Raw genomic sequence first — 139,653 nt, forward strand, 5'->3', positions numbered from 1 at the left:
TGCTGGGAGCCAACACGGGAGATACTGCCAATGACAAGATCATGCAGAGGAGACCTGACAGGCAAGGCGGATCAGGACTCGAGGGACTCCCTGGACCTGCTCGAGCATCTACCCCAAAACCAAAGTCTGTCTGTCTACTGTTTACTATATTATGCCTTTCACCAACTCTTCTGACATTAACAGGGGGCTATCCCCTGACCACCTTTCTCTGAAGAAGATCAACTTAGGGCTCTAATTAATAAGTCTCCTGGGCAGGAAAGGAGTATTTCAACTCAGACCCCTCTGTTGGCATTCTATCCGTACTCTTGCAACTAACGCGACATCCCAACCATGACCTTTGAGGGATGAAAAAGTTTGATTAGAATAATACTGCATTGTTGAGCCAATGCTTGCTGCCAAGTCTCCATATCCATTGTGAGCCTGGGAGTGCATTCGTTAACATAGTTAAAATGCAGAGAAACAAGTAATAGCCTTGGAATTAACAACATAAGACTTTTGAGTGAATAAGTTCTTTCTTTGTTGTAACCCACTGCACCTTTGCTCCATAAGAATGCAACTTTATTTAGTAGTTTCTGAGAGAGATTGGAAAAATAAAGAAGAAACACTTTAAGGGAAAACAAGTTTTCTGGTTGACCAACCTTTATGAGAAAAAGGTCATAAAATGTCAACAGGCTCTGGGCCAGAAAATAATGTGCATAACACAACGACCCTTGTAAATGGAAAGGTGTGCATAAAACATCCTGGTCCCGATGAAGGTCAAACTGATGTAATGTTGAGCTGACTCTGTATGACTCTGTATCTTTCACTTGTGGAAATGTGTAACTCAGGGTATAAAAGCTCCTTTTGAAAATAAAGCTGCAGACCTGGTTCCACCTAAGCTGGGTCTCCCCGTGTCATTCTTTCTCTCTCTCTCTCTCTCTCTCTTTTTTTTTTTTTCAGGCTGATTCCCTGGAGCACAGAGTCTCTCTGAGTTCACTTTTTTGCCCGGGCTTCTAAGACCCAATGGAGAAGGCACTCTGCATCTTCACCCCAGAGAGAAAGCGCTCTGCATCTTCGCTCCATCGAGAGGGCGCCTGTGGCCTCTGTGAACAGAGCAAGTCCCGTGTCGGGGACTTTATTGGCTTTCTGTGTAAACCAAGGAATATCAGCCTCTTTCTCTGTCCTTTACTCTCTTGCCAATGCCGTTCATCCTGAGGGTATCCCTGGATCCTGCTGGGGCTGGACCCTGGTAGTTTCCCAGTTAGGGAAGCTTCTGTCGGTGTTCTGGTGGGTGGAGCTGGATTTCTTCTCTCTGGAGTACAATGAAGTGTCCAGTGGTGAGTTTTGAGATGTCAATGGGTTTGGTGTGACTTTGGGCAGCCTGTATATTGAGGCTCAGGGCCTTGTTCCTGTGTTGCTGGAGAATTTGAGTGGTATTCCATGTCTTGCTCTGGAACTTGTTCACCTTGGGTGGTGCTTGGTTTCAGTTGTAGGTATGGAGGCATTTGATGAGCTCTTGTCAATTAATGTTCTCTGGAGTCATCAGTTCTCTGGTGTTGTCAGGATTTGGACTTAAGCCTCCTACCTCTGGTTTTCAGTCTTAGTCTTACAGTAGCCTCAAGACTTCTCCATCTATACAGCACCGATGATAAAACATATAGGTTAATGATGAAAAGTTTCTCCAAAGTGAGAGACACCCAGAGTAGTTCACAGAGTTACATGGAGAAGAGAAGAGGGAGGAGGGAGACAGAGGTGGCCAGGAGGAAAAGAGGGGGAATCAAAAGGGGCGAGAACAAGCTAGCTAGTAACCACTTCCCTATGTGGTCTCCACAGTCTTTACCCTTCAGAGATGTTCACGGAGTTACAGAGAAGAGAAGAGGAAGAAAGGAGACAGAGGTGGCCAGGAGGATAAAAGGGGAAATCAAAAGGAAAGAGACAGATCCAGCCAGTAATCAGTTCCCTAAGTGTTCTCCACAGCCCAGAACACACAAAGAGATTCACAGAGTTGGGTAGAGAAGAGAAGGGGGAGGGAGGAGATAAAGGTGGCCTGGTGGAGAAAAAGGAGAGTCCAAAGGGGAGAGAGCTATCAAGCCAGTAATCTCACTCCCAAGTAAAAATTCATACTGAAAATTGGGTTCTGAAAGATACAAAATTGATAATAAATACCAAAAAGCAAAGATTAAAAATCTAGAGTAGAGGTTGGATTCTCAAAAATACAATATTAAAGAAAAAAACAAAGTTTCAAAAATTATAAAATATATATATGTGAAGTTTGCTTTAAAAAATAGGGTCTTTTTTTTTTGCAAAGTAATAGTAGGTTATAAAATGAAAATTAAAGGAATAGTAGAGGGCTTAAAATTTTTTTTTAATTTTTTTAATTTAAAAGATTATAATAGTAAAAATATATCTAGAACTTTCTCTGGTGTTGTTGCGGACAGTGTGGGGTCAGTTCATTTTCAGATAGTTCCTTGATCTGGCTTATACTTCTCAAGATCTATAGGCCCCTTCCCATGTAGTCGGTGCTAACTACAGGGTTTTAATCTATTGCACCTGTCACTTCCAAGGCGGTTCCCTCTGTTTTAACTTCTTCTGTTGGCTGGTCTCTTCAGTGTCTAGCTTCCACCCTGACACAAGGGGGAGGTGGTGGTCACTTTTTAAGGCTCACTTGTTCAGTTGTGCGGTGGGGAGGGAGGAACACTGCAAACAAATAGCACTGGCATGTGCTCACAGTGTCTTGGCCGCAATGGGTTTGCCCACACTCAGTGTGTGTGCTTTCCCAGTCTACACTGCTTAGGCTCTAGGTTGCTCTGCTGGGAACTGTCTGAGGCCGGCCCTTGGTTGTATGCACTTCCCAGGTCTGAGCTGCTCAGGTTCAAGTTCTCGGGTACTTCCCAAAGGCACAGACTGGTTTGAGCCTGCGTTTTGTGCCCTTCCAAGGCCCGAGCAGCTCAGGTGACCAAATGCTTGGCAAGCACGGTACCCCCATTTGAAGGCTGCTACTTATCGCCTCCCCTGTCCCAGCTGCTCAGTTTTCTGGGTGTGCAACTGGTACACATTCTCAGGTGTTCTGTGTGTCTCTTCTGGGGAGTTGATCTCTGGTTGTGACCCTCCCTGCAGAAGTCGACCATCCAGAATCCCAGGAAGTCTTGGTTAGCCACGAAGCCTGCTTGCAGTTTAGTAGATGATTCCTCTCTGGGCCCGTGATTGTCCCCTTCCGGCTCTGGTTGCCCTTGCCTGCCTGTCTCCAGTGGGGGATGGGCTGGTCCGCAGCCAGCTAGCTCTGCTCAGACCTTTGTTCTGTGAGCAGGCCTGGCAGTGTCTTAGGTTAGGGCTTTTTGTGCGATAGCTATATCACAGTATGGGTTGCTATCTCAAGTTAGTTCCCTCAGATTGCCCTAGGGGCATTCAGGCCCAGTCCTTACCCTAAGCAATGCAGCCCGCGCCTCCCTGTCCAGCCCCTACTTGCTAGTGGCGGATGTGAGCATCTGCACTACTTCTCCACTGGGAATTTCCGTTAGGCACATAATCTGTGTGTTTTAATTATTTATTTATTTTTCCTCCTGGTTATGTTGCCCTCTGAGGTTCTAAGGCTAGCCACAGACTCGCCAGTGAGAGTGTTTCCTGGTGTTTGGGAACTTCTCTCTTTTTTAAGACTCCCTTCTTGGGATGGATCTCCATCCCTATCTCTTTTGTCTTTCTTTTTATCTTTTATATTTTCTCCTACCTCCTTTCAAAGAGATATGGGCTGCTTTTCTGGGTGCCTGATGTCCTCTGCCAGCATTCAGAAGTTGTTTTGTGGAATTTACTCAGCGTTCAAATATTCTTTCTGTGAATTCGTGGGGGAGAAAGTGGTGTCCCCGTCCTATTCCTCCACCATCTTAGGACCACCCTAGACAGCATATTAAGAAGTAGAGACATTCCTTTGTCAAATAGGAAAAGGAGTACGTTAAGGCTGTATATTGTCACCCTGTTTATTTGACCTATATGCAGAGTACATCATGAGAAACGCTGGACTGCAAGAAACACAAGCTGGAATTAAGATTGCCGGGAGAAATGTCAATAACCTCAGATATGCAGATGACACCACCCTTATGGCAGAAAGTGAAGAGGAACTAAGGAGCCTCTTGATGAAAGTGAAAGTGGAGAGTAAAAATTTTGGCTTAAAGCTCAACATTCAGAAAACGAAGATCATGGCATCCAGTCCCATCACTTCATGGGAAATAGATGGGGAAACAGTGGAAACAGTGACAGACTTTATTTTTTTGGGCTCCAAAATCACTGCAGATGGTGACTACAGCCATGAAATTAAAAGACACTTACTCCTTGGAAGGAAAGTTATGACCAACCTACATAGCATATTCAAAAGCAGAGACATTACTTTGCCAACAAAGGTCCATCTAGTCAAGGCTATGGTTTTTCCTGTGTTCATGTATGGATGTGAGAGTTGGACTGTGAAGAAGGCTGAGCTCCGAAGAATTGATGCTTTTGAACTGTGGTGTTGGAGAAGACTCTTGAGAGTCCCTTGGACTGCAAGGAGATCCAACCAGTCCATTCTGAAGGAGATCAGCCCTGGGATTTCTTTGGAAGGAATGATGCTAAAGCTGAAACTCCATTACTTTGGTCACCTCCTGTGAAGAGCCTACTCATTGGAAAAGACTCTGATGCTGGGAGGGATTGGGGGCAGGAGGAGAAGGGGACGACAGAGGATGAGATGGCTGGATGGCATCACTGACTCAATGGATGTGAGTCTCAATGAACTCCGGGAGTTGGTGTTGGACAGGGAGGCCTGGCGTGCTGTGATTCATGGGGTCGCAAAGAGTCGGACACAACTGAGCGACTGATCTGATCTGATCTTATCTGATTTGAGAAGACTCTTGAGAGTCCCTTGGACTGCAAGGAGATCCAACCAGTGCATCCTAAAGGAGATCAGTCTTGAGTGTTCATTGGAAGGACTGATGTTGAAGCTGAAACTCCAATACTTTGGCCACCTTATGTGAAGAGGTGACTCATTGGAAAAGACCCTGATGCTGGGAAAGATTGAGGGCAGGAGGAGAAGGGAATGACAGAGGATGAGATGGTTGGATGGCATCACCGACTCAATGGACATGGGTTTGGGTAGACTCTGGGGGTTGGTGATGGACAGGAGGCCTGGCATGCTGCAGTTCACGGGGTCACAAAGAGTCGGACATGACTGAGCAAGTGAACTGAACTGAACTGAAAGGTCTAGTGGTTTCCACACTTTCTTCAATTTAAGTCTGAATTTGGCAATAAGAATTTCGTGATCTGAGCCACAGTCAGCTCCCAGTCTTGTTTTTGCTGACTGTATAAAGCTTTTCCATCTTTGGCTGCAAAGAATATAATCAGTCTGATTTTGGTGTTGACCATCTGGTGATGTTCATGTGTAGTCTTCTCTTGTGTTGTTGGAAGAGGGTGTTTACTATGACCAGTGTGTTCTCTTGGCAGAACTCTGTTAGCCTTTACCCTGCTTCATTCTGTACTCAAGGTCAAATTTGCCTATGTCTCCAGGTGTTTCTTGACTTCCTCATTCTGCATTCCAGCCCCCTATAATGAAAAGGACATTTTTTTTTTTTTTTTTTTTTTTTTTTTTTACTGTTAGTTCTAGAAAGTCTTGTAGGTCTTCATATAACTGTTCAGTTTCAGCTTCTTCAGCATTCCTGGTCAGGACACAGACTTGGATTACCATGATATTGAATGATTTACCTTGGAAACGAGCAGAGATCGTTCTGTCACTTTTGAGACTGCATCCAAGTACTGCATTTCAGGCTCTTTTGTTGACTATGATGGCTCTTCCATTTCTTCTAAGGGATTCTTGTCCACAGTAGAAGATATAATAGTCATCTAGAGTAAATTCACCCATTCCAGTCCATCTTAGTTCGCTGATTCCTAGAATGTCGATGTTCACTCTTGTCATCTCCTTTTTGACTACTTCCAATTTGCCTTGATTCATGGACCTAACATTCCAGGTTCCTATGCAATATTGTTCTTTACAGCTCAGACCTGTTCCATCACCAGTCACATCCACAATTGGGTGTTGTTTTTGCTTTGGCTCCGTCTCTTCATTCTTTCTGGAGTTATTTCTCTACTGATCTCTAAGAGCATATTGGACACCTACTGACCTGGGGAATTCATCTTTCAGTGTCGTATCTTTTTGCCTTTTCATACTGTTCATGGGTTTCCCAAGGCAGGAAAGGTGAAGTGGTTTGCAATTCCCTTCTCCAGTGGACCACATTTTTTCAGAACACTCCACCATGACCCGTCCATCTTGGGTGGTCCTACTCCGCATGTCCCATAGTTTAATTGAGTTAGACAAGTCTGTGGTCCATGTGATTAGATTGGTTAGTTTTCTGTGATTGTGGTTTTCATTCTGTCTGCCCTCTGATGGAGAAGAATAAGAAGCTTATGGAATCTTCCTGATGGGAGAGACTGACTGAGGGGGATACTGGGTCTTGTTCTGATAGGCGGGGCTATGCTCAGTAAATCTTTAATCCAGTTTTCTGTTGTGGGGGGAGCTGTGTTCCCTCCCTGCTATTTACCTGGGGCCAAACTAGGGACCACTGACTTCCCTGGTGGCAGTAAAGCGTCTACCTTTCGATCCCTGGATCAGGAAGATCCTCTGGAGAAGGAAATGGCAACCGACTCCAGTATTCTTGCCTGGAAAATCCCACAGATGTAGGAGCCTAATAGGCTACAGTCCATGGGGTAGCAAAGAGTCGAACACAACTGAGCAACTTCAGTTTCACTTTCAAACTATGGTGGAGGTAATAAAGATAATGGTGACTTCCCTCAAAAGATCCCATGCATGTACTGCTACAGTCCATGCCCCCAACCTTGCAGCATGCCAACACCAACCCAGGCCTTCACCAGAGACTGCTGGACACCCACAGGCAAGTCTGGGACAGTGTTCTGTGGGGTCACTGTTCCTTTCTCCTGGGTCCTGATGCACAAGGTTCTGTTGTGCCCTCCAAGAGTCTATTTCCCAGTCCTATGTAAGTTCTGGCAGCTCTATGGTGGGGTTAATGTCGACCTCCTCCAAGAGGACTTATGCCATACTCACATCCAGAGGCCCTGTCCCTTTGGCAGACCACCACCGACCCATACCTCCACAGGAGACACTCAAACACAGTTCTGTCTCAGTCTCTGTGGGGTCCCTGGGTCCTGGTGCACACAGGGTTTATTTGAGCTCTCTGAGCAGCTCTGGAGGGAATGGGGTTTGATTCTAAATGCGAATTTGCCCCTCCTACTGTCTTGCTGGGGCTTCTCCTTTGCTCTTGGATGTAGGGTATCTCCTCAACAGCCACTCCAGTGCCTACCATCTTGCTTGGGTTTCTCTGATATTGAACATGGGGTATCTCTTCTTGGCTGCTCACTGCTCCAGCGCCATGCAGCCACCACTCTTAATACAGCTTTGATATACCACTGAAAGTGTTGACCATGCAGTAGAAGTTGTATTAGGACTCTTTGGTTTCAGTAACACTAAAGGAAAGTAGAATGTGTGTTTAAAGATATACAGGATTCTATAGAATCCACAAGCTGAGAAGCTGTGGACTTTAAGAAGGACCAAAAGCAATGGCCAAAAGCCACTGGATTCCCAGATGAAATTTTGTCTTCTTGCTACATCTCTTCCACTCGCTGTATAACTTCTTTCTTTTTCCTTACTTCCTAATTTGCATGACAGCATACATCCTTAACTCATGAGTTTACATACTATAGTTCCAGGCCCCAGAGAGACTAACTCTCACTCTTGAACCTCAACAGGAAATATCTGAGAAGGCACTCCCACGTGGCATGGCATGGATAAGGAGCCCATCAGGAGTTCAACCAATATGGTCAGAAAGTAGGACTCACATTTCACCCAGAGCTGCAAAAGCAGCAGTCCCCAACCTTTTTGTCACTAGAAACCGGTTTTGTGGAAGACAGTTTTTCCATGGGCAGGGTAGGGGGATCATTTCAAGATGATTGAAGCACAGTAGAGTTCATGCTCCTATGAGAATCTATGGCTACCACTAAAATGAGAGAAGGCGGAGTTCAGGCAGTACTGGGAGTGATGGGGAGCAGCTATAAATATAGACGAAGCTTCACCCACTTGCCCACCTCTCACCTCCTGCTGGGCAGCCTGGTGCCACACAGGCCACGGACTGGTGGTCCTGGTCTATGGTTCAGGGGTTGGGGACTCCTGTGCTAGAAGACCATCACACGTGAGAAGCAGGCAATCAATGGGATATTTACCCAAGCAGACACTCCAAAAGATACCTACCAGAGCTGTATTCCTTCTAATGATGTACAAATCATTATTTTGTCATGTATTATATTTTTCACTTACCCAAAAACCTTCCATTTAAAAGAATGCTAGTTGCACCCACTCATAAAATGAATCATCACAATTTTTATATATCTTCTGGATAACTTTCAAATTTCCTATAATCACTCTTATTTAAATAAAAATCATTGGCAGCCACTTTCCAAAAACTTTACAACATGGACAAGTATCATAAGTATGTTCAAGAAGAATTAGCCTGTTTTGCTTTCATATTACTAAATTAGACTGAACATACTTTAGCTATTTTATTTAATTCACTTCAGGTACTAACTTTTGCTATATTCCCTAGAGCCAGTGAACTTACCTTTTAAACTATTTAGAAGAGATACCATGTGTATTTTATGTCCACAACATGGTCTAATACAGTGCAAAGGATGATGTTTTTAAAGAGAACTGAAAATCGTCCCCCAAAAGTCTTTGTAGTCTTTTGGTGTCTGGTGACAACGTCTCTCTTTAGAATGGACAAGTAAGTAATGAAATTCAATGTAAAGAGTATTTTATATACATTTCATTATAGATTGTTTTTTCCAGCATACACTTTTCTTGAAGTTTTGGGGAATTTTGACTATATACACATAATATCTTGTTGATGAGTAACTTTCAGTTAAATTAGTAAATGTTAGAGCCAAGTTTCCAGAGGATTCTGACTCCAAAGCACAGGCAATTAGCCCTCACACTCATAAGAAACTGGAAAATGCTGGGATCGTTGGCAAGGTAGAAGAGGTAGATGTGCTATCTTTGCTCATGTCAGATCTAAAAGGGACAAGATGTGCCAAGTATCAAGCAGTAGTTTAGACTATAACTGGGTGAAGGGCAGATCTGGAGATGACAATTTTGGGAGTTGTTTTCTTACAACACATTGTTAAAGCCTTATCAATGACCAGGCTTCTAAGGAATAATATAAAACCTGAGAAGAGGCTTAAAGATTGAGCCTAAGGAAAAATCACACTAAAAAGCAGAAGAAAGGAAGTAGCAAAGAAAACAGAGAAGCTATATCCAGATTGCTGGGAGGAATATGATGTTAGGAGGACAAATAATATGAATGGATTGTTAAAATAACTGAGCTAAATTAAGTTAGAATGGATTTTCTTGACAGCCAACCTGTAGATAATGCCTTAATAAAACAATAGAGATATATTTATAGTCCCTTCCTTAGCACATCCTGTTCATTTTTACATTACAGACAGCTTCATTGTCATTACGTATGATAAATATTTCCTTAAATACAAATTAGACAGAATTATAGTAGTAAAATTACATTTCCATGATACCTGTGCCATTAAATGACAAAGCTGGGATTTAAATCCATGTCTATCCAGCACTCTCGCCACCCTCTTAACCAGTACACATTCTTGAAACATGGAACAAAGAGAGATGGAGAACACTGCTAGTTTTCTATTGCCGAGAGCAATAGAAATAGAAACTCAGCATATTGCATACTGAGTGCATATTGCATATTGAGTGCAGCACTTTCCACAGCATCATCTTTCAGGATCCGGAATAGCTCAACTGGAATTCTATCATTGCCAGGAGCCAGCATGAGGAGCTCCACCCATGACAAAGGTCATGAGGAAGGAGGCTCGGCATACGCAAAGGTGGGATCAAACCTCAGGAGTCCCCCTGGAAATTCTCGAGCATCTACCCCCAAAACCAGAGTCTGCCTACTTTCTGCTTTGTGCTTTCACCTACACCTCTGACTTTACGGGGGGCTGTCCCCCACTACCTCTCTCTGAAAAAACAGTTAGCTTACAGCTCCAGTTAATAATTCCTGGGTGTGAAAGTGTTTCAACCTACAAACTCCTTTGGAAGTCCTCTAGCCTGCCTGAATAGGTTTTTCCGGCCACATGTGATTGCTCAGAGCCTCCCAACTGTGAGAGGCATGAGATGTTCTAAACTGTCTAAATACAGATTCCTTTGAGCAGTTAAAAGATTGATTAGAAATTGTATTGGTGAAGGGATTTTCACTTGTCGGGCCAATGTTTGCTGCTAAGTTTCCATATCCCTTACCTGCTGTGTCCCTAGCAGTGTATTGATTAATATAATTGGTGTAAGTAGTAGCTTTAATGTTTGTAACCTGGGACCCTTGAGTTAATTCTTTTTCTTGTTATAACCCACCACACCTTTGCTCTGTAGGAATGCAACTTTATCTAGTGCTTTTGGAGGGTGGGTCCTGACCAATCACCTTTAGAGAAAAATAAGTTTTCTGAAGAAAAGGTCTTAAAATGTTAACAGGCCTCCGGGCCAGAAGATGATGCAAATCACCTAAGCTTTTGCATATGATAAGTTTGCAGGAAGAAAGCCTGGCTTGCTGCATGACTCTACCTCTTCCCCCATTATCCTCTATGCATAACTTAAGGTATAAAAATTACTTTGGAAAATAAAGTGCGGGCCTTGTTCACCAAAACTTGGTCTCCCCATGTTGTTCTTTCTCTCAGCTTCTGGCTGAATTATTTAGCCTCTTTTCTCCACTGAATTTCCTCACTGAGCTATCCTTATTCTATTACTCTTTATATCCTTAATTAATGTTTAATTAAGCAGTTGTTTCCTGATCCTCCCCGACGCCATCCCCGCTTCGAATTCCCTGGATCCACCAGGGCTGGACCCCGGCATTCTATCATGAAATTTCTATTATTTCTATCATAAACATCACTATCATGTTTGTGAATATGACCTTAAATAACATTAACTTAGCAAATATTTATTAAATAAATCACATAGAAGAAAGTTATACCCCTTTCCAATTCTTTTTCAGTTTGTCTTATGGCCTCAAGAGGAGGTATTGGTTTGGAGTAAGTGTTTGTATTAATAATATCTCCCTAACACTTGCCAACCTCCATTTTTCATGAAAAAGAAAGACAGTAGTCCTTAAGGTCAAATATTCTGTAGACAACAACTTTTAACTATAATTTATTAACATTGCTTTATTTTCTTTGTATTTATTTTTTATAGTTGCTCTCTATTTAGGGCAAATTATTTTAGTTTTCCATTTTCAGTAGTCAGTAAAGTTTCCTGTCTAAATACAGATAAGATTTTTAATAGTGCCTCTGTCCAAAAACTTATATTAGGCAAGCAATAATACTGGAAGAATGTAGATAAATGGCAGAATTTTGAGGGTGGCTTGTAAATGACTAAAATTAGGAAAAACTGCATTGTGTTAAACATCCCCTACCCCATGAAACCCTTAATCATAACCTTGGTGCCAATTACTTGAGGTCAGTTGCTTATTTTCCTCTCTCTATTCCTGTCACTCTTTCTGTAGCACTAATCCAAGCTATGCCTTCCATGTGATTATTCTGTTCATATGGTAGATTTTTTTCTTTTTTCTTTTCCTTTCCATTTTTTAACACTTGCAAAGAGTAAAACAATAAATAGGACAACCAGACAGAAGAGATCTGTCTGTTTCTCTAAGCTCCAGAGATCCAGAGATCTGTCTGGATCCCTAAGTTTCAGCAACAAAAAAACATATAATGATACTTTGAAATAGATGCTTCAGTAAATGTTTCTGAAAAGGGTAATAAATGGAATAATTTTATAAAGCTTCTGCTTGACTCAGAGAAGGTAACCATTCAGTTTTTTTAGACATAAGTTATCCAAATCATTCCTCCAAATATCCTTCAAAATTCTAAGAAGTCAAATAAAATTATCAATAATTAAATGTTAATTATAGATAGTTTATTAGTGTGATCCAAATTTTCAAGGACCTTATCTGACATTGGGTTCAAAAAGTCTACATTAGCATTTCTATACCAATTTTACTCTTTTCACAGCGTAACTACTGCTACTGTTACTGCTACTGCTACTGCTAAATCGCTTCAGTCGTGTCCGACTCTGTGTGACCCCATAGACAGCAGCCCACCAGGCTCCTCTGTCCCTGGGATTCTCCAGGCAAGAATACTGGAGTGGGTTACCATTTCCTTCTCCAATGCATGAAAGTGAAAAGTGAAAGGGAAGTCGCTCAGTCGTGCCCTACTGTTAGCGACCCCATGGGCTGCAGCCTACCAGGCTCCTCCATGGGAGCCTCCATGGGATTTTCCAGGCAAGAGTACTGGAGTGAGGTGCCATTGCCTTCTCTGAGCGTAACTACAGGACTTAAGAATTACTTATTGCCACCCTGACAATAATGAATTCTAATTTTGCAAAGACTCCTCAGGAGATGTGTAACACTTGGGCAACAACAGTCCTTCACGGTGTCCTGCTCTGGCCTCTTGTTTTGTCCACTGGCTCTCAACCCATTACAATAAAGTACTTGGATATAATCATCATACCTTGACTTCTCCATTTCTCTGTCTAGGAGACTATTTATTCTGACCCTAACCTGCAAAACCTCAACATGTCAAAGAACAATGTGTTCCCTCCACCATGTCTTCTGCATAAAGTGGGGCCAGCCCTTCTCTAAATCCTGGTACACTTGGTTCACCTAGGACTCTGCTTACTCGGTGGGCCACACACTTTGCTTTTGAAACAGCATTTGCTTCAGCCCTCAGATTCCCTTTTGGAGAAGGAAATGGCAACCCACTCCAGTATTCTTGCCTGGAGAATCCCATGGATAGAGGAGCCAGGTGGGCTACAGTCCATGGGGTCGCAAAGAGTCGGACACAACTGAGCGACTTCACTTTCACTTTCAGATTCCCTACAGCTCAAAAAAGAGGCTGCACAGAACAGGGTTAATGAACTGACATGGCACTGTTCTCTCCACTCTTTTGTCTTGCTGAAACCTCCTCATACCTCTCACTTACAGGAGTAGATGTCAGGGAGGTCATGAGTCAGCCTGCCTATCAAACATATCTGCACTTTTTAACCCCAGCTGGGAAACATCTTTCTCCAACATTGGTTTCAGTAATCCAGATTTCTCATATAAGTATATTTTTTTACACAGATGGATAGTTTTAAATGCATTAAGCCCATTTTCCTTTTTTAAAATTAATTTGTTTATTTTTGTCTGTGTTCAGTCTTCATTGCAGTGCATGGGCTTTCTCTAGTTGCAAAGAATGGAGCATATTCTTCATTGTAGTGTGTGTTTTTGGCTGGGTTCAAGTCCCATTAGAGTCATGCAGTTTGGGGACCATAAGAAAGAACAGGTGATTATTATTATTATTTTAATCCATTAAGTTTTGAGGGCAGTCTTTGAGGCAACCAAAGTAAACAGAACCTGGAATATGACACACTAACATGTATGGATTGCCTACTATGTGCCAGGAACTTACTTGCATCATTTTCTCTGGTCTGAATGATGAATCAGTATTTGCTTTTATACTGTATTATTGGACATATCTGTGACTTATTTTATGCTAAGTTTTCATCAATAAAGCAACTCCCAGATGTAATGTTGTCCCTTGGGAAAATAAGATTTTAAGATGTTCTGCTTTCTAGTGGACACTCACCTAGAGGCAGACATCCTGGAGTGCAAAGTCAAGTGGGCCTTAGGAAGCATTACTGTGAACAAAGATGGTGGAGGTGATGGAATTCCAGCTGAGCTATTTCAAATCCTAAAAGATAATGCTGTTAAAGTGTCTTACTGAATATGTCAGCAAATTTGGAAAACAGCAGTGGCCACAGTGTTGGGACCAGCCCCAAAACGAACTGACCTGAGGGAGCAGTGCTGCAGAAGAATATAGAAAAAGAAGACTCAGAAATAAAGTGAGGATCAGGAAGCTGATGCCATTTGGAGGCAAAAACCTAGATCCTAATCCTTGCATGCTTTTTATTGTTAATTTCTGCTTCCTTATATCTGCTCAAGAGATATCTGTTCTTTACAATCTCAGATAAAGATATGCAATGCACAATCCTCAATGTCAAACCTCCAGGCCTTTCATGACTTTGTTTAGCCCTTTGGCTAGTGACGCTGTTTCTCAGCAACTCCCTCAAGGCTCTGGTTATGGGAACTAATGATTTTCCATTGGTCACATCAGTACTTCAGCATCTTGTTTTCAAGATGTCTTTCCATGATTTACTTTTTACTGCTCCCAGCCCTTTGCCTGGGAGTGATGAGAAAGTCAATCTTATTTTTCAAAGAGGCCCTGTTAATTATAGTACAGGCCTCTGCATAGCATATTCCCTACACCACAGGACTGGAAAAGATCAGTTTTGATTCCAATCCCAAAGAAAAGCAATGCTAAAGAATGTTCAACTGACATACAGTTGTACTCATTTCCCATGCTAACAAAATAATATTCAAAATCCTGCAAGCTAGGCTTCAGCAATATGTGAGCCGAGAACTTCCAAATGTACAAGCTGGATTTAGGAAAGGCAGAGGAACCAGAGATCAAATTGCCAACATCCTTTGGATCATAGGAAAAGAAGGGAATTCCAGAAAAACACCTACTTCTTCTTCATTGACTACGCAAATGCCTTTGACTGTGTGGATCACAACAAACTGTAGAACATTTGTAAAGAGATGGGACTCCCAGAGCACCTGACCTGTCTCCTGACAAACCTGTATGCAGGTCAAGAAATGATAGTTAGAATTGGACATGGAACAACAAGCTGATTTTATATAGACAGAGATAAATTATATATATATATATATATATATATATATATATATATATATATATATAATATATATAGTGACATTGATATATAGTGTCAAGTCTGTACAGTGTCACCTGCTCATTTAACTTATATGCACAGTACATCATGGGAAATGGTAGGATGGATGACTCACAAGCTGGAATCAAGATTGCTGGGAGAATTTCAGCAACCTCAGATATGCAGATGACACCACTCTGATGGCAGAAAGTGATGAGGAACTGAAACCTCTTGATGAAGGTGAAAGAGGAGAGTAAAAAAGCTGGATTAAAACTCAACATTCAAAAAACTAAGATCATGGCATCAGGTCACATCACTTCATGGCAAATAGAAGGGTAAAAAGTGGAAACACTGACAGACTTTATATTATCGGGCTCCAAAATCACTGCAGGTATTGACTGCAGTCACGAAATTAAAAGATGCTTCCTCCTTGGAAGAAAAGTTTTAATAAAACTAGATAGCATATTAAAAACCAGAGACATCACTTTGCCAACAAAGGTCTAATAGTCAAAGCTATGACTTTTCAGTAATCACATATGGATGTGAGAGTTGGACCATAAAGAAGACTGAGCACTGAAGAACTGATGCTTTCAAATTGTGGTGTTGGAGAAGACTCTTAAGCATCCCTTGGACAGCAAGATCCAACCAGTCAATCCTAAAGGAAATCAATCTTGAATATTCATTGGAAGGACTGATGCTGAAGCTCCAATATTTTGGCCACCTGATGCAAAGAGTCAACTCATTGCAAAATACCGTGATGCTGGGGAAGATTGAGGCCACGAGCAGAAGGGGATGACAGAAGATGAGATGTTTGGATGGCATCATCAACTCAATGGACTTGAATTTGAGAAAACTCAGGAAGAGAGTGAAGGACAGGGAAGCCTGGTGTGCTGCAGTCCATGGGTCTGCAAAGAGTCAGACACGAATTAGCAACTGAACAACAACTTCCTAGTGCTGTTATCACTGTGCTACTTGATTCGTACAAAGGAGTACTAGTGTTAGGTAATGAAAACTCATTTCAGGGTTTGTACTCAGAAAGAATTATTTTGATGTTGACAGTTTTGAAAAAAAAAATATTTTTTTAATTACCAAAACTGAACTCTAAACTGCCTTCCATTTCTAAGGCTTAATTCTATAAGCTTATCAATATATTTATTTTTGGTGTGCCACTTAAAAGGAGATGTTTTAGTTACTTTTATAAAATAATTATTCTTCTACTTCTTCTTTCATAATAACTAATATCCGTTTTCCTTTAACTTTAATGAAGCTAAGAAGTGTAAGGGGAAAAGTGGTCAAGTAAGATAGAAATAGTCTTTTATAAGTTTTAAAAAATATATTTTATACCAAATCCTGACTTCTTACAGAGTTTGAAGATGACACCTATTTCCCCAAGTCAATCTATATTATGCAAAAATAAAAATAGTATAGTAATACAGCAAAATTACAAATATACACATAGATTCATGGGGTCGCAAAGAGTCAGACACGACTGAGCGACTGATCTGATCTGATGTTTAATTTTATACATTCATTTTGCTAGTGCTAATTAGTAACACACACAAAACGATTATTTTAATAAACATTTTAAGTATTTATTACAAATATTTTTTTCATTATTATTATTGAAATACTTAGGGCCAAAAGAAATTCAACCCACGTGGCGTTCAAAGCAGCAATTCAAACTGTTTTGTTTTATCGGTCATCAACAAATGGAACAGATGCATTGTTTTGTTGACAGATAATAGTCAGTGGTATATTGGTTCTTGCACTAGAAACACTGGTGAATATTAAAGTCATAAATAATTCAATCCTTTGTAGCATCAGTATATGACCTCAAAATAACCCTGTTCAGTCTGAAGCTACTGGTAATTGCCCAAAGTTCAGCAAGGCCAAATCATAGCCTGCCATATATAGTAACACGCTGTAATACAGAGCTTCAACAGAGAAAATACAGTTAGCATAATAATGAGGCATTAGCTGAAGTGCACAAGAAGTTGTTGACCTGAAACAAAAAGTCTACAGAAAGAATATGTTCTAAAGGATGCTGACAAAGTAATTAAAATAACTGGAGAAATAGACCTAGCTTGAAACTTAGCAAGTCATAAGTCCTGTCTTAGTCACTTAACCTTTAACTTATGCTCCCTGATCCTTACAGACTATTTTAATATTCAGTTATTCAATAGAGTAAATTCAGAGCATTGCTGTATTTAATTTCAGTGCTCCTACCACAAGGACCTCTTTGCATGATTTCCATAATGTGTTAATCTCATTTCCTCTTTGTGATGTTCTGTGCTTAGTCACTCAGTTGTGTCCAACTCTTTGCGATCCCCATGGACTGTACCCCACCAGACTCTTCTGTCCATAGGATTCTCCAGGCAAGAATACTTGAGTGGGTTGCCATGCCCTCATCCAGGGGATCTTCCCAACCCAGCCATTGAACCCAGGTCTCCTGTATTGAAGGTGGATTCTTTATTGTCTGAGTCACCAGGGAAGCCCTTTCCTCTTTGGTGGCTCTTTAATTAATTGTGTTCTTAGCCTTGAATACTCTACTTCTCCTTTGGGCCTCAGACTTCAGGTCTGTGAACCCTCACCTGATTTACCCAGACACAACTTCTACCCACCATCTCTGTGCCCACATGTTATTTTGTAAATTCATTTTCTCTAGTTCTTACTGTACCACAGTGGTATCATTTGTGTATATATCCACCCATTTCTCCCTTCACAATTCGAGGTGCTTATAGGCAAGGACCTTATTTCATCCTTTTTTCTGAAGTTGGTCACAAAGCTTGGTGGTCAACAGTGTGTATTTAGAAGTTAGATATCCAGGTTTGAATTCTGGCTGCACCTTTCATTAGCAGTGCATTACTGGGAGAAGGCTCTTGTGAGTCCCTTGGACTGCAAGGAGATAAATCCTAAAGGAAATCAGTCCTGAATAATCACTGAAGGGACTGATGCTGAAGCTGAAACTCCAATACTTTGGCCACCTGATGCGAAGAACTGAGTCATTGGAAAACACTCTGATGTTGGGAAAGATTGAAGGTGGGAGGAGAAGGGGATGACAGAGGATGAGATGGTTGGATGGCATCACCAACTCAAAGCACATGAGTTTGAGTAAGCTCCAGGAGTTGGTGATAGACAGGGAGGCCTGGCGTGCTGCAGTCCATGAGGTCACAAAGAGTCAGACATGACTGAGTGACTGAACTGAATTGAATTGAACTGGGAGAACTAACTAGCTTCTGACCCTCATTATCTCCCAATGGACCATACTAACAGGAACTTTTGGAAGATTAAATGATATAAAACACACAAGCACAGAGTATTCAAGGACATTGGCTACTGACTGTAATAAACCCTTGTTGTCATCTGATAAACTGAAATGTTTACTCTAGGTTCTATCAGACTAATGGACTAAAATCAGTGTCAGATAGCATTTGTACTTTCTGGGTTAAAAAAAAAATGTTATGCATTTATGAGTGTTACCCAACAAATCTCCAATGCATCTTGGGCAATAATAAAAAGAATCTATAGAAATATTATTTGACTCAGTACAGGAGGCGGTCCTAAGATGGTGGAGGAATAGGACAGGGAGACTACTTTCTCCCCAACAAATTCACAGAAAGAACATTTGAACGATGAGAAAATTCCACAAAACAACTTCTGAATGCTGGCAGAGGACATCAGGCACCCAGAAAGGCAGCCCATTGTCTTTGAAAGGAACTAGGACAAAAGATAAAAAGAGAGACAAAAGAGGTAGAGATGGAGATCCGTCCCATGAAGGGGGTCTTAAGAAAGAGAGAAGTCTCCAAAGACCAGGAAACACTCTCCCTGGCAGGTTTGTGGTGAGTCTTGGAATCTCAGAGGGCAACATAACCAGAAGGAAAAATAAATAAATAATTAATTAAAACCCACAGATTACATGCCTAACCACAACTCCCAGAGAAGAAGCAGCCCAGACACTCACATCTGCCACTAGCAAGCGGGTACTGGACAGGGAGGCACAGGCTGCATTGCTTAGCGTAAGGACCAGGCCTGAATGCCCCAAGGGCAATCTGAAGGAACTAACTAGAGATAGCAACCCAGACTGTGGGATAGCTATGTCGTGGGAAAAGCCCTAACCTAAGACACTGCCAGGCCCGCTCACAGAACAAAGGACTGAGCAGAGCTAGCCAGCTGCAAACCGGCCCATTCCCCACCAGAGACAGGCAGGCGGGGGCAGCCAGAGCCAGAAGGGGGCAGTCACGGCCCCAGAGAGGCATCATCTACCAAACTGCAATCAGGCTTTGTTGCTAACCAAGACTTCTTGGGATTCTGGACGGTTGACATCCGTTGCAGCCAGAGATCAGCTCCCCAGAAGAGACACATGGCACACCTGAGAAGGTGCAGCCCTTGTACACCCAGAAAACCAAGCAGCCGGGATGGGGGAGGCGATAAGACGCAGACCCAACTGGGGGCAACTGCACTCGCCAAGCACCTGGTCACCTGAGCTGCTCGGACCTGGGAAGGGCACAAAACGCAGGCCCAACCTAGTATGCGCCTTTGTGGAGTACCCGAGAACCTGAACCTGAGCAGCTCAGACCTGGGAAATGCATACAACCAAGGGCCGGCCTCAGACAGTTCCCAGCAGAGCAACCTAGAGCCTAAGCAGTGTAGACTGGGAAAGCACACATGCTCTGAGCAGGACGGGAGGTGAGGGTGGGGGGTGGGAACCCAGTGCAGCGGAAACACGGCTAGCACTCCCCACACACACCAGTGATATTTGTTTGCAGTGTTCCTCCCTCCCCACAGCACGACCGAACAAGTGAGCCTAAAAAAGTGACCACCATCGCCCCCTTGTGTCAGAGTGGAAATTAGACACTGAAGAGACCAGCAAACAGAAGAAGCTAAAATAAACAGAGGGAACCACTTTGGAAGTGACAGGTGCAACAGATTAAAACCCTGTAGTTAGCACCAACTACATGGGAAGAGGCCTATAGATCTTGAGAAGTATAAGCCAGATCAAGGAACTATCTGAAAATGAACTGATCCCACACTGTCCGCAACAGCTCCAGATAAATTTCTAGTTATATTTTTACTATTATCATTTTTTTAATTAAAGTTTTTTATTTATTTTACAGTCCTCTATTACTCCTTTAATGTTCATTTTTATAACCTAATATTACCTTGCAAAAAAAAGACCCTATTTTTAAAGCAAACTTCATATATATATTTTGTAATTTTTGTGACTTTGTTTTGTTTTTTTAATATTGATTTTTGAGACCCTAACCTCTACTCTAGATTTTTAATCTTTGATTTTTGGTATTTGTTATCAACTTTGTACCTTTAAGAACCCAATCTTCAGTACCCATTTTTACTTGGGAGTGAGATTACTGGCCTGATTGCTATCTTCCCCTTTTGACTCTGCCTTTTCTCCACCAGGTCGCCTCTATCTCCTCCCTCCCCCCTTCTCTTCCCTACCCAACTCTGTGAATCTCTTTGTGTGTTCTGGGCTTTGGAGAACAGTTAGAGAACTGATTACTGGCTGAATCTGTCTCTCTCCTTTTGATTCCCCCTTTTCTCCTCCTGGACACGTCTGTCTCCTTCCTCACTCTTCTCTTCTCTGTGTAACTCTGTGAACATCTCTGAGGGGTACAGACTGTGGAGCGCACATAGGGATGTGATTACTGGATAGCTTGTTCTCTCCCCTCTTGATTCCCTCTCTTCTCCTCCTGATCATCTCCATCTCCCTTCTCCCTCTTCTCTTCTCCATGTAACTGTGTGTACCTCTCCAGGTGTCCCCCACTGTGGAGAAACTTTTCATCATTAACCTAGATGTTTATCATTGGTGCTGTATAGATGGAGAAGTCTTAAGGCTACTGTAGAAATAAGACTGAAAGCCAGAGGCAGGAGGCTTAAGTCCAAAACCTGGGAACACTAGAGAACTCCTGACTCCAGGGAATGTTAATTGATAAGAGCTCATCAAAAGGCTCCATACCTACACTGAAACCAAGCACCACCCAAAAGCCAACAAGTTCCAGAGCAAGACATACCATGGAAATTCTCCAGCACCACAGGAACATAGGCCTGAGCTTCAATATACAGGCTGCCCAAAGTCACACCAAGTCCACTGACATCTCAAAACACACTACTGGACACTTCATTGCACTCCAGAGAGAAGAAGTCCAGCTCCACCCACCAGAACACTGACACAAGCTTCCCTAACCAGGAAACCCTGACAAGACACCCATCCAACCCCACCCACAGGGAGGAACCTCCACAATAAAGAGGAACCACGAACTGCCAGAATATGAAAAGCCACCCCAAACACAGCAATATAAACAAGATGAAGAGACAGAGGAATACCCAGCAGGTAAAGGAACAAGATGAGGGGTATCTCCTCACTGCCAGCCCACCTGACCTTGAACATGGAGCAGCTGTGAAGAGATACCCCACATCCAAAGTAAGAGAAACCCAAGTAAGACGGTAGGTGTTGCAAGAGGGCATCAGAGGGCAGACACACTGAAACCATAATCACAGAAAACTAGTCAATGTAATCACACTAGGGCCACAGCCTTGTCTAATTCAGTGAAACTAAGCGATGCCCTGAGGGGCCACCCAAGACGGGTGGGTCATGATGGAGAGGTCTGAACAGAATGTGGTCAACTGGAGAAGGGAATGGCAAACCACTTCAGTATTCTTGCCTTGAGAACCCCATGAACAGTATGAAAAGGCAAAATGATAGCATACTGAAAGAGGAACTCCCCAGGTCGGTAGGTGCCCAATATGCTACTGGAGATCAGTGGAGAAATAACTCCAAAAAGAATGAAGGGAGGGAGCCAAAGCAAAAACACTACCCAGTTGTGGATGTGACTGGTGATAGAGCAAGGTCTGATGCTGTAAAGAGCAATATTGCATAGGGACCTGGAATGTTAGGTCCATTAATCAAGGCAAATTAGAAGTGGTCAAACAAGAGATGGCAAGATTGAACGTCGACATTCTAGGAATCAGCTAACTAAAATGGACTGGAATGGGTGAATTTAACTCAGATGACCATTATCTACTACTGTGGGCAGGAATCCCTTAGAAGAAATGGAGTAGCCATCATGGTCAACAAAAGAATCTGAAATGCAGTACTTGGATGCAATCTCAAAAACGACAGAATGATCTCTGTTCGTTTCCAAGGCAAACCATTCAATATCACAGTAATCCAAGTCTATGCCCCAACCAGTAATGCTGAAGAAGCTGAAGTTGAATGGTTCTATGAAGACCTCCAAGACCTTTTAGAACTAACACCCCAAAAGATGTCCTTTTCATTATAGGGGACTGGAATGCAAAAGTAGGAAGTCAAGAACACCTGGGGTAGCAGGCAAATTTGGCCTTGGAATACGGAATGAAGCAGGGCAAAGGCCAAGAGAGTTTTGTCAAGAGAATGCACTGGTTATATCAAACACCCTCTTCCAACAACACAAGAGAAGACTCTACACATGGACATCACCAGATGGTCAACATTGAAACCAGATTGATTATATTCTTTGTAGCCAAAGATGGAGAAGCTCTACATAGTCAACAAAAACAAGACCGGGAGCTGACTGTGGCTCAGATCATGAGCTCCTTATTGCCAAATTCAGACTGAAATTGAAGAAACTAGGGAAAACCACTAGATCATTCAGGTATAACCTAAATCAAATCCCTTATGATTATACAGAGGAAGTGAGAAATAGATTTAAGGGACTAGATCTGATAGATAGACTGCCTGATGAACTATGGACAGAGGTTTGTGACACTGTACAGGAGTCAGGGGTCAAGACCATCCCCATGGAAAAGAAATGCAAAATGGCTGTCTGAGGAGGTCTTACAAATAGCTGTGGAAAGAAGAGAAGCGAAAAGCAAAGGAGAAAAGGAAAGATATAAACATCTGAATGCAGATTTCCAAAGAATAGCAAGAGGAGATAAGAAAGCCTTCCTCAGCAATCAATGCAAAGAAATAGAGGAAAACAACAGAATGGGAAAGACTACAAATCTCTTCAAGAAAATTAGAGATACCAAGGGGACATTTCATGCAAAGATGGGCTCGATAAAGGACAGAAAAGGTATGGACCTAACAGAAGCAAAAGATATCAAGAAGAGGTGGCAAGAATACACAGAAGAACTGTACAGAAAAGATCTTCACGACCCAGATAATCACGATGGTGTGATCACTGACCTAGAGCCAGACATTCTGGAATGCGAAGTCAAGTGGGCCTTAGAAAGCATCACTACGAACAAAGTTAGTGGAGGTGATGGAATTCCAAATGAGATATTTCCAATGCTGAAAGATGATGCTGTGAAAGTGCTGCACTCAATATGTCAGCAAATTTGGAAAACTCAGCAGTGGCCACAGGACTAGAAAAGGTCAGTTTTCATTCCAATTCCAAAGAAAGGCAATGCTAAAGAATGCTCAAACTACCACACAATTGTACTCATCTCACATGCTAGTAAAGTAATGCTTAAATTCTCCAAGCCAGGCTTCAGCAATACGTGACCTGTGAACTTCCAGATGTTCAAACTGGTTTTAGAAAAGGCAGAGGAACGAGAGATCAAATTGCCAACATCCACTGGATCATGGAAAAAGTGAGAGAGTTCCAGAAAAACAACTATTTCTGCTTTCTTGACTATGCCATAGCCTTGACTGTGTGGATCACAATAAACTGTAAAAAATTCTGAAAGAGATGGAAATACCAGACCACCTGACCTGCCTCTTGAGAAACCTATATGCAAGTCAGGAAGCAACAGTTAGAACTGGACATGAAAAAACAGACTGGTTCCAAATAGGAAAAGGAGTACGTCAAGGCTGTATACTGTCACCCTGCTTATTTAATTTACATGCAGAGTACATCATGAGAAACGCTGGGCTGGAAGAAGCACAAGCTGGAATCAAGATTGCCGGGAGAAATATCAGTAAACTCAGATATGCAGGTGACACCATCCTTATGGCAGAAAGTGAAGAGGAACTAAAAAGCCTCTTGATGAAAGTGAAAGTGGAGAGTGGAAAAGTTGGCTTAAAGCTCAGCATTCAGAAAACGAAGATCATGGCATCTGGCCCCATCACTTCATGGGAAATAAATGGGGAAACAGTGGAAACAGTGTCAGACTTTATTTTGGGGGGCTCCCAAATCACTGCAGATGGTGACTGCAGCCATGAAATTAAAAGACGCTTACTGCTTGAAGGAAAGTTATGATCAACCTAGATAGCATATTCAAAAGCAGAGACATTACTTTGCCCACAAAGGTCCATCTAGTCAAGGCTATGGTTTTTCCAGTGGTCATGTATGGATGTGAGAGTTGGACTGTGAAGAAAGCTGAGTGCTGAATAATTGATGCTTTTGAACTGTGGTGTTGGAGAAGACTCTTGAGAGTCCCTTGGACTGCAAGGAGATCCAACCAGTCCATTCTAAAGCAGATCAGATGGAGCTAAGATGGTGGAGGAGTAGGACAGGGAGAACACTTTCTCCCCCACAAATTCATCAAAAGAACATTTAAACGCCAAGTAAATTCCACAAAACAACTTCTGAATGCCGGCAGAGGACATCAGGCACCCAGAAAAGCAACCCAAGTCTTCGAAAGGAATGAGAAGAAATACAGCTCCACTCACCAGAACACCGACACAAGCTTCCCTAACCAAGAAACCGTGACAAGCCACCTGTACAAACCCACACAGAGTGAGGAAACGCTACAATAAATAGAACTCCACAAACTGCCAGAATACAGAAAGGACACCCCAAACTCAGCAATCTAAACAAGATGAAGAGACAGAGGAATACCCAGCAGATAAAGGAACAGGAAAAATGCCCACCAAACCAAACAAAAGAGGAAGAGATAGGGAATCTACCTGATAAAGAATTCCGAATAATGATAGTGAAATTGATCCAAAATCTTGAAATCAAAATGGAATCACAGATAAATAGCTTGGAGACAAAGATTGAGAAGATGCAAGAAAGGTTTAACAAGGACCTAGAAGAAATAAAAGAGAGTCAATATAAAATGAATAATGCAATAAATGGAATTAAAAACACTCTGGAGGCAACAAATAGTAGAATAACAGAGGCAGAAGATAGGATTAGTGAATTAGAAGATAGAATGGTAGAAATAAATGAATCAGAAAGGATAAAATAAAAACGAATTAAAAGAAATGAGGACAATCTCAGAGACCTCCAGGACAATATTAAATGCTAAAACATTCGAATCATAGGGGTCCCAGAAGAAGAAGACAAAAAGAAAGACCGTGAGAAAATACTTGAGGAGATAATAGTTGAAAACTTCTCTAAAATGGGGAAGGAAATAATCACCCAAGTCCAAGAAACCCACAGAGTCCCAAACAGGATAAACCCAAGGCAAAACACCCCAAGACACATATTAATCAAATTAACAAAGATCAAACACAAAGAACAAATATTAAAAGCAGCAAGGGAAAAACAACAAATAACACACAAGGGAATTCCCATTAGGATAACAGCTGATCTTTCAATAGAAACTCTTCAAGCCAGGAGGGAATGGCAAGACATACTTAAAGTGATGAAAGAAAATAACCTACAGCCCAGATTATTGTACCCAGCAAGGATCTCATTCAAATATGAAGGAGAAATCAAAAGCTTCTCAGACAAGCAAAAGCTGAGAGAATTCTGCACCACCAAACCAGCTCTCCAACAAACACTAAAGGATTTTCTCTAGACAGGAAACACAAAAACAGTGTATAAACTCGAACCCAAAACAATAAAGTAAATGGCAACGGGATCATACTTATCAATAATTACCTTAAATGTAAATGGGTTGAATGCCCCAACCAAAAAACAAAGACTGGCTGAATGGATACAAAAACAAGACCCCTACATATGTTGTCTACAAGAGACCCACCTCAAAACAGGGGACACATACAGACTGGAAGTGAAGGGCTGGAAAAAGATTTTTCATGTAAATAGGGACCAAAAGAAAGCAGGAGTAGCAATACTTATATCAGATAAAATAGACTTTAAAACAAAGGCTGTGAAAAGAGACAAAGATGGTCACTACATAATGATCAAAGGATCAATCCAAGAAGAAGATATAACAATTATAAATATATACTCACCCAACACGGGAGCAGCGCAATATGTAAGACAAATGCTAACAAGTATGAAAGGAGAAATTAACAATAACACAATAATAGTGGGAGACTTTAATACCCCACTCACACCTATGGATAGATCAACTAAACAGAAAATTAACAAGGAAACACAAACGTTAAACGATACAATAGACCAGTTAGACCTAATTGATATCTATAGGACATTTCATCCCAAAACAATGAATTTTACATTTTTTTCTAGCGCACATGGAACCTTCTCCAGGATAGATCACATCCTGGGCAATAAATCTAGGCTTGGTAAATTCAAAAAATAGAAAACATTCCAAGCATCTTTTCTGACCACAATGCAGTAAGATTAGATCTCAATTACAGGAGAAAAAATATTAAAAATTCCAACATATGGAGGATGAACAACACCCTGCTGAATAACCAACAAATCACAGAAGAAATCAAAAAAGAAATCAAAATTTGCATAGAAACTAATGAAAATGAAAACACAACAACTCAAAACCTGTGGGACACTTTAAAAGCAGTCCTAAGGAAAAAGTTCATAGCAATATAGGCATACCTCAAGAAACAAGAAAAAAGTCAAATAAATAACCTAACCCTACACCTAAAGCAACTAGAAAAGGAAGAAATGAAGAACCCAAGGGTTAGTAGAAGGAAAGAAATCTTAAAAATTAGGGCAGAAATAAATGCAAAAGAAACAAAAAGAGACCATAGCAAAAATCAAGAAAGCCAAAAGCTGGTTCTTTGAAAGGATAAATAAAATTGACAAACCATTAGCCAGACTCTTCAAGAAACAAAGGGAGAAAAATCAAATCAATACAATTAGAATGAAAATGGAGAGATCACAACAGACAACACAGAAATACAAAGGATCATAAGAGACTACTATCAACAATTATATGCCAATAAAATGGACAACGTGGAAGAAATGGACAAATTCTTAGGAAAGTACAACTTTCCAAAACTGAACCAGGAAGAAATAGAAAATCTTAACAGACCCATCACAAGCACGGAAATTGAAACTGTAATCAAAAATCTTCCAGCAAACAAAAGCCCAGGTCCAGATGGCTTCACAGCTGAATTCTACCAAACATTTAGAGAAGAGCTAACACCTATCCTGCTCAAACTCTTCCAGAAAATTGCAGAGGAAGGTAAACTTCCAAACTCATTCTATGAAGCCACCATCACCCTAATACCAAAACCTGACAAAGATGCCACAAAAAAAGAAAACTACAGGCCAATATCACTGATGAACATAGATGCAAAAATCCTTAACAAAATTCTAGCAATCAGAATCCAACAACACATTAAAAAGATCATACACCATGACCAAGTGGGCTTTATCCCAGGGATGCAAGGATTCTTCAATATCCACAAATCAATCCATGTTATACACCACATTAACAAATTGAAAAACAAAAACCATATGATTATCTCAATAGATGCAGAGAAAGCCTTTGACAAAATTCAACATCCATTTATGATAAGAACTCTCCAGAAAGCAGGAATAGAAGGAACATACCTCAACATAATAAAAGCTATATATGACAAACCACAGGAAACATTATCCTCAATGGTGAAAAATTGAAAGCATTTCCTCTAAAGTCAGGAACAGGACAAGGGTGCCCACTCTCACCATTACTATTCAACATAGTTTTGGAAGTTTTGGCCACAGCAATCAGAGCAGAAAAAGAAATAAAAGGAATCCAGATTGGAAAAGAAGAAGCAAAACTCTCACTGTTTGCAGATAACATGATCCTTTACATAGAAAACCCTAAAGACTCCACCAGAAAATTACTAGAGCTAATCAATGAATATAGTAAAGTTGTAGGATACAAAGTCAACACTCAGAAATCCCTCACATTCCTATACACTAACAATGAGAAAACAGAAAGAGAAATTAAGGAAACAATTCCATTCACCATTTCAACAAAAATAAAATACTTAGGAATATATCTACCTAAAGAAACGAAAGACCTATATATAGAAAATTATAAAACACTGGTGAAAGAAATCAAAGAGGACACTAATAGATGGAGAAATATGCCATGTTCATGGATTGGAAGAATCAATATAGTGAAAATGAGTATACTACCCAAAGCAATTTATAGATTCCATGCAATCCCTATCAAGCTACCAACGGTATTCTTCACATAGCTAGAACAAATAATTTCACAATTTGTATGGAAATACAAAAAACCTCGAATAGCCAAAGCTATCTTGAGAAAGAAGAATGGAACTGGAGGAATCAACCTACCTGACTTCAGGCTCTATTACAAAGCCACAGTTATCAAGAGAGTATGGTACTGGCACAAAGACAGAAATATTGATCAATGGAACAAAATAGAAAGCCCAGAGATAAATCCACACATATATGGACACCTTATCTTTGACAAAGGAGGCATGAATATACAATGGATTAAAGACAACCTCTTTAACAAGTGCTGCTGGGAAAACTGGTCAACCACTTGTAAAAGAATGAAACTAGAACACTTTCTAACACCATACACAAAAATAAACTCAAAATGGATTAAAGATCTCAATATAAGACCAGAAACTATAAAACTCCTAGAGGAGAACATAGGCAAAACACTCTCTGACATACATCATAGCAGGATCCTCTATGACCCACCTCCCAGAATATTGGAAATAAAAGCAAAATTTAAAAAATGGGACCTAATTAGACTTAAAAGCTTCTGCACAACAAAGGAAATTATTAGCAAGGTGAAATGGCAGCCTTCAGAATGGGAGAAAATAATAGCAAATGAAGCAACTGACAAACAACTAATCTAAAAAATATACAAGCAACTCCTACAGCTCAACTCCAGAAAAATAAATGACCCAATCAAAAAATGGGCCAAAGAACTAAATAGACATTTCTCCAAAGAAGACATAAAGATGGCTAACAAACACATGAAAAGATGCTCAACATCACTCATTATCAGAGAAATGCAAATCAAAACCACTATGAGGTACCATTTCACGCCAGTCAGAATGGCTGCAATCCATAAGTCTACAAGCGTAAATGCTGGAGAGGGTGTGGCGAAAAGGGAACTCTCTTACACTGTTGGTGGGAATGCAAACTAGTACAGCCACTATGGAGAACAGTGTGGAGATTCCTTAAAAAACTGGAAATAGAACTGCCTTATGATCCAGCAATCCCACTGCTGGGCATACACACTGAGGAAACCAGAAGGGAAAGAGACACGTGTACCCCAATGTTCATCGCAGCACTGTTTATAATAGCCAGGACATGGAAACAACCTAGATGCCCATCAGCAGATGAATGGATAAGAAAGCTATGGTACATATACACAGTGGAGTATTATTCAGCCATTAAAAAGAATACATTTGAATCAGTTCTAATGAGGTGGATGAAACTGGAGCCTATTATACAGAGTGAAGTAAGCCAGAAAGAAAAACACCAATACAGTATACTAATGCATATATATGGAATTTAGAAAGATGGTAACAATAACCCTGTGTATGAGACAGCAAAAGAGACACTGATGTATAGATCAGTCTTATGGACTCTGTGGGAGAGGGAGAGGGTGGGGAGATTTGGGAGAATAGCATTGAAACATGTATAATATCATGTATGAAACGAGTCGCCAGTCCAGGTTCGATGCACGGTACTGGATGCTTGGGGCTGGTGCACTGGGACGACCCAGAGGAAAGGGAGGGGAGAGAGGAGGGTGGAGGCTTCAGGATGGGGAAAGCAGGTATACCTGTGGTGGATTCATTTCGATATTTGGCAAAACTAATACAATATTTTAAAGTTTAAAAATAAAATAAAATTAAAAATAATAATAATAATAAAGCAGATCAGCCCTGGGATTTCTTTGGAAGGAATGATGCTAAAGCTGAAACTCCAGTACTTTGGCCACCTCATGTGAAGAGTTGACTCATTGGAAAAGACTCTGATGATGGGAGAGATTGGGGGACTGAGAAAAAGGGGACAACAGAGGATGAGATGGCTGCATGGCATCACTGACTCGATGTACATGAGTTTGAGTGAACTCCGGGAGTTGGTGATGGACAGGGAGACCTGGTGTGCTGCGATTCATGGGGTTGCAAAGAGTCGGACTCGACTGCGCGACTGAACTGAACTGAAATGAACTTAAAGGAACAGAATAAATGCCTACCAAACCAAACAAAAAAGGAAGAGATAGGGAATCTACTTTTTAAAGAATTCCAAATAATGATAGTGAAAATGATCAAAATCTTGAAAACAATATGGAGTTTCTGATATTACACTTGAGACAAGGATTGAGGAGATGCAAGAAAGGTTTAACAAGGACCTAGAAAAAAATAAAAAAGAGTCAATATATAATCAATAATGCAATAAATGAGATCAGAAACACTCTAGAGTGAACCAACAGTAGAATAATGGAAGCAGAAAATAGGATAAGTGAGGTAGAAGATAGAATGATAGAAATAAATGAAGCAGAGAGGAAAAAACAAAAAATAATTAAAAGAAATCTGGACAACCTCAGAGACCCTGGGACAATGTTAAACGTCCCAACATTCGAATCATGGGAGACCCAGAAGAAGACAAAAAGAAAGGCCATGAGAAAATACTTGAGGAGATAATAGTTGAAAACTTACCTAAAATGGGGAAGGAAATAATCACCCAAGTCCAAGAAACCCACAGAGTCCCAAACAGGATAAACCCAAGGCAAAACACCCCAAGACACATATTAATCAAATTAACAAAGATCAAACACAAAGAACAAATATTAAAAGCAGCAAGGGAAAAACAAAAAATAACACACAAGGTGATTCCCATAAGGATAACAGCTGATCTTCCAATAGAAACTCTTCAGGCCAGGAGGGAATGGCAGGACATACTTAAAATGCTGAAAGAGAAAAACCTACAACCCAGATTACTGTACCCAGCAAGGATCTCATTCAATTATGAAGGAGAAATCAAAAGCTTTACAGACAAGCAAAAGCTGAGAGAATTCAGACGACCAAACCAGCTCTCCAACAAATGCTAAAGGATCTTCTCTAGACAGGAAACACAGAAAGGGTGTATAAACTCGAACCCAAAACAACAAAGTAAATGGCAACAGGATCATACTTATCAATAATTACCTTAAATGTAAATGGGTTGAATGCCCCAACCAAAACACAAAGACTGGCTGAGTGGATATAAAAACAAGACCCCTATATATGTATCTACAGGAGACCCACCTCAAAACAAGGGACACATACAGACTGAAAGTGAAGGGCTGGAAAAAGATATTTCACACAAATGGAGGCCAAAAGAAAGCAGGAGTAGCAATATTCATATCAGATAAAATAGACTTTAAAACAATGACTGTGAAAACAGAAAAAGAAGGACACTACATAATGATCAAAGTATCAATCCAAGAAGAGGATACAACAATTATAAGTATATATGTACCCTACATAGGAGCACTGCAATATGTAAGGCAAATGCTAACACGTATGAAAGGGGAAATTAACAATAATACAATAATAGTGGGAGACTTAATACCCCACTCACAACTATGGATAGATCAACTAAACAGAAAATTAACAAGCAAACACAAACTTTAAATGATACAATGGACCAGTTAGACCTAACTGATATCTATAGGACATTTCACCCCAAAGCAATGAATTTCACCTTTTTTTTCAAGTGCACACGGAACCTTCACCAGGATAGATCACATCCTGGGCCATAAATCTAGCATTGGTAAATTCAAAAAAATTGAAATCATTCCAAGCATCTTTTCTGACCACAATGCAGTAAGATTAGATCTCAATTACAGGAGAAAAACTATTAAAAATTCCAACATATGGAGGCTAAACAACACGGTGCTGAATAACCAACAAGTCACATAAGAAATAAAGAAATCAAAATATGCATAGAAATGAATGAAAATGAAAACACAACAACCCAAAACCTGTGGGACACTGTAAAAGCAGCACTAAGGGGGAGGTTCATAGCAGTATAGGCATACCTCAAGAAACAAGAAAAAAAGTCAAATAAATAACCTAACTCTACACCTAAAGCAATTAGAAAGGGAAGAAGTGAAGAACCCTAGTGTTAGTAGAAGGAAAGAAATCTTTAAAATTAGGACAGAAATAAATGCAAAAGAAACAAAAGAGACCATAGCAAAAATCAACAAAGCTAAAAGCTGGTTATTTAAGAAGATAAATAAAATTGACAAACCATTTGCCAGACTCACCAAGAAACAAAGGGAGAAGAATCAAATCAACAAAATTAGAAATGAAAATGGAGAAATCACAACAGACAGCACAGAAATACAAAGAATCATAAGAGACTACTATCAGCAACTATATGCCAATAAAATTGACAACTTGGAAGAAATGGACAAATTCTTAGGAAAGTACAACTTTCCAAAACTGAACAGAATCAAAATTTTCCAAAATCTTAACAGACCTATCCCAAGCATGGAAATTGAAACTGTAATCAGAAGTCTTCCAGCAAACAAATGCCCAGGACCAGATGGCTTCACCGCTGAATTCTACAAAAAATTTAGAGAAGAGCTAACACCTACCCTACTCAAAATCTTCCAGAAAATTGCAGAGGAAGGTAAACTTCCAAACTCATTCTATGAGGCCACCATCACCCTAATAGCAAAACAAGACAAAGATGCCACAAAAAAAAAGAAAACTACAGGCCAATATCATTGATGAACATAGATGCAAAAATCCTTAACAAAATTCTAGCAAACAGAATCCAACAACATATTAAAAAGATCATACATCATGACCAAGTGGGCTCTATCCAAGGGATGCAAGGATTCTTCAATGTCCCCAAATCAATCAATGTAATACACCACATTAACAAATTGAAATATAAAAGCCATATGATTATCTCAATAGATGCAGAGAAAGCCTTTGACAAAATTCAACATTCATTTATGATAAAAACCCTCCAGAAAGCAGAAATAGAAGGAACATACCTCAACATAATAAAAGCTATATATGACAAACCCACAGCAAACATTATTCTCAATGGTGAAAAATTGAAAGCATTTCCCCTAAAGTCAGGAACAAGACAAGGGTGCCCACTCTCACCACTACTATTCAACATAGTTTTGGAAGTTTTGGCCACAGCAAGCAGAGCAGAAAAAGAAATAAAAGGAATCCAGATTGGAAAAGAAGAAGTAATGATCCTCTACATAGAAAACCCTAAAGAATCCACCAGAAAATTACTAGAGCTAATCAATAAATATAGTAAAGTTGCAGGATATAAAATTGACACACAGAAATTCCTTGCATTCCAATAAACTAACAATGAGAAAACATAAAGAGAAATTAAGGAAACAATTCCATTCACCATTGCAATGAAAAGAATTAAATACTTAAGAATATATCTACCTAAAGAAACAAAAGACCTATATATAGAAAACTATAAAACACTGGTGAAAGAAATCAAAGAGGACACTAATAGATGGAGAAATATACCATGTTCATGGATTGTAAGAATCAATATAGTGAAAATGAGTATGCTACCCAAAGCAATCTATAGATTGAATGCAATCCCTATCAAGCTACCAACGGTATTTTTCACAGAGCTAGAACAAATAATTTCACAATTTGTATGGAAACACAAAAAATCTCGAATAGCCAAAACAATCTTGAAAAAGAAGAATGGAACTGGAGGAATCAACCTGCCTGACTTAAGGCTCTACTACAAAGCTACAGTCATCAAGAGAGTATGGTACTTGCACAAAGACAGAAATATAGATCAATGGAACAAAATAGAAAGCCCAGAGATAAATCTACAAACCTATGGACACCTTATCTTTGACAAAGGAGGCAAGAATATACAATGGAGAAAAGACAATCTCTTTAACAAGTGATGCTGGGGAAAACTATGAAACTAGAACACTTTCTAACACCATACACAAAAATAAACTCAAAATGGATTAAAGATCTAAACATAAGACCAGAAACTATAAAACTCCTAGAGGAGAACATAAGCAAAATACTCTCTGGCATAAATCACAGCAGGATCCTCTGTGACCCACCTCGCAGAGTACTGGAAATAAAAGGAAAATAAACAAATGGGACCTAATTAAAATTAAAAGCTTCTGCACAACAAAGGAAACTATAAGCAAGGTGAAGAGACAGCCTTCAGAATGGGAGAAAATAATAGGAAATGAAGCAATGGACAAAGAATTAATCTCAAAAATATACAAGCAACTCCTGCAGCTTCATTACAGAAAAATAAACGACCCAATCAAAAAATGGGTCAAAGAACTAAACAGACATTTCTCCAAAGAAGACATACAGATGGCTAACAAACACATGAAAAGATGCTCAACATCACTCATTATCAGAGAAATGCAAATCCAAACCACAATGAGGTACCATTTCACGCCAGTCAGAATGGCTGCTATCCAAAAGTCTACAAGCAATAAATGCTGGAGAGGGTGTGGAGAAAAGGGAACCCTCTTATATTGTTGGTGGGAATGCAAACTAGTACAGCCACTATGGAGAACAGTGTGGAGATTCCTTTAAAAACTGGAAATAGAACTGCCATATGACCCAGCAATCCCACTGCTGAGCATACACACCAAAGAAACCAGAATTGAAAGAGACACATGTACCCCAGTGTTCATTGCAGCACTGTTTATAATAGCCAGAACATGGAAGCAACCTAGATGTCCATCAGCAGATGAATGGATAGAAATCTGTGGTACATATACACAATAGAGTATTACTCAGCCATTAAAAAGAATACATTTGAATCAGTCCTAATGAGGTGGATGAAACTGGAGCCTATTATACAGAGTGAAGTAAGCCAGAAAGAAAAACACCAATACAGTATACTAACGCATATATATGGAATTTAGAAAGATGGTAATGATAACCCTATATGCGAGACAGCAAAAGAGACACAGATGTATAGAACAGTCTTTTGGACTCTGTGGGAGAGGGAGAGGGTGGGATGATTTGGGAGAATGGCATTGAATCATGCATATTATCATATGTGAAGTGGATTGCCAGTCTAAGTTCGATGTATAATACAGGGTGCTCGGGGCTGATGCACTGGGATGACTCAGAGGGATGGGATGGGGAGGGAGGTGGGAGGAGTGTTCAGGATGGGGAACACATGTATACCCATGGTGAATTCATGTCAATGTATAGCAAAACCACTACAATATTGTAAAGTAATTAGCCTCCAATTAAAATAAATTTATATTTAAAAAAAAGAAATATTATTTGACTCAATACAGTAACCTCTTCCAGAACACCCTCAAAACCACACTATTATCATCATTACCATTATAGTTATCAACTTATACCAAATTCACTCCCAGCAATCCTTTTCTATTAATAAGGGGATGTATTTAAATTAATTTCTTAAAATTTAAATATGAAAATGAATATTTTTTATTATGGAAAATATTATTTTATTATATATTAAGTATTCAAAATATACCAGCTATTTAGTATCTTTAGAAACAGTGGCTAGTGGTAAAGCAGTTGGAACCATGAAGAAATAGTTTTTTGTTTGTTTGCTTATATAACAGCACTGGCATCATGCTTAGCCCTATACTAAAAAAGTGCATCATCATTGATAGGGAGGACAATCAAACAGCTAGCTTAGAAATCCCATTAGGGAATTGTAAATAGATAGGGTAGCGTTAGGGGGCTTTGGGAGATCACAGTAAGGTTCATGATTACTCAAGAAAGTAATGGGAAAATTCTAAAGCAATGTGGGCTTGCCTGACTCATAAAGCAGAACAAGTCCCTTAGCATCAAAGCCAGATTGTCTTGCTGAACAATATAATCAAGCTAACTTGCTTAGCAACAAAATTATGTAACAGAAGCACAAGACATTCCCCAGAGCAATGAAACAGTGGTGGTGGCATGAGACCTACATCCTGCCCAGAGAGTTCAGTGAGTTAATGAAACCTCAAACATGTTCTTTATTTCTTTTTCTTGGGGATGGTCTTGATCACTGCCTCCTGTATAATGTCACGAACCTCTGTCCATAGTTCTCCAGGCACTCTATCAGATCTTTGGTCAATACTTTGGCCACCTGATGCGAAGAACTGACTCATTGGAAAAGACCTTGATGCCTAGAAAGATTGAAGGCAGGAGGAGAAGGGGATGACAGAGAATGAGATGGTCATATGGCATCACAGACTCAATGGACATGAGTTTGAGCAAGCTTCAGGAGTTGGTGATGGACAGGGAAGTCTGGGATGCAACAGTCCATGGGGTTGCAAAGAGTCGGGCATGACTGAGCGACTGAACTGAACTGAACTGAAACACGTTCTTTGGCTCCTAAGACATGCTTTGTGTACAATGCCCCCAAAACAATAAAACAGTAGTAGAGAATAAAGTGTACCACCTGTCCAGTAGTGTCATCAAGTTAATGACCTATAGGACATGCTCTATGCACACAGAAAACAATCATTTATGAAAAGGTGACTTTCCAAAATGAAAGACTCTCATTGTGCTGGGACCTGAAATAATTTTTCCAAAGTGCTATGACAGTCCTGGCTTGACCATATAGGGATAAGAAAGCTTCCTTGCCCGACAAGGGGAGGAACCAATGATAGAAGTGTGAGGTCTATTCAAGAAAGACAAAGAAGCTCTTCTTCTCTCTCTTCCTTTGATTATAAAAATGTTCCTACTGAGTCCTTGGGGCAGTGCAACACTTGCCTGCCTGCTTGTGAACCTTACAAGCGTCCTAGCCTAATAAATCACTTTTTATCTATCACTTAGCCTCTCACTGAATTCCTTTCTGTGCTGAGACATAAAGGACTGTCATATTGGAGCTCTTCAGAGCCCCCAAAACAATACCAAACATTTCCGTTATTACAAACTATGCATCTTCAGCCTCTCATGAAACTGATCACACAGCAAAGGCCACAGTCAGGCTCACGATCTGTTTAGTGCAGGAGAGCAAGAGAACTCTGCCTGGAATCTAATTGTGCTTCTGTTATAGGACCAGGAGCCTGAAACATTCTGTATTTTTCAATATCAAACTCAACTTAGAGTGAATTTAATCTGAATAAATGACTGGATCTACGTTTATCTCATTTGTGGTGTTGGATGGTGAACTGTATTCTTGAGCTTCCCTGGGGGCTCAGATGGTAAAGAACCCGCCTGCAGTGCAGGGGAATTGGGTTCAGTCCCTGGGTCGGGAAGATTCACTGGAGGAGGGCATGGCAACCCACTCCAGGATTCTTGCTTGGAGAATCCCCATGGACAGAGCCTTGTGGGCTACAGTCCATCATGGACAGAGCCTGGTGGGCTACAATTCATGGGGCCTCAAAGAGGGGGACACAGCTGAGCCACTAAGCACATCACACAGCACAGCCAACTTCTCAAGCTATAGTCCTGAACAGAAGAGCAGAGAAGTCTGAAGTCCTTCTCATGGAAACTAGGGAGTACTAGGGAGTGTAAGGAAATAGAGCAAAAATGACCCCTGTCTCTCCCATCCACAGCAACTTTTCTTACATAAGGACTGATGACACCTTTCTCCCAACGTCATGTGCAAATGAGAAGTAACACCAAGGACAGATCCTACTACTTTAGGAAGCGGAAGTTAAGGACTGAGCTGAATAATAACATTGTTCAGCATTTCCCTCCATTATCATTGCTCTTTATTTCTTCTTGTACTTAAGCTCTTTTTAGAAATGTCAAGCAAATAGCCAGTATGGTATTACTTTGAAATGCACACTCTATCTGCAAATAGTGGGGAATGGGGTTGATCCTTATTATATATAAACTGTAAACCTAAGTAAATTAATTCATTCCCAAATTTAGACCTCCCAGCAATTGACAGCTTAAAAATTGATTATTCTGACTTTAACAAAGTAAAAGGAGATTTCTCAGTATTAATAAGCACAGTTAAATGTAATGAATAAAATGTAAACAGATTAGTAATGCTTTGAATTTATATCATTTTCATCAATTATATCTCAAACTATGAAGTATATTTTTTGTTCCTGTTACATCATTGTATAGGTAATCTTTTAATCTTCATTTTACTACTAGTAATGAAAATGTTTTATATACATACACACACACATATGTGAAGTTTGGCAACTGTCTGTAATTTTAATGCTGAATGAGTTAAATGGAGAACTCAAGGATCCTGAGAAATTCAAGTCAATAAATATATTAGCTGTCACAAATTGTCAACCCTGACCCTAGCTAAGAGCCTTGTTGTACTATTGACTAACTGAAAAAAAAAAAAAAGAAAAAGTAGCCTTTTTTTTGTTTAGTTCATCTTTGTACTATCTGTACTCAATATGCCAACAAATTTGGAAAACTCAGCAGTGGCCACAGGACTGGAAAACGTCAGTTTTCATTCCAATCCCAAAGAAAGGCAATGCCAAAGAATGCTCAAACTACCACACAATTGCACTCATCTCACACGCTAGTAAGGTAATGCTTGAAATTCTCCAAGCCAGGCTTCAGCAATATGTGAACCGTGAACTTCCAGATGTTCAAGCTGGTTTTAGAAAAGGCAGAGGAACCAGAGATCAAATTGCCAACATCCGCTGGATTATGAAAAAGCAAGAGAGTTCCAGAAAAGCATCTATTTCTGCTTTATTGACTATGCCAAAGCCTTTGACTGTGTGGATCACAGTAAACTGTGGAAAATTCTGAAAGAGATGGGAATACCAGAACACCTGATCTGCCTCTTGAGAAATTTGTATGCAGGTCAGGAAGCAACAGTTAGAACTGGACATGGAACAACTGACTGGTTCCAAATAGGAAAGGGAGTAAGTCAAGGCTATATATTGTCACCGTGCTTATTTAACTTCTATGCAGAGTACATAATGAGAAACAATGGACTGGAAGAAACACAAGCTGGAATCAAGATTGCCAGGAGAAATATCAATAACCTCAGATATGCAGATGACACCACCCTTATGGCAGAAAGTGAAGAGGAATTAAAAAGCCTCTTGATGAAAGTGGAAGTGGAGAGTGAAAAAGTTGGCTTAAAGCTCAACATTCAGAAAACGAAGATCATAGCATCTGGTCCCATCACTTCATGGGAAATAGATGGGGAAACAGTGGAAACAGTGTCAGACTTTATTTTTCTGGGCTTCAAAATCACTGCAGATGGTGACTGTAGCCATGAAATTAAAAGACGCTTACTCCTTGGAAGGAAAGTTATGACCAACCTAGATAGCATATTCAAAAGCAGAGACATTACTTTGCCAACAAAGGTCCGTCTAGTCAAGGCTATGGTTTTTCCTGTGGTCATGTATGGATGTGAGAGTTGGACTGTGAAGAAGGCTGAGTGCCGAAGAATTGATGCTTTTGAACTATGGTGTTGGAGAAGACTCTTGAGAGTCCCTTGGACTGCAAGGAGATCCAACCAGTCCATTCTAAAGGAGATCAGCCCTGGGATTTCTTTGGAAGGAATGATGCTAAAACTGAAACTCCAGTACTTTGGCCACCTCCTGGGAAGAGCTGACTCATTGGAAAAGACTCTGATGCTGGGAGGGATTGGGGGCAAAAGGAGAAGGGGACGACAGAGGATGAGATGGCTGAATGGCATCACTGGCTCAATGGACGTGAGTCTGAGTGAACCCTGAGAGTTGGTGATGGACAGGGAGGCCTGGCGTGCTGCGATTCATGGGGTCGCAAAGAGTCGGACACAACTGAGCGACTGATCTGATCTGATCTGATCTGATAGGTGTCATCAAGTGGCAATAAGTTAGGACTCACTAGAGTTTTTATAGGAATTTAGAAACATACCTTTCTCATCGAAGAAATATTCAGGGACATACAGTCAAAACTTCACAGGGGTAGAAATAAACTTCAAAACTGGTCTTTCCTAGTAACACCCTGACAAAGACTTACTTTTTCCAATTCCTCTTATCCCATTCTCATTGAAACCCACTCCATTTTGCCCACATTATGCCATTAAAGTTGCTCTTGCTAAGGTTATCACAGACGTCCATATTGCCAAATCCAGTGCTGTCTTTCTTCCTCACCCTTTCTGACCTATGAGTGTTGACATGTAGCCCATTGATTTATTAGCCTTGACACTGAGCACTTCTCCTTCCCTGATACACATTATTCACATGTAATAAAAAGTTTTCTTTTACAAGAAAGACAAAAAAACTTCATAGAAATTGAACGATTTGAGAAAATTAAAATATATCTATGTTTAGTAAGGCAGCCTTTGCCAGTGTCCTGTAATCTAAAATGCCTGAAGGTCTAGTCATTTGAAGATTTTCAATATAATAAAAACAGAATTCTTTGTACCAAACTGGAGGGATGCAAACAAAGCAGGAGGTGGAAATCTACCATGAGATGAAACTGGCCTTTAAAAAAGGTCTAATGTTCAGCTGTGGATCACAATAAACTGTGGAAAGTTCTGAAAGAGATGGGAACACCAGACCACCTGACCTGCCTCTTGAGAAACCTATATGCAGGTCAGGTAGCAACAGTTAGAACTGGACATGGAACAACAGACTCTTTCCAAATAGGAAAAGGAGTACGTCAAGGCTGTATATTGTCACCCTGCTTATTTAACTTCTATGCAGAGTACATCATGAGAAACACTGGGCTGGAAGAAGCACAGGCTGGAATCAAGATTACCAGGAGAAATATCAATAACCTCAGATATGCAGATGACACCACCCTTCTGGCAGAAAGTGAAGAGGAACTAAAAAGCCTCTTGATGAAGGTGAAAGTGGAGAGTGGAAAAGTTGGCTTAAAGTTCAACATTCAGAAAACGAAGATCATAGCATCCGGTCCCATCACTTCGTGGGAAATAGATGGGGAAACAGTGGAAACAGTGTCACACTTTATTTTTGGGGGCTCCAAAATCACTGCAGATGGTGACTGCAGCCATGAAATTAAAAGACGCTTACTCCTTGGAAGGAAAGTTATGACCAACCTAGATAGCATATTTAAAAGCAGAGACATTACTTTGCCCACAAAGATCCGTCTAGTCAAGGCTATGGTTTTTCCAGTGGTCATGTATGGATGTGAGAGTTGGACTGTGAAGAAAGCTGAGTGCGGAAGAATTGATGCTTTTGAACTGTGGTGTTGGAGAATTCTTGAGAGTCCCTTGGACTGCAAGGAGATCCAACCAGTCCATTCAGAAGGAGATCAGCCCTGGGATTAGGGATTGGGGGTGGGAGGAGAAAGGGACAACAGAAGATGAGATGGCTGGATGGCATTGCTGATTCGATGGACCTGAGTCTGAATGAACTCTGGGAGTTGATGATGGACAGGGAGGCCTGGCGTGCTGCGATTCATGGGGTTGCAAAGAGTCGGACACGACTGAGCAACTGAACTGAACTGAATGTTCAGGTTCCTAGCTAATATCTCTTGTTATGAATTCTCTTCTTGCAAAAGGGAAATAACCATTTTAATTGCAAATATGTGGTGGGCTTTCAGCTTGGGAGCTCAAAGCTGCTTAGTTATTGCCTATTCACATGAAGACAATATGTTCACTATGCTGTGAGACAAAGGACAAGATAAAGATCTTGACACCAAGATCTGGGCAAATGAAGAAACTAAAGGTGTTCAGACAGTAAAGCGTCTGCCTACAATGCGGGAGTCCTGGGTTCAATCCCTGGATCAGGAAGATCCTCTGGAGAAGGAAATGGCAACCCACTCTAGTACTCGTGCCTGGAAAATCCCATGGACTGAGGAGCCCAGTAGGCTACAGTCCGTGGGGTCGCAAAGAGTCGGACATGACTGAGCGACTTCACTTCACTTCTTCACAAATCCTTGCTCAGATTTGAAGTTAAAAGACTCTTTAATTTAACCAAGATTAAACAGGTTTCATGACTAAACCATGAAATTGCAGAGTCAACTAAATTCTTAGATTGCTTGCTAAAGAGATCTCAAATTTAATAAACAAATGCTGGTGATTAATTCCTAAGTCTTAAGTAATCCTTCACTGGTGACTCAGACAGTAAAGAGTCTGCCTGCAATTTGGGAGACCTGGGTTTGATCCCTGGGTCGGGAAGATCCCCTGGAGAAGGAAATGGCAACCCACTCAAGTATTCTTGCCCGGGAAATCCCATGGACAGAGGAGCCTGGCAGACTACAGTCCATCAGGTAGCAAAGAGTCAGACAGGATTAAGAAACTTTATTTTAAGTGATCTTTAGACTTCCTCTCAGTGATGTCCTGATAAGTGATAAAAGTGGCTATAAGAAGGTGGATCTTGGTTCAAAGCATTTGCTGATTTCTCTGGTATAAATATTTCCATCATGGCCATTTCAAGCTGTCAATATATATCACTGTATTCTGAGTTGGCAAGAGATATACAAACTTCTCCTTCTTTGCACCAACAGGAAGAAGACTTCTACAGACACAACTTACCAGAAAATGACTGGTCCTTAATGCTCATTATCTATGAGGGATACTAGACTAGGGAGGTCCTTCCAGAGACTGGACAAGAAGTAGCCAGATTGTATATGCTCAAGGATTTTCTTTTACCCCCCAGGCAAGATGTGATATATACTATTGAATCAATGACCACTCTTAGTTGTTTCCTGTGCTATCCTCTTCTCTATATCCTGTCCTGTGCTTAGTCACTCAGTCATGTCCGACTCTTTGTGATGCCACGGACTGTAGCTCACCAGGCTCCTCTGTCCATGGGATTCTCCAGGCAAGAATACTAGAGTGGGCTGCCATGCCCTCCTCCAGGGGATCTTCCTAACCCAGAGATCAAACCCAGGTCTCCTACATTGCAGGCAGATTATTTACCATCTGAGCAACCCTCTTCTCTATATGGATTCCAAATTGAAATTAGAATTGCTTTGTGAGTTAATTGAAAGTGTTTAGGTTTTACATACGCCCTCTGGTTCTCAGATCATGAGAGGTATATCCAGATCTATTTGAAAACGTGCATTATCCAGATACCTTAAATTTAGTCTTAGATGCAGTAACTGAACCAAACTCTCAGCTGTCCAGGCGGGAATGAACAAAAAAGTGTGTGTCATTAAGTGCCAGGCTAAGGATGTTTGGAAATGTATGTATGTGGAGAAAGGCAAATATTGGAGCTGAGTTGTCAAAGGATAGACTCTACTTGATTTTCTCCATCTAACAGTCATTCTTTCTCTTTTGCTAACAGTGTTGTATTTGGATTTCTTTTGGGTGCCCATTTCCCTTGCATTCTCATTGATGCAGTGAGGTACAATTTAATCCTTTGTTCTAGGGAGAAATATGTGACTCAAGCCCTTTCAAGTAGAACTCTGCTTTCCTCTGTAGAATAATTTGCTCTAAAATGAGAATGTGACTCTGAAGTGGTTCAGTAAGAATAAAACCTAGGACTTTTGCTGAGTTACTAGCAAGTTATTTTCCCTTTCCTTCTGGACTTGAATCTTGGAAGATAAAAGCCTGGAGATCTAGAAGCCACGATTCAGCACCTTAAAATGATACCCCACAATGAATGGCATGGTAGAATAAGGTAAACTGACTTATTTTTAGCTACTAGATCAAGCCAAACCTGAGGGAATGTTTACATGGACCAGTAAGTTATTGGGTTTTCTACCTCTTATTTCAAGAGGTAAAACCATTTCAAGTACATACTTCTCTTAGCTTATTTTAAATTAAAGAGAAATTTTTACACTAAATTATAGTTTTATATTTTAATCCTTAGGCCTCCTTAGATTCCCCTAACCACAATCTACTTATTCAGTGGATAACTGACATTTCAAAAAAAGTCAGATCACATTTAGGAAAGATAGAATACTTCTTACTTGATTCCCTATCTGCTACTTTTTCAAAAACTCCATAAAATTAATGCGTGAAGCAAACCTTTTCTTATTTATGCTTATGGAATCTTGTTTCTTGTCATGCTCCATTCAATTTTACTGACCTTCGGACCTGTCAGATTTTTTTGTCACTGCAGAAATCAAGATGTTAAATAGTTTATATAATTATGTAATTTAATGCTCTAGTAAAAGATCCCTTTTTGCCATGACATAAAGAAATATTTTGGAATAGGTTTACCTTTTGGTGTTCTTCAAATCAAAATTGTACTGGAGACTCCCACTTTGCCAAATTATTGCCAACAATTGTAGTGACTTCTTTTAAAGGCTTAAGTTAAAATATGTCTTGAAAGAACATGAAGTTTTGATTATGACAAAGCTTTACAGAAGATAATTATCATTTGATACATGCTGATACATATACAGCAACACTGTATATAACATATATAATAATTGATGATGCTGCTGCTAAGTCGCTTCAATCTCATTTGATACATGCTGATACATATACAGCAACACTGTATATAATATAACATATATAATAATTGATGATGCTGCTGCTAAGTTGCTTCAATCGTGGCCGACTCTGTGCGACCCCAGAGATGGCAGCCCACCAGGCTCCCCCGTCCCTGGGATTCTCCAGGCAAGAACACTGGAGTGTGTTGCCATTTCCTTCTCCAATGCATGAAAGTGAAAAGTGAAAGTGAAGGCACTTAGTCGTGTCCGACTCCTAGCGACCCCACAGACTGCAGCCATCCAGGCTCCTCCGTCCATGGGATTTTCCAGGCAAGAGTGCTGGAGTGGGTTGCTCAACCTTAATTATATATATAATAATTACCTAACCCTAATAATTTTTTTTCTTTTCTATAAAATAATATATTATATTATATTATTATGTTATTATAATATTATATCATTATAATATAATAAGATATAATATAATACATTACATTATATATATAGTAATTACCTAACCCTAACCCTATATATCACAATAAACTGTGGAAAATTCTGAAAGAGATGGGAACACCAGACCACCTGACCTGCCTCTTGAGAAACCTATATGCAGGTCAGGTAGCAACAGTTAGAACTGGACATGGAACAACAGACTGGTTCCAAATAGGAAAAGGAGTACGTCAAGGCTGTATATTGTCACCCTGCTTATTTAACTTCTATGCAGAGTACATCATGAGAAACGCTGGGCTGGAAGAAGCACAGGCTGGAATCAAGATTACCAGGAGAAATATCAATAACCTCAGATATGCAGATGACACCACCCTTATGGCAGAAAGTGAAGAGGAACTCAAAAGCCTCTTGATGAAGGTGAAAGTGGAGAGTGGAAAAGTTGGCTTAAAGTTCAACATTCAGAAAATGAAGATCATAGCATCTGGTCTCATCACTTCATGGGAAATAGATGGGGAAACAGTGGAAACAGTGTCACACTTTATTTTTTTGGGCTCCAAAATCACTGCAGATGGTGATTGCAGCCATGAAATTAAAAGACGCTTACTCCTTGGAAGGAAAGTTATGACCAACCTAGATATCATATTCAAAAGCAGAGACATTACTTTGCCAACAAAGGTCCATCTGGATGTGAGTGTTGGACTGTGAAGAAAGCTGAGCGCCGAAGAATTGATGCTTTTGAACTGTGGTGTTGGAGAAGACTCTTGAGAGTCCCTTGGACTGCAAGGAGATCCAACCAGTCCATTCAGAAGGAGATCAGCCCTGGGATTTCTTTGGAAGGAATGATGCTAAAGCTGAAACTCCAGTACTTTGGCCACTTCATGAGAAAGTGGCCACTTAATGGGAAAGACTCCGATGCTGGGAGGGATTGGGGTCAGGAGGAGAAGGGGATGACAGAGGATGAGATGGCTGGATGGCATCACTGACTCGATGGATGTGAGTCTGAGTGAACTCCAGGAGTTGGTGATGGACAGGGAGGCCTGGTGTGCTGCAATTCATGGGGTCGCAGAGTCGAACATGACTGAACGACTGAAATGAACTGAACCTGATATATAATATTATATATATTTATTATTTTTATTTATTGTATATTATTATTTTATATATTATGGATTTATTATATTTATTCATATTATATAGATTTATAATATTTTATATTATAATATAATATTAAATATTAATATAATATTACACATATAATATATAATATATACTATGTATAATGATAATATTTTAATTTATAATTATATAATATATAACTATATTATATAATTAATATATATAATATTATTCTAATTATATATCATGTTATTATTATATCATTATATATAATATATATTTTATATTATATAATATTTACATTTTATATATAATATATAATAAAATATATATATATTTTATAATATATATAACTTATATTATTAATATATGATATTAATAATAATATAATATTAATATTATTATATATTTATATATTAATGATATATAATATTATTGTGTATTATAAATAATATATGATATGTGATATGTTATTATATATTAATAATATAATATTATTATATAATAAATATAGTATATTATTATATATTATGGATATATAATATATAATTTTATATACATATTATATTTTATATTGTAATTATATTATATATTAGTGCATATATATAATATATAATATAATAATATAAATATATAATAATTTATAATTAATATAATATAATTATATAATATATAGTATATTATATATAATATAATGTAATATCATATAATATATAATATAATAATATAATATATAATATATATTATATTTATTTATATAGTTATTTATTTATAAATAAATATATTATAATTATATGTATTATATATATTACATATAATATAATTATATATAATATATTAATATATAATATTATAAAATATATAATATATTACATATTAATATATAATATTACAAAATATATAATATATATTTAATTATATATATTACATATTATATAATATATAACATTATATATTATATATTAATATACATTATATATAATAATATATAAATATAACTGTCTACAATATATGCTATATATAGATTTTATATATATAATAATATAATATAGTTGATCTTTCAGTAATCAAAAATGTTACATTTTTTTTTCCTAATAAAGATGTTTCTTTACATCTTCCCATTCTCATATTCCTAAGGAAGAAACTTCATCTTAAGTAATGAAGTCCTTCTCCTACATGAGGTAGATAAATTCCCAGGTTGTTTCTTGAACTATGAGAACTCACTTGGTAGTGTCAGAAAGACCTCTATTTGAACAGAAAGAAATTAGGTACCAAATTGGTATATTACGGAAAAAATGTAGGTACTGAATGGGATACAGAAATTCAAGGAAAATGTGTTGTTGGTCTGCTCTGCTAGGGCTAGACCAATTCCTCACTCAGAGCTCAGAGGGCACTTCTGAGTGGCACTTTTAAATAACTTTAATTACTTAAAATTAAGTAAAATGTTACGTCTAGTCCTCTGGCTTCAAGTTTCTTCCCCTTGAGATAGACATTCATTTAATGTGCCCATTTTGCAAAATTTTCTATAGAAGGATATTGTATTCACACTCAGTCAAGATCACTGTCTCTTTCCATTCTGCTTTGGAATTCGACATGTTAAGGATTTACCTAAGGGGAACTGACTATGTTGGGTTTGGAGAACTCTATTTATGTAGTTTATAGGCACGTCCCTGGACACTGTTATTCCTTGCTGTCCCAGTGTGGGAATGACTTCCAGAAATCTTCCTTCATCCCTGTGCAAATCCATCCAGCATCATGATGATACAGGAACATCAATTACAAATTTGTTAATGAGTGCTATCAGATTAGTCTGTGCCTAAGAGATCTTGAAATACCTTGAATCTGATGGCTCAAATATATAAAAAACTTGATAGAGGATTTTCCAAATTTAGCAACAGTATCAAAATTGCATATGGACTTGATCACCAGGAGTTATGAAGCTGAAACTTCTCTAAACTTTTAATAAGGATAAACAAATATAAGCTAACTATGCTAGAGAAAAGTCTGAATTATCTTTCTATTCTCTGGGTAAAAAAAAGCTATATTCTGAAGCTTTTGTCATATGAAGAGACAATTAATGGGTATGCTGCTAAAAGTGTAGGGAAAAAAGTATTGTAGAAACGTATCAGTAAATCCATCAATTAAAATAGTTTTGTTAATTTTCTGAATTTTGTGCTATTTCAGGCTTTTGAAATGTGTAACTTGCTACAATTTATATATATTTCTAAATAATAATCACTTTATTGGGCTTCCCTAGTGGTTCAGTGGTAAAGAATCCACCTGCAATGTAGCAGACACAGGTTTGATCCCTGGATCTGGAAGAGTCCCTGGAGAAGGAAATGGTAACCCACTCCCATATTCTTGCCTGGGAAATCACATGGACAGAGGAGCCTGGCAGACTACACAGGGTCGCAAAAGAATCAGACACGACTTAGCGACTAAACAACAGCAGCAATCACTTTGTTACCAAATTTTATATTCAAAACTTTATCTTCTTTTTCTTAAAGAAATCCCCCTCCTCAAATTGTATAAGCTTCAGCACACACAAAACCTGGATCCACACATGCCTTCAAAATGAATATCAATAAAATTCTATTTATTTGAATGCAAAGTAAAAAATTCTATAAACTAGGAGTTTTCAAATATCTGGATGATTTCCTGAATTTTAAAAAACTTCTCATCAGAATCACTGTCTCCTCAGATGTAATCACTGAATGACAATTCAGAATTAGAATCTGATTTACAGCCTCTGTCAGTTCTCCAGGCTATGAAATCTCATTTGTTTGAGGGTTCAATCCCACTAAAAATCAAAGGAAGTTTTACTCTGGATATCATGGAAAATAATGTTCTGGTTCTTTGCCTCCTATCATATAGTTCTTCTCATCTAAACACAGCAAGTTCTTCCTTTACATTTTTACTCAGTACCTTTTGGCTAAGAATAAAACAGTCACTATCAATTTCTCACCAGTTCCTGAACATTCCTAAGCTGAAATTATTTTAGAGTAGTTATTCACGGGGTTTGCAAGTTGAATTGAAAAAGCACAGAAAATCAATTTCATTATAAGCTTTGAAGTAAAGGGATGTTGCATCAATAAGCTTGACTGGTTGGTAGGTGGTATTTACTTATTTTATTCTGGAATGCTATAGCACAGCAGCTTTTAAGCCACTGAAAAACACAGCTGGTGATTTTCTGAAACACATTCCCTGTATATAATCAGAGAAGTCTCACTTGACTGGGTGCTTGCACAGAATTCGCTGAAAAGAATACATCTGTATTATTTCATGGCAGTGACTTCATTTATAACATTATGCACTTTCCTTCTTATAGTGAATGTGTCAGTTAACAACTCTGTTCCATAGAGGATTGGATATTTTCCCTGGTGAGTATCAAGATAGTGAGACTAACAAACGGTTCTCAAAACCCTTAGGATAATTAGAAAATCAAAGTTTGCCGTACTTAATGGGCCAGAAGCCTAAGGTTTAAATTCATGCAAACACAAGCAATGTGAAGTAGAGAACAGCAATTGACACTCCAAAATTTTAACAGCCCCAAATGTTACTAACTTCTATGGGAAACCAGAGCTCTTCCCAAACCCCATTCACTCCAATTAGTGAAAAGAGTCAAGGGCAAGACAAGGTCCCAAGTACACAGAGTTTAGGTCTTGATGTCAGGAGAGGACAATTTAGTGGAAATTGCAAAGATTAGTCGATAGAATTCAAATGAGACCACCATCCACCCTTCCTATGCCACTGAGCTGGCTTTCCTCATTCTCTTCCCTTCACTATGATTATACATCAAGGTAGAAGCTTAGTTTATTTCCTTCATGGGAGTCCCTCACCACCCCAGTTTAAACAGTGTAGTCCTTTACTGGTATTGGGATATCCAAGATCAAACAGAGGGCTGTTAACCAGCAGCGTCCTTACTGAGGATGCTCTAACTTTGGAAGGTCTATGACAGCAGGGTGGGGCCAAGAAGAGGAGACAGGCAAGCTCCTGTCCAGTCCTTAAAGACAAGACTCTTGTTTTCTCTGCCAAACCCCACAAGGAAAGTTTCAGGTGGTGAGGGTCAGTTGTTTAAGTCAATCAACGAAGACGTAGGAGCAAGCCCCCAACCTGCCTATGGCATTCAGTTCAGTTCAGTCACTCAGTCATATCTGACCCTTTGGGCCCCATGGACTGCATGATGCCCAGCTTCCCTGTCCATCACCAACTCCAAGAGCCTACTCAAACTCATATCCATCGAGTTGGAGATACCATCCAACCATCTCATCCTCTGTCATCCCCTTCTCCTTTTGCCTTCAATCTTTCCCAGCATCAGTGTCTTTTCCAATGAGTCAGTTCTTCACATCAGGTGGCCAAACATGGAGTCCACTCAGTCCATGGAGTTTCAGATTCAGCATCAGTCCTTCCAATATCGAATAGGTCTTCCTGATAGCTTAGTTGGTAAAGAATCCACCTTCAATGCAGGAGACCCCTGTTCGATTCCTGGGTCACGAAGATCCCCTGGAGAAGGGAAATGTTACCCACTCCAGTATTCTGGCTTGGAGAATTCCACAGATGGTATAGTCCATGGGGTTGCAAAGAGTCAGACACGACTGAGCGAGTTTTACTTCATTTCCAGTGAATACTCAGGACTGATTTCCTTTAGAATTGACTGGTTTGTTCTCCTTGCTGTCTAGGGGACTCTCAAAAGTCTTCTCCAACACCACAGTTCAAAAGCATCAGTTCTTCAGTGCTCAGCTTTCTTTGTGGTCCAACTCTCACATCCATACATGACTACTGGAAAAAACATAGCTTTGACTATATGGACTTTGTCGGTAAAGTAATGTCTCTGCTTTTTAATATGTTGTCTAGGTTTGTCATAGCTTTTCTTCCAAAGAGCAAGCATCTTTTAATTTCATGGCTGCAGTCACTGTCCACAGTGATTTTGGAGCCCAAGAAAATAAAGTCTGTCACTGTTCCCATTATTTCCCCATCTATTTGCCATGAAGTGATGTGACCTGATGCCATGATCTTAGTTTTTCAAATGCTGACTTTTAAGCCTGTTTTTGCACTCTCCTCTTTCAATTTCATCAAGAGGGTCTTTAGTTCCTCTTGGCTTTTTACCATACGGGTAGTGTCATCTGCATATCTGAGGTTATTGATATTTCTCCCTGCAATCGTGATTCCAGCTTGTGCTTCATCCAGTCCAGCATTTCACATGATGAACTCTGCATATAAGTTAAATAAATAAGGTGACAATATACAGCCTTGACCTACTCCTCTCTCAATTTGGAACCAATCTGTTGTTCCATGTCTGATTCTAACTGTTGCTTCTTGACCTGCATACAGATTTCTCAGGAGGAAGGTAAGGTGGTCTGATATTCACATCTTTTTAAGAATTTTCCACAGTTTGTTCTGATCCACACGGTCAAAGGCTTTAGCATAGTCAATGAAGCAAAAGTAGATGTATTTCTGGCATTCTCTTGCTTTTTCTATGATCCAACAGATGTTGGCAATTTGATCTCTGGTTCCTCTGCATTTTCTAAATGCCTGTGGTGTAGTCTGAAGGAATTCTCATGGGTCTAACACTCAACTACTACACCACAGTGGGTGGTCATACAGAGGTTTTGGCCAAACCCAGGCATCAGACTTGCATATTACAGTGACTGTGAGCATCAGGCAGGTAACATGACTAGCCAGGCAAGCCAGACCTAAGGAAAGTAAGGCATGAGTGCCACAATACATGATCGGTGCTACCCACCTTCACTTCACCTGTCAAGGGGACAGGAGGAAGTGGTGAAATGTGTGAACTAGAGACCCTGCCCTGTCAGAAGTCAGCAGCTGCCCCTCTACTCCAGGGGATTGTTGCCAACCATGCTGATTTTTAAAGGGAAATTGGAAATCTGTATTTTCATGTGAAATCTCCTGATTTTTTTCATATGTGCATGCTAAATGGTGTCTGTCATATCCGACTCTTTGTGACCCTATGGACTGTAGCCCACCAGGCTCCTCTGTCCATGTGATTCTCCAGGCAAGAATACTGAAGTGGGTTGCCATGCCCTCCTCCAAGGGATCTTCCTAACCCAGGGACTGAACCTTCATCTCCTAAGTCTCCCACATTGGCAGGTGTGTTCTTTATGACTAGTGCCACCTGTGATGCCCCCTGATTTTTTAAGTTTTATCAATTAATTAACACTTAAAAAAAAAAAAAGAACACTGATTGCTATCATGCAGGTCAAGCCAAAAAATAGCTGCAAACAGGATGTGTTTTATGGACGGTCAATCTGTAGTCTCTGCCAAGTATTTACCATATGTTATGGGATCTTCATGTCCTGTGACTCTGTGTGGAAGTAAGTTGTTGTTTCAGGAATCAGATGACCTAGGGTTTCTATCTCTTTATAGGAGATAATGGGACTAATACTATAACTTAATAACAGTACTATAGATACTAAAAACAAAATGGAGAGAGATGAGTTCCAAGTAATATAATATTATACTACATTGAATTGGGATTGGAATTGGAAATGAAGGTGATAATTTTGCTTTCATTTTCATTTCAAAAGGTGGGTAGAAAGAGAAAAACCAATAGAGAGCTATGAAATACTTAAGTTGTAATGCCCAATGTGGATGGGATTTTGAGGATAAATTTTTATGTAGGATAAATACTCCAATTTTCAGAATGTGGAATGTTAGTGCCCAGAAAAAATATTATATTAGACCAATTTTCAGAATATGGAATGTTAGTGCCCAGAAAAAAAATTATATTAGATTTGGAAGTAAGAGTAGGAAGCTCTATCTACAGAAAATATGAAAGTGTACCACCAGTATATGAGCTATTGTAACATGATTCAACTCAGAGGAAAACCCAAAAAATTTTAGTACCTTTATTTCATTTTATAAATATAATAAAAATAAGCCCCTTTATTAGGGAAAATACATGGATTAATTTAAAGAAAATAAGCCACAGGCTTTCTGAAGATAATTTTAAAATATCTCACAGGAAGCTCAAGAGAATATGTGACATGAATTAAAAAGACTAGGTTTCTGGAAGAAAAATATCATTCATGGTTGATTGCAATGTCTAAAATAATGTAATGGCAAAGGTGCTATCAAACAAAAGTAGAGCATTTCTTTAAACATATAAAGCCTGCTCAAGGGGAAGGTCAGGTGAAAATAAAATTATGTGTGGAAAAAATATCCAAGCTACAATGTTATGGGGCAACCTGGATGGTAGGGGGGTTTGGGGGGAAATGGATACATGCATAAGTTGGGATGAGTCCCTTCGCTGTTCATCTAAAACTGTTACAACACTGTTTGTTAATTGTGTACACCCCAATACAAAATAAAAAGTTTTTTAAAATTCCAAGCTAACCTTAAATTAATATCTCAATGGTGTGTAGAGATACACACACACACACACCCCTCACAAGAGCACCAGTGAGATAGGATATCTGAATTAAACTTGATGGATTGAATCATATTAACACATTAATATCCTAGTTATGATATTGTAATATTGTGTTGCAAGACATTACCATTGAGGAAACTGGGTAAAGGGTCCATGGGATCTTTGAATATTATTTCTTACAACTGTATGTGAATCTACAACTACCTAAAAGTAAATTTTTAAATTTTAAAACACTAATAAAATGTAAAATACCAATCATAAGTTGTTAAAATGTTGAACGGTAGGAATATTGATACCAAGGTATGTAATAGGGACAGTGTGAAACATGTACAGAGGAGAACAGAGAAAGAATAAATGATTTGTTTCCTTCAGTCAGGGAGACATGAGGGAACTTTTCATTTCCATAGTGTCTTTAAAAGAGAAAGGTAATAGGTACTGCATCAAATATTGGCCATCACCCAGGTGGCATCAGTAATAAAGAACCTACCTGCTGCTGCAGCAGATGTGAGAGACATGAGTTCAATCCCTGGGTCAGGAAGAGCCCCTGAAGAAAACCCACTCCAGTTTTCTTGCCTGGAGAATCCCGAGGATAGAAGAGCCTGGGGGCTACAGTCCATGGGGTTGCAAAGAGTGCCATGTGACTGAAGCAACTTAGCACACTCGTATGGTAGTCCAAACTCGAAGTTGTCCCTGTCACCTGTCAGCCACCTAGCTTGAGGGTAGGCACACTGCTTTATTATCTTTGTACAACTATTGCCTTTGAGAGTAACTGGCACAGAATAAGCATTCAATAAATGCCTATTTTTCTTTTAAAAAATTAACGAATGAGGGAGTGAAGGCCTGAGGATTAGTGAAATGCTGGGATCAACGCTGTCCTCAGGAGGCAGTGTAACTCAATAATGACGCGAATAGGGACTAAACTTGGACTTTCCTCGTTCAAATCCTGACTCTGTCCATAACTAACTGGGGGGGGGCGGGTTACACAAATGCTTTAATCCTTACTCACCCTTGAGCTGAGGATGATGAAATAACACCACTTATCTCACAAGTTTTGGGAAACTCAAAAAAGTTCAGTGTGACAAGAGCACACAGCACAGAGCCTAAAACACGATAAACACTCAGTGAGCCTTAGCTCACTCTGCCTAAGGAAGAGCCCAGTGCTAGCTTTGAGTGTTACAGTCCAGTAATCCTTCTTCTAAACTGTGTAAATTAATTAAAAATAGAATAAAAGTAGTCACTAGAGAGTAAGATAAAAACAGCAAAATTTAATTTGCTGTTTTTATCTTAATCTCTTAAAAAAAAAAAAAAACAGCAAATTTAAGGAGACAACTCTTGCACCTCTATTGGAGTCCTTCATGGAAACAGTTGTTTATTAAATACATAGTAAATGGCAGAAACCTTACGAAGTATTTAACTTAACTCCAACAATAACTCCAACAATAATTTTTAATGAATATTTTTAACACAATAATAATTTAAAGAAGTATTTAACTTAACTCCAGTAATAACTCCAACTTAACTCCAACAATTCATATGTGAATGCCCAGTTCACATATGAAGAAAGCAAAACCAAAGAGGTTGACTAATTAGTCAACTAACAAAGTCAATCAGCCTGAAGTTGGAAAAGCCAAATTCTAAGTTAAGGGACTGCCTTGAGAGCTCCCTCTTTCGGAAGAAAAAGAAAATTAAACTGTGATCAAGGACTTAAATACCAAAAGACATACTGTAGATTTTCAAGCAGTACATATTTTATTAAATTGTTGTTGTTGTTGTTCAGTCACTCAGTCGTGTCCGACTCTTTGCTACCCCATGGACTGCAACATGCCAAGCTTCCCTGTCCTTCACCATCTCCAAGAGGTTGCTGAGACTCATGTCCATTGAGTCAGTGATGCCATCCAACCATCTCATCCTCTGTCATCCCCTTATTTTCTTGCCTTTAATCTTTCCCAGCATTAGGGTCTTTTCAATTAAGTTGGCTCTTTGCACCAGGTGGCCAAAGTATTGGAGCTTCAACTTCAGATAGCACAGTAAACAACAAAATCTGTGAAAACGGGGTTTCAGGAATTGATAGAAATTATTCCTAATGGCTCTATACCTAGTAATAGAAACAGTTTCATACATAAAAAATATATATGGATTAACTCCATAATGCCATTCTAGGAGAAGCAACTAAAAAGATCAAGTAATTTCTGGAAAAATAAACAGAAAGCTAGTGACTTGCTTGCCTCTGAAAGAACCTGAGTGACTAGAAGATAGAGGTCAGAGACTTTTAAAAAAATTAATTTTCATTGGATATAGTTGATTTACAATGTTGTGTTAGTACCTGCTGTACAGCAAAGTTATACACATGTCCACTGTTTTTAAAAGTCTTTTCCCATTTAGGTCATTACAGAGTACTGAGTAAAGCACCCTGTGCTATACAGTGAGTTTGTATTAGTCATATATTTTATACACAGTAGTGTGCATATGTCAATCCCAATGTTATATCTTTAGAGTCCACTAGCAAGTGATTTGGAAACCCAGCACCTGTGTTTCCATGATTTTTCTTTTCAAGATTAAACAAAGCAAAACCAGCACTCTTGTTATGCTTAATTACCAAGGTACTGTTAGAAAGTAGGATATAAAGCGTCTGTCTACAATGTGGGAGACCCAGTTTCGATCCCTGGGTTGGGAAGATCCCCTGGGGAAGGAAATGGCAACCCACTCCAGTACTATTGCCTGGAAAATCCCATGGACAGAGGAGCCTGGTAGGCTACAGTCCATGGGGTCACAAAGAGTCGGACATGACTGAGCGACTTCACTTTCTTTACTATATATTAGATGCATTATGACACATTGATACTAATATTTACCTATTGTGGCTCTTTAGTCAGCTGTCAGCAGACTTGAGGCTGTTTGGCTATATGGGAGTGAGGTAAAGCTTTAAAAACTGGTGAGTAATACCTTTTAAAAAGGACTGTTACATGGCCTCTGGCTGTCTAGCTTTGTGATAAACATGGTACAATGACACATATTAATAAAAGGGTTCTAATTAGACAGTCAGGGAAGATGGCTTTTATGCAAAAGTGCTGTCTGAGCTGAGATCTCAAAGTAGAGAAATTGAAAAAGGAAGATGGAATCAAAAAGAGAAACAGCATGTGCAGAAACCTAGACACAAAATGCTTATCAATGGCTGAAAGATACCAGTGTGGCCGGAAAGAGATCTGAGTGTGGTAAACATGCGAGAGAGCTAGATTGTGTCTTGTTCTTCATGTATCCCCAATGTCTAGCTTAGAGTTCAGTTAATAGGAGCTGTAAAGCCATAAGAAGGATAGGAATTAAATGACTAGTCTTCTGACAAGATGAATAAATAGTACAGGTTTTTACCTCTTCCTCTAAGTCAGTCCTGTAGATATTACACACACAAATAAAAGGGAGGTTAGGGATCTGAGAAACTGAGTATGAAAAATCCCCTGGATGAACAGATCATGATCAGGCCCTACTGTTCAGGGACAAGAACTGGAAGCCCAGTGCTGAAAAGGTAGAGCACCATGGGAGCAGGGCTAGCCTAGGCTGGAAGGGATCCTCCTGCGGGGGCAGGACATTGTAACCGTTAGCTCCTGGAGTTCTCCTCCAGGGAATTACAACTGAGGGGAAGAAGGAGAGGAAGTTCTGCTGTCTGCCACTCTGATGAGGTCCAGATTCCAACTCACAGGCTCTGGGCCTTGAGGACATCGTTACCTCCCTCAGCTCACTGGAATAACACACCAGAGCCCGTGCCTGCCTTCTCCCTTCTACCACTGCCTGATACAAACTCCCCGTCCTCTGCTGCGAGCTCACAGGGCAAAAATAAGCCAGTCATCTGGGACTACAGCATTGCTATAAAAGACAACAGGCTCAACTCCTATTCTAAATGACAGAAAATAAAAACAAGACCATATACTACGACAGCTTGAATGTTCAAAAGGGAACGTTCATAAATCGTAGCAATGTTCTCTTAAGTCAGTCTCTCAAAGCGATAGAAATAAAAGCAAAAATAAACAAATGAGGCCGAATCAGACCTATAAGGTTCTGCACTGCAAGAGAACCACAAGCAAAATGAAAAGACAACAAACAGAATGGGAGAGAGCACACCTGCAAACAAGGCAACAGACAAGGGCCTAATTTCCAAAACATACAAACAGTTCCAATAATCCAACATTCAAAAAATAAACAGCCTAACCAAAAACTGAGCAGAAGACCTAAACAGACACCCCTCTAAAGAAGACACACAGACGGTCAACAGGCACACAAAGATACTCAACATTGTCAGCCATTAGAGAAAAGCAGATCAAAACTGCAATGAGGCAGCACCTCACACTGGTCAGAATGGCCACCACTGCAATGTCTACAAACAACAAATACTGGAGAGGGTGTGGAGAAAAGGGAACCCCACACCTCTAGTGGGAATGCAAACAGGCACAGCCATCAGGTAAACAGCAAGGAGGCACCTCAAAAACCAGAGTTGCATATGATCCAGCAATTCCACTCCTGGAAACATATCTGGAGAAAATTAACTCAAAAAGATACATGCACCCCAAAGCTCATAGCAGCACCATCCACAATAGCCAAGACATGGAAGCAATCCAAGAGTCCACCGACAGATGAATGGACAAAGATGTGGAAACACACACACACACACACGATGCTACTCAGCCATAAAAAATGCCATTTGCAGCAACATAAATGAACCAGAGGCTGTCATACAAAGCAAATCTAGCAGAGGGTGAAAGACAAATACTATATATCACTTATATGTGGAATTCACACTATGATACAAATGAACTCATACATGAAAACAGAAACAGACTCACAGATAGAAAACAGACCCATGGCTACCAGAGGGAAAATGGGTAGCAGAGGGACAGATTAGGCGTTCAGGACTAGCAGACACAAACCACCGTATACAGACAGATGAATACCAAGGCTCCCCTGCATAGCACAGGGAACCAGACATGGCTCCTGCAAGTCTGGAAAACATGAAAGCAAACACATGGAATATTCATGGAATATGGGGGGCAATGAACTGAGGGGCATGGTTAGCATACATACGTTTATTTCATTGTTTTATCAGCAACTGGCAGGGCCTAGAAGCACTAACACCTCAGCGTCTAGAACATATCTTGTACCCAGATCCTGGTTTCTTAATACTATTCTCCAGTAAAGAAATCATGACTTCTTGGATAAATGTCTAACTTTGGGACACAAAAGATATAAGATGAACCTGGAGCATCTTATGGAGCCAGAAAGTGAGAAGTGCTTAAAGCAACAACCTCACAATGATGGGGCATATCAAAGGAACACAAGAGCCAACTGTGAGAGCTCCTAGTGGCCGAAGAGGCAACACTTTGAGCAAAATTAAGTATTACTGGATTGTTTCCCCAAGCATAAAATGAACAGCTGTAAGTCCATAGTGGTACAAATAAATTTAAAAAATGGGGGAAGAGACTAATTTTTTTTCTATAGAACTTCAATTAACTGATGTAAACATTCCACCCCCAAGAATACCACAACTCCACTCTTCTTATATGTGGGCTGCACACAGTGATTTCATTCCAAAGTGTACAGTTTTGTGGAGATGGGATAACTTTACCCTGTGGAAAAAAAAAACTGCAAATAAGACCTCAGCCAGGTGACCAAGATTAAACTCAACAATAATAAGTAATGTTGATAGTATGTACTTTTAATATGGGATGAGAATGGTACTTTACCTCTTTGGTCTTCCTTGCATAATCCCTTGATATTTTAAGATTCCCCAAATTCTAATTATGAGAAAAACCCAATCCTAAATGGGAAGCTTTCTACAAAGTTTGGGACTTGGGACTCAAGCTTGGGACTTCACTGGGGGCCTAGTGGTTGAGCATCTGCCTGCCAATGCGGGGTCACGGGTCTGATCCATGGTCTGGGAAGCCTCCACATGCCGTGGAGGAACCGAGGTCCGAGTAACACAGCTGAGCCAGTGCTCTAGAGCCCATGAGCCACAATCCCTGAGCCCCAGGAGATGCAGTGACTGAAGCCCGTGTGCCTACAGCCCATGCTCTGCAACAAGGGAAACCACAGCAATAAGAAGCCTGCACATTGCAAGGAAGAGGAGCCTGCCCATCCCCCCGAGTCACAACTGAAGTCTGTGCACAGCAGTGAAGACCCACCAAATCCAGAAACAAATAAGTAAATCTTAAAAAAAAACACTCAAGCTCGTCAGAAACAAAGAAACCCTAAGAAGATGTTATAGCCAAGAGAAGCCTAAGGAGATATGATGACTAAATGTAATATCCTCAGTAGGATCCAGGTTGCTTTCTTTTGTGTGAATTTCTAGGCACTGAGCCACCTTTTTGTATCCCTGTGGGGCCTGCAGAATTTATTCCTCTGGGGCTTTGTTTTCTTAATTAAAATTTGAGATATAATCCAAAATTTCAGTGCAAAAGTTCACTGACATTAATTTCTTTCAGTCATTATCTATCTCATGTCACAAAAGCTGTCAGACCTCTGGGGTCCCAGTGGAGGAAGGTTTTCTCACTCAGGTAAAGGCATCTGATAACCATACACAGCCTGCCCACCTGCCTCTAACTCCTCTCTTCAAGAGGACCAAGGATGCCCTACTTCCCAGTCATTTTGGGGCTGCATCTACTGGGGTCCACAGCTGGCCCCTCTGCACACACCAGAGCTTGACAGAGACCCTGTAGCCCATGCAGAGACCACAAGCTTTCAAAAGGAGAAGACTTACTCTTCATTATTACCCTTTAGGCTTTTCCACAGAGAAGGAAATGGCAGCCCGCTCCAGTATTCTTGCCTGGAGAATTCCATGGACAGAGAAGCCTACTGGGCTACAGTCTATGGGGTCTCAAAGAATCAGACATGACTGAGCAACTTCACTCATTCACTCACTCAGGCTTTTCCAAATAATTTTGTCATGTATATATTTGCAAAAATATATTTCTAAAAAAAAAAAATTAAATGACCAAGGCTTGAAGAGTATGTTTGGGTATCCAGTTTGATACTATAAAATGCTGATGTCTCAAACAAATTATCCCTGTTGTAGTTACTGAATTAAACAGACCTTGGCTTCAAAGCAATATGGCATTTGTGGTTTTTAAGATCGATTTTTTGATTATTATACTAACCTTAGATTTCACACAATCTCATTACTAATTATCTTAATAAATTTAACTTCTATGCAACTTCAGTCTGTTAGTATTAAAGTCTAATTAGCCTTTTAGAATCGGATCCCAATTTTATATATTTCTTTACATGTCTCCTTAGGCTTCAATAATGAATTTTGTGGTAGACTGAATAAGGGTGGCCCAAAAGATGTCCCAGAGAAGGCAATGGCACCCTACTCCAGTACTCTTGCCTGGAAAATCCCACGGACAGAGGAGCCTGGTAGGCTGCAGTCCATGGGGTCGCTAAGAGTTGGACATGACTGAGTGACTTCACTTTCACTTTTCACTTTCATGCATTGGAGAAAGAAATGGCAACCCACTCCAGTGTTCTTGCCTGGAGAATCCCAGGGACGGGGGATCCTGGTGGGCTGCCATCTATGGGATCGCACAGAGTCGGACATGACTTAAGTGACTTAGCTGCAGCAGCAGCAAAAGATGTCCATGTCCTAATCCTCAGAAGAATTTTTGTATGTTACCTTATTTGGCAAAAGGAATTTTGCATGTGATTAAGTTAAGAATATTAAGATGAAAGATGGATTATCTAGGCAGACCCAGTATAATCACAAAGGTCCTAGTATAAGGAAGACAGGACAGTCTGAGAAGGAGATGTGAGGACCAAAGAATAAGTAAGAATGATGATTTCCTAAAGGAAATCAGTCCTAAATACTCATTGGAAGGACTGATGCTGAAGCTGAAACTCCAGTACTTTGGCCACCTGACGTGAAGAACGGACTCATTGGAAAAGACCCTGATGCTAGGAGAAAGATTGAAGGCAGGAGGAGAAGGGGATGACAGAGGATGAGATGGTTGGATGGCATCACAGACTCAATGGACATGAGTTTAAGTAGGGAGCCGGTGATGGACAGGGAAGCCTGGCGTGCTGCAGTCCATGGGGTCGCAAAGAGTAGGACATGACTAAGCGACTGAACTGAACTGAACTGAAGGGTGATGTAGCCCCAAGCCAAGGAATACAGACAGTCTCGAGAAGCTGAAAAGGCAAGGAACAGATTTTGCTGACATCTTGACTTCTCACATGTAGCTCTAGGAGACTCATTTCAGACTTCTGACCACCAGAACTATAGGATAATAAGTCTATGTTATTTTAAGTCCCTAAGTTTGTGATGACTTGTCACAGTAGCAGTAGGAAACTAGTACAAACACTTTGTTTCTAGTTCTTTTAAAATTGTAAATCAGTGAATAATTGTAAAATCTAAAGATAAACAACATTATAAAGATTTTACTATAAGCAAGCAGTTTATCCACAAAATTCAAGGGTATTATATCAGGAAGAAACAATCAACAAAATTAATTACATTAACAACACATTTGTAAGCAATGAATGTTTATCTTAGAAGTAAAAGCTCATTATTACAATTAAATTTGATTAAACAGATATTTACTGACATAAGCTAGGTGCCAACTTATTATCCTATAGTTCTGGTGGTCAGAAGTCTGAAATGAGTCTCCTAGAGCTACGTGTGAGAAGTCAAGATGTCAGCAAAATCTGTTCCTTGCCTTTCCAGCTTCTCGAGACTGTATTCCTTGGCTTGGGGTTACATCACTCTTTAGTTCAGTTCAGTCGCTCAGGCATGTCCCACTCTTTGCGACCCCATGGACTGCAGCACGCCAGGCTTCCCTGTCCATCACTGGCTCCCTACTCAAACTCACGTCCATCGAGTCCCAGGTAAGTTAATCCAGGTCTACGGAGCTGAGCAGAGACCAAGAGCAGAATATCAGCCATGAGGCCATGACGGATGAGGGAGTGTTTCCAGAGGCAGAGCACAGAGGGTGACCAGCAGAGTGCACGGTGGAGGGGACCTGTGGGTAAGGAGAGGGCCCGCGCCTACCCCTGTGGATAAGGTAGAGTCATTAGGATTTTCCCAGACACCTAGGATAGGCACAGTGATTTGCCCCATTCAATTCATGGCTTTATCCTTTAGCTGTAACTCAGTAATCTGCAGAAGGCAAGTAGGTTTTTCCCATTCAAAACTACAGTATAAGAATAATTGATCTCCACAATGGCCATAAAATCAGTATAAAAATAAGCATATGAGTAATCAGAACACAGTTTTATAAAAGAATGAAAGAATCCTAACATCTTATTTAATTGTTTGTGTCCCTTTGTTCCCTCCTTCCCCTGACTATCATTTGTTCTTGAGTTCAATAGATAGACTGTGAAACATTTATATGAACCTATTCGACACATCTTAATTTTTTTTAACTTTCTTTACCAACAGTTTTTGTAAAAATAAGCCATAAATGTTCCAAACATTGTATTCAGTTTAAAGCAATTTAACTAGCAATTTCTCAGACATGTCTTTTCTTAGAAATAAAAATGTGTTGTTAGGTAGAATTATAATTCATTTGGTAAAACAATGAACATTTGCAAAGTGCAAGATGAGTTAAATTTCATACAGACTGACTAATCATTTCTATTTCACTGTTTTGACTTAAATATACCTAACTTTTAAAACAAAATTGAAAAAATTAGTAGCCTTAAAATCAGGTTAGATGTGCTATGATTAAATGGGGTAAGTCTTTACTTCAAGAGATAACTCAGAGAAATACTTACATACACCAAAATGCAGTTAAATCTTAACTTGTACTTACTGTGCTCAAACCCTATTATCTTCATTTTGCAATTCTCTACAGTTAGTTAACCACATGGCTCACAATATATTAAAGAATGCTGCCCAAAAGTAAGAATTAAATAAACTTATGATATGATCAGTAAATCAAATTAAGTTGACTCTTATAATTGAAGATAATAGGAGAAAAACTATTTTGACAAAGAGATGATGAATCAAGAATGCTAAGTACATAATACTTTCTATGTTGTCATTTGTGGGTTTTTTGTACCCTACCAGTAAGGCTGAGGTTGCAGCTTTACCTTGGCCTTTGCTCCTCCTGACTTGTCGTCAAAACAGAAACATGTTTGTGAGTTGGGCTGCTGAGAGGTGTCTTGCTAGAGCCTTCTTCTACCCTATGAGTTGATCTCCCTGGCACAGTGGTTGGTGCAGGCATGAGGGCACAACCTAAGCCTTGCTGTTTATGCCATCTTATCCCAGGAGAAGAGCAAGTGACTCAAAATGAACCTATTGAAACTCCACCATGATCTGAAATTTCCTTCCACAATGATGATGAAACTGAGAGGAAGTGGTCTTCAGCTTCTGGTCCCTCCGCCACCCTGAAACCACCCTGGCCAAGAGCACCAATAGCTTCAGATAGCCAGAGCTAAATGTCATTTTCCTCTTCTCTTCCTTAACTTTCCAGAAGCATTCAAAGTAGCTGAACGGCTGGTCTCCCAGTTGACAATTTTGCCCTCTTGGCTTTGAGAACACCACACTCTACATTTCCCCCTACTACACTGGCCATTTGTTCCGAGACTTCTTGGCTGCTCTAAATTTGAGTACTCTAGGGTTATTTCCCTGAAACTTTTTTTTCTTTTACCTATGCTCTTACTCTAGAGACTTTTAAATGCTATAGATAAACACCATATACTTGATAATGGGACCCAAATCTTTGTCTCCAGGACTATCCTCTCATGTTTACCTATTTGATGTCTCTCTCAGATGTCTTTGGAATCTCAGACCGACCACAGTAAAACATACTTTGTGATTCTCATACTGTATACATCCCGCAGCCTAAACTATCTGCTTCCCTCTCAGTTTTCTCCACCTGAGGAAATACCACCCTCAACCCAGACCTAGCTGGTAGCATGTAAAATATAGGCATCATCCCTAATGGCTATTATTCTCTTGGCTTCCAAATAAACAAGACTTGTCAATCTACCTCCAAAACATACCCCAAGCCCACTCCCTTCTCTCTAAATCCATTTCAGTTCAGTCAGTTCAGTTGCTCAGTCACGTCTGACTCTTTGCAGCCCCATGGACTGCAGCATGCTGCCTCCATTATTATCCTAATTCATTATTATCCTAATTCCAATATCACCCTAATTCAAAACACTATCATCCCTTACCTGGGCCACTGCACTACCTTCTTACTGGTCATTTCACATCTCCTTTATGTTGTCACTTCTTGCCACAGCATCATCTGGCTTCTTGTCATTCAGATTCAGTTTAAATTTTATGTCCTCAGAGGAATTTTCCATGACCAGTCATCCCATCCAGCTTTTAACTTTTCTCTTTCTTTCTTCCTCTCACCTTAACTTAGTGACTCAAAAGGAGCCTGTGCTCCATGTCTTGCTCACCAGGTGCCTGTAACATCTAGTACAGAATATTGACTTGATAAAACTTTGAAGGAATGACTATGCTCCCTAAAGCTTCTCTAAGTTTAAATCTCTTTAAATCCATTGCTAACCCATAAACCTATGTATATTTCACAGTAGCTCTCTATGCTTCCAAATCAAGTCACTAACCTTGTGCCCAGCATAATTTCATTGCCCTGTTTCTAAGAAGCACTAAGTTTACAAAACTGAGGCCTCTATCTTTCACTTACTGATTTGAAACATTCTTTATACATCAGGATGTTACCTTTTGTCAATCAAATTGCATTTTTTTCCAATTTTGTCGTTGGTACTTTAAATTTGTCAATGGGTTTTGATGTTTTTAATATGTTTGTTACTGTATAAATGTTTAAATCTTTATGTTACTGTCTTTAATGTTGTGCTTAGAAACATTTTTTCTTCCCAAAGATTATATGAATATTGATTTATTGTTCTCTGGTATTGTTTTGCAAATTGTTGCACTTAATTCTTAATTCCTATGGAAATTATTTCATTGTCAGGTGGGAGGTAAGGATTTGATTTTATTTTTTTCCAAATGATAAACCAGCTGTCCCAATACCAGTTATTCATAAGCCCATCCTTTTGCCAGCAACGTGAACTTGAGACAGTATGTGTGGTAGTTAAAAGAATGACTCTGAGTTCAGAGACCATGGATTAAAACCAGGCTGATCTTATTATGTACATGTTATCTAATATTTCTAAAGCTCAATTTCTTTGTCTGCAAACATAGGGTGATAGTAATAACTACCTCAAAGAGTTGTGGTAGTTACATTGTGAAATACTCAGCATGATTATATGTGGTAGACATATTGTGAAATACTCGGCATGATTCATGGGATATGGAAGCTACATTACTCTTCTTGTTAATGTTAGTATAATTATTCTTATATTTACCTTTTTAATATCTGGTAGGGTAACTCCCCATGAGCAATTTTTTCTAAACTTTTTTTCTTAATCTAACCTTTCAACTTCAAATAGGATTTTGGTTGAAATTGTACTGAATATTTACATTACCTATATAATCACCACATTTGTAATATATAGTCTTCCCACCCAGGAATACAACATATCTGTCTTTTTTCATGTCTATTTTAAAGAGCTGTGCTTTCTCTTTCTTTTTTCATCCTTATTAACCTTATTTATAGGTAATTTATATATTTTTATTGTTATTTTAAATGGAATCTCTTTTGTCACTATGTTGTGTATTTCATTAGTTGTATTTAGGGCTCTATCATTATTTAAAGACTTTTTTCTGAATTTGTAGTCATAACCTCTCTTTACTAATGATATATATTTCTCTTTTTCTCTCTTTTTTATTGGTCAGACTTTATGATGTTTGCCTGTATCATTGACCTTTTAAAGATGTTATATATCAATTCTATTTTTGTTTTGTCTATCTTACTGTTCCTATTTTAATTCATTTTTTTCCTTAAAGATTTATTAATTCTTCCTGCTTTCTTTTTGCTTATATTTTTGGAGTTTTTCCCCAACATTTTTGTTGTGAGTATTATTTAACTGAAATATAGCTTTGGCTATATCACATTCCCCTGGGATGTTCTCATTGTTAATTTCTAATTTGTAAGAGACTTTCATTTCTGGCAACTCTAAGCTAGAATATTTAACATGCCCATGGAAAACAACTAAACAACTTCCTGAAAATGTTATTGATTAAACTACTGGCATCCACATATGTTTATGTCTTGCCCACTTAGTAGTTTCAGTGTTTACCATACACTCAAAAATAAACTCAAAATAAATTAAAGACCTAAATGTGAGACCAGACACTATACAGAACACCCTCTGACATAAATTAGAGAAATATCTTTCTTGATCCATCTCCCAGAATAATGGAAATAAAAACAAAAATAAACAAATGGTTCCTACTTAAACTCAAAAGCTTATGCACAGCAAAGGAAACAATAAACAAAATGAAAAGACAACCCACAGATTGGGAGAAAATATTTGCAAATGAAGTGACCAATAAGAGATTAGTCTCCAAAATTTACAAACAGCTTATGATACTTAACAGCATCAAAACAAACAGCCTGAACAACAAATGGGCAGAAGACCCAGACATTTCTCCAAAGAAGATATACAGACAGCCAAGAGACACATGAAATAATGTTCACCATGACTAATTATTAGAGAAATGCAAATCAAAACTACCATAAGATATCACCTGCCACCAGCCAGAATGGCTATTATCAAAAAATCCACAAACAATAAAGAGAGAAGAAAACCGTGGAGAGAAGAAAACCTTCCTACACTGTTGGTAAGAATGTAAATTGGTACAGCCAGTATGAAGATCAGTATGGCGGTTCCTTAAAGAACTAAAAATAGAGCTACCATATGATCCTGCAGTGACACCCCTGGGAATATATCTGGAGAAAAACATGATCCAAAAGGATATGCATGCACCTTAATTTTCATTGCAGCACTGCTTTAAGTAGCCAAGACGTGGAAGCAACCTAAACGTCCATCAGCAGAGGAATGGATAAAGAAGATGTGGTACGTATATGCAATGGAGTATTACTCAGCCATTAAAAAAAATGAAATAATGTTGTCTGCAGCAACATGGGTGTACCTAGTGATTGTCATACTTAATGAAGCAAGTAAGACAGAGAAGGAGAAACATCACATGACATCCCTTATACGTGGAATCTAAAAAGAAATGATACAAATGAACTTATGGTTGCCAGGGGGAAGGGATAGTTAGGGAGTTTGGGATGGATATGTACTCATGGTTGTATTTAAGATCGATAACCAACTAGGACCTACCATATAGCACATAGAATTCTGCTCAATGTTATGTGGCAGCCTGGATGGGAGGGGAGTGTGAGGAATAGATACATGTATGGCTGAGTCCCTTTCCTATTTACCTGAAATTATCATAACATTGCTAATTGGCTATACTCCAATACAAAACACAGAGTTTAAAAAAAAGTTTCAATTTTTACTTTTAATTACCTCATCCTCTGGAGATTTATAATTTTAGATATGTATTTGTTATCTCTTTCTGTGTAACAAACTACTGCAACTCAGTGGTTTAATATGTCATTTATTTATTTAATTTATTTTTGGCCACACCAAAGGCTACCCACTCCAGTATTCTGGCCTGGAGAATTCCATGGACTGCATAGTCCATGGGGTCGCAAAGAGTCAGACACGACTGAGCGACTTTCACTTTCACTTATGCGTATGAGGTCTTAATTCCCTGATCAGGGATTCAGTCTGGGCCCCTGAAGTGAAAGCAATGAGTCTTAACCACTGGACCACCAGGGAATTCCCACAACATACATCTATTGTCTCATAGTTTCCATCAATCAGGAGGCCAACATAGCTTAGTTGACCCTCTATTCATGGTTCCGCAGGGCTAAAGTTAGGTGTCAGGCAGGCTGTGATTTCCTCTGGAATTTGGTATTCTCTTCCAAGTTTAAATGGCTTTTGATAAATGCACTTCCTTGTGGTCCTGAGGACCATCTTTCTTCCTAGTTGTCAGCTAAGAGTCATTCTCAGCTCTGACAGGCCCCTGTCGGTTTCCTGCTATGTTGCCTTCTTAGAGGGCCTCTAACTACAGAGTTTTGCTTCCTTAAGGCCAGCAGAAGACTCTCTGACATCCAAACGCTTTATTAAAGTGTTCAGCTGATTAGGTCACACCCATTCAGCACAATATCCCTCCTGACTAAAGTCAACTGATTAGAGACCTTAATAACAGGTACAAATCTATTCACTCCCCCCTCAGATAATCTAGTCTAATCAAGCTGTGATACCTATCATAGTCACAGGTCCTGTCCAAAATCAAGTATAGTAGATTATACAGGGAGTGTACACTGACAGACAGGAATCTTGGGGATCATCTTAGAATTCTACCTAATTCTATTTGAAGTTAAGTGAAGTATTTCAATTTTTATCCAGAAAGCATTCATAATGCCACTTAAATAATTCTTTTTTCAGTAGGTTTCAGTTTCTACATTTATCATATATTAATTTATAACATGCATCTCAGTATCTATATGGCTCTATTTCTGGAATTTTATTTTTTTGCATGATGACTTTGTAATATTTTAATATCTAGTTTCAGTTCAGTCATTCAGTCATGTCTGATTCTTTGAGACCCCATAGACTGCAGCACACCTGGCTTCCCTGTCCATCACCAACTCCTGGAGTTTACCCAAACTCATGTCCATTGAGTCAGTGATGCCATCCAACCATCTCATCCTTTGTCATCCCTTCTCCTCCCGCCTTCAATCTTTCCCAGCATCAGGGTCTTTTCCAATGAGTCTCTTCTTCATATCAAGTGGCCAAAGTATTGCAGCTTCAGCTTCAGCATCAGCCCTTCCAATGAATATTCAGGACTGATTTCCTCTAGGATGGACTGGTAGGATCTCCTTGCAGTCCAAAGGACTCTCAAGAGTCTTCTCCAACACCACAGTTTGAAAGCATCAGTTCTTCGGTGCTCAGCTTTCTTTATAGTCCAACTCTCACATCCATTCATGACTACTGGAAAACCAGATAAAGTTAGTTCTGTCTATTCTTTTTTAAAAAGAATTTTAATATTTTATTCTTGATTTTTAATTTTCTATGTAAAATTTAGGAACAACTTGTCTAGAAAAAAATTAATTTATTGTATTTTTATTGAGACCACATTAAATTAGCAAATCAATTCAGAGGAATCTGATTTGAATGCTAATCAAGCATACAATACATCTTTTCATTAATTCAAGTGCTCTATATATGTCTTTTCTTTGTATTTAAAAGTTTTATTCATAGATACCTTGCAAACTTATGAAAAAAAATGAGTTTGGGGTTTTAATTTTTTCCACTCTTGGCGTAGTTCCAATAGTTCCAATTGGAGTTATCTCTTTTTTAAGGTTATATGAAATTCCTGTAAAATTCTCTGGACCTGGTAATGTTTTTAGAAGATCTGCTTTGACAACTGCTATATCTTTTTGAAAATTGGTCTGTTTATATATTCATTCTTTTTTATGGTAATTTATTCATTCTATCCAGGTTTTTCAATTTGTTTGCATGGAGCTAAGCAGAGTAGTCTCAGAATTCTTGAATGTCCTTCCTTCTGTCATTACTTTCCTACTGTCATATTTCAATCTATATAGTTATACTTTCCTTGTATTTTTCCTTCAGTTGACTCATGTATGTACTCTGCTATTTTCCACAAATACTGAGGTTTGGATTTATTTATCACTTCAATTTTCTGTTTTTTAAATTCTACTAATATATCCCTCTGTGTTTCTTAAGTTTATATTGTTTTTCCTTTTCTAACTTTTTAAGTTGATAGCTTAGTTCATTTATTTTTATTCCTTTTTTAAAGTACTGTGAGTATTTAAGGCTATGCCTTTTTTGAGCACTTACATATGGTTTTCATTATACTTATCTTTGCATTTTAGAAATTCTTCAGTTTCAATGGGTAGCTGTTATTTGACCCATGACTCAGATTGTTAAGAATTATTTATATTATCAGAAGCGAGAACCATTTCATTTTTTTGTTTCTAGCTTTATTTTATGGTGATCAAATACATTGATTGATGAGCACGCTACTGTCTAACTGTAAACAATATTCATGACTGCTCCATAGGCATTTGAAAACAAGATGTAGTTTTTTTCATGGACAGACTTCAAAATGGATAAATTGGACTTTTTAAATAATGTTGTTTAGGTTTTTTAAGATCTTAGGATCCTATAGTAGTGTATTTTTGGACATTTCTTTTTGTAATTTCTATCATTTGTGCCTCATGAATGTTACTGCTAACTTGATTAGTGCATAGATTTTCATAACTTTTTTATGTTCATTGTCAATTGTTCTCTTTGGCATAAAAAAGAACACTTTATATTACGCTGTCTATCTTGACTTTTATTTTACTTGGTATTGACATTGCAAGACTTAATTTCAATTCTTTTGTAAATTTTACATATGTCTTCTACATACAGTGGAAAGTTAAGTTTTGCTGTTTTATCTGAAAGTGTTTTTCTTTCAGTCGTGAGTTCACCTGTGAGCACATGACAGATGTGGTCCGCTTAGCTCTCTCATTGTTTCTCTGTATTTGATGATGGCTGTTTCTAAGTCTTTCCAATGTAATTTGTTTACTATTGTGAAGAATTTTTTGGTTTAAGAAGACCTGCTTTTTACTTCTCTGTTTACCATTTTAAAAACAGTATTAATTCTCTATGAGGAATGATGAGAATATAATAGTATTTTCTAATCTTGTTTCCTTTCATCCCTTTGTCCCCCACTATGTCAATACAATTATATTTCTTACTGTTTGTTAAATTTTCTTTTACTTTCAGTATTTGCCTGTCAACTTGAAATAATATCCGGTGGCTTAGAGATATTATATGTGCTCAATCACTCAGTCATGTCCGACTCTTTGCAACCCCATGGACTGTAGCCCGCCAGGCTCCTCTGTCCATGGGATTCTCCAGGCAAGAACACTGGAGTGGGTTGCCATGCCCTCCTCCAGGGGTTCTTCCCAATCCAGGGATCAAATTTGAGTTTCTTATGTCTCCTGCATTGGGAGGTAGGGTTCTTTACCACTAGTGCCACCTGGGAAGCCCCCAGTTTTGCCTAGAAACGTCTTCAAATCATCACTTGCCCAGGCCATTCGGATCTCAGCTCAACTCTCATATTATACTGGATTTAAGTGTATCTCCTTAGCTTCTTTATTTCTAAACTGTGAGAAAATACAATTTAGATCTATTTTCTGTCTCCCAGGACTCCTTATTTGTTTTAGTCTCATTATTAGTTCCATGGTTAAAATATTTCATTCTCATTCCAAGTTCTTATGCTATTGTTTCCCTAGTCATTCTAAACTGATAAAGTCAATCTCCAATAATTTTCTCAATAAGGGCCATATATATACGGCCATATATATATTCCCTAGTGGCTCAGATGTTAAAGAATCTGCCTGTAACACCAGAGACCCAGGTTTGATCCCTGGGTCAGTAAGATCCCCTGGAAGAGGGCATGGCAACCCACTCTAGTATTCTTACCTGAAGAATAGCCTGGTGGGCTATAGCCCACTGGTATTGCAAAGAGTCAGACACAACTAAAGTGACTTAGCATGCACACACACACACACACACACATATATATATCTCCATTCTTCTTCAGATTTATTTCCCATATGGATTACTACAGAATATTGAGTAGAGTTCCTGTGCTATACAGTACACCTTTGTTACCATCTTTTTTATGAATAGTAGTATGTATATGTTAATCTCAATCTCCTAATTTATCACTTGCCCTGGTGCATGTGTGTGTGTTCAGTCCTGTCTGACTCTTTGTAACCCTATGGGCTGTAGCCTTCCAGGCTAGGCTTCTCTGTCCATGAAATTTTCCAGCAAGAATACTGGAGTGGGTTGTCCTTTCCTGCTCCAGGGGAATCTTCCTGACTCAGGGATCGAACCTGCATCTCTTGTGTCTCCTGCATTCTCCTGCACTGGCAGGCATATTCTTTACTACTGAGCCGCCTGGAAAGCCTATCGCTTGCCTCTGTGTTTCCCCTTTGGTAACCATAAATTTGATTTTGAGGTCTGTAAATTTGGTTCTTTTTTGTAAAAAAAAAAAAAAAGTTCATTTGTTTCATTTTTATTAGATGCCACATGTAAGTGATACCATATAACAGTTGTCTTTCTTTGTCTAGTTTACTTCCTTTAGTATAATAATCTCCAGGTCCATCCATGTTGATGCAAATGACATTAATTTTGTTTTTATGATTGAGTAATATTCACTTGTATATATGTACCACGTCTTCTTTATCCATACCCCTGTTGATGGACATTTAGGTTGCCTCCATGTCCTGGCTACTGGAAAAAAATTGTGCTGCAATGAATATTGGGATGTAAGTATCTTTTCTACCTATGGTTTCTTTGTAAATATGTCTAGGAGTGGGATTACTGGGTCATACAGTATGTCAGTTTTTAGTTTATTAAAAAACCTCCATACTACTCCCCATAGTGGTTGTACCAATTCACATTCCCACCAACATTATAGGGGGGTTCCCTTCTCAACACACACCCTCTCCAGCATTCATAGGTTATAGATTTTTTGTTGATGGCCATTTGACCATTGTGAGGTGACACCTCATTGCAGATTTTATTTGCATTTCTTTAATAATTAGCTATGTTGAGCATCTTTGCAAGTGCTTTTTGACTATCTGTATACCTTCTTTAGAGAAATGTCTATTTAGATCTTCTGCTCACTTTTTGATTGAGTTATTCCCTTTTTTGGTTGAGCTGCATGAGCTGTTTGTATATTTAGGAGATTAACCCCTTATCTGTCACTTCATTTGCAAATATTTTCTCCCATTCTGAGAGTTTTCTTTTCACTTTGTTTATAGTTTCCTCTTCAGTGCAAGAGCCTTCAAGTTTAAGTAGGTCTCATTTGCTTATTTTTGTTTTTATTTTCATTATTCTAGGAGGTGGATCCAAAAACATACTGTTGCGATTTATGTCAGAGTGTTCTGCCTGTTTTCTTCTAGGAGTTTTCTAGTATCTACCCTTACACTTAGGTCTTTAATCCACTTTGAGTTTACTTTTATGTGTGATGTTAGAAAGTGCTCTAATTTCATTCTTTTATGTGTAACTGTCCAGTTTTCCCACCACCACTTACTGAGGAGCCTGTCTTTTCTCCACTGTATATTCTTGCCTCCTTTGTCAGAGATTAGTTGACCATAGGTGAAAGATTTTATTTCTGGATTTTCTATCCTATTCTATTGATCTATATTTTTGTTTTCATGCTAGTACCGTACTGTTTTGATTCCTGAAACTCTGCAGTATAGAGAACATGATTCCTCCAGTTCTGTTTTTCTTTCTCAAGATCACTTTGGCTATTTGGGGTATTTTGTGTCTCCATAAAAATGTTAAATTTTTTTGTTCTATATATGTGAAAAATGACATTGGTGATTTGATAGGTATTGCACTGAATCTATGGATTGTTTTGTGTAGTAGTCATTTTGACAATATTGATTCTTTCAATTCAAGAACACAGTGTATATTTCCATGTGTTTGTGTCATCATTCATTTCTTTCATTAGCATCTTACAGTTTTCTGAATACATACCTTTTACCTCCTTAAGTAGGTTTATTCCTAAGTATTTTATTCTTTTTGAAGTGATGACAGATGGGATTGTCTCCTTAGTTGCTCTTTCTGACCTTTCTTTGTTAGTATATATAAATGCAAGAGGATTTTCTGTGTTGACTTTGTGTCCTGCAACTTTACTGAATTCCTTGACGACTTCTAGTAGTTGTCTGGTGACACCTTTAGGATCTACTATGTATAATATATCATCCGCAAACAGTGACAGTTTTACTTCTGCTCCAATTTGTGTTCCTTTTATTTCTTTTATTCTCTGATTGCCATAGCTAGGGCTTCCAAAACTATGTTGAATAAAAGTATGTGCAAGTGGACATACTTGTCTTGTTCCTCATCTTAGAGAAAATTGTTCCAATTTTTTCATCATTAAGAAGGTTATTAGCTGTGGGTTTGTCATATATGGCCTTTATTATGTTGAGGGAGGTACCTTCTATGCTCACTTTCTGGAGAGTTTTTATCATAAATGGGTGTTGAATTTTGTCAAAAACTTTTCCTGCATCTATTGAGATGACCATATGGCTTTTGTTCTTAAATTTGTTAATGTGGCATACTACAAAGATTGATTTGTATAGACTGAAAAATCCTTGTATTCTTGGGATAAATCCCACTCGATCATGGTGTAGAATCCTTTTAATATGTTGTTGAATTTGATTTTCTAGTATTTTATTGAGAATTTTTTGTCTATGTTCATCAGTGATATTGGCCTATAATTTTCACTTTTTTGAGTCATCTTTGTTTGGTTTTGGTGATGGTGGCCTTGTTGAATGAGCTTAGGAGTATTTTTTCCTCTGTAACTTTTAAGAAGAGTTTGAGAAGGATAGGTGTTAGTTCTTTTCTAAACATTTGATAGAATTTGCCTGTGAAGTCATCTGGTCCTAGACTTTTGTTTGTGGGCATTTTTAAATCACAGTTTCAATGTCAGTGCTTGTGATTAGTCTATTCATTTTTTTTCTATTTCTTCCTGATTCAGTTTTGAAAGGTTTTAGCTTTCTAAGAATTTATCTATTCTAGGTTGTCCATTTAATTGGCACAGAGTTGCTTTATAGTAGTCTTTTATGATCCTTTTATTTCTGTTGTTTGTTGTCACTTCTCTTTTTTATTTCTAATTTTATTGATTTAAACCCTCTCCCTTTTCTTCCTTGTTAAGTCTGGCTAAAGGTTTATCAATTTTGTCTATCTTTTCAAAGAATCGGTTTTATTTTTTTTTTTTAATTGGATTGTAGTTACTTTACAATACTGTGTTGGTTTCTGCTGTACAATGAGGTGAATTGGCTGTTTGTATATGTGTATGTGTGTGTATACACACACACACACACACACACACACACACACTCCCTTTCTAGGATTTCCCTTCCACTCCCTCTATCTCATTGTTGATGGGAATGTAAACAGATGCAGCCGTTATGGACAATAGCATGGAGGTTCCTTCAAAAATTAAAAACAGAGCTACTACATGACCCAGTAAATCTACTACTCGGCTTATACCTTGAGGAAACCATAATTCAAAAGGGACATGCACCTCAATATTCATTGCAACACTATTTACAATAACTAGGACATGGAAGCAAAACGTGTCCACTGGAGAAGGAAATAACAAACCATGTCAGTATTCTTGCCTTCAGAACCCCATGAATGGTATGAAAAGGCAAAAAGATAGGACACTGAAAGATGAACTCCCCACGTCGGTAGGTGCCCCTTAGGCTACTGGACGTCAGTGGAGAAATAACTCCAGAAAGAATGAAGAGGCAGAGCCAAACCTTAACCAACACCCAGTTGTGGATGGGACTGGTGATAGAAGCAAGATTCTATGCTGTAAAGAGCAATATTGAATAGGAACCTGGAATGTTAAGTCCATGAATCAAGGCAAATTGGAAGTGGTCAAACAGCAGATGACAAGAGTGAATGTTGACATTTTAAGAATCAGCAAACTAAAATGGACTGGAATGGGTGAATTTAACTCAGATGGCCATTGTATCTACTACTGTGGGCAGGAATCCCTTAGAAGAAACGGAGTAGCCATCATAGTCAACAAAAGAGTCTGGAATGCAGTACTTGGATGCAATCTGAAAAACGACAGAATGATCTCTGTTCATTTCCCAGGCAAACCATTCAATATCACAGTAATCCAAGTCTATGCCCCGACCAGTAATTCTGAAGAAGCTGAAACTGAATGGTTCTATGAAGACCTACGAGACTTGCTAGAACTAACACCCCAAAATATGTCTTTTTCATTATAGGGGACTGGAATGCAAAAGTAGGAAGTCAAGAAACACCTGGAGTAACAGGCAAATTTGACCTTGGAATACGGAATGAATCAGGGCAAAGGCTAATAGAGTTTTGCCAAGAGAACGCACTGGTGATAGCAAACACCCTCTTCCAACAACACAAGAGAAGACTCTACTCATGGACATCACCAGATGGTCAACATCGAAATTAGATTGATTATATTCTTTGCAGCCAAAGATGGAGAAGCTCTATACAGTCAGCAAAAACAGCATCAGGAGTTGACTGTGGCTCAGATCATGAACTCCTTATTGCCAAATTCAGACTTAAATTGAACAAAGTAGGGAAAACCACTAGACCATTTAGGTATGACCTAAATCAAATCCCTTATGATTATACATTGGAAGTGACAAATAGATTTATGGGCTTAGATCTGATAGACTGAAGAGCAATGGACAGAGGTTTGTGACATTGTACAGAAGGCTGTGATCAAGACCATTCCCAAGAAAAAGAAATGCAAAAGGCAAAATGGTTGTCTAAGGAGGCCTTATAAATAGCTGTGAAAAGAAAAGAAGTGAAAGGAGAAAATGAAAGATATGCCCATTTGAATGCAGAGTTCCAAAGAATAGCAAGGAAAGATAAGAAAGCCTTCTTCAGTGACCAATGCAAAGAAATAGAGGAAAACAACAGAATGGGAAAGACTAGAGATCTCTTCAAGAAAATTAGAGATATCAAGGGAACATTTCATGCCAAGAGGGGCACAATAAAAGACAAAACTGTATGGACCTAACAGAAAAGAAGATATTAAGAAGAGGTGGCAAGAATACACAGAAGAACTGTATGAAAAATCTTCATAACCTAGATAACCACGATGATGTGATCACTCACCTAGAACCAGACATCTTGGAATGTGAAGTCAAGCGAGCCTTAGGAAGCATCACTAAGAATAAAGCTAGTGGAGGTGATGAAAATCCAGTTGAGCTATTTCAAATCCTAAAAGATGATGCTGTCAAAGGGCTGCACTCAATATGCCAGCAAATTAGGAAAACTTAGCAGTGTCCACAGGACTGGAAAAAGTCAGTTTTCATTCCAATCCCAAAGAAAGGCAATGCCAAAGAATATTAAAACTACCATACAGTTGCACTCATCTCACACGCTGGCAAAGTAATCCTCAAAATTCTCCAAGCCGGGCTTCAACAGTACATGAACCATGAACTTCCAAACATTTAAGCTGGTTTTAGAAAAGGCAGAAGAACCAGAGATCTAATTTCAACATCCACTGGATCATCCAAAAAGCAAGAGAGTTCCAGAAAAACATCTATTTCTGCTTTATCAACTATGCCAAAACCTTTGACTTTGTGGATCACCACAAACTGGAAAATTGTGCTAGAGATGGAAATACCAGACCACCAATCTGCTTCTTTAGAAATCTGTATGCAGGTAAGGAAGCACTAGTTAGAACTGGACATGGAACAACAGACTGATTCCAAATAGGGAAAGGAGTATGTCAAGGCTGTATATTGTCACCCTGCTTATTTAACTTATATGCAAAGTACATCATGAGAAATGCTGGGTTGGATGAAGGACAAGCTGGAATCAAGATTGCCAGGAGAAATATCAGTAACCTCAGATATGAAGATGACACCACCCTTATGGCAGAAAGTGAAGAGGAACTAAGGATCCTCTTGGTGAAAGTGAAAGAGGAGAGTGAAAAATTTGGCTTAAAGTTCAACATTCAGAAAACTAAAATGGTGGCATCTGGTCCCATCACTTCATGGGAAATAGATGGGGAAACAGTGTAAACAGTGACAGACTTTATTTTAGGGGGCTCCAAAATCACTACAGATGGTGACTGCAGTCATAAAATTAAAAGACAATTGCTCCTTGAAAGAAAAGCTATAACCAACCTAGATAGCATATTGAAAAGCAGAGACATCACTTTGCCAACAATGGTCCATCTAGTCAAGGCTATGGTTTTCCCAGTGGTCATGTATGGATGTGAGAGTTGGACTGTGAAGAAAGCTGAGCGCCGAAGAGTTGATGCTTTTGAACTGTGGTGTTGGAGAAGACTTTTGAGAGTCCCTTGGACTGCAAGCAGATCCAACCAGTCCATACCAAAGGAAATCAGTCCTGAATGTTCATTGGAAGGACTGATGTTGAAGCTGAAACTCCAATCCTTTGGCCACCTGATGCTAAGAACTGATTTATTTGAAAAGGTCCTGATGCTGAGAAAGATTGAAGGCGGGATGGGAAGGGGATGACAGAGGATGAGATGGCTGGATGGCATCACCGACTCGATGGACGTGAGTTTGAGTGAACTCTGGGAGTTGGTGATGGACAGGGAGGCCTGGCTTGCTGCAATTCATGAAGTCCCAAAGATTCAGACATGACTGAGCGACTGAACTGAACTGAGGACATGGAAGCAACTAAATGTTCAAAGAACCAGCTTTTAGTTTTAATGATCTTTGCTATTGTTTTGTGTGTGTGCGTGTGTGTTTTATCTATATTTATTTCTTCTGTTCTTTATGAATTCTTCTCTTCTACTAATTTTGGTTTTGTTTGTTCTTCTTTCTCTAGTTACTTTAGGTTTAGGGTTAGGTTGTCTACTTGAGATTTTTCTTATTTCCTGAGGTAAGATTGTATTGCTATAAATGTCCCTCTTAGAAATGCTTTTCCTGTGTCCCATAGGTTTTGGGTCATCGTGTTTTCATTGTCATTTGTCTCTATATATTTATTGATTTCTTCTTTTATTTCTTCAGTGATCCATTGGATATGTTTTATTGCTTATTACCCTTTTTATTTTTTATTACTTTTTCTATTTTTTTAAAGCACTGCCATATCATCCTGCATTTTTTATTTTACCTTAAAAATACTCACATATAGTGCTCCTTCGTGGTTTCTCTGTTATTATAGCTGACTTAAGATATTGTAAACATTTTAAGTGTACAGCATAGTGATTCACAATTTTTATAGATTATACACCATTTAAAGTTATTATAAAATATTAGCTGTGTTCCTTGTCCTGTATAATATATCCTTGTGGCTTATGTTTCACACATAATAGCTTTATCCTCTTAATTCTCTTCTCACATCTTGATCCTCTCCCTTCTCTCTCCCAGTGGTAACCACTGCTTTGTTCCTTGTATCTGTGAATCGGTTTCTATTTTGAGATATTAATCCTTTTGTTTTACTTTTCAAATCCCACATATATGTGATAACATAGGCTATTTGTGTTTCTCTGTATGAATTATCTCATTAAGCATAATATTCCAGATTCGTTCATGCTGTTGCGTGTGTAGTCAGATCCTGGCCACTGTGGTGGACAGCGTGGTGTCCTGGCGTGGTCATGAGCTTAGAGAGTCTTAGGTCACCCTGCCTCGTGTAGTTGGTACTGTCTCCACCCAGCAATTTGCCTGACCTGAAGCATTTACAGTGCTTGAGCCAAGAAGCTGCTGGGAGGGGCTGGGTCCCAGTGCTCCTAAGGTAGAGGGAGGATTCCAAAATGGCCCTTGCCAGCACCAGGGTCTCTGTGGTGAACAAGCTCTCAAAATGGCTGCCTCCAACAACTTTTCCCTAGGTTAGCTCCCTTTCCTTCCTGCATCTATGGGAGACTGTGCAAGATTAGCAGGTATCTGACCCTTTCAAACCACCAATGCTTCTACTCTGGCTCCCAGAGCACTCAAGGATTTGTGTGTACCCGTTAAGAGTGAAGTCTCTATTTCCAACAACCTATGGCTCTCCTGAAAGTAAGCTCTCCTGGCCATCAAAGCTAAATGTTCTGGGGGATCATTTTTCCTGGTTCAGGACCCTCAGACTGGAGAATCTCATGTGGAACTTGGACCCACTTTTCCTTTGGGAGATCCTCTGCAATTGTAATTATCCTCTTATTGTGGGTTGCCCTCTTAGGAGTATAGATGCTGACTGTAGTGTGATGAGCTTCCCAGGTAATGCACATGGTAAAGAATCCACCTGCCAATGCAGGAGATATAAGAGACATAGCTTTGATCCCTGCGTCTGGAAGATCCCCTGGAGAAAGAAATGGCTACCCACTCCAGTATTCTTGCCTAGAGAATCCCACGGACAGAGGAACCTGGTGGGCTACAGTTCATGCAGTTGCAAAATGTCAGACGCAGCTGGACCAATTTTTACATCGTGGTACACATATTGCATTTCCACCCTTCCTATGTGTCCCGTTATGATTCCTTCTTTATATCTTTCGTTGAATATCTTTTCTGATAGATTTCCATCTTTCTCATCAATAGTTGCTCTATCAGTTCATTTCAGTTCAGTCACTCAGTCGTGTCCAACACTTTGTGACCCCTTGAATCACAGCACCCCAGGCCTCCCTGTCCATCACCAACTCCTGGAGTTCACTCAAACTCATGTCCAAGGAGTCGATGATGCCATCCAGCCATCTCATCCTCTGCTGTCCCCTTCTCCTCCTGCCCCCAGTCCCTTCCAGAATCAGGGTCTTTTCCAATGAGTCAACTCTTCACATGAGGCGGCCAAAGTATTGGAGTTCAGCTTCAGCATCAGTCCTTCCAGTGAACACCCAGGACTGATCTCCTTTAGGATGGACTGATTGGATCTCCTTGCAGTCCAAGGGACTCTCAAAAGTCTTCTTCAACACCACAGTTCAAAAGCATCAATTATCCAGCGCTCAGCTTTCTTCACAGTCCAACTCTCACATCCATACATGACCACTGGAAAAACCATAGCCTTGACTAAACAGACCTTTGTGGGCAAAGTAATGTCTCTGCTTTTCAATATGTTATCTAGGCTGGTCATAACTTTCCTTCTAAGGAGTAACCATATTTTAATTCCATGGCTGCAATCACCATCTGCATTGATTTTGGAGCCCAAAAAATTAAAGTCTGACATTGTTTCCACTGTTTCGCCATCTATTTGCCATGAAGTGATGGGACCAGATGCCACGATCTTAGTTTCCTGACTTGAGCTTTAAGCCAAATTTTTCACTCTCCTCTTTCACTTTCACCAAGAGGCTTTTTAATTCCTCTTCACTTTCTGCCATAAGGATGGTGTCACCTGCATATCTGAGGTTATTGATATTTCTCCCAGCAATCTTGATTCCAGCTTGTGCTCCTTCCAGCCCAGCGTTTCTCAAGATGTACTCTGCATAGAAGTTAAATAAGCAGGGTGACAATATACAGCCTTGACATACTCCTTTTCCTATTTGGAACCAGTCTGTTGTTCCATATCCAGTTCTAATTGTTGCTTCCTGACCTGCATATAAGTTTCTCAAGAGGCAGGTCAGGTGGTCTGGTATTCCCATCCTTTTCAGAAATTTCCACAGTTTATTGTGATCCACACAGTCAAAGGCTTTGGTATAGTCAATAGAGCAGAAATAGATGCTTTTCTGGAACTCTCTTGCTTTTTCGATGATCCAGCGGATGTTGGCAATTTGATCTCTGGTTCCTCTGCCTTTTCTAAAACCAGTTTGAACATCTGGAAGTTCACTGTTTACGTTGCTGAAGCCTGGCTTGGAGAATTTTGAGCATTACTTTACCAGTGTGTGAGATGAGTGCAATTGTGCAGTAGTTTGAGCATTCTTTGGCATTACCTTTCTTTGGGATTGGAATGAAAACTGACCTTTTCCAGTCCTGTGACCTCTGCTGAGTTTCCAGATTTGCTGGCATATTGTGTGCAGCACTTTCACAGCATCATCTTTCAGGATTTGAAATAGCTCAACTGGAATTCCATCACCTCCACTAGCTTTGTTCATAGTGATGCTTTCTAAGGCCGACTTGACTTCACATTCCAGGATGTCTTCACATTCCAGGATGTCTGGCTCTAGCTGAGTGATCACACCATCGTGATTATCTGGGTCATGAAGATCTTTTTTGTATAGTGCTTCTGTATATTCTTGCCACCTCTTCTTAATATCTTCTGCTTCTGTTAGGTCCATACCATTTCTGTCCTTTATCGAGCCCATCTTTGCATGAAATGTTCCCTTGGTATCTCTAATTTTCTTGAAGAGATCTCTAGTGTTTCCCATTCTGTTGTTTTCCTCTATTTTGATCTATTTTCCTCTACATTGATAGCTGAGGAAGGCTTTCTTATCTCTCCTTGCTATTCTTTGGAACTCTGCATTCAGATGCTTATATCTTCCTTTTCTCCTTTGCTTTTCTCTTCTCTTCTTTTCACAGCTATTTGTAAGGCCTCCTCAGACAGCCATTTTGCTTTTTTGCATTTCTTTTCCGTGGGGATGGTCTTGATCCTTGTCTCCTGTACAATGTCACGAACCTCCGTCCATTGTTCATCAGGCACTCTATCTGTCAGATCTAGTCACGTAAATCTATTTCTCACTTCCACTGTATAATCATAAGGGATTTGATTTAGGTCATACCTGAATGGTCTAGTGGTTTTCCCCACTTTCCTCAATTTAAGTCTGAATTTGGCAATAAGGAGTTCATGATCTGATCCACAGTCAGCTTCCAGTCTTGTTTTTGCTGACTGTATAGAGCTTCTCCATTTTTGGCTGCAAAGAATATAATCAATCTGATTTCGGTGTTGACCAGCTGGTGATGTCCATGTGTAGAGTCTTTTCAATGTTGTTGGAAGAGAGTGTTTGTTATGACCACTGCATTCTCTTGGCAAAACTCTGTTAGCCTTTGCCCCGTTTCATTCCGTATTCCAAGGCCAAATTTGCCTGTTACTCCAGGCATTTCTTGACTTCCTACTTTTGCATTCCAGTCCCCCATAATGAAAAGGACATCTTTTGGGGTGTTAGTTCTAAAAGGTCTTGGAGGTCTTCATAGAACCATTCAACTTCAGCTTCTTCAGCGTTACTGGTTGGGGCATAGACTTGGATTACTGTGATATTGAATGGTTTGCCTGGGAAATGAACAGAGATCATTCTGTCGTTTTTGAGATTTCATCCAAGTACTGAATTTCAGACTCTGGTTGACCATTATGGCTACTCCATTTCTTCTAAGGGATTCCTGCCCACAGTAGTAAATATAATGGTCATCTGAGTTAAATTCACCCATTCCAGTCCATTTTAGTTTGCTGGTTCCTAGAATGTCAATGTCCACTCTTGCCATCTCCTGCTTGACCACTTCCAGTTTGCCTCGATTCATGGACCTGACATTCCAGGTTCCTATGCAATATTGCTCTTTACAGCATCGGACCTTGCTTCTATCACCAGTCCCATCCACAACTGGGTATTGTTTTTGCTTTTTCTCCATCCCTTCATTCTTTCTGGAGTTATTTCTCCACTGATCTCCAGTAACATATTAGGCATCTACCATCCCGGGGAGTTCCCCTTTCAGTATCCTATCATTTTGCCTTTTCATACTGTTCATGGAGTTCTCAAGGCAAGAATACTGAAGTGGTTTACCATTCCCTTCTCCAGTGGACCACATTCTGTCAGACCTCTCCACCATGACCCTCCAATCTTGGGTGGCCCCACAGGGCATGGCTTAGTTTCATTGAGTTAGACAAGGCTGTGGTCTGTGTGATCAGATTGGCTAGTTTTCTGTGGACCGCCGGCTGCAATGGACCACACAGAAGCGTGGCCGAGAACAGCTACCCCTCACCCAAGGTCAGGGGCGGTGACTGAAAGTGCCAGGCTGCAGAACAGGAGCAGCCGAGAGGAGCTACCCCACGTCTGAGTTCAGGGGCAGTGGCCGAGAAGAGCAACCCCACATCCAAGGAACGGCAGCTAGGCGGGGAGGGCCAAAAGGAGCTACTCTGCATCCAAGGTCAGGAGGGGCGGTTGTGAGGAGATACCCCTCGTCCAAGGTAAGGAGCAGTGGCTGCGCTTTGCTGGAGCAGCTGTGAAGAGATACCCCATGTCCAAGGGAAGAGAAACCCAAGTAAGATGGTAGATGTTACAAGAGGGCATCAGAGGTCAGACACACTGAAACCATAATCAGAGAAAACTAGCCAATCTGATCACACAGTTGCTCTATAAATAGTTGTAATTTTGATGTACTCATGGATGGAGGTGAGCTCAAGATCTTTGTACTCAACTAAGTTCATTTTGAGAGAGTCAGTTCTTAAGTAGGTTGATAAGAAATCTGGGGTCCCTGAGGAGGAGAAAGGGATCTGGGACTCCTGAGAAGGAGAAAAGGACAAACTTTGTTTCTACATTCCTTCATCTTAATCACATAAAATGTTTTTTTCTTTAAGCCCAGAACTGATGATTACACAACAAAACAACTCATCTTATACTCTGTACTAAGGGTTAATAACAACTGTGTATTCTGCTTGAGGAAATATTTCTCCTTCTTAAGACCCTTCTGATTAATCCTGTTATCTTAAAATGTATATTGTGGGAGTGGATCTGGTAAGACTCTTACAACCTTGAGACATTCTTTTGATTTACTGTAATAACCAATTGAAAAAATATGTAACTCCCTTGCTAAGATTACCGAGGAGGGGCACTCTCCATCCCCCTTCTGATGTATACATCAGAAGCTTTCTCTATCCTTTGTTCACTTTAATAAAACTCTGCTACACAAAAGCTCTTGAGTGATCAAGCCTGGTCCCTGGTCCCAAAGCCAAATCTTCTTCCGAGATCATGGATCCGACATCGTTCACTGTAAGCTATTAATTTCTTTGTGGTGTATTTCACAGAAATAATTATTTCCTTTACAATTAAAAAATATTCACCATGAAGTGCTTACTACCAGGTATCAACTATTCTGTGACATTATTTTTGGAAAGCATTCTGTTCTTATATCAAGAATCACTTTTATCTTTTTTCCATAGTATCTTTTAGTCAATTTTGTATACGTTTCTTTTTCTGATCAACAGTTTCAATGAGTGAGATTTCCCTGCAGTTGATTCCTATGGAAAGGTTCAGAGTGTTGCAACTAAAACCACAGCAACAACACTGCCAAAGATACGTTACTTTAACAGCATACAATTGACAAAACACTTTGACCCATGCTCACAATTTGACCCATGCTCTTATTTTTATCTTCATCCTATCAGAATTCTACGAACCAGATAGGATAATTATTATACCCATTTTTCAGAGGAGGATATTTGAGATCAAACAGATTGTAAAATGTTTCCAAGCATTAAGTGATTAGAACCTAGTCCTCAACCCTAGACATCACTACCAAGTATTTACCTCTTGGCAATGAGACATAACTTTTGTTATCATTAGGAACTGACTCAGTAAAAGAGTAAATTTATTGTTTATTTTCTTTTTATTTGAACTTTAAAATTATATAGAATTTGGGATGTTCTAAAGTAAGTAGTTCCTTAGTTTACATTAATAAAATATATTTCCTGTTCAGTGGATAATTAGCTGGTTATTCAACTTCATGGGTCTCAGAGTCTTGACTTTTATAGTGCCTAGGCTTAAACTCAAATACCTAAAACTGGTATTCAGTGAGACTAATTCTCAACACGTACTGAACTGAAACAAAGCCAGGACATCTTGAATCAAATGCAAGACTGACTCACAAAATGAGACTTTCCTAACTCTACATTTTTGCAAGTATAACAGAGCTAATGGACGGACACCCCCATGCTGTCACCAATGGGTCATTCTCAACCTTAGTCCTCCACCTGGCACAACAGGGAGCATTTCGAAGTTAAAATTAAAAAAAAAAAAAAAAACCCGAAGCCAAAGTCCGAGGTGATTCCATGGGACAGAGACTGGGGGACCCTCTGCTTCTTTTCTTTTCCTTCCATTTTGTTCTCCCCTCTGTGTCTCACCCTCATTGCCTTTCCTTGATATAACATTGACAACTGTTGCATGTCTTTGACTCAACCAACGTGTACTTTGTGCCTACCACATGCCAACACAATGGTAAATGTTGGAGTTCCGACTGAGAAATAACTCTTGTTGAAATGTTATAAAACTTTGATCTACTCCGAGGAAAAAAGCTATGGAAATTTAATCAGTAAAGTAGGGAGGCTGTTGTATTATAGCTTATTGTTATCTCCAATCTGGAAACGTAACAACAAACATACTTTGTGGTATGCACAGTTTTTATGTATTACATATCATTTTCTCCCCCAGCCAGATTTGTGGCTTATAAAAATAACCAAATATTTGCTTACAAATTGTTATAATGAAAATCTGAAATCTGCTGCAATAAGATTCATGGTCACAATAACTTTGAAAGCATTTGTTTGCATTTGGAGTGTGGGGGAATAATTTAAATTTAAAATTTTTGCATAAATTATTTATATGTTCAGTCCAAGATGCAATGGAATTACAACACTTTTTAGAAGTGAGGCAGAAGTTTAAAATTTACAAATAACTCTACATTTTGGTAGTACTAGATATAGTTTTCTAGAAAGCTGTATTTTTTGTTGTTGTTGTTTGAAAAGCGGTTAGTTGTTTTCACTCTCTCTAACAGATGGAACCAAAGCATTGTGAACATTTTCATTAAAACAGAAAATAAGCTATGAAAGAAGTGTCACATTGCCAAGTATTCAACCTGCAAATTAAATTCTACAACTTAGCAGGTGGTTGAAGTTCCCTTTAGAAATTTAAAATCAGCTTATTTTATTTATCTTTAACAGAGACACAGGTTCACTGCTGTATTCACTTACACAGAATCTGCATGTTTCTTAGACTTGACAGTTGGGGAAATATTTGCCAATTCTCACTCAAAATGGCTCAGAAATGCCACCGTCAGATGGTTGAGTCTTTGATTTCCTTCACTATTAAAGTTTACTATTTGTCTCTAGAATCAGTTGCAAGCCCTGATGGATCCAAAAATTTAAAGCCTCACACTCTGCATGTACTTTTTAAAACCATTTTGATACATATTATCATTCAGGCACTGGACTATACTATCCAATACAGAAAATTTCTTTATTAGACAGTAATCACTATGGACAGAAAGTTTGTTTTGCTGCAAAAGTCATATGTTGGATCCTAATTCCAATGTGATGGTATTTGAAGTTGGAGCCCCTGGGAAGTGATTAGGTCATGAGGGTGAAACCTTCATAATGGGATTACTGTCCTCATAAAAAAGGCTCCAGACCCCTTCTCTCTGCTTCTGCCATGTGGGAAGGCATCATCTATGAACCAGGATCTGAGCTCTCATCAGGCACTGAATATCCTGGCACCCTGATCTTGAACTACCCAGCCTCTAGAACAGTGAGAAATCAGTTTCTGTTGTTTATTAGCTACCCAGTCTATGGGCTTCCCTGGTGGCTCAAACGGTAAAGTGCCTGTCTGCAGTGCAGAAGAGCCGGGTTCGACCCCTGGGTTGGGAAGATCCGCTGAAGAAGGAAATGGCAGCCCACTCCAGTAGTCTTGCCAGGAAAACCCTATGGATGGAGGTGCCTGGTAGGCTACAATCCACAGGGTCACAAAGAGTTCAGTTCAGTCCAGTTCAGTTCAGTCGCTCAGTCATGTCCAACTCTTTGCGACCCCATGAATTGCAGCACGCCAGGACTCCCTGTCCCTATCCAACTCCCGGAGATCACTCAAACTCATGTCCATCGAGTCGGTGATGCCATCCAGCCATCTCATCCTCTGTCGTCCCCTTCTCCTCCTGCTCCCAATCCCTCCCAGCATCAGAGTCTTTTCCAATGAGTCAACTCTTCAATGAGGTGGCCAAACTATTGCAGTTTCAGCTTCAGCATCAGTCCTTCCAATGAACACCCAGGACTGATCACCTTTAGAATGGATTGGTTGGATCTCCTTGCAGTCCAAGGGACTCTCAAGAGTCTTCTCCAAACCACAGTTCAAAAGCATCAATTATTCAGTGCTCAGCTTTCTTCACAGTCCAACTCTCACATCTGTACATGACCACTGGAAAAACCATAGCCTTGACTAGACAGACTTTTGTGGGCAAAGTAATGTCTCTGCTTTTGAATATGCTAACTAGATTGGTCATAACTGTCCTTCCAAGGAGTCAGCGTCTTTTAATTTCATGGCTGCAATCACCATCTGCAGTGATTTGGGAGCCCAAAAAAATAACGTCTGACACTGTTTCCACTGTTTCCCCATCTATTTCCCATGAAGTGATGGGACCATTTGCCACGATCTTCATTTTCTGAATGCTGAGCTTTAAGCCAACTTTTTCACTCTCCTCTTTCACTTTCATCAAGAGGCTTTTTAGTTCCTCTTCACTTTCTGCCATAAGGGTGGTGTCATCTGCATACCTGAGGTTATTGATATTTCTCCTGGCAATGTTGACTCCAGCTTGTGCTTCTTCCAGCCCAGCGTTTCTCATGATGTACTCTGCATAGAAGTTAAATAAGCAGGGTGACAATATACAGCCTTGATGTACTCCTTTTCCTATTTGGAACCAGTCTGTTGTTCCATGTCCAGTTCTAACTGTTGCTTCCTGACCTGCATATAGGTTTCTCAAGAGGCAGGTCAGGTGGTCTGGTATTCCCATCTCTTTCAGAATTTTCCACAGTTTACTGTGATACACACAGTCAAAGGCTTTGGCATAGCCAATAAAGCAGAAATAGATGTTTTTCTGGAACTCTCTTGCTTGTTCCATGATCCACCAGATGTTGGCAATTTGATCTCTGGTTCCTCTGCCTTTTCTAAATCCAGCTTGAACATCTGGAAGTTCACGGTTCACATATTGCTGAAGCCTGGCTTGGAGAATTTTGAGCATTATTTTACTAGCGTGTGAGATGAGTGCAATTGTGCGGTAGTTTGAGCATTCTTTGGCATTGCCTTTCTTTGGGATTGGAATGAAAACTGACCTTTTCCAGTCCTGTGGCCACTGCTGAGTTTCCAGATTTGCTGGCATACTGAGTGCAGCACTTTCACAGCATCATCTTTCAGGATTTGAAATAGCTCAACTGGAATTCCATCACCTCCACCAGCTTTGTTCGTAGTGATGCTTCTAAGGCCCACTTGACTTCACATTCCAGGATGTCTGGCTCTAGGTCAGTGATCACACCATTGTGATTATCTGGGTCATGAAGATCTTTTTTGTACAGTTCTTCTGTGTATTCTTGCCACTTCTTCTTAACATCTTCTGCTTCTGTTAGGTCCATAGAATTTCTGTCCTTTATCGAGCCCATCTTTGCATGAAATATTCCCTTGGTATCTCTAATTTTCTTGAAGAGATCTCTAGTCTTTCCCATTCTGTTGTTTTCCTCTATTTTGATCTATTTTCCTCTACATTGATAGCTGAAGAAGGCTTTCTTATCTCTCCTTGCTATTCTTTGGAACTCTGCATTCAGATGCTTATATCTTCCTTTTCTCCTTTGCTTTTCACTTCTCTTCTCTTCACAGCTATTTGTAAGGCCTCCTCAGACAGCCATTTTGCTTTTTTGCATTTCTTTTTTATGGGGATGGTCTTGATCCCTATCTCCTGTACAATGTCATGAACCTCCGTCCATAGTCCATAAGGCACTCTGTCTGTGAGATCTAGTCCCTTAAATCTATTTCTCACTTCCACTGTATAATCATAAGGGATTTGATTTAGGTCATACCTGAATGGTCTAGTGGTTTTCCCTACTTTCTTCCATTTAAGTCTGAATTTGGCAATAAGGAGTTCATGATCTGAGCCACAGTCAGCTCCCGGTCTTGTTTTTGTTGACTGTATAGAGCTTCTCCATCTTTGGCTGCAAAGAATATAATCAATCTGATTTCGGTATTGACCATCTGGTGATGTCATGACTGAGAGAATCCAATTCCAAAATTTCAGCTTATGGTAATCTGTTACAGTAGCCTGAAATATTTCTAGCTTAGACAACAATAGTTAAGCAATTGACACTTCCAAATCTCTGCAAGACTGTAATGATGAATTTACTCGATACATTAAAGAGTGGCCTTGGTCTACAGTCATTTCAGAGGTGATGAAGTAGATGTACCTTTTCTTTTTCTAATGTCAGTGCCATAAGATTAATTTCACAAAAACGTAATTTTTCTTCCAAAAATGTTTTTATGCTTTTCCGCTACCTCAGAATAAAACTTAGACTAGTCATTCACAGACTCTTCAATTTTCCCTCCAAACTCTTCTCCCGATAACTTCTCAAAAGATTTTGTTTTTCCAGGTAAACTGATACATTTATTAATTGTCTCCCAAGTAAGTTGGCACTACTTTGTATGCCCCTCTGCTCACTTTTTATACACCTTCCTTCTTGATGGTCTAAATCCTTCTTTTCCCTGCAGGAACAACTTAAATCATAACACAATGAAATCTTTCTTAATCATCCAAGATTTTCTTCTTAAATCTCTCTACCATCACTTATTATGTAGCTTGTATGCTTCTTTGTATTCCTTGTATACATTCAACCTTCCCAATTAGAATGTAAGATCCTGAGGGTAGAAATGCCATATTACACACCGAGTCCCTATTACCCCAGTACCCAGGACATAGTAATCAGTTTTTAGTGTTAATATTGGTAAGATAACTGAGATTTTCCCAGGTTACATCAAAAAATATAAAACACACTTATTTCAAGTTCATAGCCTTTGGGGTTTAAAACTATAGCTGAATTTTCGCTTGACCAGCATGCTTCCTCATTTTCTTTCTTCAGACTTTTCTGGGGTCTTCACCCTCCCTCTATGTGGAGTGTCAATTTTAGTGTTGAATTTTTCAGAACAGGCCTGCACGTAATCCTGGATATTAGTAAATTCAAGCAAAAGTTGAATTCTCACTCACACCGTGTCTGGAGTGCTTTTCTCCACATTCTCCTTCCTCTGGAACTCGGGCTACTATTTCAGCCCTTATCTGGAGCAATGAAGAAGCAGGGAAATAAAGTGTGGCAAATGTGCACTGATTTCAAACTTGCTAAGGATGGACTTCCCTGGTGGCACAGTGGGTAGAATCAACCTGCCAATGCAGGGAACATGGGCCCAGTCCCTGGCCAGGAAGATTCCCCATGCTGTGGGAAAACCAAGCTGGTGTGCCACAACTGCTGAGCTTGCACGCCGCAACTACTGAAGCCCTCACGCCTAGAGCCTGTGCTCCAAGGAGAAAAGCCACTGCAGTGAGAAGCCAGCTCACCACACAAAAAGTAGCCCCTTCCCTGTAACTAGAGAAAGACTGTGCAACACAGCAGAGACTTAGTGCAACCAAAAACAAATAAATAAATAAAATTACTTAAAAATTATTCTTTGAAAAACTTACTAAGGAAGTACACATATTTACTAGCAGAAGTCTAAACATCAATAAAACTGAATTGAGAACCCAGAGTTAAATCTTTACACTTATTATCAATTTGAAAAATGGTCTTTTTAACATGGTGTTGAGATAATTACATACTCACATAAAAAAGAATAAAGTTGAATAACTACCTCATATTGTATAGAAAAATTAATCCAAAATGGATCATAGACCTAAATGTAAACTAAATATAAAATAAAAATGTAAAAGTAACATGCAAAATTAAATGAAAAAGCTAATATTATAAAACTCTTAAAATGGGATTAAATTTTCATGATCTCAGGTATGTATGACACTAACAAAAATGTTTCCTTCTTTATGACATAAAAGAAAAAAATAAATAAAATTAGACTTCATTAAAATGAAAAACTTTGATCTTCAAGAAAGTAAAAAGACAGCGAAGCAATGTGAGAACATATATGCAGATAGTATGTCTGACAAGGGACCTGTATCCAGAATATATAAAGAACTCAACACTCAACAATAAAAAGACAATCCAGTTAAAAATGGGCAAATGATTTAAAAAGACACTTCTCCAAAGAAATGTATAAATGACCAACAGGCACATGAAAAGATATTCAACATCTTTAGTCATTAAAGAAATGCAAACCAAAATCGCAACAAGGTGCCCACAAGGATAGTTAAATTTAAAAGACAGAAAATTATAAGTGTTGGTGGAGAAACTGAAACACTTATACACTGCTGGTGGGGATGTAAAATAGTTCAGCTGCTTTAGAAAACAGCTTAGCAGTTCCTCAAAAAGATAAACATAGAGTTACCACATTACCCAGCAATCTCACTCCTGAGTATATATGCAAAACAAATGAAAAGAACAAAAACCTGTAAACAAATGTTCATAGTGGCATTATTCATGACAGCTAACAGTGGAGACAACCAAAATGTCCATCAGTGAATGAACGGATAAACAAAATGCAGTAAATCCATACACTGAAATATTACTCCACCATAGAAAGGAGTGAAATACTGATCATACTACAACTGGGATGACCTTGGAATCATTATGTTCATTGAAAGAAGCCAGTCATGAATGGCCACACATTGTATGAAGCATCCAGAATAGGTAAGTCTGTAGAGACAGAAAATAAATTAGCATTGGACAGGGGCTGGTGATATAGCAACTGCTGCTGAACATTAGGTTTCACTTTGGAGTGATGAAAACTTCCCAGAACCAGATGGAGAAGATAAATGAACAACTCTGTGAATATACTGAAAACCACAGAACTGTACAATTGAAGAGAGTGTATTTTACGGTTTGTGAATTACATCTCAATAAGAATGTTATTTTTTTAAGTGACATCCATCCCTTCTGCTCCCTTTCATTGGTCAAAGTCACATGGCCATGAGTTATCCCAATGAAAGAGAATTGCAACCCTACTGTGTGCTTGGAAGGAAAGTGGAAATATCTGGGGGGACTGTATGAATGACTGCAAGCAGTGCCCTCAGCCTTTAGTTCTACAAGTAAGATGAGTCTCCAGGTAGGCCAGTCATGACACTGCACCCTCCTGGACACAATGATTGGCTCTGCTGTTGTTGTTGTTGTTCAGTCACTCAGTCCTGTCCGACTCTTTGTGACCACATGGACTGTAGCACTCCAGGCTTCCCTGTTCATCACCATCTCCCAGAGCTTGCTCAAACTCAGGTCCATTGAGTTGGTGATGCCATCTCATCCTCTGTTGTCCCTGTCTCTTCTTGCCTTCAATCTTTCCCTGCAACAGGGTCTTTTCTAATGAGTCAGCTCTTCACAACAGGTGACTGAAATATTGGAGCTTCAGCTTCAACATCTGTCCTTCCAATGAATATTCAAGATTGATTTCCTTTAGGATGGACTGGTTTGATCGCCTTGCAGTCCAAGGGACTCTCAAGGGTCTTCTCCAACACCACAGTTCAAAAGCATCAGTTCTTCAGTGTTCAGCCTAGTTCTTAAAAATCCGCCTTCAATGCAGGAGACCCTGATTGATTACTGAGTTGGGAAGATCTGCTGGAGAAGGGATAGCCTACCCACTCCAGTATTCTTGGGCTTCCCTTGTGGCTCAGCTGGTAAAGAATCCGCCTGCAATGTGGGAGACCTGGGTTCGATCCCTGGGTTGGGAAGATCCCCTGGAGAAGGAAATGGCTACCCGCTCCAGTATTCTGGCCTGGAGAATTCCATGGACTGTATAATTGTCCATGGGGTCACAAAGAGTCAAACATAAATGAGCTACTTTCATTTCACTTCACTTCAGCCTTCTTTATGGTTCAATTCTCACATCCATGCATGACTACTGGAAAAACCATAACTTTGACTGTACAGACCTTTGTTGGCAAAGTGATGGTGCTGTGTAGTGGGCATGTAACAGAAGTTAGGACAACCAGTCCTTTTGTGGCTTGGTGTATGTTACAGACAGAAATATTGGGGGATTATTAAACAGGAGGATGAGAGTTGGAAACTATCAGAAGCTGTATATAAGATCCTTGTGGAGAGAGCCTGCATCCAGCTGTGACTTCTAACCTCCTAGATTTTCAAGATGCAAAAGAATTCTGATTAATGAACCATTAACAGCAAAGTGGATTTTAATCTTATAATTCTTTGCCCAGCAGATGTCTCACATGTTTCTTGAGAAATCCCACCAGTGTTTCTACTTTGCCACCTTCTGGAATATGTTCTCATTCCCTCACTGTTGATGCCTAAACAGAAGGAATCTCCTTTTACCCAGGCTTTCACGCTCCCCTTTGCCTACAACTTCAGAACCCACCTTTGATGTTTCCCCAGATTGAAAGATTTTTAATGGAGCTCATTGTTCTGTGTTTTACTGCTTGTGCTAAACAGCTTATAAACTGATCCCCAACTCTCCACCTATGTGTGTGTGAGGGTGGGCTGGACTCTGGAGAGTGGGCTGGACCTGTGACCTGTGCTAGCAAATGATGGAATGCCATTTCCAAGGCTAGGTTATAAAAGACTCCAATTTTTGATTTGCTTGTCTCCTCTTGCTCTCTCTTCCTCATTCTGATAAATGCTAGACACCATGTTGTCAGTTGCCCTAGGAAGAGGCCCACATTGCAAGAAATTGAGGGCTTCCTCTGGCCAACAATCCACAAGAAACTGAATCTTGTCAATATCAAATGAGTGAATATGGAACTGGATATTCACCAGCTGAGCCTTGAGAGTTCTGCAGCCCAGCTGGTACCTTGATTGCAAACCTTGAAACAGAGGCCTCAATTAAGTAAGCCATGTCCAAGTTTCTGATCCATACAAACTGTGAAATAGCAAATATTGTTTTAAGTCAATAATTTTGTCATACTTTGTTATGCAGCAGTAAATAACCAATACAGTGCCCCTTCCTCGAAATCATGACACAAGCTCTTTTTAGATCAAGGTTGGGAGTTGTTATGTATAACTGTGTTCTAAACTGCTCTCAAAAAGTATCTGTTCTTGGGCTTGCCTGGTGGTGCATTGGATAGGTGTTTGCCTGCCAATGCAAGGGACATGGGTTCGATCCTTGGTCCAGAAGAATTCCACAGGTTGCAGAGCAACTAAGCCTGTGCACCACAACTATTGAGCCTGTGCTCTGTGTCCTGGGAGCCACACCTACTGAGCCCACGGGCCGCAACTACTGAAACCCATGTGACTAGAGCCCATGCTCCACAACAGGAGAAGTCACCACAATGAGAAGCCCAAACACTGCAACAAAGAGCAGCCCCCTGCTCACTGCGATGCCCTCCAATCAGACATCACGCTCTGTCCATTTCCGTATTGATGTGATGTCAATTCCTGTTTCTGTCTTAGGCTCTTTCAAGATGGTCTTGATGACTCCTCACGTCTCTGCAGTGCTTCAAAATTAAATAAGATGATATTGAACCTGCATATCAGTTTTTTTCATCCAAAGAATCAGTAGAATGTGAAATATTTAAGCCAGAGATAGAGTTGGTGAATGAGCCCATGAATCCTTTAGGAGAACCCTCTAAGTAACTGCAGGTAAAGCTGCCCAGCTGGCTTATTCCGCTTGGGTTTCTAAGATTCCTATGTCCTGGCCAACACCTCCCGCACATGGATACCCACTCACATGCTCAGTTTGACTCACCCTGGTCAGAGTCCTGGGTCCCCATGCAGGGTCTTCCACCAGCTCCGGGATCTGTCTGTTACCTCACTCCAGCCAGACCTGCTCCAGGAGACTGGACCCAGCCCGCCCTCTCTTGAGTGCTGACACTGGTAACATAAGTTATAGCAGATAGTACCTGCTTCATCTCTCTCATGTAACCAAAGGGTCAGCCAGGGCTTCCTCCCTCTCAGACAGTGGGAATTCCTACCCACAGGCCAGTGCCTATCTGGACCCTCCCTTTGGTTCCCCACAGCCTCTACTCCTCTCAGAAGGTTTAACATCCATCTCTCCCTTTACACCAGTTTCTACAAGAAATCCAACCAAATGAAATAGGCTGTGATGGTCTGTGGATTTTTACTTCATGCTGGGAGGGTCTGGAAACACGAAGGTCTCCATGCAGCTGTCACTGTCTGGGCCCCTCTGCCTTTTCACCACCTGGTGTCCTCTCAGGGGACCCGATGTGCTGAGCACACTCCAGTCTGCCCTGGTACTCACAGCAGTGCCTCTGCCAGGAGTTCTGGGTTATGAAGTTTCCTCTTTCTCATTATACTTGCTTTGGATACAGTTTCTAGAATGATCCAGTCTGATATCTTATAAGTTCCTCTTCTCACCTATTCAGCTGCCTTCCCGCAATAGCAAAAAGCAAAAGTTAGTCTTAAAGTCATGTCTGACTCTTTGTGATCCCATGGACCATAGCCTGCCAGCCTCCTCTGTCCATGGAATTCTCCAGGCAAGAGTACTAGAGTGGGTTGCCATTTCCTTTTCCAGAGGATCTTCCTGACCCAGGGATCAAACCCAGGTCTCCTGCATTGCAGGCAGATTCTTTGCCAACTGAGTCACTAGGGAAGACCAATAGCAAAGCACCTCCTTTTTCCTGATGCCGGTCCTAGAACTAGGCTGCATTTGCCAGACCCTGGGTATGTTGGCCTGTTCACCAGGATTTGGACTTCCCCCCACTCCATTGTTTACCACTAAACCCCTGCTTTGGGAAAATCCTAACAATTGACTGGGACAGCAAAGTTTTTTCCATTTCATAGATGTGTGTGCTGAGGCCAAGGCGATGCTTTCTCTTGGATCTGCACACAGAGAGACAAATTAATCAAAAAGATCTTAAGCAGGCACTGTTTGTTTTGCATGAACAAACAGCAATGGCTCTTTGTTTAAATTTAATAGTTAAAAATGAACAGTTCTGGTGATAATTACCACATATTTATATTGGTATTTTACTTTTTAAGTTCTGGGAGAACAGCAGTTTAACTCGATTGAATCATATTTTTTAAGCCAAAGGTTAAGTGCTACTATTGCCTTTTAACTTTAGAGAAGACAAAGAATTTACTAAGAAAATGCCCCAAATTAATAGTCATTTACAGTATATGTTTTTGTTGTGGAGGAGATGAAAAAAGAGCTAAAAGTAACCAACAATAGATTAAAGGAAATAAATATAACATTTATCTATTAATATTCAGAAACATATGTAGAAAATCATCAGTGTTGCCCACATTTGCATATGGCTGACTTTGGTTGTTGGATGGATGAAGCATGTTTGTCACAGAAGACCCTGCAGGGCAAATGGAACACTAAGCACTTCACGCCACAAAACCAACCCTGCTGATGCAGCCCTTATCACACTACAAGCAAGAACATCACAGTGGCATTTGTAATAAGAATGTTGTTAATGATAATCTCATGATCTATGAAAAACATTGCTGGTTTTAGAATCATGCTTCATCTTAGTCCTGTTTCTAGCCACCAGAAAGAGGGAATTTTTTTCATTGTGATAGTCTGTTTGCACTTCTCTTTAAAATATGCTTTTCCGGTGCATGGCACACGGGTATTTTAATTAAAACTCATCCATATGGAAGCTTTCTACCTGATCCTAGTAAATAATTTGAAATAGAAATATTTGAAAGAGACTATTACAAATCAAAAACAGTTACCAATTTGGAATTATAAGTAGAGTAGATTACATAGAACATGTTTATAGAAATGAGCCTTTATAATAAACACATATAAAGATGCTCAACATCACTCATTATTAGAGAAATACAAATCAGAACCACAATAAGATATCATCTCATGTTGGTCAGAATGGCTGCCATCAAAAAGTCTGCAAACAGTAAATGCTGGAGAAGGTGTAGAGAAAGGGGAATCTTTTTGTTGGTGGGAATGCATACTGGTACAGCCACTCTGGAGAATAGTGTGAACATTCCTTAAAAAACTTAAATACAACTGTCATACAACACAGCAATCCCACTTCTGGGCACACACACCAAGGAAACCAGTGTGTTACTTTTTGCTACTGGGGGAAGGCAGCTGAATAGTTGAGAAGAGGAACTTATAAGATATCAGACCGGATCATTCTAGAAACTGTATCCAAAGCAAGTATAATGAGAAAGAGGAAACTTCATAACCCAGAACTCCTGGCAGAGGCCCTGCTGTGAGTACCAGGGCAGACTGGAGTGTGCTCAGCACATCGGGTCCCCTGAGAGGACACCAGGCGGTGAAAAGGCAGAGGGGCCCAGACAGTGACAGCTGCATGGAGACCCTCATGTTTCCAGACCCTCCCAGCATGAAGTAAAAATCCACAGACCATCACAGCCTATTTCATTTGGTTGGATTTCTTGTAGAAACTGGTGTAAAGGGAGAGATGGATGTTAAACCTTCTGACAGGAGTAGAGGCTGTGGGGAACCAAAGGGAGGGTCCAGATAGGCACTGGCCTGTGGGTAGGAATTCCCACTGTCTGAGAGGGAGGAAGCCCTGGCTGACCCTTTGGTTACATGAGAGAGATGAAGCAGGTACTATCTGCTATAACTTATGTTACCAGTGTCAGCACTCAAGAGAGGGCGGGCTGGGTCCAGTCTCCTGGAGCAGGTCTGGCTGGAGCAAGGTAACAGACAGATCCCGGAGCTGGTGGGAGACCCTGCATGGGGACCCAGGGCTCTGACCAGGGTGAGTCAAACTGAGCATGTGAGTGGGTATCCATGTGTGGGAGGTGTTGGCCAGGACATAGGAATCTTAGAAACCCAAGCAGAATAAGCCAGCTGGGCAGCTTTACCTGCAGTTACTTAGAGGGTTCTCCTAAAGGATTCATGGGCTCATTCACCAACTCTATCTCTGGCTTAAATATTTCACATTCTACTGATTCTTTGGATGAAAAAACTGATATGCAGGTTCAATATCATCTTATTTAATTTTGAAGCACTGCAGAGATGTGAGGAGTCATCAAGACCATCTTGAAAGAGCCTAAGACAGAAACAGGAATTGACATCACATTAATATGGAAATGAACAGAGCGTGATGTCTGATTGGAGGGCATTGCAGTGAGCAGGGGGCTGCTCTTTGTTGCAGTGTTTGGGTGTGACTTCCCCTGTTGTGGAGCATGGGCTCTAGTCACATGGGTTTCAGTAGCTGCAGCCTGTGGGCTCAGTAGTTGTGGCTCCCAGGACACAGAGCACAGGCTCAATAGTTGTGGCGCGCAGGCTTAGTTGCTCTGCAACCTGTGGAATTCTCCTGGACCAAGGATCGAACCCATGTCCCTTGCATTGGCAGGCAAACGCCTATCCAATGCACCACCAGGCAAGCCCAAGAACAGATACTTTTTGAGAGCAGTTTAGAACACAGTCATACATAACAACTCCCAACCTTGATCTAAAAAGAGCTTGTGTCATGATTTCGAGGAAGGGGCACTGTATTGGTTATTTACTGCTGCATAACAAAGTATGACAAAATTATTGACTGGGTTTCTCTTACCTTGGATGTGGGGTATCTCTTCACGGCTGCTCCAGCAAAGTGCAGCCACTGCTCCTTACTTTGGACGAGGGGTATCTCCTCACCGCTGCCCCTCCTGAGACACAATATTCATTGCATCACTGTTTACAATAGCTAGTACATGGAAGCAACTTAGATGTCCATCAACAGACAAATGGATAAGGAATTTGTAGTGCATATGTACAATGGAATGAATATTCAGTTCAGTTCAGTTCATTTCAGTTGCTCAGTCGTGTCCAACTCTTTGCAACCCCATGAATCACAGCACACCAGGCCTCCCTGTCCATCACCAACTCCCGGAGTTAACTCAGATTCACATCCATCGAGTCAGTGATGCCATCCAACCATCTCATCCTCTGTTGTCCCCTTCTCCTCCTGCCCCCAATCCCTCCCAGCATCAGAGTCTTTTCCAATCAGTCAGCTCTTCGCATGAGGTGGCCAAAGTAATGGAGTTTCAGTTTTAGCATCATTCCCTCCAAAGAAATTCCAGGGCTGATCTCCTTCTGGTTGTACTGGAGTTTCAGCTTCAGCATCATTCCCTCCAAAGAAATCCCAGGGCTTGTCTCCTTCAGAATGGACTGGTTGGATCTCCTTGCAGTCCAAGGGACTCTCAAGAGTCTTCTCCAACACCACAGTTCAAAAGCATCAATTCTTCTGCGCTCAGCCTTCTTCACAATCCAACTCTCACATCCATACATGACCACAGGAAAAACCATAGCCTTGACTAGATGGACCTTTGTTGGCAAAGTAATGTCTCTGCTTTTGAATATGCTATTGATATCTTAATATAATTGAGAAAACTGATGTATTAAAATACAATGAAAGTTAATACTTCAAATTAATTTTATTTACTACTGGAACACTAGAGGAGGTGGTACGAAGAATATAAGAATGCTAATCTAGAAATCAGGAGCTTTTTGTATTAGTTCCTTCCCTCCCACCAGGTGTGTAGTCTCAGAAAGATGATTAACCTCTTCTTACCTTATCTAAGGGATTCCTGCCCACAGTAGTAGATATAATGGTCATCTGAGTTAAATTCACCCATTCCAGTCCATTTTAGTTCTTCTTTTCCTAGACCTAATTTTCAGTCCATACAATGACTCAAAGTTAAAGGAAGGATAGGACATAAACTTTCAAAATTTGCATTTTTTCTGTCAAATGAGAGTTCAAAAAATTAATTCCATTGAGGTTTTAATATTAATATATAACTTGAATTGTAGAAGAATACATTAATAGGAAATATATATCATTCTAAGATAAGAAAAAAATACTTAATACATTATTCCTAAACTGATTTTTTTTGCTGTTGTTTTATAAGATTAGATTGCAGATTTCCTTTCATTAGAAAAGTACTTTACAACATTCGTTGAACAATACGTCATACAAATAATCTTTCTTGAGAATTTGTAATAAATCAGAGACTTTCTGACAATTAAAAATAGAAATAGCCTTCATATATCACTGTATCAGATAAGCTGTGTCCAGCTATAAGAAATAGAAATCCTAAATTACTTTGCTAGCATATGAGATAAGTGCAACTGTGCAGGAGAAAGGGAGTGCAAAAAGAAGAAAAAACCTCCTCCTGGATATCACAGTCACTTGAAAGTGCCGAGGGCAGGCCTTCGGCAGAAGGCCTGGTCGGTGGTCACCTGGCCCAGCAATCTGCAACAGTGTAGGCGCCAAGGATGCAGACTTGATGGGGAATGTGCCCTCAGCGCCCCCACCCCCAGACTTGGGGCAGCTCTCAGGACACCACAGACTTTGTCAGTGATGCCGCGCCTCACTGAGGCTTTCCCCGAGCCCTGGACGGCGGGGCCAGGACTGCAGAGCAGCTTGAGGGCTGCCCCAGGGCTGAATCCCAGCAGGGACACCCTGTTGAGGACAGCTGTGGCTCAGCCTTCCATGGGGACTGAGACTACTGAGAGCCTTGGAGTCGCTAAGGGACAAATACTTGAATCCTTGGTTGAGGGCACAGCTGCCAGTGGGGTGGAGTTGCACACCATGGAGAGCTCGAACTCGGCCCCAGCAAGGCCTAGAGCACCCCACCTCCTGTGGATGCCCCAGCCTCTGCAGTGGGCACGGTGCCCACCAGTCAGCCCACCAAGTCATGGACCAGTCTTTTTCATGATTCTAACTCTATTCTTCCTCCTTGCCTGTGGTTTCTGTGGAAACTAAGAATTCCCCTTCCACCACATCTCCCTTCATCTCTGAAAAGCAGGCAGAAGTCAAGGAAGGGCTGGTTCCAGTTTCAGAGGATCCCGAAGCCATAAAGATTGCAGAGTTCCTGGAGAACACCACCCTGATTCATAAACCAGTGTCGTTGCAACCCTGTGGGCTGATCTACACAGGAAATTGGTGCTACATCAAAGCCACACTGCAGGCGTTGGTAGCTTGCCCACCAGTATATCACCTGATGAAGTTCATTCCCCTGTATTTAAAAGTGCAAAGCCCTTGTACATCCACACCCATGACAGACAGCTTTGTTTAGCTAATGAATGAGTTTACTAATATGCCAGTACCTCCAAAACCCAGACAAGGTCTTAGGGATAAAATCATGAGGGATATCTGCCCCAGAGCTGCCTTTGAACCCACTTATATTTGTAGACTCCTGACGGTGATCAAGTGGAGCCTGTCTGAAAAGGATGGGCAAGAAGATGCTGAGGAGTACTCAGGTTTCATTCTAAATGGACTCCATGAGGAAATGCAGAACCAAAAGAAACTTCTATCACCAAATAATGAAAACCTTACTGTTTCCAGTGGACCCAAAAGCCACTCAGTGAACAAAGAGGAGCAGGAAGAACCAGAAGAAGGAAGTGAGGACAAGTGGGAGTAAGCAGGCCCCGGAAACAAGACCACAGTCACTCATCAGGTGGCCTTTGTTCAGACCCCCATCGCTGGCATTTTTTGGTGGACACATCAGGTCTGTGGTTTACCAGCAGAGTTCAAGAGTCTGCCACTGGGCAGCTGTTCTTCAATCTGCATCTGGAAATCCAGTCCAACAAGATATGCACTGTCCAGAACGCACTGGGGAGCCTGGTGGCCAGAGAGTCTGTCCAGGGTGACACCACCAAAACTGAACAAGAGGTGGAGATCAGCTGGAGAATGACTCTGGAAAAGCTCCGTCTTATGCTCCTGCTGCACCTCCAGCGGTTCGTGTACAAGACTGGGGGCTGTCAGAAGCTCATCAGAAATGCTGAATATCCTGCGGACTTGGAAATGAGTAACTAAGACTGCTCTCTCCGGGGCTTAAAAATAAGAACTTTAAATGCCACAGAGCCTATAGGCTGTTTGCAGTGGTCTACCACCACTGCGGCAGCGCCATGGGCTGCCACAGGACATCTCCCAGATCAGGCTCAAGGGCTGGCGGCACACTGACGAGCAGACTGTGACGGTGATCAGCCCAACTGTCAGGATGATCAGCCAGATGGTCACGGTGATCAGCCGGACCGTCAAGGCCATCAGCCAGCAGCAGGAGCGACGCCCACCGCAGAGCTCGCAGCCCACCTCCGCGCGCCACAGTTGCGTGGACCTGCTGTAGCCGCGCCTAGGCTGCTTGTAGGCTCCGCTCTCACCACCTCCCCTCTTCTCTTTAGTGGCTCTTAAAGGACAGACTCTTTATCCTTATCGCAAAAATGGGCTAGAGTGAAAGGAGACGCCTTGTGGTTTGTGCACAGCATAGCTTCCACTGACTTCTAGCTTCCAAATCAAAATCATCTGGTGAAACAGACTGTCGCTTGATTCAAGAAAATACATGAGAAACCCATTTCTGAAATAATAGTGATTTCTGAGTAAGAAGGGTAACTTGCATTTGATTCCAGGTCTAATTACATAGTAGAGTAAGTCCTGCACCAGCAACAACAATTGTAAATTTGTGAAAATGAATTTTATCTTTCCTTAAAAAAGATAAATTTTTAAATCCATCACACTTTCATTCCTCACCCTTTAGTTTTTGATCAATAACAAAAACAAGCCAGTTACCAGAGAAGAAATAGTTCCTCAAAAGATAAACAAACACACAAAAAGTTGCTGGTTCCTAACAGGAAAAATACATTTTAATAATTGTGCAAGGAGAAGCTGCTTACATACACATGGCAGATCAAATATTTGAAGTTACAATGTCAGTCACATAGAAAGGTGATTGTAATTTTATTGCCATTAAAAGATTTCAAAGTGCATTTCATGCTTCTGTGTACACATAATGAAAAAGGAGCAAAACAATGAAGATTGGTATTTCCCTCCGGCTGCTGTCTTATTCTGCTGTCTGCTCTTCTATGATGCCACGTTTCTAATGTACACAGTTAGCGATAGCTAGGAGTATACAGTTGTTGCCCATCAAAAAAAATCACAAAGTTGGTTTAAAGCTGAAAAAGAAAACAAACCTCCACATTCAAAAAACTAAGATCATGGCATCCAGTCCCACAACTTCATGCAAATAGAAGGGGGAAAGTGGAAGCAGTGGCTGACTTTATTTTCTTCGGCTCCAAAATCACTGTAGATGGTGACTGCAGCCATGAAATTAAAAGATGCTTGCTCCTTGGAAGAAAAATTATGACCAACCTAGACAGTGTATTAAAAAGTAGAGTCATCACATTGCCAACAAAGATGCGTATAGTCAAAGCTATGGTTTTTCCAGTAGTCATGCATGGATGTAAGAGTTGGACCATAAAGAAGGCTGAGAGCTGAAAAATTGATGTTTTCAAATTGTGGTGCTGGATAAGACTCTTGAGAGTCCCTTGGACTGCAAGGAGATCCAACAAGTCCATCCTAAAAGAAATGAACCTTCAATATTCATTGGATGGACTAATGCTGAAACTGAAGCTCCAGTACTTTGGCCATATAGTAGAGAGTCAACCCGCTAGAAAAGACCATGATGCTCAGAAAGACTGAAGACAAAAAGAAAAGGGGCAGCAGAGGATGAGATGGTTAGATAGCATCATTGACTCAATGGATGTGAATTTGAGCAAACTCAAGGAGATAGTGGAGGGTAGAGGAGCCTGTCATACTGCAACCCATGAGATCACAAATCATCTGACAGGACTTAGTGACCTAACAAGAACAACAACATCACACATAGCAACATATAATTTCAGTTTAGCTTTGTTTTTTTTTAATTACTATCTCCCTTGCTAGGAGTCAGCTTCATCAAGACAGGAGTTATGCCCCTCTTATTCATTTCTGTATTACTCATTTGGAAAAAATTTTTGTTGGTGACTGAAAACTATTTCTCTTCTCCTCTTACATAGCAGACACTAATTTAGCTCAGGTATCAGGAGGTTCTTGATCTCAGGGAAGATGGAACTAGCTATCTAGGAGGAGGCTTGTAATTCAATTCCACCCTTAAGATATAATGAGAAATGTGGAATATCTTCTGTATGTTGTATGAGGATGTGATATCTGGAGTTACAGTACCCAGACTTGCAACCAGGAGGGATAGTTCTAGCAAACTGCAAAGATATCAATCCTGAGATCCAACATCAATAAGCTGCTGCACACACCTAGCAAATACCTACCAAATGTTAAGGGACATAAATAAAGACAACTATGTGTTTAAGCTGTTTTCTGTTGCAGTGGCTAGATTAAGCCAAAAGTATTATGACTTAGTACACTGCTTGACACAGGCAAGCAACTTGTGTTCAGTTAATGCAGGTATTTGTTTTTGTTGAATGAATAAAAAAACTACATAGCTAAAGCAATGTGAGAAAGAATGGGGAAGGTATCCAGGGAATTTAATCTACATTAAAAATACAATTTTGGGGGGGGGGGATTAATCTAAGGGAGGGAAAAGTAGGAACAGGGTACATATTATATTGCCTGGTGATATTTATTAACCAATTTATACAAATATTTTTTCATTAAATAAAAATGTAATGAAGACTTACTACTTCAAGAAGTATTACATTAAGGAGGCACACAGTATATTGTTTGAAAATATAGGTCACAGAATACTTAAACACAGCCACTCAAAATCTGGTGCCGTAAAGTAAGTTACTAAATCTCCGTTAACTTCAATTTGCATGTGTGTATGCTAAGTCACTTCACTCATGTCTGACTCTGCGACCCAATGAACTGTAGCCTGCCAGGCTCATCTGTCCATGGGGTTCTCCAGGCAAGAATACCGGAGTGGGTTGCCATGCCCTCCTCCAGGGGATCTTCCTGACCTAGGGATTAACCCTAGGTTAAAGTCTCTTATGTTTCCCGTATTGGCAGGCAGGTTCTTTAATACTAGTGCTACCTGAGAAACGTTAACTTCAGTTTATCCCTCTTCAAAAGGAAATAATCACACTTTTAAAAGGTTAGTGTGATGAGAGGATACATGTAAAGTGCTCAATGTCCTACATGCCCATTAAGTAGTAAATAATAAATAGTTTTATATTTGTTATTATAATGATTAAGTATGGCTAAGGGAAATGGGACACAAAGGTGAAAAATATATAGCCCCTTTCCATAACAAAAATGCCTTAATATCTGAATATTGAAATAACATAAAACAACATGAAGAATGTGAAGGAAAGAAAAGTGTTTCTGCTTTGGAAGATAAGACAAGGTTTTAGTAGAGGAGAAGACATTTGGTCTGTATCTTTAATGAAAGGTTGCATGTTCACATGCAGAGATGAGCAGTGAAGAATGTATGCCACGGTGGTTGGAAAGGGAGAACTAACAAACATTACAGACAATAAAACCTAGGAAGAGGAGGACAGGAAAATATAAGGCCATATAGCTCATGGCTGGTAGAATGGCTTAGCACCAGTACAGACTTAAGAAAGAGGCCTGTCGAGGTAAGCCCGTGGAAAGTGCTACCTCTCATGGAGGAGGAGTTTCAATAACTAACTAGGAAGGCTCTGGCTTTTTTGGCAGGCAATGAGGTGCCATGAAAATATTTAAAGCAGGACAAGAAAGTGACGTGATTAAAGTGTGGCCAGACACTGTTAATGTCCTTCCACAGCCATCCTTCCTTTGGTTTGCCCAGTTTTAAGGGATGAAGACCACCAGCTCTGACAATGTAACTGAAATCTGAGCAATGATTTGTAAGGAAGATTTACTGAGTGCTCCAGGAAAACGACTGAGCGACTTCACTTTCACTTTTCACTTTCATGCATTGGAGAAGGAAATGGCAACCCACTCCAGTGTTCTTGCCTGGAGAATCCCAGGGACGGGGGAGCCTGGTGGGCTGCCGTCTATGGGGTCACACAGAGTCGGACACGACTGAAGTGACTTAGCAGCAGCAGCAGCCAGGAAAATAAGTTTTTTTAAAGAGAAAGATATACAAAGGGAAAATCATTATACTCTTTCCTTCATTGGTTCCCCTTGCTGAACTCACCCTGTGAGTTCTGTTGTGTACAGATACAGACAGTGTTTAGAGCTTCAGCGGCAATCTTGAAAAATGATCTCTCACACTCACAGATGATGGTTAAGTGATAAGATTCAAGAAGCCTGGGTCTTTGACGACATTATTGAACTGCGGAGTCAATTCCAGGACTGCCTATTCCCAGACGACCAGTTAAGCAAATAGTAGATACACTGTAGGTTAAGCTGCTGTTGGTTACTGGCTTGTTCTTTGTGGCCACATCATTCAAACTAATCCTGAGAGCGGTGTGTTAGGAAGATTCATAAGAGATCGATGGGATGAACTGATGCAGTATGAAAATAAGGATAACCAGTAGGAAAACAATTACTGAGCATGTCTTGTGTGCATTTTTGAAATTAAGAAACACATGTACAGCACTTACAATGCACCAAACCCTATGAAGCACTTTGCTCATTTCTCACTAAATCTCTGTGAGGTAAATATTATCTTTATCCCCACTTTTCAAATAAGAAAACTGAGTCAGAGATTAGTGATACAGTTTCCCCAAGGACACAGAGCTAGCTAGCATTTGTGAAGCATTCACCCAAGAAGTCCAGCTCCAGACTCTGCTCCGAGCTATTCGTATGCGGTTAATTTACATGCAAACACTATCCTACTTTTATGTGAAGATCTTATGAGGGAAAAAGCCACCATTATAGCCATTTTTTTCAAGTGAAGAAACTGAAGCAGAGAGGATAAGTAATTTAAGGTCATGTATATAACAAGGAATGGAGCAGAAAGTCAAGACCAGTTCTACCTGATTTCAGAGATAGAACCTTGGTGCCAGATCTCCAGCGGTGAGACTACTCCAGACTTCTGAATCAGAGGAGTGGCTCTAGAAATATAAAAGGAGGAACTTACACAAGACAGAGGTTAGATGAGGATTAAGGGCAGATTTTATGTTAGGGGAAAGGACGAAAGGTGATTCTGGTTTTTCAAAGCTGAGTTAAAGCACACAGATACTGTGGTGTTGTTTTTTGTTTTTGTGTTTTTTTTTTTTTGAAGTATAGTTGATTTTCAATGTGTGTTAATTTCAGGTGTACAGCAAATTGATTCAGATATATATAGATATACAGATATAGATATCCTTTTTCAGGTTGTTTTCCCATATCAGTTCAGTTCAGTCGCTCAGTCGTGTCCGACTCTTTGCGACCCCATGAACCGCAGCACACCAGGGCTCCCTGTCCATCACAAACTCCTGGAGTTCACTCAGACTCATGTCCATTGAGTCAGTGATGCCATCCAGCCATCTCATCCCCTGTCATCCCCTTCTCCTCCTGCCCCCAATCCCTCCCAGCATCAGAGTCTTTTCCAGTGAGTCAGCCCTTCCCATGAGGTGGCCAACGTACTGGAGTTTCAGCTTCAGCATCATTCCCTCCAAAGAAATCCCAGGGCTGATCTCCTTTAGAATGGACTGGTTGGATCTCCTTGCAGTCCAAGGGACTCTCAAGAGTCTTCTCCAACACCACAGCTCAAAAGCATCAATTCTTTGGCTCTCAGCTTTCTTCACAGTCCAACTCTCACATCCATACATGACCACTGGAAAAACCATAGCCTTGACTGACTAGATGGACCTTTGTTGGCAAAGTAATGTCTCTGCTTTTGAATATGCTATCTAGATTGGTCATAACTTTCTTTCCAAGGAGTAAGTGTCTTTTAATTTCATGGCTACAATCACCATCTGCAGTGATTTTAGAGCCCAAAAAAATAAAGTGTGACACTGTTTTCACTGTTTCCCCATCTATTTCCCATGAAGTGATGGGACCGGATGCCATGATCTTAGTTTTCTGAATGTTGAGCTTTCAGCCAACTTTTTCACTCTCCACTTTCACTTTCATCAAGAGGCTTTTTAGTTCCTCTTCACTTTCTGCCATAAGGGTGGTGTCATCTGCATATCTGAGGTTATGATATTTCTCCCGGCAATCTTGATTCCAGCTTGTGTTTCTTCCAGTCCAGCGTTTCTCATGATGTACTCTGAATATAAGTTAAATAAGCAAGGTGACAATATATAACCTTGACATACCCCTTTTCCTATTTGGAACCAGTCTGTTGTTCCATGTCCAATTCTAACTGTTGCTTCCTGATCTGCATACAGATTTCTCAAGAGGCAGATCAGGTGGTCAGGTATTCCCATCTCTTTCAAAATTTTCCACAGTTTATTGTGATCCACACAGTCAAAGGCTTTGGCATAGTCAATAAAGCAGAAATAGATGTTTTTCTGGAACTCTCTTGCTTTTTCCAGGATCCAGTGGATGTTGGCAATTTGATTTCTGATTCCTCTGCCTTTTCTAAAACCAGCTTGAACATCAGGAAGTTCACGGTTCACATGTTGCTGAAGCCTGGCTTGGAGAATTTTGAGCATTACTTTACTAGCGTGTGAGATGAGTGCAATTGTGTGGTAGTTTGAGCATTCTTTGGCATTGCCTTTCTTTGGGATTGGAATGAAAACTGACCTTTTCCAGTCCTGTGGCCACTGCTGAGTTTTCCAAATTTGCTGGCATATTGAGTGCAGCACTTTCACAGCTTCATCTTTCAGGATGAAATAGCATTTCCCATATAGATTATTACAAAATGTTGAGTATAGTTCCCTGTGCTCTAAGTAGGTCCTTTATGTCCTTGTTGTTTAAATATAATAGTGTGTATATGTTACTCCAAAATTTCTAATTAGGGATACTATTTTTTAAAAGAAAGTCTGGAAAATGAATATTTTAAATTTATATTTTGAGAAAATACTTCAAAATCCTTGTCAGCACACCCAATAAGTTAGGGTAAACTCCAAAAGCAGATATCAAGGCGAATCATCTTGTTTAAGTGGCAGTTCATACGTGCATCTAAAAATGTGTCCCAGGAGCAATGAGGAGGGGCCTCGTCCACTCAATCCTTTTGCAGCTTAAGATCTTTGAGGTAATTCTCTAAACAAACCCACACTTGCCTCCCCACCCCCAGGCCTCTGCCACAGCCACACACTTCTCCCTCCCTCAGCGACACATTTTGGCTTCTAATTTCTCATCTGTGGTTATCAACCACCCCTCAGGAAATTCAATTTTCCAGGCATACAATGCCAGATCCTATGCTTCCTCAGCGCAGGACACAAGGCGCCATTTGTTTTGAGAACACAATACATGTAGTGCTGTGGGAGGAGTCTTGTGATAGGAACTATATTCACGGAATCTCTGTAGGCTGTTTCCCGGGCTTCCTTCACAGAGTCACCTGCACACTAGCTCCAAGCCTCTGTTTTCCCACAGAACCTTATTTCTATCCCTTGGACAAGGCAGATGATTTTTCTGTTGTCAGAAGTTTAGCTCTAGATGAAGGTTTTGGTTTGGGATTAAAATTACTTTTTCCATCTCCACCTGAAACTATTCAGTGGCCTCCAGGAATTTAACTTAATTTATTCAATTACTTCCATTAAACGCTGACTACGTGCCAGGCACCACACTAGAAGCTTAAAGTCTAGGAAAGCGCTGCTTCTCAAACTCTGACTGCATGGGAAACAACTGGGTATTGGTTAATGCCCCACTACAGATGCATTAGGTCAGAGGCGGGGTTGAGATTCTGCATTTCTAAAAGGCTCCTGGGTGAGTCCATTGTGAATAGCCGTCGAGGAAGATGGAAATATAAACAAATAAGAAAGAGGTATAGATCCTATGATAAATATGTGAGAAGCCGAGAACGGAAAGAGGTTTCCCAAACTTCTCTGGGCTGCACTGCTTCCTCAGTAACCTCCCTAGACTGCTCCTGATTTATTTCAGTATTTCAGGTCCTGCTTTAAACCTCTGCCATCTACTCCTACTCTAAATATTTGATACACACCTACTCCAGCTAATATTCTCCTATGCTTGCAAAAGCATCTTTCTGCATCACTAATTCCTTCATACTTCTCCTTTGTTTTACTTAAATGTTTACAGAATTCCCTCATCTTGGCTTCTAATTTCTTATCTGTGGTTATCAATTACCCCTCAGGAAATTCAACTTTCCAGGCATACAATGCCAGATCCTATGATCTCAGCCTTATGAACACTGCTGCTGCTGCTGCTGCTGCTAAGTCGAGTCAGTCGTGTCCGACTCTGTGGGACCCCATAGACGGCAGCCCAGCAGGCTCCTCTGTCCCTGGGATTCTCCAGGCAAGAATACTGGAATGGGTTGCCATTTCCTTCTCCAGTGCATGAAAGTGAAAAGTCAAAGTGAAGTCGCTCAGTCGTGTCCGACTCTTCGCGATCCCATGGACTGTAGCCTACCAGACTCCTCCGTCCATGGGATTCTCCAGGCAAGAGTACTGGAGTGGGGTGCCATTGCCTTCTCCGTATGAACACTAGTAGTATATAAACATATACATGTTATACATTTATATGTTGATTCTTTGTATATAATCATAACAATAGTTAACATATATGAAGAGCTTAAAATATGCCAAGCACTGTAATATCATAAAAGTCTGTGAGATTGGCACTGATATTATCCCATTTGAATAAAACTGAGACAGAGACATTGAAATCACATTGCCATTAACCAGTTTGAATGTTATATCTTCAAAGAATGGTGCCATTTAAAATGAAACTAATTACACCTAAATCTACTCACTGTTGTGTAAGTTTGGGAAGATGTGCTAGCCATTTCTGTGGCGTGGGAAATCTCCTCCATGATATGGACGGAATCAGACATTTTCTCCATCTGGGAGTAGGAGAAGATATGGTGTCTATCAAATGTGCTTTCAAATCTGGTTAAATGGCTGTGTCATGGCAACTTACAGCTCTACATGAGTCAGTTAAACTCTTAATTCAGTTCTGCCTTATACAGATGAGAGACTCACTTTTATTTGATACTTTAGGTTCTGATCAAGTCTTTTAGTCAAGTGTCTCAAAAATGCAAATACAAATCTTCATTTTATAAAATCATCTGGATTTAACAGAAAATCTGATCTCACTAGAGAATTGTATCATGCTGGGTTCCTTTCATGGTGTCTCTATAAATTGAATTGCCTTTTCACCAAAAAGATTATTTTGAACTCAAGGAAAACTTCTTAAAAAAATAAATGACAATGAAAGCCCAAAGGACATTCAATATGAAACCAAATTATTATAGCATTAAAGGATCTAAGTTAAATCCACGAAGGCAAGAAAATTCAAAGCAAGGTTTTAGGAATAAAATTCCTTCAGTTTCATGCCTTACTGCATATGCAGGACCACTTCCTTAAACATTAGGACGGAGTAGAGGCAATGAAATTCTTAGGCTGACAACTCCCATGGAACTTTAAATCAGTGAAGGAACTCAAAATATTGGTAATAGAAGCAGGATCAGAAAGGAATAATACAATTTTTTTTTTTTTTTTTTCAAATGGAACCTTTCATTGCTACTGTTTTCTCATCCTTGGTATTTTCTTTGTCCTTGGTATTTTCTTCAACATACTTCCCAGAAGCTATCTTTTGGCCATAAAAGTGGTACCACAAAAGTGAGATTCCATTTCGCTTGCCATTACCACCCCTACCTGACCTAATCACCTCCTACCCACGGCCCTCACTGCTTCCCGGATTCTGCCTTCTCATCTTCATTTCTTTCTCTCTGTTGCTCAGTCCTGAAAACAACTGTGAGCTGCTTTTGGCAGGAGAGGGCTCACTACAGGCCCCTTTGTTTTGTTATTTCCCTTAAACCAGGCACCCCCACCCTCTGCTCATTTCAGGCCAGCAGTCTGCTCCAATGTTATGGTCACACAATACCTTGCCTAACCTGTTGGTTCTCTCCACAGCTCAGAAAAGTAGAAGTGAAGACCAAGTAGCTGACAGGTGACCAGATCTCTTCCTTAGCTTCCCCATCAGTGATCTCACAAATAAACTGCTTGAACAAGATAGCAAATAAAGGAAAATAACAAGCCAATAAGCCTGCACAGCAACCTGCACACAATGGGGATGGTGACGACTCTGAACCCCATCTCAGTGATCAACTGAAACCACTCCCTGGTTCCCTTTAAAGCTTTCATGGCTGAGCAGAATCTTCAGAGGTGTTTTTGGGGAAACACTGAGTCTACCACCTCCCCATACTGCCAACATTCTAATTAAAAGCAATTTTCCTTTCTACCAACCTTTGCCTCTCTCAAGCATTGATCTTTGAACGGCAAGCAGCCAGACCTGATTTAACAACACAATCTTTCTTTGTTCTTTCCATTTAGTCCCCTAATGAACCTCAAATTCAAATCCTTCATGAGCTCACTGCACCACCCAGATGACAATGTCCAGCTGTTTCAACGTGCATACATGTGGAGGGGGTTCTGATACAAGCAGGCAAGGACAGCACTCCAGAATCTGGGCAAGTAGCAGTTTTTGTCTGTTGCATCAGATCATTCAAAGGGCCTGGAAGTTCATGTGCTTCATATTGAGCCTAAAAGCAAATATTTCTTGCCTCTTGCTATAAGAAAGTAAAGTATATTCTGGAGTCACTTTTACTCCTAGGGGATAACTCTTTTCTGTAAGTGACAATAACCTCTGTCGGCTCCCCCAATTTCTTTTCTCTGACAACTAGAGGGTGTCCCTGCCTCATACAGCCTCTGGTGAGTACACGGTGCAGGCATTTATCCAGGGCAATTCTCTCCTCTCTGAGTTGTGCTTAGCAACAACCTGGATTCAATCATGTACACGGCTTTGCAATTCAGAGTATCAGGCATAATTTTTTTCTCTTCTTTCTCACTTTGGAATCAAAATGGTCTGAAATTCTGTAATTCCTCTTGCATGGTTTCAATTCAGTATGTTAACATTGCCTTTTTGGCTGTTTTCCATGCTGCAGAAAAATCTGGGGGGGTGGAAAACCCACCTATATTCTATTTCTTTTTACATTAAGTCTAGCTAAGTTAACGGAAATGTGCTAATTAATCTCTATTATACACAACTCTTTAGCTGTACAGCCCTTTCTCTGCCTATTTAAGTTTATTCAAATAAGGTAGCACAATGTAGTTCTGCATCATTTTCACAAGATGGCACTGCAACTTTCTGTATTTCTTACTGAGCAAGGAAATAAAATACAATTCTAAAATTTATAGTTTAAATTACATAAATTACAGTTGAATATTAAAGAGAATATAATGGCATACAACTACATGATGATCTAATTTTCTTTAAATATTTTAGCTCCCTTTAAAAAAGTAATCAGTGAAAATCAGAACAAACTCAACTTTTTTAAAAAATAAATTTCTCCTTTGTTGTTTTGTTTTATTTTTGGTTGTATTGATGGGTGATTTTCTTTAACTTTTTAAATTTGTATTGGGGTATAGCCAATTAACAAACAATGATGTGATAGTTTCAGGGGAACAGTGAAGGGACTCAACCATACATATGCATATATATGTATCCATTCTCCCCCAATATCCTTTGGACAGCAAAGAGTTCAAACCAATCAATCCTAAAGGAAATCCGTCCTGAATATTTATTGGAAGGATTGATGTGAAGCTCCAACACTTTGATTACCTGATGCAAAGAGCCTACTCAATGGAAAAGACATTTGTGCTGGGAAAGATTGAGGGAAGGAGGAGAAGGGGACAACAGAGGATGAGACGGTTGGATGGCATCACCGACTCAATGGACATGAGTTTGAGCAACCTCTGGTAGATAGTGAAGGACATGGAAACCTGGCATGCTGCAGTCCACGGGGTCACAAAAAGTCAGACAGGACACAAAAGAATGACTAAACAACATTCTCCCCATAACTCCCCTCCCATTCAGGCTGCCACATAACATTGAGTAGAATTCCATGTGCAATACTGTAATATGACATGGTATTTTCACTGATACAGAGATGCTAAAGCTCTAGGTTCTACTTTCTTTATTCAATTTTTCTAATAATGTAATAAGTGCTTATCTGGAGTTCCATTGTCATTAAAAGTGTCAGATTTTTTCCCCAGAAATTTAGGCTAGGGAGAAATCAGAACCATCAATTCAAATTTAGATCTTATTACCATCTATAAGCACAACCTTGTAAAGAGTAGACATTTTTCAAAAGAAGATATAGATAATGCAAGTGATAGGAGAAATAAAAGAAAAAAGTAAAGAAGGCATAACTACTTAAATTTTTCTATGTCTGTGCCCTGAAGTGTGCATTTCATGTAACTTTATGCAGTAATAACAGAGAACATTTATTGAGTTATTATTCTCTGCTAAACACTATGCTGAATTCTTTACATGGATGAGCTCCCTTGATTCTCCAAGCCCTATGAGGTTGTTACTATTATTATCCATATCTTAACTAGGACAAACTAATACTCAGTAGGATCATACATTCATTCATTTCTTCTTTCAACAAGTGATTACTGAGTGGCTACTATGTGGCTTAAACATTTGAACACAGCACAGTTTGAGTAAAACCCAAAATCTACTGAGATCAAAACCTAAGACTCCTTCACTTAATTACAGAACTATAAAGAATCAATTTCTCAGATAAGCCTAACAGGCAATTAAGTGGTGAAAAAGAGAAGAAACTCCACCACAAAATGAATAAGCAAATTGACACACTACCAAAATCAGCGTTGGTTTTTTGCTCCGTGTGTTTTTCATGTTTATTTGAAGTTCGTTTATTCAAGGTTCAAATTGGCCAGAATACAGTGCATATTTTAATTATAGATCAATTCAACGACCATTTCTTGCACACTGAATATCTCTCAGAGTAAAAAACATTTGGGGGTTAAAAAAAAAAAAAAAAAAAGAGGGCCTGGAATGACTTCCAGTTAAAATGGTAGGCTACACAGAGGAGAAGAACCCCTCTATTTCTTCAATAAAAACAACAAAAGTGCAGACATCTCAATAAAACATTTTGCATTGTTTTGATAGTATGTAGCCAACCTCAACACTAGGAAAGAAAACCTCCAGGCTACATGAATACAGAAGGAATTTAAAGATTCACATAAAAAGAAATAAAATTGCACTGTCCACTAGGCTCCAGGATACCGTAATCAGGTCTTCATGCTTAGTGGACGTGAGACTCAAGGTGCAGATCCTTGCACAGCAAGAATTCCATTTCTTACCTAAATCTGGAAGGTGAGAAAGAATTTTCCTGCCCTGGGGCTGCCCCGCCCCAGCGACAATCGTCTCCCTGGGGATGAGGAAGAACTAGTCCACACAGGGAATCAAAAGTGTGCTCGAGTAAAAGGATCTAAATTCCCTGTACCCACAATATGCAAAAATTTGAAACTAAAAAACATGACAATTAGCTCAGAACATCAGTCCAGGTAATACAAAACCACCCCTTTCTAGGCCCATGTGAAACTGCCTGGAAAAAAATAAGTCTTAAGGAAGATGAACTTAGTAAGCAGAAGTTACAAGAAAACTTGGAGGCCAAAACAAGAACCCAAAGTGGAGAACTCAAAGCCCCACCAAACCGTAGATTTCACCGCTATAATAAAGAAATCTAAAGGGGACTCTGGGCAAGTTTAAAATGTTCAAAAAGAAAGAATATATATATTTATGTATATATAAGGCAAAAAGATATGACATTGAAAGATAAACCCCTGCAGGTCAGTAGGTGTCCAATATCACCACTGGAGAAGAGCAGAGAAATAGCTCCAGAAGGAATGAAGAGGCTGAGCCACAGCAGAAACGACACCCAGTTGTGGATGTGTCTGCTGCTAAAAGCAAAGTCTGTGGCTGCAAGAACAATATTGCATAGTAACTTGGAATGTTAGCTCCATGAATCAAGGTAAATTGGAAGTAGTCAAATAGGAGATGGTAAAAGTTGGCAAAACATCAACATTTTAGGAATCAGTGAACTAAAATGGACAGGAATGGTGAATTGAATTCAGATGACTATCATATCTACTACTGTGTGCCACAATCCTTTAGAAGAAATGGAGTAGCCCTCATAGTCAAAAAGAGCCCAAAATGCAGTACTTGGGTGCAGTCTCAAAAATGATGGAATGATCTCTGTTCATTTCCAGGCCAAGCCATTCAGTATTACAGTAATCCAAGTCTATGCCCCAACCACTAATGCTGAAGAAGCTGAAGTTGAAAGGTTCTATGAAGACCAACATGACCTTCTAGAACTAACACCAAAAAAAGATATCCTTTTCATCATACTGCTACTGCTAAGTCACTTCAGTCGTGTCCGACTCTGTGTGACCTCATGGACAGCAGCCCACCAGGTTCCCCTGTCCCTGGGATTCTCCAGGCAAGAACACTGGAGTGGGTTGCCATTTCCTTCTCCAATGCATGCAAGTGAAAAGTGAAAGTGAAGTCGCTCAGTCATATCCGACTCTCAGCGACCCCATGGACTGCAGCCTTCCAGGTTCCTCCATCCATGGGATTTTCCAGGCAAGAGTACTGGAGTGGGGTGCCATTGCCTTCTCCGCCTTTTCATCATAGGGGACTAGAATGCAAAAGTAGGAAGTCAAGAGATATCTGGAGTAACAGCAAATTTGGCCTTAGAGTACAGAATGAAGCAGGGCAAAGGCTAACACAGTCTTGCCACTGGTCATAGCAAACCCCCTCTTCTAACAACACAATGGATGACTCTACACATGGACATCATCAGGTGGTCAATACTAAAATCAGGTTGATTATATTCTCTGCAACTGAAGATGGAGAAGCTCCATACAGTCAGTAAAAACAAGAACTAGAGATGACTGAGGCTAAAATCATGAACTGCTTATTGCAAAATTCAGACTTTAATTGAAGAAAGTAGGGAAAACCACTAGACCATCAGTTCAGTTCAGTCACTCAGTCATGTCCGACTCTCTGCAACCCCATGGACTGCAACACACCAGGCCTCCCTTGTCCAACACCAGCTCCTGGAGTTTACTCAAACTGATGCCCACTGAGTCAGTGATGCCATCCAATCATCTCATCCTCTGTCGTCGCCTTCTCCTCTTAGGAAGAGGAAGCACTGTTATTAATAAAGCTAGTGGATGCTATGGAACTCCAGTAGAACTATTCAAAACCCTAAAGGATGATGCCATCAAGGTGTTGCATTCACTATGTCAAGAAATCTGGAGGACCCAGAAGTGGCCACAGGACTGGAAAAGGTCAATCCTCATTCCAATTCCCAAGAAGGGTAGTACTAAAGAATGTGCTAACCACTGGACAGTTGCACTTATCACCCATACTAGTAAGGTTATGCTTAAAATCTTGCGTGCTAGGCTTCAGCAATATGCGAACCAAGAACTTCCAGATGTCCAAGCTGAATTTAGAAAAGGCAAAGGAACCAGAGATCACGTTGCCAACATACACTGCATCATAGAGAAAGCTAGGGAATTCCAGAAAAAACATCTACCTCTGCTTCATTGACTATGCCAAAGTCTTTGACTGTGTGGACCATAATAAACCGTGAAAAGCTCTTAAAGAGATAGGAATACCAGACCATCTTACCTGTCTCCTGGGAAACCTGTATGGTCAAGAAATATTGGTTAGAACCTTATATGGAACAACTGATTGGTTCAAGATAGAAAAAGGAGTACAACAGGGCTGTCTGCTGTCACCCTGTTTGTTTAATCTATACGCTGAGCACATCACAAGAAATGTCAGGCTGGATGAGTTACAAGCTGAAATCAAGATAGGCGGGAGAAACGTCAACAACCTCAGATATGCGAATGATACCACTCTAATGGCAGAAAACAAAGAGAAACTAAAGTCCCTTGATAAGGATGAAGAGGAGAGTGAAAGAACTGGCTTAAAACTAAATATAAAAAAACCCAAGATCATGGCATCCAGCCCCATTACTTCAGGGCAAACAGAGCGGTAAAATGTGGAAGTAGTGACAGATTTCCTCTTCTTGGGCTCTAAAATCACCGCAGACAACGACTGCAGCCATGAAATCAGAAGACGTTTGCTTCTTGGCGGGAAAGCTATGACAAACCTACACAGTGTGCTGAAAAGCAGAGATGTTACTCTGCCGACAAGGGTCTATATAATCAAGGCTAGGGTTTTCCCAGTGGTCATGCATGTTGTGAGAGCTGGATTGTAAAGCGGGCAGAGTGCTGAAGAATTGATGCCTTTGAACTATGGTGCTGGAGAAGACTACTGAGAGTCCCTTGGACAGCAAGGAGATCCAACCAGTCAGTCTTAAGGGAAATCAACCCTGAATATTTGTTGGAAGGACTAATGCTGAAGCTGAAACTCCAGTATTTGGTCACCTGATACAAACAGCCAACTCAATGGAAAAGACCCTGGTGCTGGGAAAGATTGAGGGCAGAGGAGAAGAGAGTGTCAGAGGATGAGATGGCTAGATGGCATCACCAAAGCAATGGACATGAACCTGGGCAAACTTCAGGAGATGGAGAAGGACAGAGGGGCCTGGTGTGCTGCAGTCCATGGTGCATTCACAGAGTCGGACTTGACTGGGCAACTGAACAACAACAGCAAAAGAAATATAAGTTGACCAACATCTTCCTCTTGCACAACCATGGTTTTCTTTTCAGTGGAAAACTTGCCCGAAGCGGAGATAACTGACAAAGACATACAGTAAAGCTATTTGTGGTTAAAGGACTGTGTATTTTCTGTCCAGCTAAAAGATGTTGTTCTTTGCCTCCTTAAGAAATCACCTGTTACATGAGTGAAAAATAAAGATTTTTGTTTGTTTGTTTCAGTAAGAAAAAGGGTTAGAGGGCCATAGATTTTCAGACTTCAAAATGTCAGCAATAAAGTTTTTCCTTGAAGAATTTTGTGTATAGCTGAAGCTGTTCACCTCAGATTGGGACTTGAACTCACATGTGGGGACTCGAACTCAGCCAAAATCCTGCTTGGGACTGGATCCCACATGGCCAGGACTCAAATCTGGCCAAACCCCACAGTCTTCCGAGATTACACATCTCATGTGTGAACCCAAAGGGGCTCAGAGTCTTGATGTCTCGCTGCAGAAATAATTCAGTAAGAAACAAAGTACTAGGTAAGAAGTGCATTTATTTAGACAGAAACACACACCACAGACAGAGTGTGTGGGCTACCGCAGAGGGCAAGTGTGGTGTGGTAAGTGTGGTGTGGTAAAAAGTTTGTATTAGCTCACTCAGACAGTAAAGAATCTGCCTGCAATGCAGAAGACCCAGGTTTGATCCCTGGGCTGGGAAGATCCCCTGGAGAGGAGAATGGCTACCACTCCCACTTGGCTGGGAAATCCCATAGACAGAGGAGCCTGGTGGGCTACAGAGTCAGACATGACTGAGTGACTTTCACTTAGCTTTTATGGGCTGGGTAATTTCATAGGCTAATGAGTGAGAGAATTATTCCAACTGTTTTGGAGAAGCAGTGAAGATTTCCAGGAATTGGGCCACCACCCAATTTTTGGTCTTTGATAGTAGGCATTGGAACTGTCATGGTGTCTCTAAGTGTGTCATTTTACTTGCTGAGGTGTTACAATGAGTGTATACTGAGGCTCCAGGAGATAGTGAAGGATAGGGAAGTCTGGCACGCTGTAGTCAATGGGGTCGCAAAGGGTCAGACACAACTTAGTGACTGGACAACAAAACGATACTGAGGCTCAAGGTCTACTTGTCTTCCGTCTTGGACCTACTTAGTTCTGATCAGCTTATGTCGTGTCCTCAGGCTATGTCATTCATTAAGTTGTGCCCTGCCCACTTCTGTCAAATTTGATAGCTGCAAGCCCAACACATTGTTTTTTATCCAGCTGCCAAGTCTATACTTCGGGCAAGAGTAGCTAGGAAACATGTAACTCTTGGTGTTTTCAATTTGAAGCAAACTAATTCTTTTTATATAAGGTCTGTCCTGTGCGTTGCAGGGGGTTTAGCATCCCTGGTCTCCACTCACCAACTGCCAGGAATTCTCTCACACCACCAGTTATTCTGACAACTAAAATTTCCCCCTTATTTTTGGAGAACCAGTTTCACTGCATCACAGGACTAGTTGGTTTTCTTTTCCAGAGCTACCATCAGCACAGTGCTTATCTAAAGACATGTTCTTATCACCATCATTCATTCCCTTATCACCTAAGCATTTAAACAATGCTGGCTGCAACCAGTTTTGTTTGATGCTAATTCCCAGTCTCAGCCCAGTTATATCTGTTGCAATATATAAATATAAATTTATATATATATATTTATATATTTATCTCTAATTAATCAATCATCAATCAATCATATTGAAATCAATTCAAATTATGAAAACTCAAGGTGTAGTTGAGAGGTTTGTACACTTCCTCTCTCTGTGCTGTTTCTGTTCCCCTGTCCATTGACAATAAATCCTTCAGCTTGTCTTAATTTTGAGCCCCAAGTCAGAGCCCTTCAACCTCTTCCACACTGTTTGCACCTAGAAATTCAGCCTCAGATTCATCTGGTCCAAAGTCTGAGGGGATCAGTATTTAAACCACTTGAAAGTCAGTGAGAATATTTTGCAAGAGCATTTTCATAATCATGAGTAAATAACAAGCTGAAAGGAGTAGCTGTTTCCTCTAAACCCCATCCCCACCCTTTTCCAGGCTTCACTGAGCCAGGCAAGGGAGGATGTGATAAAGATCTTCAGATAGGACATCAGGCTATCCTTTTATAACAGTATTTTCTCATGGCGATAAGCATTCTCTCTAGTTAAAGAATAGAGGGAGGAAAATGTGATTGGTGAAATCAGTCAGTAACAAAGTGATGAAGTTGGCTTACTTAAGTAGACAGGGTCTTTCTGAGGCCTGTTGAGATTGTACAGCCTTGGTATCAGAAATAGACAACACATAGAGACTCTTTGTAAATGCAGGACGAGGAACAGCAGCAAGGTGCCAAGCTGAGCCTGAGGCTGAGGAAGAAGCCTGCAAAGGGATGCAGGTGCAGAGAGCAGCAGTAGCCCCTGCGTTCTGTGCGACACTGGGAGGCGAGTGTCCAGGAGAAACCAAGCAGGAGGGCAAGGCTGCTGGAGGAAAGAGAAAAAGAAAATTAAGCCTGTATCCAGAACAGGTACACCCAGGACATCAAGGGTTAGGTAATACTCAATGATTCCTTTCACCCAACCATTCATTTCTTCACTCAGCAAGTTTTTATGGAGCTATTATTACATGTGTTATTACATGGTTTTCCTGGTGGCTCAGCTGGTAAAGAATCTTCCCTGCAATGCAAGAGACCTGGGTTCGATCCCTGTGAGAAGGAAATGGCTACCCACTCCAGTATTCTGGCCTGGAGAATTCCAAGAACTGTATAGTCCATGGGGTCGCAATGAGTCGGACACGATTGAGCGGCTTTCACTTTCATTTTCATTACGTATCTGACACTGTGCAAGGTGCTGCACAAAGATGAGCATAATAAAATCCCTGTCCTTCAGGGTTAGTGGAGAAAATTGATAAATAAACAAGCAGGCAGAAAACACTGTAATCAAGTGCTTTAGCAGAGTACTGCATGCCGTAGGAACTTAGAGGAGAGAATGACTTTTCCTTGGGGTCATTGAGAAGGCTGGAAAAAACTTCAGAGATATGTCTTTATAGAAAAGCTAAAACATAGAGGCATAGGACAGGGCACTGAGGTATAGAAGCTGCAATTGATTCACCGTGATCTGAAGCCAAATCACCTGTGAAACAAGATAGCAGGTGAGGCTAGAGAGGTGGACAGAGGAGGCCTGTTCATGAGACACCTTGCCATATGAGGAGTCGACTTCATGTGGTGAATGTAAAGAATCTCATTCAAGGAGGAATATGGGCAATACTTATTAAAAAACTAACCAACAACCATTCCCGATTTCCTACTTCCTTGCCCATCTCTCTGTCTCTAGAAGATGAAAAAACCCCTATATATCCATGTTCCTGTTCTCTCTTGCAGCTCACATGTGCAAGGACCCAGTGCTGGTCAAAGGGACGTGAGTGGAGGTCTCAGGAGCAGACTTCTAGGAAAGAGTTTCCTCCCTGGCAGAAGTCGACAGGCATGTGGGGGAGCTCTCTCACCACCTTGGCCACACCTTTGCTTCTTAGTTCTGAGGCCTGGGGACACGATGCTGGTGCTACAGGAAAGACACATCAACCCACTGCCCTAAAATCTGAAGCTGCTGATCTAATCCCCAAACCATATGCATCCAGGTTGGCATTGCATAAGCAATATCCTATGACTTAAGCCACTTAAGCTTAACTCCAATTTAAGCTGGAGTTTTCTGTAACTTGCAGTCCAAAGCTTTCCCGTAACAGCTAGTTATTAAGAATTACTAAAATGTGGTATTCATAAACTAAATTAGACTTAATCTAGAATTTGCTAAGTACTCTAAATCAGTATTCTAGTGGCTCTCAACTTTGCAAAGTGTGTTGCAGATGCTTGAAATTCCTCCTGCTATCTGGAACTGTCTTCTCTTCAGTGTGCCAACTGTGCGATGGCGGATTCGTCCCAGGTCGCCTTCACTACCACCTTACTCTTTAATTACAGTCACATCTTGGGGATATCACAGGTTTGGTTCCAGACCACTGCAATAAAGTGCATGTTACAATAAGGTGAGTCACACAAAAGTTTTGGTTTCCCAGTACATGTAAAAGTTATGTTTACACTATGTGCGTGCATGCGTGCTAAGTTGCTTCAGTGGTGTCTGACTCTTTGCAACCCTTTGTTTACAATATACTGTAGTCTATTAAGTGTGCAAAAGTGTTATGTCTAAAAAAACAATGTGCGTGCTGTGTGCTCAGTCACTTCAGTCGTGTCTGACTCTTTGCAACCCCATGGACTTTAGCCCACTAGGGATACATGGGATTCTCCAGGCAAGAATACTAGAGTGGGTTGCCATGCCATCCCCTCCTCCAGGGGATATTCCTGACCCAGGGATCAAACTTGCATCTCTTACATCTCCTGCATTGGCAAGAAAGTTCTTTACTACTAGTGCTACCTGGGAAGCCCAAAAATCAATGTACACATATTTAATTTTAAAAAAAAATGTATTGCTAAAAAATGCTAAGCATCATCTAAGGCTTCAGAAAGTCATAACCTTTTTTCTGGTGGAGGGTTTTGCCTAGATGTTGATGGTTGCTGACTGGTCAGGTTGGTGATTGATTAAACAAGACAACAATGAAGTTTGCCACATCAATTGACATTTCCTTTCATGAATGATTTCTCTACATCATATGGTGCTGTTTGATAACATTTTTACCATAGTCTAACTTCTTTCAAAATTGGAGTCAGTCCTCTCAAATCCTGTCTCTGCTTGATCAACTGAGTTTATGTAATCTTCTCAATCCTTTGTTGCATTTCAGCAATTTTCATAGCATCTTCATTTGTAGTAGATTCCATCTTAAGAAACCACTCTCTGCTCATATATAGGAAGAAGCTCCTCTTCCATTAAAGTTTTATCGTGAGATTGCAGCAACTCAGTCACATCTTCAGGCTCCACTTCTAATTCTAGCTTTTGTACTATTTTTACACCATCTGCAATTACTTTTCCACTGAATTCCTGACCCCCTCAAAGTCATGTGAGAGGTGGAGCCATGTTCTTCCACAGTTATGTTAATGTTCATATTTTGACCTCTTCCCATGAATCACAAATATTCTCAATGGCATCTAAAATGATGAATCTTTTCCAAGAGGTTTTCCATTGATTTTGCCCAGGTCCATCAAGGGAGTCATTATCTACAGCAGCTAGAAATGCACTTTGTAATATGACTAAATTCAAAATTACTCCTGATCCATATGCTGTGAACCCATGTGTGTTATCAGGCCTGAAAACAACACTAATCTCATGGTGCATCTCCATCAGAGCCCTTGGGTGACCAGGTATTGGGTTTGGCTAAAAATTTCATTCCAGTTTTTCCCTGCTGCTACTACTGCTAAGTCATTCCCTAAGATGTTACCAAAAAACCCAAATGAATTTTTTGGCTAACCCAAAACATTATCTATGAGCAGTAATATTTTGAAAGAAATCTTTTTTTTTTTTTTTCCCTAAGTAGTAGTACTCAACAGTCGGCTTAAAATATTCACTAAACCATGTTGTAAACAGATATTATTATTATTATTATTATTATTATTATTATTATTATTCAGGCTTTGTTCCATTTATAAAGAACAAGCAGAGTAGGTTTACCACAATTCTTAAGGGCCCTAGGATTTGGGGATGGTAAATGAGCATTGTTGTTCAATTGCTAAGCTGTGTCTGACTCTTTGTGACCCCATGGACTGTAGCACACCAGGTTTCCCTGTCCTTCACTATCTCCTGGAGTTTACTCAAACTCATGACCATGGAGTTGGTGATGCCATCCAACCATCTTATCCTCTGTCATCCCCTTCTTCTCCTGCCCTCCGTCTTTCCCAGCATCAGGGTCTTTTCCAGTGAGTCAGTTCTTCACATCAGGTGGCCAAAATATTGGAGCTTCAGCTTCAACATCAGTCCTTCCAATGAATAGTCAGAGTTGATTTCCTTTAGGATTGACTGGTTTACTCGCCTTACTGTCCAACAGTCTCTCAGGAGTCTTCCCCAGCCCCACAATTCGAAACCATCAATTCTTCACCACTCAGCCAGTGAACATTGGCTTCAACTTAAAGTCACCAGCTTCATTAGCGTCTAACAAGACAGTCAACCTGTCCTTTTAAACTTTGAGGCCAGACATTGACTTCTCCTTTCTAGCTATGACAGTCCTAGATGGCATCTTCTTCCAATACAATTTCATTGGAAATTTGTTGTTTAGAACAGCCACCTTCATTCATTATCTTAGCTGTATCTTCTGGATAACTTGTGTGGCTTCTACATCAGCACATACTGCTTTTCCTTATCCTTTTGTTATGGAGATGCTTGTTTCCTTCACCTTCATGAGCCAGCCTATGCTGGCTTCAAACTTTTCTTCTGCAGTTTCCTCACCTCGCTCAGCTTTCATAGAATTGAAGAGAGTTAGTTAGGACCTTGTTCTAAATTGGCTTAAGGGAAAGTTGTGGCTGGTTTGATTTTCTTTCCAAACTACTAAATTTTCTCCATATCAACAATAAGGCTATTTCATTTTCTTATCATTCATGTGTTCACTAGAGTAGCACTTTTTAATTTCCTTCAAGAACTTTTCCTGTGTGTTGATAGCTTGGCTAACTGTTTGGTCCTAGAAGCCTAGCTTTCAGCCTATCTTGCCTTCCTACGTGCCTTCCTCACTAAGCTTAATCATTTTTAGCTTTGGTTTAAAGTGAGAGACATGTAAGTCTTCCTTTCACTAGAACACTCAGAGGCCACTGTACGGTTATGCTGCTGCTGCTGCTGCTAAGTCCCTTCAGTCGTGTCCGACTCTGTGTGACCCCATAGCCTAATTTCACTTTTGTTGTGTCTCAGAGAATACGGAAGCCCAACAAGAGGGAGCAAGATGAGGAGTAGGGGGAAAGGAAACTGCCGGTCGGTGGAGCAGTCAGAACACACATATTTATCCAGTAAGCTCACCATCTTATAGAGACATAGTTCATAGCATCCCAGAAAAATTACAATAGTAACATCAAAGGTCACTGATCACAGATCACCATCAGATCAGCTCAGTTGTGTCCGACTCTTTGAGACCCCATGAACCACAGCATGCCAGGCCTCCCTGTCCATCACCAACTCCCGGAGTTTACTCAAACTCATGTCCATTGAGTTGGTGATGACATCCAACTATCTCATCCTCTGTCATCCCCGTCTTCACCCACCTTCAGTCTTTCCCATCATCAGGATCTTTTCAAATGAGTCAGCTCTTCACATCAGGTAGCCAAAGTATTGGAGTTTCAGCTTCAACGTCAGTCCTTCCAATGAACACCCAGGACTGATCTCTTTTAGGATGGACTGGTTGGATCTCCTTGCAGTCCAAGGGACTCTCAAGAGTCTTCTCTGACACCAAAGTTCAAAAACCATAACAAATATAATAATAATGACAAAGCTTGAAATATTGAGATAATTAGAAAATTGTGACACAGAGACATGAAGTGAGCAAATGTTGTTGTTAAAAATGGCAGCAAAAGACTTTTTCCACATAGGGTTATCTCAAACCTTCAATTTGTTAAAAATACAATATCAATGATAAGTAAGCACAATAAAGCAAGGTATGCCTCTCAGGACTGTTGACTTCATCATTATCAATTTAATTTGTTTTGCATTCTTTGGTTAAGCTTACAGTGTAGGCTTGTTTTCATTTGAGCTATAATTTTTCAGATACTAGGCTTTAGTTCATGTGTGCACTGTTTCAAATAGAATGCCACCATATGGCTACTGATAAAGAAGTACCTCTCACCAAAAGTTGTTAATATAAGAATACTTGAATGATGATAAGTTACTATTGGGCTCGTCCTTTTTTAAAATGTATAAATGATATCATGGTGTCATAAAATTATATATAATTACATAAGCTTAAATATGGTGTCAAAGTTGCATTCTTCTAAAGTGTGAGTGGTTCATGTGAGTTGTGAAATATAAACATGTGGGCTTACATTTCTCTAGAATGCTCCGCTAAGCCTGCTCCCATGGGGACTGCTCAACAGCACTGCTAATCATCACTTGGAACTCCGACCCAAGTCCACTCAATAGGCTGATATCATCTTGCTTGAGGCCACCATGGTTTTTCATTTGGTCTCTTCAGTCAAGTACATCACACTGTGCAAGTATTTACAAAATTTCTCTACTGGAGCACTAACAGTTTCTAGCTAACACAACATTTTAATTTTGGTATCAAAGGGAAGGACACCATAGATGTCTAACTTCACAAGGAAGTCAATTTTCCTTCACATCCTGCCTCTCCTTCTTCCAGAACAGGTCATGCCCCCTTCTTCAGCATTTTCCATCTGAAACTCCACTCCCTTCTTCTAGGAACATGTATGAGACCCCATTTCCTGGCTCTATCCCTTTTCCTATCACACAGTACTCTAAATATGCACTTCAGTCAGATGATTAGGACTAGATTCTATTTCCATGTGTGACAACAGACATAGATTTTCCATCTGGAGTACCTGTTTATTTTCCTGGTGGCTTCTTCACCTGTGTGTGTGTATTAGTTGCTCAGTCATGTCCGACTCTTTGCAACCCCACAGACTGTAGCCCACCAGGCTTCTCTGTCCATGGGATTCTCCAGACAAGAATACTGGAGTGGATTGCCATGCTCTTCTCCAGAGGATCTTCCCAACCAGGATCGAACCCTGGTCTCCTTTATTGCAGACAGATTCTTTTATCATTTGAGCTACAGAGTAACATGCCGATAATAATAGTATCTATCTCATACAGTGGCTTGGAGGATTATTGGATGATTCATGGCTTATAATAGTGACTGGCACATAGAAATTACTATGAGAATGTGTTTTTTTAAAAATAACATGTGAATCCTTTTCACTAGTGTATCTAATTAAGATAAACATATCTCTCAACAACAAATACTGTTTGTGTAGCTTGTTTGTTTCTGAAACAGAATGGTCAAGTCCTGTGCCAGGGCTATTAGTTTGTTTAAATAAATGAATAAATAACTACTAAAAGGTTAAAATAGTACTATTCCAAAAAATAGAAATGCAGGGGGGACAGCTGAGACTGGAAAAGGACATTGAGTTATTTTAAAGCAACATAAAATAATTTTTTTTTTTTTTTTTCTGCAGCCACTGAGTTTGCGTGGGGAATATGATTGGCAGTCTTCCCGGAAACCCCGCGGTCCACTAGGAGACGCATGCGCGTTATCGTGGAGTTACTCTAAATTTTGTCCCCTTGTCAATTTTTGTACCGACTCTAAATTTGGGTTCCATTTCCAATAAGTGGTTATATGTCCTGGCGTTATGGGTAAAGTGATATTGCTTAAAATGATATAGTAAATAAGGGAGTTGGTGATGGACAGGGAAACCTGCCTTACTGCAGTCCATGGTGTCACAAAGAGTCGGACACCACTGAGCGACAGAACTGAACTGAAAATAATATTTTTAAAAAGAATGTATATTTAAGTATAACTGAATCACTTTGCTATATAGTAATAATTAACACAACACTGTAAATCAACCACACATCAATTAAAAACCACAATAGGATAAATAAATGTTTTAACATTATACAATGTATTATTAGGAACCAATAAATTATAATATTGAACACTGGGCCAAAAAAAGAAAAGAAAGAAGGAAAAGTGAAAGAGCAGAATGAGAAAACATACTCCTACATAATAAGAAGAAAACATATTATGGAGGAACAAAAAGAAAAGATGAAGAAAATCAAGCTGTTTGTTTCATTAAGCAAGCTTCTGAGTTAATAAATCTGATTTTCTTTGGAATGTGGCCAGAAGAAAATGAACAGTTTAGGTAACAACCAACCCTCACTGGATGCAGAGGTCCAGGAAATTGCCCAGGCAACAGCAGCTATTTAAGACATACCGAGAAGAAAGGATATTGAGAATTTCTTTTTATTAAGTAGCTGAGACAATAAGCAGGATACCATCCAACGGTGGAGATGAGGAATGGAGCATGTTCAAATCTCAGTGGAAGTGCAGTCAATAGCAATGCAAATGTCGAGGATGCTCTAAGTGTTTTCTTTTTTAATTCAATTGAGTCAAACAATTAAAAAATGCAAAATCAGTGCAAAGAAATATGGAAACCAAAGGAGAGACAGAAGGAAAAACTCTGTGCTCTGTAAAGATGGGACATAGCTTTTAGCGCCAAAAGAAAACTTGAACTTGGCTTTGAATCCTGATGGCGCCCCTCATTGGGCAAATTACTTAAATATTCTGAACCTCAGTTTCCTTACTTGCAGAAAGAAAATATTAGAAGATTGCTATGAATTTGAGTGAAATAATGTAATGTTGTCCCTGCCTGTTTTACAATAATTGTGTTATAAATTATAGACCTCTCTCTCTTTCTGTAACTAAATGAAAAACCTTTTTTATAGAGGAAAATGAGACTATTAAGAATTAGAAAGCATGAAACAGGAAAAAGTTTTAGTAGTGTGTGTTTGGACTATAATTAAAAGTGGAAAACAAGGGAAAGGGATCTGAGATTTATTTCAGTTCCTTAAAAGTTGAACAATTAAATCACCAAGTTTAAACCTTCATGCTGTAAGTACTTAGACTAATCTTAGGACATAATTGCTTCCCCCCTTGTGGCTCAGGCGGTAAAGTGTCTGTCTACAATGCGGGAAACCCAGGTTCTATCCCTGGGTCTGGAAGATCCCCTGGAGAAGGAAATGGCAGCCCACTCCATTACTATTGAGGATACAATTGGCTTTACACTTAAATCTAACTCAAACTTACATATTGTTGCTCCTAAACTACATCTTTGCTTGAATATCGCATAGGAATTTCCAACTTTGCATGCTCAAAGTCCATCTCCTGAGTCTTTCAATACACAGATCCCTATAGGGATTTCTCATAAGGGTACATGCCACCATTTTCACTTAATTCAAGCATGAAACTTAAGAGGCTTCCTTGATTCATAGTTTCCTTCAGTCCCACACCAAGTTACCTTCAAGTTCTTTTCATCTTACCTCCAAAATCTATGGATTCTTCTCCATGTCTCTTGCCATGTCTCTGCTACAAGCCAGTATCATCTCTAATCAGAAATGTTGCAACCGGTTATACTCAGCTTCTGACATCCTGGCTTGCTGTCCTTAACACAGCCATGAGAGTGAGAGTGATCTTTGAAAACATAAATCTGATCATGTCATTCTAATGCTAAATGCCTTAGGTGGGATCCCTTTGAATTTAGAGTAAAATTCCTCTCCTTTCCAGTGCCTGCAAAGCCCTAAACGATCTGGTCCATGACTACACTCAACCTCATTGCCCCCAGAGTCCACCAGGCTCACAGACCTTTGACAGTTTCTAGAATATTCCATGCTTTATTTCTGGGTTTTAATATTTGTTATTCCCTTTGTCTATGAAGTTCTCCCTAACTCCTGTTGTAGTTGACCTCATCCTTCCTTTAGGTCTCAGACAAGCCTGTTCTAAACATCCAATGTAAATAATTCTTCCTTTTTACTTTCAATCACTATCACAGCCCATAATTATTTATTGATTTATTGCTTTAGCTTTTAGCTCTCTGTCTCTCCCTTGAGAATTTTGGCTTTATCAGTGCAGAGATTGTGCTTGTTTTATTCTGAAGTGTATCTCTTACATTCACAACTTGTCTGGCACAAATTAGATGCTCAATAACAATTTGTGAAATGAATGAATTTTTAGTATATTCCTTATATTTCTATATATGTGAATATACACATTTATACATAGACTCACTGTTTTAAAAAAAAAAGTAAGACCCCATGAGAACAAAACCAAAAGTTTTTCTTCTTTTAATTTTACCATCATTTAAAAAATATTTGCCTTTTGTTGTTTCTGTGGTTATTCAAGCCAAACATGAAGACTACTTCCTCCCACAGTAATTAGCTCCTTCTGGGAAAAGTTTTTAGAAAAATTCTTTGTGGTCTTGCCCAATTTGAGCACTGGTCTTATGTTAATTTTTTTTTTTTCTTTTGCCCCTTATATTTCATCTCAACTGGCACAAATACTGATTGACAGCTTAAAATCCATGTCCCTTTCTTGGAGCAGGAATTGATACAGGATTATGAAACTCCAGCACAGGGTTAGAAATCCACCGGCTGCTACAAATTTGAAGTCCAGCAGAACACCCAGGCCAGATGGTTTAAACATGCCTCTTTATTAATAACTTGGTACAAAGAAGAAAATAACTCCCTAGCTAGATAGCATGTTTCAAATGGTTTTAGAGATGGGAATTAAGGTAATGGAAACCAGGTGAATAAACCAATTTTTCTCGTTAAAAAAGCAGGTGGTACTTTCCAGTGCAGCTGCTATGTTTTAGGGGAAGATAATAGCAATGTACTTTTCATATTTTATGATTTTGAAACTTGATTTTTCTTTGGGAAAGTTTGAAACATTACACAAATGCATTAAGTTATGATGGTTATTAATGTTATTAATGTTAACATTACTATATGTATGAGTTATCAACTGCTGTGTGACAAATTATTCCTCAAACTTGGCACTTAAAACAATCCTTACGAGCTCATAGTCTCTGAAGGTCAGGAATCCGGTCATGACTTAACTAGTTCTCCTGCTCAGAGTCTCTCACAAGCTGTAATCAAGGTGTCAATTGGTTTGCAGCAAACTCAAGGCTCACGTAGGGAAAGAACCACTTCCGTGCTCACTAATACGGTTGATGGTGGGGTTCAGCTCCACATGAGCTGCCAGTCAGAGGCCACCCTCAGTTTTCTGTGCTGCTGCGGGTCTCTCCACAGCATAGCTCACCACATGGCAGCTTGCTCCATCAGAGCACATGAGCAAAGGGGTAGGAAAGAGTGCCAGCAGGCAAGAGTGCTATTAAGACTGAAGTCACAACCTTGCATAATGTAATGTCAGAGTGGCATCCCATCATTGTTGCCATATCTTATGTGTTAAAAGTCAGTCACTAGCCCCTTCTTATACCCAAGGGGAGGGGATTACATTCGGGAGTGAACACCAGGAGGCAGTGAATGTGGGACCACTTCGGAAACAACAACCACTGAGGTGGTAGATTTACCACACCATTATCGCTTTAAGTATGCTGAAGCATTGTCATATTACACAGAAGAGCATAAACTTTGAAGCTGGAGAGAAGAAATTGAGTCTCAAATGTGTTATTTATGAGCCATGTGACTGGACATATCTGCAAATTTGACCTGTGCAAATTTTCATTTTCAAATTTCTAAAAATTGTAACACTCAGTTCAGTTCAGTCACTCAGTCAGGTCCAACTCTTTGTGACCCCATGGACTGCAGCACGCCAGGCTTCCCTGTCCATCACCAACTCCCAGAGCTAGCTCAAACTCATGTCCATTGAGTCTGTGATGCCATCCAACCATCTCATCCTCTGTCATCCCCTTCTCCTCCCACCTTCAATCTGTCCCAGCATCGGGGTCTTTTCCAGTGAGTCAGTTCTTCGCATCAGGTGGCCAAAGTATTGGAGTTTCAGCTTCAACATCAGTCCTTCTGGTGAATATTCAGGACTTATTTCCTTTAGGATGGACTGGTTGAATCTCCTTGCAGTCCAAGGGACTCTCAAGAGTCTTCAACACCACACAGAACCTGTCTGAGGAGAAAGAAAGAAACCTACAGATGAAGGTATATTTTTGGACATAGTATTCAAGGGATCTAATGATGGATTGTTGCTCCAGCTGCCAACATAGGTCACATTAGCATCATCCAAGCTCTTGGGCTTTTCACACACAAATCCTTTCTATATATTTTTGGCTTTGTCACTTGTATGGTCTCATAGCAATAGCAATTGATAATATTAATTACTGGCACCTAGTAGGTGCCGAGTACTGTGCTAAGTGCTCTACTTTAATGTTTCATTTACTCCTTCTTTGGTCCTGTGCAACTTCAGCATCAGTCCTTCCAATGAATATTCAGGACTGATCTCCTATAGATGGACTGGTTGGATCTCCCTGTAGGCCAAGGGACTCTCAAGAGTCTTCTCCAACAACACAGTTCAAAAGCATCAATTCTTCGGCACTCAGTTTTCTTTATAGTCCAACTCTCACATCTATACATGACTACTGAGAAAACCATAGCCTTGACTAGATGGACCTTTGTTAGCAAAGTAATGTCTCTGCTTTTTAATATGCTGTCATAGCTTTTCTTCCAAGGAGCAAGTGTCTTTTAATTTCATGGCTGCAATCACCATCTGCAATAATTTTGGAGTCAGGAAAAATAAAGTATGTCACTGTTTCCATTGTTTCCCCATCTATTTGCCATTAAATGATGGGCCCAGATGCCATGATCTTAGTTTTCTGAATGTTGAGTTTTAAGCCAACTTTTTTTACTCTCCTCTTTCACTTTCATCAAGAGGCTCTTTAGTTCTTCTTTGCCTTCTGCCATAAGGATGGTGTCATCTGCACATCTGAGGTTATTGATATTTCTCCCTGCAATCTTGGTTCCAGTTTGTGCTTCATCCAGCTCAGCATTTCTCATGATGTATTCTGCATATAAGTTAAATAAGCAGGGCAACAATATACAGCCTTGAGACCTACTCCTGTCCCAATTTGGACCCAGTCTGTTGTTCCATATATGGTTCTAACTGTTGCATCTTGACCTGCATACAGATTTCTTAGGAGGCAGGAAAGGTGGTCTGGTATTCCCATCTCTTGAAGAATTTTCCACATTATCAATTGTTATTGCTATGAGGCCATACAAGTGACAAAGCCAAAAATATTTAGAAAGAATTTGTGTGTACAACACCCAAGAGCTTGGGTGAACATTAATGTTGACCTATGTTGGCAGCTGGAGCAACAATCCATCATTAGATCCCATGAATACTGTGAATATTCATGGGATCTAATATTCATTACCTTCATCTGTAGGTTTCTTCCTCTCTCCTCAGACATGTTCTCCTGCATGAATGGCAGTGATAGTCTCCTAATTGGTCTGCCCTGTTCCTCTTTAAGTTCCTCCCATGAAGCGTCCATACAGCTACCAAGGTGATCCTTAAAATATTTCAAAAGACCAAATCATGCTCCAGCTTTCACACCTTCCAATGTTTTCTCATTTTATATAGTCATGATTCAAATATTTCAGTATGACCTACGAGGCTCTGCCTATCTTTCCAACTTCAGCTTTTCCCTCTTTCTTTTTAATCAGCTTGAGTCCTTGTACTTGAGTTCTTGTGTGCCTCAAGGCTTTGCAGACTCTCTTTTCTCTTCCTCAAACACTTCCCCTCTCTGACTCCAACCACCCTTCAGGTCGTGGCATACATCACTTTCTTAGTCTGTGCTTCTGTCACCTGCTTCTTCTAACCAAAGGAGACTCTTCCATTTTTATTTTTTATAGCATCTTAGTCTTTTTCTTTGCAGTTTCTAACTTTATTTAGGAGTACTATATCTTTAATGCCTGTCTCTTCTGAGAGGGCTGAGACTATGTCTTTTTTTATTCACTATTTTATGTTCAAATCGAACACGGTACTTAATCATAGTTGTTATTCAGTCTCTCAGTCACAACACGCCAGGCTCCCTTGTCCTTGATCATCTCCCGGAGTTTGATCAAACTCATGTCTGTTGATTTGGTGATGTCATCCAGGCATTTCATCCTCTGTATCCCCTTCTCCTTCTGCTGTCAATTTTTCCCAGTATCAGGGCCTTTTGCAATGAGTTGGCTCTTTGCATCAGGTGACCAAAGTATTGGAGTTTCAGCCTCAGCATCAGTCCCTCAAATGAATATTCAGGATTGTTTTACTTTAGGATAGACTGGTTTGATCTCCTTGCAGTTGAAGGGACTCTCCAACACCATAGCTCAAAAGCATCAATTCTTCCATGTTCAGCCTTCTTTTATGGTCCAATGCTCAGATCCATACATGCCTACTGGAAAAATCATAGCTTTGACTATATGGACTTTCGTTGGCAAAGTAATGTCTGTTTTTTAATATGATGTCTAGGTTTGTCAATTGGAATGAAAACTAGAAAAGGTCAGTTTTCATTCCAGTTCCAAAGAAAAGCAATGCCAAAGAATGGTCAAATACCCACACAATTGCACTCATCACACACACTAGCAAAGTAATGCTCAAAATTCTCCAAGCCAGGCTTCAACAGTATGTGAACCGTGAACTTCCAGATGTTCAAGACAGATTTAGAAAAGGCAGATGAACCAGAGATCAAAATGCCAACATCCGTTGGCTCATTGAAAAAAGAGAGTTCCAAAAAAACATCTACTTCTGCTTTATTGACTATGTCAAAGCCTCTGACTGCGTGGATCACAATAAAATGTGAAAAATTCTTTAAGAGATGGAAATGACAGACCACCTGACCTGCCTCCTAAGAAATCTGTATGCAGGTCAAGAAGCAGCAATTAGAACCAGACATGGAACAACAGACTGGGTCCAAATTGGGAAAGGAGTAGGTCTGAAGGCTGTATGTTGTCACCCTGCTTATTTAACTTATATGCAGAGTACATCATGTGAAATACTGGGCTGGATGAGGAACAAGCTGGAATCAAGGTTGCCAGGAGAAATATCAATAACCTCAGATAAACAGATGACACCATCCTTATGGCAGGAAGCAAAGAAGAACTAAAGAACCTCTTGACAAAAGTGAAAGAGGAGAGTGAAAAAGTTGGCTTAAAACTCAACATTCAGAAAACTAAGATCATGGCATCTGGGCCCATCTCTTCATGGCAAATAGATGAGGAAACATGGAAATAGAGACTTTATTTTGGGGGGCTCCAAAATCACTTGCAGACAGTGACTGAAGTCCTGAAATTAAAAATTAAAAGACACTTGCTCTTTGGAAGAAAAGCTATGACCAACCTAGACAGCATATTAAAAAGCAGAGACATTACTTTGCCAACAAAGGTCCGTCTAGTCAAAGCTATGGTTTTTCCATTAGTCATGTATGGATGTGAGAGTTGCTGAGCACCGAAGACTTTGATGCTCTTGAACTGTGTTGTTGGAGAAGACACTTGAGAGGCCCTTGGACTGCAAGGAGATCCAACCAGTCCATCCTAAAGGAGATCAGTCCTGAATATTCATTGAAAGGACTGATGGCTGAAGCTGAAACTCCAATACTTTGGCCACTTGATGCGAAGAACTGACTCATTTGAAAAGACCCTGATGCTGGGAAAGATTGGCAGGAGGAGAAGGGGACGACAGAGGATGAGATGGTTGGACGGCATCACCAACTCAACGGACATGAGTTTTAGCAAGCTCAGGGAGTTGGTGATGGAGAGAGAATCCTGGCGTAAAACAGTCCGTGGAGTCGCAAAAAGTCGGATACAACTGAGCAACTGAACTGAACTGAACTGAATTTTGTCATAGCTTTTCTTCCAAGGAGCAAGAGTCTTTTAATTTCATGGCTGCAATCACTGTCCACAGTGATTTTGGGGCCCAATAAAATAAAATCTGTCACTATTTCCATTGTTTCCCCACCTATTTGCCATGAAGTGATGGGACTGAATGCCATGATGTCATTTTTTGAATATCGAGTTCTAAGCCAACTTTTTCCAGTCTCTTCTTTCACCTTCCTCAAAAAGCTCTTTAGTTCCTCTTCACTTTCTGCTGTAAGGGTGGTACCATCTGCATATCTGAGGTTATTGATATTTCTCCCTGCAATCTTGATTCCAGCCTGTGCTTTATCCAATATGGCATTTTGCATGATGCACTCGACACAGAAGTTAAGTAAGCAGGATGACAATACAAAGCCTTGTCATACTCCTTTCCCGATTTTGTTCCAAGTCTGGTTCTAACTGTTGCTTCTTGACCTGCATACAGATTTCTCAGGAGGCAGGTAACATGGTCTAATATTTCCATTTATTTAAAAATTTTCCACAGTTTATTGTGATCCACACAGTCAAAGGCTTTAGCATAGTCAATGCAGCAGAAGTAGATATTTTTATGATCCAGTGGATGTTGGCTCATATTTGGTCTCTGGTCCTCTACCTTTTCTAAATCCAGCTTGAATATCTGGAAGTTCTCAGTTCACAAATGGTTGAAGCCTGGCTTGGAGAATTTGGATATTACTTTGCTAGCGTGTGAAATGATTGCAATTGTGCAGTTGTTGGGACATTCTTGGCCTTACTCTTCTATGGAATTGAAATGAAAACTGACCTTTTCCAGTCCTGTGGCACTGCTGAGTTTTCCAAATTTTCTGGTATATTGAGTTTTGGTTTTTTTCTTAACATTATTTCTATATGTTTTGAGAGACACAAGAAACTGTGCAATGTTAAACAATATTGCTGGCTTGTCTAATGGGGAATCTAGTGTCATTTAAAGAAGCTAAATATACTCAAAAGTCACTCCCCAATTTCTATAAACAACCCTCTAAAATTGAACCTCTCCAATTCATATAAACATACAAATTTAAAATGTGTGTAATTCAGAAAACCCTACTGTTTTCAGATTGCTTGTGTTCTAGAAGATATACAGTTTAAAAAAATACCAGAGATGTAGGGCTGAAGGCTCTCTGGATTACACAGGAAAAGTGAGCCTCACTTCAGTAGGGAGCAATTTGTGGAGAATGTGGCATCCTTGGAAACCAGTAGCACTGAAGGTTGGTGGATGACAACCCTGGTGGTCGGGTGGGGGGATAAGAGGTATGCCTGCTAAGTTGCTTCAGTTTTGTCCAGCTCTTTGCAACCCCATGGACTATAGCCCACCAGGTCCTTTATCCATGGGATTCTCCAGGCAAGAATATTGAAGTCGGTTGCCGTGCCCTCCTCCAGGGGATCTTTCAGACCCAGGAATTGAACCTGTGACTCTTACATCTCCTGCAGGTGGGTTCTTTACCACTAGCATCATCTGGGAAGCCCATAGTATTTATAGTAAGGCCAATTTTCCCCAGCATGATATTCAAAGACAAAAGGACAAAAATCTCAATAATTGAATTACAATGAATATCCGAACACTAAATTTCTTTCCTTATATGTACCACTTCACCTTACCTTCAACACTCTATCTCCCAATAAAAGAGTTAACTAGGCTTTCTATGTTTCAAGAATATCCATAGACACCTGAGAATAGCTTTCTCCCATTTCACTCCACTTTATGGGATCATATTTGATACTTTTAAAAGTACTTAAAGAATCAGAACAGTCTTATTTTTTAATTTTATATTTCATCTTTTAGCTGAATTAATAACATTGAGGGACTTTTTATAGGGTCGGATCTTTTAAAGACAGATATAATACTTACAGATGAAACGATACAATGTCTGGAAAGTACTTCAAGTGATTTAGGGCATTGGTGGAGACTGCAAGTTTACATGAAACAAGATTGATAATTTTTGAGCCTGAGTAATGACATGTGAATGCTCATTATACCGTTCTCTTTATTTTTGTTCATTCGAATTATTAATAATAAAAACTGTAAAAGAATTTTTACAAAATATCATTAAAATCTTCTAGATTCTGTATATCTGCTTTTGTTTTCCCTGTTCCACCTTAGGTCACAGCACTGACCATATGGACTTAAAAGCCTAGTGGTCAGAATACGGTCTGGTCCAAACTGTTACCAGTTCCAATGCCCCCCGCCCCCCACTCACTGTGCATGTTATAGGTACATGCTGAAAGAGGCAGGATGCCCTTTCTGCGGCCCAGCTTTCCTTTCTGTAAAGTGGGAGAAAAATATCAATCTCAGTTTTGATGATACATTAAAATAATGAATGTTAAATGCAGAGTCTGATAAGTAGTAAGTGTTTATTCAGCTAACTAATAATGAGAATCACAAATTAATTCAGTTGATTCTTTATGGACTACTTACTCCTTATGGGGCACTTTTCTAAAGGTAGCTATCTTTATTCTCAGACTTAGCTATCAGCTATAAATACACAGGAATGCTGACTAAGAGGAGAACTTTGCAGAAACTCTAGAGTTGAACTGAAAAAGGGAAGGCACTGAAGAATCAGAATGAGGGGAAAGAAAATAAAGTCATGGGTGCTGGTTTGACTGTGTTTTCCTCCTTTGTCCCTGTCTCTTTATACAGTGAGATAAAAGGACACCTTTGGGTTTTGAAGGACTTAAAACTCCACGGACAGAAGGTATCCTTTGAGAGTCCTCTTTATAAAGGATAGGAATACAATTGCTTGGTTTAAAAAAAAGAAAAATCTGTTCACTGGGAGCCTTATCCATTCTATAAGAACAAACCCAGGAGAATTTTTATCTCAAACTCAAAACCTTAAGGGAAAAGATTTCTGAGGATTTGATATGCATTTCTTTTTCAAGCTGCATCTAATAAAAAAGGCCCTCACCTCAGTCGTGTGTCTGTGTTGCTTATTTAGCCCATGGCCACCTTGGCTTGAGAAACACTGAGAAGCAAGGCAGGCAGGACGTTATTTTCCACGGATAGAGCTTCACTGACACAGCGAGAGCCTCTTCTGCACCCGCAGCTGCCCGGTCCTATCCCTGGGCACAAGTTCTCCCCAGCCTCTGCCTCTGGTCAGGGCCCTCAGGCCCCCAGCGCCCGAGCCCTGCATGCACCCTCCCCTGCCCTGGTCTCCTGCCATCGCCTGCCCCTGGCTGGTCCGCTCTGGCCCCACTGCGTCCCTCTGCATGTCCCCTGCTCTGCCCTCCTGGTCAGTGGCTGTGTGCACCTGCTGCCCCCTTGGGCCATGGTGCTGTCAGGAGAAAATAAAAGCAAGAATCATGACCTTGGAGACGAAGACTCTTCATAGTAGCAGAATTATGGGAGTTGTATTACATACAACATGTATGAAAGAAAAACTGGGTTTCTTTTTAATATATATACACATATATAGCACATCAGTTTCTCTTTTTTTAATTTTTTATTTCGTATTGGGGTATAGTATATTACCAGTGTTGTGATAATTTCAGGTGGACAGCAAAGGGACTCAGCCATCCATAGCCATGTATCCATTCTCCCCCAAACTCCCCTCCCATCCAGGCTGCCGCATAACACTGAGCAGGGTTCCATGTGTCATACAGTAGGTCTTTGTTGGTTATCTATTTTAAATATAGCAGTGTGTATGTATCCATTCCAAACTCAAATTATCCTTTACCCCTATCCTTCCCCCGACCCCCAGCAACCATAATATCATTCTCTGAGCCTGTGAGTCTGTTTCTTTTCCGTAAGTTCATTTGTATCATTCACTTCTAGATTCCACATATAAGGATGTCATATGATATTTCTCCTTCTCTGTCTGGCTTACTTCACTCAGTGTGACAACATCTAGGTGCATCCATGTTGCTGCAAATGGCACTGTTTCATTCTTTTAAATAGCTGAGTACTATTCCATTGTATCTATGTACCATATCC

The 139,653-nt window shown here is 40.0% G+C and overlaps 1 pseudogene; it reads left to right on the forward strand.

Annotated features, from left to right (window-relative positions):
* The first annotated feature begins 1,002 nt into the window (after positions 1-1,002).
* Positions 1,003-102,291, forward strand: LOC109566966 (ubiquitin carboxyl-terminal hydrolase 10-like; annotated as a pseudogene).
* The last annotated feature ends 37,362 nt before the right edge of the window (positions 102,292-139,653 follow it).

The sequence above is a fragment of the Bos indicus genome, chromosome 12 (genome assembly GCF_029378745.1).
Source record: "Bos indicus isolate NIAB-ARS_2022 breed Sahiwal x Tharparkar chromosome 12, NIAB-ARS_B.indTharparkar_mat_pri_1.0, whole genome shotgun sequence".
In the NCBI taxonomy this organism is placed as follows: domain Eukaryota; kingdom Metazoa; phylum Chordata; class Mammalia; order Artiodactyla; family Bovidae; genus Bos; species Bos indicus.